This window comes from Phyllobates terribilis, unplaced genomic scaffold, assembly GCF_046119375.1.
Source record: "Phyllobates terribilis strain yellow unplaced genomic scaffold, ASM4611937v1 Scaffold_13__5_contigs__length_258822181, whole genome shotgun sequence".
NCBI classification, from domain to species: domain Eukaryota; kingdom Metazoa; phylum Chordata; class Amphibia; order Anura; family Dendrobatidae; genus Phyllobates; species Phyllobates terribilis.
In genome coordinates this window covers 208,094,384-208,217,069 of record NW_027362773.1, presented here as the reverse complement: position 1 = coordinate 208,217,069, position 122,686 = coordinate 208,094,384, and the positions used below count along the sequence as shown (strand labels likewise).

Below are 122,686 nucleotides of genomic sequence, written 5' to 3'. Positions count from 1 at the left end.
GATGACCCAGGAGGTCCCTTCCAACTCTACCATTCTATGATTCTATGATTCTCAGAAGTAGATCCTGATGGAATCCACTCCAAACCATGCAATGTCCATTCAGAAGACTGCAAAAAAAAAAATGCTTCTGGAATCACCAGGTAAAGAACAACTCCTCCAAAATAGGAGCGTCTTCCTGAATTGAGCTTCCCTTGGAAAATTCAGTTTTTGAATGCCTCAAAAATGCTCCATGTGAATAGTAGCGTGCACCCAATCATCCTAGTTTCCATCGGAGTCAGAGGCTTGGTCGCAGATTCCTCCATTTATCACGTGATGGACACCATGAAGGAACCTGATGAACCCCATTGGTTTCTGTTCTGATATAGATTCAGATGTGAACAGAGCCCAATGAGCATACAGATATGGTATATGGATCCTGTCACATAGGATAGGAAAAATAACGCAGGGTGCCATAACAGGACCTGGCGGATCTGGTGTCCATCATGTATCAGATCTGGCCACTCCATTAATTCAGTTTGTCTGCTCATGTGATAGAACAGAACTGACCACCTCTTGTAAAGCAGACGCTTGCAGGCTAGGGGAAACCATCAGCAAGCCCTAAGCAGCATGCTGACAGTATCCGTGGGGACAAGAGCCGCTTTGTTAATATTTGTGTATCACATTTTCTATAATTGTCTTTATATTTTCATGGCATCAGCATTTTGCAGCCGAACTTCATTTCTCTGACATTAAAAAAGAGGAACTGACGGCGCGAGCGAGGAAGTGCCCGAAATGTTAATATCCTGCTGGTCCGATCAGTGGGGGTCGTACAGTGTGCAGTTTTCTATCAGGAACTTTCATGAGAAGGGTTCTGGGTGAAGCTGATCTTTATATATCATTACAGGATCTGTAGACCTTGACGTTACACATCCAAATAACACTCAGCTAGCGGAGCAATGACACTAAATGGTTCCTAAAGAGTTAATCAGAGGTCCCTGGTTTATGGTAATGAGTGTGCATCATATGGCAGCACACTAAGTGCTGAAGAGATCAGAGATTATGAGAACCAGTCCCAGTCCTGAACATCAAGAGAAGGCGAATGTGTAGAGGCCTTATAATAATATTTATATCTATAATAATATAGAACCTTTATACACTGCTCAAAAAAATAAAGGGAGCACTTAAACAACAGAATATAACTCCAAGTAACTCAAACTTCTGTGAAATCAAACTGTCCACTTAGGAAGCAACACTGATTGACAATCAATTTCACATGCTGTTGTGCAAATGGAATAGACGATAGATGGAACTTATTGGCAATTATCAAGCCCCCTCAATAAAGGAGTGGTTCTGCAGGTGGGGACCACAGACCACATCTCAGTACCAATGCTTTCTGGCTGATGTTTTGGTCACTTTTGAATGTTGGTTGTGCTTTCACACTCGTGGTAGCATGAGACGGACTCTACAACCCACAGAAGTTGCTCAGGTAGCGCAGCTCATCCAGGATGGCACATCAATGCGAGCTGTGGCAAGAAGGTTTGCTGTGTCTGTCAGCGTAGTGTCCAGAGGCTGGAGGCGCTACCAGGAGACAGGCCAGTACACCAGGAGACGTGGAGGGAGCCATAGGAGGGCAACAACCCAGCAGCAGGACCGCTACCTCCGCCTTTGTACAAGAAAAGACAGGAGGAGCACTGCCAGAGCCCTGCAAAATGACCTCCAGCAGGCCACAAATGTGCATGTGTCTGCACAAACGGTTAGAAACCGACTCCATGAAGATGGTATGAGGGCCCGACATCCACAGATGGGGGTTGTGCTCACAGCCCAACACCGTGCAGGACGCTTGGCATTTGCCACAGAACACCAGGATTGGCAAAGTCGCCACTGGCGCCCTGTGCTCTTCACAGATGAAAGCAGGTTCACATTGAGCACATGTGACAGACGTGACAGAGTCTGGAGACGCCATGGAGAGCGATCTGCTGCCTGCAACATCCTTCAGCATGACCGGTTTGGCAGTGGGTCAGTAATGGTGTGGGCTGGCATTTCTTTGGAGGGCCGCACAGTCCTCCATGTGCTCGCCAGAGGTAGCCTGACTGCCATTAGGTACCGAGATGAGATCCTCAGACCCCTTGTGAGACGATATGCTGGTGCGGTTGTCCCTGGGTTCCTCCTAATGCAGGACAATGCCAGACCTCATGTGGCTGGAGTGTGTCAGCAGTTCCTGCAAGATGAAGGCATTGAAGCTATGGACTGGCCCGCCCGTTCCCCAGATCTGAATCCGATTGAGCACATCTGGGACATCATGTCTCGCTCCATCCACCAACGTCACGTTGCACCACAGACTGTCCAGGAGTTGGCGGATGCTTTAGTCCAGGTCTGGGAGGAGATTCCACAGGAGACCATCCGCAACCTCATCAGGAGCATACCCAGGCGTTGTAGGGAGGTCATACAGGCACGTGGAGGCCACACACAATACTGAGCCTCATTTTGACTTGTTTTAAGGACATTACATCAAAGTTGGATCAGCCTGTAGTGTGTTTTTCCACTTTAATTTTGGGGGTGACTCCAAATCCAGGCCTCCATTGGTTAATAAATTTGATTTCCATTAATGATTTGTGTGTTATTTTGTTGCCAGCACATTCAACTTTGTACAGAACAAAGTATTCAATGAGAATATTTCATTCATTCAGATCTAGGATGTGTTATTTGAGTGTTCCCTTTATTTTTTTGAGCAGTGTGTGAGTGAACGCCCCAGACTTACTATTGTTTTGGTTATTGAGACACCTAGTGGTGTAACTATGAATTACAATCTGTAAAGAAGAAGGGATTGCTGGTTCTGGATGTCAGACCCTTCTGTATCCTACTTATGTAAAATTCCAACCATACTTGTGGGATGGGTGTGTGGGGGGGGGGTATTTCACACATTACACCACCGCTCCCATAGAAGTGGATGGAGCGGGGATCACACATTACACCACTGCTCCCATAGAAGTAGAAGGAGCGAGGATACACATTGCTGCTCCCACAGCAGTGGACGGAGCGAGGTCACACATTACTGCTCCCAAAGTATTGGACGGAGCAGGGTCACACATTATACCACTGCTCCATAGAAGTGGACAGAGCGAGGTCACACATTACTGCTCCCAAAGTATTGGACGGAGCAGGGTCACACATTATACCACTGCTCCATAGAAGTGGATGGAGATGGGGTCACACATTATACCACTGCTCCCATAGAAGTGGAGAGAGCGGGGGTCTCACATTACACCACCGCTCCCATAGAGTGAACAGAGAGGGGGGGGTCACACATTACAATATTACTCCACATAGCAGTGGATGGAGCGGTGTCTCATCATACTGCTCCCATAGAAGTGTACGGAACTGGGTCACACATTACACCACCGCTCCACAGAAGTGGACAGAGCGGGGTCCCACAATACACTACACTTATGGAAGGAGCGAGAATCACACATTACACCCATAGAAGTGGACAGAGTGGGGTCACACATTATACCACAGGTCCCATAGAAGTGAATGGGGTGTGGGGTCACATATTACATAGAAGTGGACAGAGTGGGATCACACATTACAACACTGCTTCCATAGAAGAGGATACAGTGGGTCATCCCTTACCCCACTGCTCCCATAGAAGTGGATGTAGTGGGTCATACATTACACCACTGCTCCATAGAAGTGGGCGGAGCAGGGTCACCCATTACTGCTCCCATAGAAGTAGATGGAGCAGGGGGGGTCACACATTACACCACCGCTCCCATAGAGTGAACGGAGAGAGGGTCACACATTACACCACCCCTCCACGGAAATGGACGGAGGGGGTCACACATTACACCACCACTCCATAGAAGTGGACGGAGTGGGGTCACACATTACACCACCGCTCCCAGAGAAGTGGACAGAGCGGGGTCACACATTACACCACCGCTCCATAGAAGTGGACGGAGCAGGGTCATACATTACATAAAATTGAACGGAGCGAGGTCACAGATTATACCATTGCTCCATAGAAATGGATGGAGAGGGGGCACACATTACACTATTACTACCATAGAAGTGAACGGAGCAGGGTAACACATTATACCACCGCTTCTATAGAAGTGGATAGAGCGGGATCACACATTGTACTACTGGTCCCATAGAAGTGAATGGGGTGTGGGGTCACACATTACATAGAAGTGAAAGGCGCAGGGTCACACATTACACCACCGCTCCATGGAAGTGGATGGAGTGGGGTCACACAATACACTATTACTCCCATAGAACTTAACGGAGCGAGGTCACACATTACAACACTGCTCCCATAGAAATGGACAGAACGAGGGTCACACATTACAACACCGCTGCCATAGAAGTGGATGGAGCAGGGTCACACATTACACCACCGCTCCATAGAAGTGGACGGAGCAGGGTCACCCATTACTGCTCCCATAGAAGTGGACAGAGCGGGGGTCACACATTACACCACTGCTCCCACCATAGAAGTGGACGGAGTAGGGTCACGTATTACACCACTGCTCCCATAGAAGTGGACAGAGCGGGGTCACACATTACACCACTGCTCCCATAGAAGTGGACAGAGCGGGGGTCACACATTCCACCACTGTTCCCACCATAGAAGTGGACGGAGAAGGGTCACGTATTACACCACTACTCCCATAGAAGTGGACGGAGTGGGGGGGGGTCACACCTTACGCCACTACTCCCATAGAAGTGGATGGAGTGGGGGTCACGCATTACACCACCGCTCCCATAGAGTGAACGGAGAGGGGGGGGTCACACATTACACCACCCATCCATGGAAGTAGACGGAGCGGGGGTCACACATTACGCCACGGCTCTCATAGAAATGGACAGAGCGGGGGTCACACATTATGCCACCGCTCCATGGAAGTGGACGGAGCAGGGTCAGACATTATACCATCGCTCCCTTAGAAGTGAATGGAGCGGGGGTCACACATTACAACACCGCTCCCATAGAAGTGGATGGAGCGGGCGTCACACATTAAAACACCGCTCCCATAGAAGTGGACGGAGCAAGGTCACACATTACATAAAATTGAACGGAGCGAGGTCACAGATTATACCATTGCTCCATAGAAATGGACAGAGCGGGGACACACATTACACCATTACTCCCATAGAACTGGACGGAGCGGGGGCACACATTACACTATTACTCCCATAGAAGTGAACGAAGAAGGGTAACATTACACCACCGCTTCCATAGAAGTGGACAGAGCGGGGTCACACATTGTACCACTGGTCCCATAGAAGTGAATGGGGTGTGGGGTCACACATTACACCACCGCTCCATGGAAGTGGATGGAGCGGGGGTCACACAATACACTATTACTACCATAGAACTTAACGGAGCGAGGTCACACATTACAACACTGCTCCCATAGAAATGGACAGATGAGGGTTACACATTGTACCACTGGTCCCATAGAAGTGAATGGGGTGTGGGGTCACACATTACATAGAAGTGAAAGGAGCAGGGTCACACATTACACCACCAATCCATGGAAGTGGACGGAGCGGGAGGTCACACATTTTACACCGCCGCTCCCATGGAAGTGGACAGAGTGGGGTCACACATTACACCACTACTGTCATAGAAGTGGATGCAGCAGGGGTCATCCCTTACACCACTGCTCCCATAGAAGTGGATGGAGCAGGTGGGGTGGGGGGGAGTCACACATTACACCAACCCTCCCATAGAAGTAGAATGAGCGAGGATACACATTACTGTTCCTATAGAAGTGCAAAGAGCGGGGTCACATTACATAGAAGTGAACAGAGCGAGGTCACATTTTACACCACTGCTCCATAGAAGTGGACGGAGCAGGGTCACACATTACACCTCTGTTCCCATAGAAATGGACAGAGCGGGGGTCACACATAACTGCTCCCATAGAAGTGGATGAAGTGGGGTCACACATAACTGCTCCCATAGAAGTAGACTGAGTGGGGTCACACATAACTGCTCCCATAGAAGTAGACTGAGTGGGGTCACACATTACACAACTGCTCCCATAGAAGTGGATGGAGCAGGGTCACACTACACTATTACTTCCATAGAAGTGGACGGAGCGGGGTCAAACATTATACCACTGCTCCATAGAAGTGGACGGAGCGGGCTCACACATTTTACACCACTACTCCCATAGAAGTGGACGGAGCGGGGGTCAGACATTATACCACTGCACCATAGAGGTGGACGGATCGGGTTCACACATTTTACACCGCCGCTCCCATAGAAGTGGACAGAGCGGGGTCACGCATTACACCACAGCTCCCATAGAGTGAAAGGAGAGGGGGTCACATATTACACTATTACTCCCCATAGCAGTGGATGGAGCGGGGTCACACATTACACCGCTAATCCATAAAGTAGACGGAGAGGGGGGTCACACATTGCACCATCACTCCATGGCAGTGGACGGAGTGGGGTCACACATTACAATGCCGCTCCCTTAGAAGAGGACAGAGCAGGGGTCACACATTACACTATTACTCCCACAGAAGTGGACGAAGCGGGGTCACACATTATACCACTGCTCCATAGCAGTGGATGGAGCGGGATCACACATTATACCACTGCTCCATAGAAGTGGATGGAGCGGGGGGGAGTCACACATTACTCCGCTGTTCCATAGAGGTGAACAGAGCGGGGTCACACATTTTACACCGCTGCTCCCTTAGAAGTGGACAGAGCGGGGGTTACACATTACACTATTACTCCCATAGAAGTGGACGGAGCGGGGGTCACACATTACACTGCCGCTCTATAGAAGTGGACGGAGCGGGGTCATACATTATAACATTATACCACTGCTCCATAGAAGTGGACGGAGCGGGCTCACACATTTTACACCGCCGCTCCCATAGAAGTGGAGAGAGCCGGGGTCACACATTACACCACCGCTCCCATAGAGTGAACGCAGAGGAGGGTCAAACATTACACTATTACTCCCCATAGAAGTGGGCAGAGCAGGGTCACACATTACACCGCCGCTCCCTGAGAAGTGGACAGATCGGGGGTCACACATTACACTAAAACTCCCATAGAAGTGGATAAAGCGGTGTCTCATGTTACTGCTCCCATAGAAGTGGACGGAGCTGGGTCACACAATACACTATTACTCCCACAGAAATGGAAGGAGCGAGGTCACACATTACACCCATAGAAGTGGACAGAGTGGGGTCACACATTATACCACTGGTCCTATAGAAGTGAATGGGGTGTGGGGTCACACATTACATAGAAGTGGACAGAGTGGGATCACACATTACAACACTGCTTCCATAGAAGTGGATACAGCGGGTCATCCCTTACCCCATTGCTCCCATAGAAGTGGATGGAGCGGGTCACACATTACACCACTGCTCCATAGAAGTGGATGGAGCGGGGGTTCACCCATTACTGCTCCCATAGAAGTGGACGGAGCGGGGGTTCACCCATTACTGCTCCCATAGAAGTGGACGGAGCGGGGGTTCACCCATTACTGCTCCCATAGAAGTGGACAGAGCAGGGTTCACCCATTACTGCTCCCATAGAAGTGGACGGAGCGGGGTTCACCCATTACTGCTCCCATAGAAGTGGATGGAGCGGGGGTCACACATTACACCACTGCTCCCCCAGAAGTGGATAGAGCGGGGTCACACATTACACCACCGCTCCCACAGAAGTGGACGGAGAGGGGTCACACATTACACCACCGCTCCCATAGAAGTGGACAGAGCGGGGTCACACATTACACCACCGCTCCCACAGAAGTGGACAGAGAGGGGTCACACATTACACCACCGCTCCCACAGAAGTGGACGGAGCGTGGTCACACATTACATCACCGCTCCCACAGAAGTGGACGGAGCGGGGTCACACATTACACCACCGCTCCCATAGAAGTGGACGGAGCGGGGTCACACATTACACCACAGCTTCCATAGAAGTGGACGAAGCAGGGTCACACATTACACCACTACTCCCATAGAAGTGGATGGAGCGGGGGTCACACATTACACCGCCGCTCCATAGCAGTGGACGGAGCAGGGTCACACATTACACCACCGCTCCCATAGAAGTGGATGGAGCGGGTCACGCATCACACCACCGCTCCATGGAAGTGGATGGAGCGGGGGTTCACGCATTATACCATCGCCCCCATGGAGTGAATGGAGAGGAGGGTCACACATTACACTATTACTCCCATAGAAGTGGACGGAGTGGGGGTCACACATTATACCACTGCTCCATAGAAATCGACGGAGCAGGGTCACACATTACACTATTACTCCCATTGAAGTGCACAGAGCGGGGTTACACATTACACTATTACTCCCATAGAAGTGCACAGAGCGGGGTCACACATTACACCACCACTCCCATAGAAGTGGACAGAGCAGTGTCTGATGTTACTGCTCCCATAGAAATGGACGGAGTAGGTTCACACATTACACCACCACTCCCACAGAAGTGGACAGAACCGGCCACACATTACACTATTACTCCCATAGAAGTGGAAGGAGCAGGGTAACACATTATACCACCGCTGTCATAGAAGTGGACAGAGCGGGGTCTCAAGTTACTGCTCCCATAGAAGTGGACAGAGCAGGAGTCACACATTACAGTACTGCTCCCATAGAAGTGAACGGAGCGGGGGGGGGTGTCACACATTACATAGAAGTGGACGCAGGGCCGGCGTAAGCACCCGACGTACCCGGGGTCCTGGACCATCAGAGGGGCCCACTCGCTGTCGGGGCCTGGGCCGCTTTCCCGGCATCTGTGCAGCCAGGACCACCGACGGTGTTTGACTGCCGACACTTCAGACATGGCCACGCGCAGCGCGGCTGTGTCTGGTAGTAATGACACGGCAGGGGCGACACAGCGCCTTTAATTTTGCTTTTGTGTCGCCTCATTGCTAGCAGACACAGTCGCACAGTCCACTGCGCGCCGCCATGTCTGAAGTGCTGGCAACCAAACACAGCCGGAGGTCCTGCACAGATGAGGGGGAGCAGCCAGGGCCCCGTCAGCGAGTGGGCCCCTCTGATGGTCCAAGGCCCCATGTCTGTGACACGCCGGCGGCCCTGCACCGATGAGGGGGAGCAGCCCAGGCCCCATCAGCGAATGGGCCCCTCTGATGGTCCAGGGCCATGCCTGTGACACGCCGGTGGCCCTGCACAGCCACATGGCAGAGGAGCTGGACTGGAGACAGTGTGTGTGAATGTCTGCGTACCGTGTGTGTGCGTGCGCATGTCTGCGTACCGCGCGTGTGCATGTCTGCGTACTTGTGTGTGCATGTCTGTGTACTGTGTGTATGTATCTGTGTACTGTGTGTGCATGCCTGCGTACCGCACGTGTGCATGTATGCGTACTGTGTGTGCATGTCTGTGTACTGTGTGTATGTATCTGTGTACTGTGTGTGCATGCCTGAGTACCGAGCGTGTGCATGCCTGTGTACCGTGCGTGTGCATGCCTGTGTACCGCGCGTGTGCATGTCTGCGTACCGCGCGTGTGCATGTCTGCGTACCGCGCGTGTGCATGTCTGCGTACCGCGCGTGTGCATGTCTGCGTACCGCGCGTGTGCATGTCTGCGTACCGCGCGTGTGCATGTCTGCGTACCGCGCGTGTGCATGTCTGCGTAGCGCGCGTGTGCATGTCTGCGTAGCGCGCGTGTGCATGTCTGCGTAGTGCGCGTGTGCATGTCTGCGTAGTGCGCGTGTGCATGTCTGCGTACTGTGTGTGCATGTCTGCGTAGCGTGCGTGTGCATGTCTGCGTAGTGCGCATGTCTGCGTAGTGCGCGTGTGCATGTCTGCGTAGTGCGCGTGTGCATGTCTGCGCACCGCGCGTGTGCATGTCTGCGCACCGCGCGTGTGCATGTCTGTGTACTGTGTGTGCATGTCTGCGTACCGCGCGTGTGCATGTCTGCGTACCGCGCGTGTGCATGTCTGCGTACCATGCGTGTGTGCGCATTACACCTCTGCCCCCATAGAAGTGGACAGCGCGGAGGTCACACATTACACCACCGCTCCATGGAAGTGAACGGAGCAGTGGGGGGGGGGGTGTCACATTACATGGAAGTGAACGGAGCAGTGGGGGGGCGGGGGTGTCACATTACATGGAAGTGAACGGAGCAGTGGGGGGCGGGGGTGTCACATTACATGGAAGTGAACGGAGCAGTGGGGGGCGGGGGTGTCACATTACATGGAAGTGAACGGAGCAGTGGGGGGGGGCGGGGGTGTCACATTACATGGAAGTGAACGGAGCAGTGGGGGGGCGGGGGTGTCACATTACATGGAAGTGAACGGAGCAGTGGGGGGGGCGGGGGTGTCACATTACATGGAAGTGAACGGAGCAGTGGGGGGGCGGGGGTGTCACATTACATGGAAGTGAACAGAGCAGTGGGGGGGCGGGGGTGTCACATTACATGGAAGTGAACGGAGCAGTGGGGGGGCGGGGGTGTCACATTACATGGAAGTGAACGGAGCAGTGGGGGGGCGGGGGTGTCACATTACATGGAAGTGAACGGAGCAGTGGGGGGGGCGGGGGTGTCACATTACATGGAAGTGAACGGAGCAGTGGGGGGGGCGGGGGTGTCACATTACATGGAAGTGAACGGAGCAGTGGGGGGGGGCGGGGGTGTCACATTACATGGAAGTGAACGGAGCAGTGGGGGGGCGGGGGTGTCACATTACATGGAAGTGAACGGAGCAGTGGGGGGGCGGGGGTGTCACATTACATGGAAGTGAACGGAGCAGTGGGGGGGCGGGGGTGTCACATTACATGTAAGTGAACGGAGCAGTGGGGGGGGCGGGGGTGTCACATTACATGGAAGTGAACGGAGCAGTGGGGGGGCGGGGGTGTCACATTACATGGAAGTGAACGGAGCAGTGGGGGGGCGGGGGTGTCACATTACATGGAAGTGAACGGAGCAGTGGGGGGGCGGGGGTGTCACATTACATGGAAGTGAACGGAGCAGTGGGGGGGCGGGGGTGTCACATTACATGGAAGTGAACGGAGCAGTGGGGGGGCGGGGGTGTCACATTACATGGAAGTGAACGGAGCAGTGGGGGGGCGGGGGTGTCACATTACATGGAAGTGAACGGAGCAGTGGGGGGCGGGGGTGTCACATTACATGGAAGTGAACGGAGCAGTGGGGGGGGCAGGGGTGTCACATTACATGGAAGTGAACGGAGCAGTGGGGGGGCGGGGGTGTCACATTACATGGAAGTGAACGGAGCAGTGGGGGGGCGGGGGTGTCACATTACATGGAAGTGAACGGAGCAGTGGGGGGGGGCGGGGGTGTCACATTACATGGAAGTGAACGGAGCAGTGGGGGGGGGGCGGGGGTGTCACATTACATGGAAGTGAACGGAGCAGTGGGGGGGGCGGGGGTGTCACATTACATGGAAGTGAACGGAGCAGTGGGGGGGCGGGGGTGTCACATTACATGGAAGTGAACGGAGCAGTGGGGGGGCGGGGGTGTCACATTACATGGAAGTGAACGGAGCAGTGGGGGGGCGGGGGTGTCACATTACATGGAAGTGAACGGAGCAGTGGGGGGGCGGGGGTGTCACATTACATGGAAGTGAACGGAGCAGTGGGGGGCGGGGGTGTCACATTACATGGAAGTGAACGGAGCAGTGGGGGGGGCGGGGGTGTCACATTACATGGAAGTGAACGGAGCAGTGGGGGGGCGGGGGTGTCACATTACATGGAAGTGAACGGAGCAGTGGGGGGGCGGGGGTGTCACATTACATGGAAGTGAACGGAGCAGTGGGGGGGCGGGGGTGTCACATTACATGGAAGTGAACGGAGCAGTGGGGGGGCGGGGGTGTCACATTACATGGAAGTGAACGGAGCAGGCTCGCGCATTACACCACCGCTCCCAGGTGTACAGCACGGAGTCCTGACACATTACACATGGCGGCGTCCTCCCTCCCTCTCAGCTTGTACCGGCAGTGACTCTGGGCCGGGCTGTCACGTCTCCTCCCCGCCGGCTGTGACGAGCTGTGTGAGGAGCCGGATGTGTGCAGCCATGTGTAGGCCTCGTTACCGGGCATGTCACTCTCCGCAGCGGCGCGGGCGTGCTGCAGGCTGCTGACAGTGATACGTCGTCCACCAGTCGGGGGCTGCTCCATTATGAGCCGGTTACTACACAGCGACGGACAAGGTAAATCCCGGCTACACGCCATGTACACATACAGCTGTGCTCGGACTACAGCTCCCAGCATGTCCTGACCGCTGAGGAGTGCGAATGGCAACTGGCAAAGCCGGCAGGATTATTCATAGGAACCAATCAGATAGCTACTATCATTTTCCAAAATACGTTTTTTACATGAGAACTGGTTGCTTGCTACAGTGCAGTAGTGGTCATCGCAACCAATCAGATTCCAGCTCTCATTTACTGAAAGCTTTTTGGAAAATGAAATCAGAAATATGGTTGTTATGGAAATTGCTGTAATAGGCCATAGCAACCAATCAGATTCTAGCTCTCATTTATCTAAAGCCTCTCTGAACATGAAAGTAGAATTCTGATTGGTTACTTTAATAAATAAATATATATAATTATAGTACACATTGGACATTGGTATCTAGTTTATTGAATATATTTTAGACATATACATTTATTTACTCCACCTCTGTGGATTATGTTATGGCAGACCCTTAAAGGGATGTAACTAGGTATATGTGTGTGTGTATGTGTATATATATATATATATGTATGTATGTGTATATATACGGTGTGTGTGTGTATGTATGTGTATATATATATATATATATATATATATATATATATATATACAGTACATACCAAAAGTTTGGACACACCTTCTCATTTAAAGATTTTTCTGTATTTTCATGACTATGAAAATTGTACATTCACACTGAAGGCATCAAAACTATGAATTAACACATGTGGAATTATATACTTAACAAAAAAGTGTGAAACAACTGAAAATATGTCTTATATTCTAGGTTCTTCAAAGTGGCCACCTTTTGCTTTGATGACTGCTTTGCACACTCTTGGCATTCTCTTGATGAGCTTCAAGAGGTAGTCACCGGAAATGGTTTTCATTTCACAGGTGTGCCCTGTCAGGTGTAATAAGTGGGATTTCTTGCCTTATAAATGGGGTTGGGACCATCAGTTGTGTTGTGCAGAAGTCAGGTGGATACTCAGCTGATAGTCCTACTGAATAGACTGTTAGAATTTGTATTATGGAAAGAAAAAAGCAGCTAAGTAAAGAAAAACGAGTGGCCATCATTACTTTAAGAAATGAAGGTCAGTCAGTCCGAAAAATTGGGAAAACTTTGAAAGTGTCCCCAAGTGCAGTTGCAAAAACCATCAAGCGCTACAAAGAAACTGGCTCACATGAGGACCGCCACAGTTGGACCATCATTTATTTTTCAACAGGATAATGATCCCAAACACACCTCCAGGCTGTGTAAGGGCTATTTGACCAAGAATGAGAGTGATGGGGTGCTACGCCAGATGACCTGGCCTCCACAGTCACCAGACCTGAACCCAATCGAGATGGTTTGGGGTGAGCTGGACCGCAGAGTGAAGGCAAAAGGGCCAACAAGTGCTAAGCATCTCTGGGAACTCCTTCAAGATTGTTGGAAGACCATTTCCGGTGACTACCTCTTGAAGCTCATCAAGAGAATGCCAAGAGTGTGCAAAGCAGTCATCAAAGCAAAAGGTGGCTACTTTGAAGAACCTAGAATATAAGACATATTTTCAGTTGTTTCACACTTTTTTGTTAAGTATATAATTCCACATGTGTTAATTCATAGTTTTGATGCCTTCAGTGTGAATGTACAATTTTCATAGTCATGAAAATACAGAAAAATCTTTAAATGAGAAGGTGTGTCAAAACTTTTGGTCTGTACTGTGTGTGTGTGTGTGTGTGTGTGTGTGTGTGTGTGTGTGTGTGTGTGTGTGTGTGTGTGTGTGTGTGTATATATATATACACTGCTCAAAAAAATAAAGGGAACACTCAAATAACACATCCTAGATCTGAATGAATGAAATATTCTCATTGAATACTTTGTTCTGTACAAAGTTGAATGTGCTGACAACAAAATCACACAGAAATCATCAATGGAAATCAAATTTATTAACCAATGGAGGCCCGGATTTGGAGTCCCCCCCCAAAATTAAAGTGGAAAAACACACTACAGGCTGATCCAACTTTGATGTAATGTCCTTAAAACAAGTCAAGATGAGGCTCAGTATTGTGTGTGGCCTCCACGTGCCTGTATGACCTCCCTACAATGCCTGGACATGCTCCTGATGAGGTTGCAGATGGTCTCCTGTGGGATCTCCTCCCAGACCTGGACTAAAGCATCCGCCAACTCCTGGACAGTCTGTGGTGCAACGTGACGTTAGTGGATGGAGCGAGACACGATGTCCCAGATGTGCTCAATTGGATTCAGGTCTGGGGAACGGGCGGGCCAGTCCATAGCTTCAATGCCTTCATCTTGCAGGAACTGCTGACACACTCCAGCCACATGAGGTCTGGCATTGTCCTGCATTAGGAGGAACCCAGGGCCAACCGCACCAGCATATCGTCTCACAAGGGGTCTGAGGATCTCATCTCGGTACCTAATGGCAGTCAGGCTACCTCTGGCGAGCACATGGAGGGCTGTGCGGCCCTCCAAAGAAATGCCACCCCACACCATTACTGAGCCACTGCCAAACCGGTCATGCTGAAGGATGTTGCAGGCAGCAGATCGCTCTGCACGGCGTCTCCAGACTCTGTCACGTCTGTCACATGTGCTCAATGTGAACCTGCTTTCATCGGTGAAGAGCACAGGGCGCCAGAGGCGACTTTGCCAATCCTGGTGTTCTGTGGCAAATGCCAAGCCTCCTGCACGGTGTTGGGCTGTGAGCACTACCCCCATCTGTGGACGTCGGGCCCTCATACCACCCTCATGGAGTCGGTTTCTAACCGTTTGTGCAGACACATGCACATTTGTGGCCTGCTGGAGGTCATTTTGCAGGGCTCTGGCAGTGTTCCTCCTGTTCCTCCTTGCACAAAGGCGGAGGTAGCGGTCCTGCTGCTGGGTTGTTGCCCTCCTATGGCCCCCTCCACGTCTCCTGATGTACTGGCCTGTCTCCTGGTAGCGCCTCCAGCCTCTGGACACTATGCTGACAGACACAGCAAACATTCTTGCTACAGCTCGCATTGATATGCCATCCTGGATGAACTGCAACACCTGAGCAACTTCTGTGGGTTGTAGAGTCCGTCTCATGCTACCACGAGTGTGAAAGCACAACCAACATTCAAAAGTGACCAAAACATCGGCCAGAAAGCATTGGTACTGAGATGTGGTCTGTGGTCCCCACCTGCAGAACCACTCCTTTATTGAGGGGGCTTGATAATTGCCAATAAGTTCCATCTATTGTCTATTCCATTTGCACAACAGCATGTGAAATTGATTATCAATCAGTGTTGCTTCCTAAGTGGACAGTTTGATTTCACAGAAGTTTGATTTACTTGGAGTTATATTCTGTTGTTTAAGTGCTCCCTTTATTTTTTGGAGCAGTGTAGATGATATATGGTATATGGATCTGGACTTACCCTGGTTTTCTATCAAGGACTGAATAAGTCCGGATCCATGAAAATGTACAAATGTAAAAGTACCACAGGCCTAAGTTTGGCAACAGGTGTCAGAAACCCTTTAGTTAGTACAATACAATGGATGGGCGCAGATGCATGTACCAGAAAGTAAAGTGGAAAAAATAATGGAGCGGCTAGCTGCAGCGCTTATTATTGGATACTACCAGGATAAATAGTAGGTACTGTGACCCCCTACTTCACCCTGCTAGAAGAAGCCATACGCGAAACGCGCGTCAGGGGTGTTCTCTAGGCCCACACAGCTGAATGCGTTACACAGGTTGTATACTTGTCTTTGCACAAGATCTTATATCTGCCTCAAACCGTTTTCCTGTCTCTCTTTAATATCCCCTGGGTTTGCTATGTTTGTGATTACATCCTGCTACACTTGTCGTGGCTGCACACATATGCATGTACTTTGTGACTTATATCGTATTATCTGATTTTGTAGGAAAATTTTTTGTCCACTTTACGTTGGGTGCATTGGACGGTTTGATCGCTTTTTGTGGCATTTTTTTGTGTAGGGGGGGAGGTGCGATGACCAAAAAAGTAAATTCTGGCATTTAGATTTTTTTTACCATATACATTATTATGATATCTTCATAGATCGGACTTTTACAGACAAATATTTGGGGGTATTTTTGGGATGGAATCGCGCTGTCAACGATTGACCGTGGCGTAAAGCTGTGATCAGAGCAAGTGGGGGTCATTGCTCTTAGGGCTCATTCACACGTCCGATTTTTTTTACACATGTGTGTGAAAAATGGACCGATTATTCTGATGAGAGTTTGATCACCGTGTCATCTTTTTTTCTCGTATGTGGAGAAATAAAAAAAAAAAAAAAAAAAGTTTCTTCACCTTCTCCATTTGCACAGTCTGATGGTTCATTTTCGATTTTTAGTCTGCAGCTCCTGTGCAGACCTATGTGTCTCCATGGTTACAGACACACAATGGTAGACCGTTTTCCATCAAGACCCTTTTAAAAAAATTGCTTCATTTTTTTTTGTTTTAAATGTATTGGAACAATAAAAAAAAAAATGGTGGATATAGCCTTTTACTTTAGGACTTTGGCTACTTTTGCTGCATTTAATGAAGTCAACGGCTACTCGTAGAAGTTGTCTACGTTTGGGACCATTTTTTATATTTTTTTTACTTAAATGCATGTATTCTGGGCTAAAAATGATATTCACTATGGAGCTTCATTAAAAATGTTGCACTGTTTGCCTTGTATAGCCTCTATGTATATTTCTGGCTGCAGAATGAGTTAACTGAGGGTCCATCAGTGAGCTCACTCTTGTTTGGGAGAGTTTTTAGATCTTTTATGTGTCTTTTTTCGAGTTCTTCTCAGCTGATTTACGAAAATACGACCACGTCAAAGTTGATCGCTAAAAAAAAATAATAAAATAAAAATAAATCTATAATTTGATCCTAATATTTTTTCTGCCTTCTTTCTAGTTAACGGTTTGAAAAACAAAGGCAAAAGCACCGTAAGTGTCGCTTATTATAATATTATATGTATATATGTCGCAACACGTTTGCAGAATTTAAAGAAAAGTGAAAAGTCCGTCTCCTTTCATCCAATCCTTTTTAGATCTGTGTGGAGGGAAACATAGCGAGTGGAAAAACCAGCTGTCTGGAATATTTCTCCAATACTGCCGACCTCGAGGTAATCACTATATATATATATATATATATATATATATATATATATATATATAGGTGTACTATAGTGCTGGTATATTAACCCCTTCACCCACCCTGATGTAAAAGTATGTCACCATAAGGGTGCGGGCTCAGGAGCTGAACTCACTTGGCTGTGTGATACATCCAGAACCTGCCTCCTGACAGCAGCGATCAGAGCAGACTCCGATCACGAGTGGTGAAGCGTTTAGATGCCGCTGTCAATCACTGTCAGCGGCATGTAAACGGTTGCGTTGCCTGTTTGCCCATTTCCCACAACTCAGGGTGCCGATAGGATACAAAATCCATGTCGTCGTCCTCCTCCCCAGAGCTGCACAGAAGGATGTAAATGAAGAATACATCTTTTGTACCATTGAGAATCGCAGCGTTTTTTAATATATTAATTTATTTTTAAGGTTATGACGGAGCCTGTTGCAAAATGGAGAAATGTCCAAGGTCACAATCCACTGGTGAGTTACTGTACAATCTCATATTCCCAGTTGCCGGTTCCGTTACCCGATGTCGTGTACCCCTGCGCCGGTTCCGTTACCTGGTGTCGTGTACCCTGCGCCGGTTCCATTACCCGGTGTCGTGTACCCTGCGCCGGTTCCGTTACCCGGTGTCGTGTACCCTGCGCCGGTTCCGTTACCCGGTGTCGTGTACCCTGCGCCGGTTCCGTTACCCGGTGTCGTGTACCCTGCGCCGGTTCCGTTACCCGGTGTCGTGTACCCTGCGCCGGTTCCGTTACCCGGTGTCGTGTACCCTGCGCCGGTTCCGTTACCCGGTGTCGTGTACCCTGCGCCGGTTACGTTACCGCCGTCTTCTTCTTTGGTCATATTCTTTTATACTTTCTTCAGGGTCTCATGTACACGGATCCAACAAGATGGGGGTTAACGCTGCAGACCTATGTGCAGCTCACCATGCTGGATGTCCACACCAAGCCGTCGGTAAGGATGACGCCTGTACCCTATGACTAACGATAGCCCCTCAGTTACACTACGGGGGTCTCACCATTGGGGCATTCACCAATCCTCTCCCATTCTCGTGAACATCTCTCCGACTCTTACCCGTGTCATCCTTTTGCAGCTCGCTCCGGTGAAAATGCTGGAGAGGTCCATCCATAGCGCAAAGTACATATTTGTGGAAAACCTTTATAAAAGGTAGGCTCAAAAAAAAAACCAAAACTTTCTTAAAGGGGCAGTCCGCCTGTACGGAAAAGTTAAACATAAACTACTTTGACAAATTTGGCACTTATTAAAATACGCCCCTTTATCCTTACATCTAGTTAATAGGGTTATATTGAAACACATGACACATTCCCTTTAAGGACGAGCTTTCTTTTTTTCTTTTCATTTATGTTCTTTAATTAGCAAGTTCCCGTACTAAGTCATCCATTTCTAGGTAACTTTATTACATGGGGAAATTCCAGTATTTCTCAATTGCTTCCATAGCACAATACATTTACAAAGGTGATTGAATTGGGGGAGGGTAGGGGGGGTCTGGCAGTATTTTTATATAAAACCGTTCAATCCCTAATTTATCAAACTTTTTTGTGCCCAAATTTCTGTCGTAAGGCTATGTGCCCACGATGCAGAAATGCTCAGGATTTTTTTCCTGAGCGTTTCTGCATCTACCTGGCAGAAAAAAACGCATGCGGATTGTACATGCGGATTGTACATGCGTTTTTCCTGCCAGGGACATGTGGATGTGAAGCGTTCTTCACTTGCATTTCCGCATGCGGGTTGACAAGCGCTTTCCAAGCAATGTTAGCATCACTTGGAAAGTGCTTGTGACAACGAGGTCACACTATATAAATCCATGTAAACGGCATGAATTTATATAGTGTGACCCGAGAGAATGTCAAAAAATAAATGTATACTTACCCTCCGATGGCCCCCGCAGTCTTGATTTCTTCCGTCCCGGCTGCCGGAAGCGGTAGAGTGAAGGACCTGCCGACGTCAGCGTTGCGTGACCCGTCACATGACTCTGACGTCAGCGCAGGTCCTTCATTCCATCGCGAACTGCTGCCAAGCAAGGAGGAGCGCAGCTTGGGCTGCCAGAAGGTAAGTATATATTTATTTTTTATTTTATTCTTTTTTACAGTTTTCAATGGTACCCAGGTCCGGAGGAGAGTCTCCTCTCCTCCACACCCAGGTACCATCCGCACATTAGAACGCATGGAATGTGCATCTACATATACAGTGATGCCTAATCCATGCATTCTAATGCAAGTCAATGGCGGCGAAAACGCAGCGCTTCCGCAAAATAATTGGTAGTGCTGCGTTTTTTTCCGCAATGATAATCCGCAGCGGAAATTTCCGCAGCATGTGCACAGCACATGCGGATTATCATTGGGGAACATGGCAGACCTTCTACCATGCGTTTTTTTAAGCGTTTCTGCAGCGCTTTTGCCGCTGCGGAAACGCTTTAAAAAACGCATCGTGGGCACACAGCCTAAAACTTTTCAAAGGCTGTGTGCCCACGATGTGTTTTTTAAGCGTTTCCGCAGTGGCAAAAAACGCTGCAGAAACGCTTAAAAAACGCTTGGTAGAAGGTCTGCCATGTTCCCCAATGATAATTCCACTGCGGGTCATCATTGCGGAAAAAAACGCAGCACTACCAATTATTTTGCGGAAGTGCTGCGTTTTCGCCGCCATTGACTTGCATTAGAACGCGCCAATTCCGCAAGACTGCATCTGTACTTGCGTAATTGGCGCGTTCTAATGTGCGGATGGTACACGGGTGTAGAGGACAGGAGACTCTCCTCCACACCCAGGTACCCTAAAAGCTGTAAAAAAAAAGAATAAAATAAAAAATAAAGATTATATTCACCTTCCGACGGCCCCCGGACTCCTTCCCTGTGCTTGCCTACAGATCGCGCAGGACTGAAGGACCTGCGGTGACGTCACAGTCATGTGACGGCAGGTCCTTCAGTACAGCGTACCGCGATCTGCCGGCAGCCGGCACAGGAGCGCAGCAAGACTGCAGGGGCCATCGGAAGGTAAGTATAGGTTTATTTTTTATTTTTTTTACATTCTCTCGGGTCGCGCTATATAAATCCATGCTGGTTGCATGGATTTATATAGTGTGACCGAGTTGTCAAGCACTTTTCCAAGTGATGCTAAAATCGCTTGGAAAGCGCTTGACACCCGCATGCGGAAATGCAAGTGAAGAACGCTTCACATCCGCATGTCCCTGGCAGGAAAACGCATGTACAATCCGCATGCATTTTTTTTCTGCCAGGGAGATGCAGAAACGCTCAGGAAAAAATCCTGAGCATTTCTGCATCGTGGGCACATAGCCAAAATGTCAAACTTTCTTGCGCCAACATTTTACAACTTTTTAATAAGTTACTAAACTGGTGTAAAAAGTTTTGCAACATTTCGGTAACTTTTTAAAAAGTAGGCGGGAGCATGGCTGTCTTGGTCCTGCTTGGCCATTATTCACATTTACATAATTTTGACATATGGTAAGGTTTTAATGCTAGAGGTTAGGACCGTACCCAACATGGTCACCTTGGCGTGGTGGGATGTTTTTACGTTTTTGTTTTTTTATCAAAATTATGTTAACCAAGTACCTTAAATTATTTTCATCCACTATTGCAATTTATTTATTTACTGCAGGGTATGTGCGAATTTTATTTTTATCTTAGGTTTTGTATTTTTATATAAAAGACTTCAATCCCCGATTTATCAGACTTTTTTTTGCCTAAATTTCCAGCGTAAAACAATTCGAAACGTCAAACATTTTTGAGTTGAGCAAACATTTTACAACTTTTTAAAAAGTTACTAAACTGGTGTTAAAAGTTTTACAACAGTTTAGTAACTTTTTAAAAAGTAGTCGGGGTACTGATGTCATCATAATTAATTTCTTTAATTGGGGTACATTTTTTTTTTGCAATTTAATGAATCTTACTCCAGTGCACCCATCATTATAACTGGCCCCATTCTTGATGAATCGGGGTAGGTGGGGGGTCTTCATGTTAGTCGATGGTCAATTTGACATATACAATAATGAATTGGGTCCTTAGCTGTTAATACAGACCTATGTGCCTCCTTTACGCCCCCGTCCTCCTCTGTTTTGCAGTGGGAAGATGCCTGAAGTGGATTACGTGGTGTTGACCGAATGGTTTAATTGGATCATAAAGAATATTGACCTTTCTGTTGACCTGATAGGTAAGTAAAGCGTCATGGCGGCCACTTTGGTAACACATTTTCCCAAAAAAGAAAATGATGAACTTAGAGAATCAATTAGGAATACTGTGGTTTTTTTTTTCCTATTCTTCCAAGTGGATAATTCGGAATGTCTGATAATCCAGCACTGGAAAATTTTGTACAACAACACTGTTATGTGCACTTTTTTTTCACAGTTTATCTGCGCACATCCCCTGAAACATGCTACCAGAGACTAAAGATGAGGTGTAGAGAGGAAGAGCGGGTGATCCCAGTGGTAAGATCTTCTAAGAGTCATAATTGCATGCACATTGCTTAAATGGGCTGTCCAGTAATCCTCTATCCAGACGATAAGCGACAACTTGTTGAATGGAGGGTATTCGACTGGTGGGACCCGCACTGATCAGCAGAACGCGGCACTTTTATGCCTGACCGCTGCTCCATTCATTCTCTATGTGGCTGCTGGAAAAATCCCAGAGCTTGGCAGCTCTATAGAGAATGAATGGAGCGGTGGTTGACCAAGTGCACTGCCGATCGGTGCAGGCCCCAGGGGTCGGACCCCCAGCGATCAATAAGTTACCACCTATCCTGTTTTACATGACAACCCCTTTTTAAGGTCTATTTAACCTCTGAATAGCCACAAGAACGACTTTTTACGGCAGCTGTGAAGGTGACCCCAATGCGGAGCTTATATTGCAAGTTCTGCGTGGGTGTTTTATGCCACCCTTGTATTGAGTAATGAGCTGATCTAACGTCCAGGATAGGGGGAAGCTCTGATCCTGGTCGTTTAACCCTTTGATCACCATTGTCCAGGTCAAAGGGATTTAAACAGTTGGTGATACGACACGAGTTATTTCCTATTCGTAGGATAGATAAGTCTCTGATTCCAGGGGGCCACTCGGACCTGTCATGATTGGGGCTATAGGTCCGCATACTTCACATCCATTCATTGGAAGTGCTGCGTTTTGCTATTTCTGGCAGTCCCATAAACAGTGAATGGAGCGAAGGTCGAGCATGTGCAGATAAGATGGGGCTCTGCAGAGCGGATTCGGAGATTGAGCATGTGCAGATAACATGGGGCCCTGCAAAGAGGATTCAGAGGTCAAGCATGTGCAGATGAGATGGGGCTATGCAGAGCGGATTCGGAGGTTGAGCATGCGCAGATAAGATGGGGCTGTGCAGAGCGGATTCGGAGGTTGAGCATACGCAGATAAGATGGGGCTCTGCAGAGCGGATTCGGACTTTGAGCATGCGCAGATAAGATGGGGCTTTGCAGAGCAGATTCGGAGGTTGAGCATGTGCAGATAAGATGGGGCTCTGCAGAGCGGATTTGGAGGTTGAGCATGCGCAGATAAGATGGGGCTCTGCAGAGCGGATTCGGAGGTTGAGCATGCGCAGATAAGATGGGGCTCAGTAATTGCATGGCAGGAGCTAATGAGGATCAGGGGAGACCTCAGCCGGGGATCAGGTGGTCGTGTATTAGACGCGTCTTATTCAGTATGGGTGTGAGTACAAGTCCCGGTCCGGGCGCTCTTTCTCTTGCAGGAGTACCTGAGCGCCATCCACAGCCTGTATGAAGACTGGCTCATCACGCAGAGCTCGTTCCCAGTGCCGGCGCCGGTTCTGGTAAGTTATCCTGCGCTATTACACTCGCTCGTCTCCATCAGTTATATGTTTTCCCACCAATAACACTAAATATGGCACATCATATTTAAAGGGATAGATCACTTAAAGGGATAAATCCAAAGTTATGACATTTTCTTCTGAATTATTCTTGGTTTTCACCATCTCTGCTTGCTGTCCCTCCCATTCATTTCCGGTGGACACGCAGTGACCCGGCTCATAACCGTACGGTTGTCAGCCAGCATATTCAACACATGACCAAAACCGAATGAAGGTTCCGGCAGAGATGTTAACCCCTGCCTGCCCGCCGCTGACGGAGCGAATGTTTAAAAAGTTGGGACATCTAAACTAATTGTATAATGAAACGTTCTGCAGTTTACGTTGCATTTTAATTTCTTCATATTTGCAAAAGCTCCGATTGTTGTCAGTGAATGTACAAAATCAGGCTTACATTCAGGTGGCTGAAAGTCTGCAGAAACCTAACACTTCTCACAGCTCACCTCCTCCTCCTCCTGTACAATGACTGATAACACAGGATCCACCATTCACAATAGGTGATGTCGCAGCTCACCTCCTCCTGTACAATGACTGATAACACAGGATCCACCATTCACAATAGGTGATGTCACAGCTCACCTCCTCCTGTGCAATGACTGATAACACCTCTATATACTGTAAATAACACAGGATCCACCATTCACAATAGGTGATATCACAGCTCAACTCCTCCTCCTCCTGTACAATGTCTGATAACACCTCTATATACAGTAGATAACACAGGATCCCCCATTCACAATAGGTGATATCACAGCTCACCTCCTTCTCCTGTACAATGACTGATAACACCTCTATATACTGTAGATAACACAGGATCCACCATTCACAATAGGTGATATCACAGCTCACCTCCTCCCCATCCTGTACAATGACTGATAACACCTCTATATACAGTAGATAACACAAGATCCACCATTCACAATAGGTGATGTCACAGCTCACCTCCTCCTCCTCCTGTACAGTGACTGACAACACCTCTATATACAGTAGATAACACAGGATCCACCATTCACAATAGGTGATATCACAGCTCACCTCCTCCTCCTCCTGTACAGTGACTGACAACACCTCTATATACAGTAGATAACACAGGATCCACCATTCACAATAGGTGATATCACAGCTCACCTCCTCCCCATCCTGTACAATGACTGATAACACCTCTATATACAGTAGATAACACAGGATCCACCATTCACAATAGGTGATATCACAGCTTACCTCCTCCTGTACCCTGTTGTTATTTTTAGGTGATCGATGCAGATAAAAACATGGAGGAGATGATCCAGCACTATGAAGAAAATCGCGGGAAGATCCTTGCCGCTTGACACAAGAACGTCCTCTTTCTTGTGCACACTCTGTCCGTGTGCCTCTTGCGGACACATTATGGAGGCAGCTATTTTTCTGACCTGCGCACGGCCAATCCCTGATCCAAACACAGCTGCCACCTTGGTGCACCCGTACAGCAGCTGCCACCTTGGTGCACCCGTACAGCAGCTGCCACCTTGGTGCACCCATACAGCAGCTGCCAGCTTGGTGCACCCGTACAGCTGCTGCCTGTTACCATGATGGATGATCGATCCCCGGATTGGACCATTTTTGGGGGACCAGCTACTTTCTCTCACAGGTGCTATTGTGGACCAAGGGTCGATCTTTTTGCTTCAGCATCTTATGAGCCAATAGAGAATATAGTGATTTATGTCATTTTGGTTAAATTTTATTTATCTGTCTTTTTATTTATTCCTTGTTTTAGACCTTCCATTATTTGTTTTTTTTCTGTACATGTTGTACAATGTTGATGTGTTTAAAAAAAAATAATAATAAAGTGCTGTAAATTTTTGTTGCAAGTGCATTGTCATGATAGCAGGTTTACAGCAGAAGCATAAAGCAAAACTGAGTATGATAGGGTATTATTGGGTTATGTCTCAGACCTATGGACTTAAATAGGGTATTGATGGATTATGTCTCAGACCTATGGACTTGAATAGGGTATTACTGACTTATGTCTTAGACCTATGGACTTAAAGGGAACCTGTCCCTTTAGTAATCCGCAGGCAGCATGTTGTAGATCTGGATCCGCTAAGCAGAGTGATATATATTTTTGTGGGTATTGATTCAGTATAGCTTATACATTTTTTTCTATTAAATTTGATTTGTGGTGCCCCTCTGCACAGCAGGAAATCCCGTATAATTTTATCCATGGCATTCAGATATATCCCTAATTCTCCTTCCACAAATCGTGAATATACATGGCTGTGGGTATAAAGTTATACTATATTATGACGAAGGTTCAGTTATAGAGTTTACATACTGAATTATTCCACATGCATTTTTTTTTTTATCGTAATCATTTTCTATATGCATTATATTCCTTCACAGCTGAAATCGTAATTCTACAGGCTTCAGAGCTGAAATCTCATTTTAATCTAGAGAATCTTTGCCACTAACGTATGAGTATTGCCATAGGACCTCAGATGAACTGTTAGGGATGTGTTTTGTTTGTTTGCAAAGAAGCAGAATTATAAATGCTGCTCTGGGGTGTAATACTTAGTGAATTTCTAGTTGCACATTTTTTTTATTCAGCTTGCAGGATTGGATAAGAAACAAATATACATTGAAAAGCATTATTTATGGTGCTACAGGCATAATAATGATACTTCACAGTCGTCAATCATTGATCGTTACGATTATCTATAAAACATAACTAAACTTTATTTTTTTTTTAATTTTGTCCAGCATGGAAAGGTTGCAAATCACTTTATTAGATTTGTCTTGTAGAAAAAAAAATAGCATGTAAGTGTCTTCCAAACCCCGGCTTTTCCCCCCAGACTATTTTCCTGCCTCCAGCTGCATTGGTATCAGAACGTCCTCATTTGGAGTACAGATGATGGCAGTGATGGATCAGCTCCTGTCTCCTCCTCTATGTGTTCTGCTTATCAGAACAATCTCACCAGCAGCTTCTCCCCAGAGTTAGTGATACAGGAGCTGAGCTGACCCATCACTGCCATCATCTGTACTCCAAAGCAGTACGATCCAATATCAGTAGACTTGGGAAAAATCAGGGTTTGGATGCCACTTTGCTTTTTTTTTTTAAATCCTCTAATAAAGTGATTGGCAAAGTTTCATAACTTTCCATGCTGGACAAAGTGAAAAAAAATTACTCTAATAAAATGAATACTACTCATGATGTTTTCTCCAGAAAATTTTGGTGTTGGCTGCCATTTGTAGCAATTGGCGCTTCATGATTCATGAGCTGGAAAGAGTTAAAAGTAAAAAAAAAAAAAAAAAGTCTGTCCTTCTTCACACACCACTAGGTAGCGCTTACTGTCCAGCATTTTATTAGTGACCTCCCCGTCTACACAGTATGCAGCCCTGTCCATCAAATCTCAGTTTTGGATATGGTCTTTTTTGGTGATCATCACGTAGTCCTCTTTGGTATCATCATGTATATTAAACTCATTAACAAGAAGGGCATCTCCAGATGGAGAAGAGACCTGGAAGTGATCTTCCTCTACTTTGATGTTTGGCGATCTCATACGCTCGTTTTCGGGCGCCCGTGGTGGAATGTATGTGGAGTTGGGTGGCTCTCGGAGCCTATTATCAGTACCTGGAGTCCAAATCGGTGGCTTGCCAGAAATATTCAACATTGAGAAATCAGAAGATAGGGGCATTGGATTGGCCAAGCTCTCTGTGCCCTCCTTAGTATTCAAGAAGGCCCACTTAACCTCAATTTTGCTTTCAGAAAACTTTGCCGAATCGGGCGGTACAGTTTCCTCGATAGGGTAAGTCAACGACTCTCCGGACATGTTCAACATTTTTAGTTTTGACACCACGCGCTCTTGCTTGGTCGGCACGATGACTTCGGCCGGAGATTCATTAGACACCAGAGATTTTGGGGGGTCCAGCTGTTCCGTAAAAGTCTGAATGTCAATGTTGTCACCTTGTAGGTCATAAGTGATCTTCTCGGCAAGGTCTCTGCCCTCGTTTTTGGTTGGTCCATCTGGAATATCAGGTTTGGCAAAGTTTGGTTCTTCGGAGACTGGAGTTACCCATTTTTTGGGCTTGATATGTAATGGGAAAATTGGCTGTTGGGCGAAGTTGAGGTCACTATACTTATAGAGGAACTCATCGCTGTCCATGCGTTTGGTACAATAACGTGGTTTCTGCTTGGAAAGATCAGAGATGTCGTCCTGGCTGCTCGTTCGAGTTACGGTCAAATCCGCGGCTTTTATAGGGTCATCAATACTGGGGTCGTTGCTTTTAAGATCTAAATTTTGTATTTCATCGGTTCCACTGGGATTTTTACCAGTTTGATCAGTAAGATCACTCCCATTTTTTACTTCATGGCCTCCAGGTCCATGAACCAAAAGACTTACAGAGACAGATTTATCTTCATTCAGGCGCCAAAGCAAATTTTCACATTGAATTCTAGACAGATACATGTCGAAGGCCGTCTGCTTGGCCTCTTCACTATTTATCTTGCCTCCGATCGTGTATTCCGTGTTGGACACTATCGAGTAACCCACTCGTTGGAGGATCTGCCTGATGGCATCTTCTGGGATGACAGGTTGAATAAAATAGACAAAAGTCCCAGTAAATTTCTGTAAAAAAATAAAAATAGAATTATATTATAGCAAAAATAAACATAAAATAAAACCAACTGGATGTATCGTACAAAAGTAGGCAGGCTGGCACCAAAGAGCCTGGGAAAGCTGAACGACCACCCGTTTGGGAGCTATAAAGGCCATCTACGCATGGTGATAGATGTCTGATTGCTTGGGGTCTAGAAGAGGGTCCTAATTATCCTGTTCCTACAACATTATGCGGGTCCAGCCAAAGCCATCACTCGTCTGTTCGTCAGCCTTATAGATATTAAATGGAGTTGCACCACGCACGCTTGTTCCTCCTTATTGCCTCACTGCCGAGGAAAAGGTGGCTTTAGACCTTCCCTAATCAATGGGGGTCCCATTAGCGATCAGATATTTATATAGGATAGGTGATTTAAATGTCTGTAATGGAAAAATTATTTTTTTTTCTAAGGAAAGGCCTCCAATATATAATCAATGCAGAAAATAAGTCACTCCACAGAGACTGCCGAAAATAAGCCACTACAGAGCGAGACTGCAGAAAATAAGCCACTGCAGAGAGAGACTGTGGAAAATAAGCCACTACAGAGAGAGACTGCGGAAAATAAGCCACTCCAGAGAGAGACTGCGGAAAATAAGCCACTCCAGAGAGAGACTGCAAAAAATAACCCACTCCAGAGAGAGACTGCGGAAAATAAGCCACTCCAGAGAGAGAATGCGGAAAATAAGCCACTACAGAGAGAGACTGTGGAAAATAAGCGACTCCAGAGAGAGACTGTGGAAAATAAGCGACTCCAGAGAGAGACTGCGGAAAATAAGCCACTCCAGAGAGAGACTGCAGAAAATAAGCCACTCCAGAGAGAGACTGCAGAAAATAAGCCACTACAGAGAGAGACTGCAGAAAATAAGCCACTCCAGAGAGAGACTGCAGAAAATAAGCCACTCCAGAGAGACTGCAGAAAATAAGCCACTACAGAGAGAGACTGCGGAAAATAAGCCACTACAGAGAGAGACTGTGGAAAATAAGCCACTCCAGAGAGAGACTGCGGAAAATAAGCCACTCCAGAGAGAGACTGCAGAAAATAAGCCACTACAGAGAGAGACTGCAGAAAATAAGCCACTACAGAGAGAGACTGTAGAAAATAAGCCACTCCAGAGAGAGACTGTGGAAAATAAGCCACTCCAGAGAGAGACTGCAGAAAATAAGCCACTGCAGAGATACTGCAGAAAATAAGCCACTGCAGAGAGACTGCAGAAAATAAGCCACTACAGAGAGAGACTGCAGAAAATAAGCCACTACAGAGAGACTGTAGAAAATAAGCCACTCCAGAGAGAGACTGCAGAAAATAAGCCACTCCAGAGAGAGACTGCAGAAAATAAGCCACTGCAGAGAGACTGCAGAAAATAAGCCACTGCAGAGAGACTGCAGAAAATAAGCCACTACAGAGAGACTGCAGAAAATAAGCCACTCCAGAGAGAGACTGCGGAAAATAAGCCACTCCAGAGAGAGACTGCGGAAAATAAGCCACTCCAGAGAGAGACTGCAGAAAATAAGCCACTCCAGAGAGAGACTGCAGAAAATAAGCCACTACAGAGAGAGACTGCAGAAAATAAGCCACTCCAGAGAGAGACTGCAAAAAATAACCCACTCCAGAGAGAGACTGCGGAAAATAAGCCACTCCAGAGAGAGACTGCGGAAAATAAGCCACTCCAGAGAGAGACTGCGGAAAATAAGCCACTCCAGAGAGAGACTGTGGAAAATAAGCCACTCCAGAGAGAGACTGTGGAAAATAAGCCACTCCAGAGAGAGACTGCGGAAAATAAGCCACTACAGAGAGAGAGACTGCGGAAAATAAGCCACTCCAGAGAGAGACTGCGGAAAATAAGCCACTCCAGAGAGAGACTGCGGAAAATAAGCCACTCCAGAGAGAGACCGCGGAAAATAAGCCACTCCAGAGAGAGACTGCAGAAAATAAGCCACTCCAGAGAGAGACCGCGGAAAATAAGCCACTCCAGAGAGAGACCGCAGAAAATAAGCCACTCCAGAGAGAGACTGCAGAAAATAAGCCACTACAGAGAGAGACTGCAGAAAATAAGCCACTCCAGAGAGAGACTGCGGAAAATAAGCCACTGTGAAGCCCAGCTGTGCTTGGTATCACAAATCCTAGAAGGGTGTATTGAAGGATTCCTCCACAAGAGGCCCCCATAACCATTCACACATCTCCACCTTCCACCTCAGACTACCAGAAGGAGCCAGCCTGTTAGGGATAGATAAAAGGGAAGGTGGAGCCGGGCAGCAGTTAGTCTAGACTGGAGTTGACAGAAAGCAGTTCCTCTGGAGAGTTCAGCAAGTACAAACCTGAATGCAGAGTCGAGCTCAGTCAGTCTGTTGAAAGAGTTCCTGCAGTGTAAAAGCCTGAGAGAGGTTAGTCTGCAGTGGAGCGTGTTCTAGACTCAGTTGTAGCTCAGAGAGGTGAGCTTTAGGTGTGCCGGCGCCATAAGATCGGTGAAGCGCGGCAAGCTGCCATTAGCGTGAGTAGCCTAGAGAGGGCCCGAGTAGGCCGAAGGCGAGTAGAGAGAGTTAGTTCATAGGGGGCAGAGGAGCTTAACTCGCTCACCCCAAAGAAGCAGTTACCGGACACCGGGTCCGAAGCTTACCGGGATCTCCATGACCCAGTAAGATAAACCGGAATCCCTGGAGAACTACAAGTCCCAGGATCGCTAAAGTGCTGATACGTACCAGAGCCAGGAGACACATAGGCCCCGTAGGTCGGGAGCGTGCACTCCAAGAGAAGGCCCTACCACAAGGTCAGCCAGCGCAGGACAGGAGACAAAGTTAGGCCTAGCTCCAGGCAGGTCAGAAACTTACTACGCAGAGTCAAGAAGCAGGAGGCCCAAAACCCGCTCATTGGGGAGGATCCTGACATACACCCTTCACCCTACAGTGCTCCGGGGAGTGCCTGAATTTCCATCAGTAAAAGCTACTGAAGTGACTATCGTGTCTGTCCCTGTTCTTGCTCTGACCCGGCGGGGTCTCTTCGTCCTGCTTTCCCCGTTCATACACTGCCCTGAGGCCTAGCTCCACCTGTGGGGAGCTATACCATCCAGCTGCCTTATCACCAGCCTCAGTGGACTGCGCAGCGCTGGTGATCATCACCAGAAGCCACAGGTGGCGTCACAAACTCTTTTATAAACTTAACAAATCACCAACCCCTTTTTAAAGGAGAGGCCCAGGGTACGAGCCCGGGAGCCGACCACCGCGACATCCCTAAAGGCCAGGGTACCGAGTCATCCCCATCTCCCCCTGGGCTAGTCATCTCCTTCTTGGCGTCACGAACAGGATTACGTGCCCACTGCAACGACGCCGTGTTTTGCCCGTTGCCACCGGGTACTGTGCGCCTTTATTCTGAACTGTGTACGAAAAGTTGTGATGAAGGTTGCCGCCATTGTTGGGCCGTTGAGCGAGAAGAAGGGCGTAACCGCGGGAAAATAAGGGGCGTACCTGCAAAAGAGCGCAAAGTCCCGGACACGCCGCACGCCTCGACGTCAAATCAGGAAGCGCCAGGTCCTGTACGGAGCGTCGCTGAACGCTCTGACGTAGGACGCAAGCGACGCAAGGTCCTGAAGATAACCGTCACCTGCGGAGCTGCGGCCTACCGGAAGAAAAACCAGAAGGTAGGCCACGGTTAACTAGGGGGGCGCTAAGATGTCCGACGAGCAGCAGAACGCCGACCTGCCGGTCAACGTCCCTGAAGTTCAACCCGCGCCCGATGATGAGCAGGCCGAAGCCGCCGCCCCACTGGCAGCGCCTGTAACACCCGGAATTCCTATGACTTTACCGTACATTCCAGGAGCAAAGTGGCTCCCCCAGTATAACGGCAAACCAGATACCCTGTCTGGATTCAAATGGAAGATATGTGGTATCTTAGACATGTACTCTATGACCGGCAAACAAAGAGCTGCCGTTGTATTAGGACAACTGACCGGTGCTGCGGAACGGGAAGTGGAAACATGGTCAGCCGCAGACCAGGAGTCAGTATCCGCAATATTCCAAAAACTACAGACTGTATTTGAGGACCTTACTGAGGCTGACCTCCAGATGAGGTTCTACAGCTGCTCGCAACAACCAGAGGACAATGTTCGGGACTACGCCTGGCGTCTCCAAGGGGCCCTGCGGGCTCTGAACCGTTGAGAATGAGAACAAAATGCTGAAGGAACAGTTTGTCCGGGGACTGAAGTCTCTAGAGGAGAGCAGGACTGTGCGTTGGTGGTCCCTGGATCATCCGGATGCCACCTTTGACAATCTTAAGGACATGGCTATAAAAGGACTGCAGCCCTTGGAAACAAATGCCATCCAACGTTACCAGGGTGGGGCTACTCCAGTGCCTGCTACACCCACCTTATCCCCAGTGGCTGCTGAAGTTAAAGTCCCAGCAACGTCCCCTAAAGAACTGGACAGTCTGCGCTCTGAGGTGCGTCAGTTGAGCAAAACCCTGACTACCATGCTGAGTGCTCTGCAGCTGCGGACGGAGCCCGAGGAAGGAGGGAAGATCCTGCTAGCCGATAACCCTGAGGATGTCCCCTGGATGCGCAGGAGGAGGAGGCCAACACCGCCCTCGCCGAGGACCAGTGACGAGCGTCGTCCACCGAGGGACCCGACCTGCTACCGCAAGACCGGACACCTCGCCCAGAAGTGTCCTTTAAACAAGAAAACCCTGGGTCCGAGGGCCGACACCCAGGAGTAGACTCACCAGGCCCATCAGACTGGTACAACAGGTTTGTCGGAGGAAGACCTTTCCTGTCCATTGTACTGGACGGGATCCCGACTCATGCCCTGCTGGACACAGGATCTCAGGTAACCATCATGCCTGACGTTCTCTACAAGAGGTTCTGGTCCATGGATGACCTACGTCCGCCAGCTCCAAATTTGACTGTATATGCCTCAAATGGACTCCCCCTTAACCTACTCAAGGTTAAGAATGTGACTGTAAAGGTGGGGAGAGTGGAGCTGAAGGACCAGGGACTAATTGTAGTAGAGACCAATCCTGATGACACTAATCCGTATATGTTACTTGGCACTAACATTGTTGGTAACTGTTTGGGAGAGGTTGTGTTCTTACTTCAACAGATCGCCGACACTGCCAAACCAGGACAGAGAAGGGCACTGCAAAGGGAGATCCGAGTCCTGATGTATCAACAGCAAGTCGGTAACGTGAGGGTAACAGACCCCATACCCATTGTCATCCCCCCAATGAGTGAAATGCTCATCTGGTGTAGAGCTGCCATAGGTCTTAGAGGACAAAGCTACCAGGCGGTAGTAGAACCCCTTTGCTCCGAGCATAGACCCACGCTCTTAACCGCCAGGGGAGTGGTAGATGTACGTAATGGGAGGGTGCTCGTCAGTCTTCTCAACTTAGGGGAAGATGAGGTCAGACTGCCACGTTATGCCACTGTTGCCAAATTACATGCTGTCAATAACTGCATCCATGAGGCGGAGTCCTTAACCTCACCAGATGAAGTAGAGGATAATGACCCTGCAACCCAGGTGGAGGATTGGTGTCAACAGTTCCATGTTGGGACAGACACCACTCCTGCCCATCAAAAACAGAGTGTACACCGGGTGGTTCAAGAGTACTCGCAGGTGTTCAGTAAAAATCCACTAGATTTCGGGAGGGTTAAGGGGGTTCAACATCATATCCCCACAGGCAACCATTCCCCAATCAAAGAACGTTATAGGCCTATACCCCCAGCTCAGTACCAGAAGGCAAAAGAAATGCTACATGACATGAGGAAGGCGGTAGTGATAAGGGATAGTTGTAGTCCCTGGGCGGCTCGCCTAGTGCTGGTTAGGAAAAAGGACGGGAGCATGAGAATGTGTGTAGATTACCGTCAAGTAAATCGCATTACACATAAAGATGCATACCCTTTACCACGCATAGAGGAGTCCCTAGCTGCCTTGAAGTCTGCAAATTACTTTTCCACCCTTGACTTCACTAGTGGGTACTGGCAAGTAGTTGTGGCTGAGGAGGATCGAGAGAAGACGGCCTTCACCACCCCGATGGGACTCTGCGAGTTCAACAGCATGCCGTTTGGACTCTGCAATGCCCCCGGAACGTTCCAGAGATTGATGGAAAGCTGCCTGGGACACCGCAACTTCGAGACTGTGTTACTTTACCTGGATGACGTAATTGTGTACTCCAGAACTTACGAGGACCACTTGAAACACCAGGCAGAGGTATTTGAGTCACTGTCACGGTACGGGATGAAGTTGAAACCCTCAAAGTGCCATCTGCTCAAGAGAAGGTACAGTACCTGGGACACATTGTCAGTCCAGAAGGCGTAGCACCAGACCCGGAGAAAGTCACAGCCATCCAGAAGTGGCCGGAGCCGAAGAACCTCAAGGAGGTGTGTCAATTCTTGGGACTAGTAGGATACTACCGGAGGTTCGTAAAGGACTACACAAAGAAAGCAGCTCCTCTGCAAGACCTCCTGGTAGGGCAGTCCCCCAAAGGCAAAAACCCTCCATTCCACTGGGGTAAGGAGCAAGCCGAGTCGTTTCAGGAGATGAAGGAGATCCTGACAGGTGATGAGATCCTAGCCTACCCTGACTACAGCCAACCGTTCCTGCTGTATACGGATGCCAGCAACGAAGGCCTGGGCGCTGTCTTAAGTCAGAAGCAGAATGGGCAAGAGAAAGTCATCGCATACGCAAGCAGGAAGCTCCGCCCGACTGGGAGGAACCCAGAGAACTATAGCAGTTTCAAGTTGGAGTTCCTGGCCTTAGTCTGGGCCATCACTGAAAGATTCAAGCACTATCTGGCTTCCAGCAAGTTCACTGCCTTTACTGATAACAACCCCTTGACCCATCTTGAAACAGCTAAGTTGGGGGCTCTGGAACAACGATGGATGGCTCGGCTGTCAAACTACCAATTTACAATCAAATACCGGGCGGGCCGCAAGAACGCCAACGCCAATGCCCTGTCTAGGATGCCTCACCAGTCAGACACAGAAGAGGAAGTGGATGACCTGGAAGAGATAGAGCTACCTGCCTTTCACCGGAATGGGATGACCCATGAGCAGAGAGCCTCCAGGAAGCAACGTGGGAAGACGTTAAACCCCCTTCATCACCACAGCTGGCAAGAGACCCAGGACAGCGACCCGGTTGTCAGCCGCATTAAACAGCTGATAACCCAAGAAGGTGCCTCCCTGGAGAAGGAAGCGTCTCTGCAAGCAAAGCAGCTGTGGAACGAGAGAAGCCGGCTGTTTATTTACCGTGAGAAGCTGTGCCGGAGGTACGTCAATCCAAAAACTCATGAGATGGTATGGCAGATAGTAGTCCCTAAGACAGACATCCAGATGGTATTGGAAGCTTACCACGATCAGGCGGGGCACTTTGGCTGGAAAAAGCTAGAGACCCTGTTGAAGTGTCGATTCTACTGGGTGGGGATGCGCAGCTCCATTGAGAGGTGGTGCAGAGACTGTGGACCCTGTAGCCTCAGAAGAAAAGACTACAGCAGCCAGAAGGCACCCCTGCAACCCATCAAGACGACTCGACCCCTGGAGATCGTGGCCCTGGACCATGTCAAGCTCTCCCCCAGCAGGTCAGGGTACTCCTATGCTCTGACCATGGTAGATCACTACTCACGTTTCCTTGTGGTCGCCCCCGTCAAAGACCTGGCGGCAGAGACAGCAGCAAAAACGTTCCAAGCGTATTTCTGCAGACCCCATGGCTACCCTGAGCAGGTTCTGACGGACCAAGGCCCGGCCTTTGAGGCTGAGTTGTTCAAGGAGTTCTGCCATCTTTACGGGTGTAAAAAGATAAGAACTACGCCTTACCACCCACAAACAAACGGTCTCTGCGAAAAGATGAACAACATCATCATCGACCTGCTGAAGACCATACCACTTGAGGAGAGAAACCAGTGGCCAGACCTACTACCAGACCTAGTGGATCTGTACAATCATATACCAGTCAGTTCCACCAATTGCACTCCGGCATATCTTATGCGGGCAAGGCCAGGAAAGCTGCCCATGGATCTGGAGTTTGGTGTTGTTGAACCTGAAGCTGATATGACCACTGAGGACTGGGACAAGACCAGACAAGAGCAGTACAGAAGGGTACAAGCTTGTGTCAAGGACAGTCTTACTCGGGTGAAAGAAAAGCAGGAAATGCACTACAACAAAAACGCACCAGCAGAACCTTTCACACCTGGTGAAACAGTACTAAAAAGGAAAAGACGTAACCACAAACTTGATGACCAGTGGGAAAAAGACCCCTACACTGTGTTACCATCAAGATTTAATAACAAAAAGACATGCATAATCAGTTGTGATGGGGGAAAAACATCTGCTACAGTGTCCAGGGACCACCTAAAGTTGTGTCCAGAATTACTGAAACCCCAAGAAAAAGTGCCTCTCACAATCCAGGAAGAACCTAAAGAAGCGGTGATACACACTGACCTTGGAGACTTCCCAGCTGATTGGCCTCAGATAGGAGGAGCAGTAATCATTCCAGTACTCCAATTCTATGAACAGCTAGAAAACCCTCTACAGCAAGTTGTACCTGTAAGTGCTGCAGAAGAGCCAGCTCAAGAAGTATCCCCAGATGAAGGATCCCCGGCAGGAGCAGAGCAAGAAGGCCCAGCCAATGGTAGACTTGCCAGTCCAAGAGAGAGGTTAAGGCAGTTTTACAACATGCTTACACGTAGAACTGATAGAGTAACTGAGGATACAGACACTGACACTCCACCAACCACAGCACTACGCAGATCAGTACGCAGCACAAGAGGTAAACCTCCTGCTAGGTACACAAAGTAGATGATCAAAATTGCTGAAAGTGTAGATAGTTACCCCTGGGGTATTAAATTGAATTATAGTAACTTAAAATCTACTGAATTAATTGTCTATTGTCATGCATGCTAATCAATTTGTGCTTTTTCCTATTAATTCTTTATGCCCACATAATGAACTTCGTGGCTGAGGACTGTGTGCAGCCCAAAAACTCTTATTGTATATAATTGCGCTCCCTGGAGTGCCCTTTATAGGTGACCTCAGAAGAAAAACCTGTATGGAGTGGCTCTCTTGGAGGTCCAACTCGGGATCTTCATGCCCTGCAGCCACCCCAGGGCCTACGTAGAGGGTTTAGGACAGGTCCCTCAAAACCAACAAAGTATTCTACCTTGTGAGATGGACATCCTGTATGGGAACCTCACCACAAGAGACTTGGATTCTGAGGACACTCTGTAATTGTTTTGTTATGCAACGTTTAAGATTGGTGCCTCCCATAAAGGGAAGATTGTTCTTGTATTGCTTATGTTTCCCATTGTTCCTGTTGTTATAAAATGTACTTCATCCCGGGAGTGCTGAGTTTAACCAGGGGGGAATGTGAAGCCCAGCTGTGCTTGGTATCACAAATCCTAGAAGGGTGTATTGAAGGATTCCTCCACAAGAGGCCCCCATAACCATTCACACATCTCCACCTTCCACCTCAGACCACCAGAGGGAGCCCGTTAGGGATAGATAAAAGGGAAGGTGGAGCCGGGCAGCAGTTAGTCTAGACTGGAGTTGACAAAAAGCAGTTCCTCTGGAGAGGTCAGCAAGTACAAACCTGAATGCAGAGTCGAGCTCAGTCAGTCTGTTGAAAGAGTTCCTGCAGTGTAAAAGCCTGAGAGAGGTTAGTCTGCAGTGGAGCGTGTTCTAGACTCAGTTGTAGCTCAGAGAGGTGAGCTTTAGGTGTGTCGGCGCCATAAGATCGGTGAAGCGCGGCAAGCTGCCGTTAGTGTGAGTAGCCTAGAAAGGGCCTGAGTAGGCCGAAGGCGAGTAGAGAGAGTTAGTTCATAGGGGGCAGAGGAGCTTAACTAGCTCACCCCGAAGAAGCAGTTACTGGACACCGGGTCCGAAGCTTACCGGGATCTCCATGACCCAGTAAGATAAACCGGAATCCCTGGAGAACTACAAGTCCCAGGAAAGCTAAAGTGCTGATACGTACCAGAGCCAGGAGACACATAGGCCCCGTAGGTCAGGAGCGTGCACTCCAAGAGAAGGCCCTACCACAAGGTCAGCCAGCGCAGGACAGAGACAAAGTTAGGCCTAGCTCCAGGCAGGTCAGAAACTTACTACGCAGAGTCAAGAAGCAGGAGGCCCAAAACCCGCTCATTGGGGAGGATCCGGACATACACCCTTCACCCTACAGTGCTCCGGGGAGTGCCTGAATTTCCATCAGTAAAAGCTACTGAAGTGACTATCGTGTCTGTCCCTGTTCTTGCTCTGACCCGGCGGGGTCTCTTTGTCCTGCATCCCCGTTCTTATACTGCCCTGAGGCCTAGCTCCACCTGTGGGGAGCTATACCATCCAGCTGCCTTATCACCAGCCTCAGTGGACTGCGCAGCGCTGGTGATCATCACCAGAAGCCACAGGTGGCGTCACAAACTCTTTTATAAACTTAACAAATCACCAACCCCTTTTTAAAGGAGAGGCCCAGGGTACGAGCCCGGGAGCCGACCACCGCGACATCCCTAAAGGCCAGGCTAAAGGCCCGGGTACCGAGTCATCCCCATCTCCCCCTGGGCTAGTCACCACTAGTGTTGAGCCACCCCCGTAGTGTTCGGGTTCGGTTCGGTTCGTCGAACACCTTAGAACACCGTCGAACACCGTTAAAACCAATGGCAGGCAAACAAAAACACATAGAAACACATAGAAAACACCTTCAAAGGTGTCCAAAAGCTGACAAACTGCTCAGAAGACGCTTTCTTTAAAAAAGCCGGCCGGCAATTCAGCAGCGGCATACACCGGTACCCGACAATTTAGACAAGAAGGAATAGAGCCTCACACATAGATTAGATAGATAGAAATATGTCAGTCACATATATATGAAGTACAGTGACAGTGTTGGTTACTGTACTTGTCATTTAGTGTAAAGGATTTATTAAAAAGCAGGTACAACTAGGCAGCTGGGGGCTGGAATCTGCAGCGCAGGGAGGCCCAAGCTTTCTGGGCCCCCCCCCCGCTGCAAATTGCAGTCCGCAGCCACCCCGGAAAATGGCGCGTTCATAGAAGCGCCATTTTCTGGCGCTGTACCCAACTCATCCAGGGCCCTGGTGCGGTGGCTCACTGGGTAATAAAGGGGTTAGGGCCAGCTTGGTATTATCAGCTGGCCCCAAGCCCAAAATTCATGGGGTCACGCCAGTATTAGACATGACCGCCATGAATTTCTAGTAAAGTATTTAAAAAAAACACAACACCCAGAATAAAGTCCTTTAATTGAAATAAACACACAATTCTTTATTGTTCTAAATTAAACTATACTTACCATCACGCCCATTCCAGCTGAAGCCAACGATCTCCTGCAATAAAAGAAAAATAATAAACCAACCTCATCCTTACCTTCCCATGGATCCCACAACAGCTTCAGCTCTGCTACATCGAGATGACAGGCTGGACCGCAGCAGAACGCTGCCATCCAGCCTGTCATCCCGCAGACACTGAGAAGAGCAGGCATGCTTGCGCTCCTCAGTGTCTCGCTGTGACGGCATCCAGATGAGCCGAGGTCATGTCCAATGAACTCGGCTCACCTCATGCACGTCACTGACAGCGTGGGAAAATTCTCACGCTGAAGTGCTGAGTGCAGGAGAATTCTCCCACGCTGTCAGTGACGTGCATGAGGTGAGCTCATGTCCAATGAACTCAGCTCACCTCATGCACCTCACTGACAGCGTGGGAAAATTCTCCTGCACTCAGCGCTTCAGCGTGAGAATTCTCCCACGCTGTAAGTGACGTGCATGAGGTGAGCCGAGTTCATTGGACATGACCTCGGCTCATCTTTATGCCGTCACAGAGAGACAATGTGGAGCGCAAGCAAGCCTGCTCTTCTCAGTGTCTGCGGGATGACAGGCTGGATGGCGGCGTTCTGCTGCGGTCCAGCCTGTCATCTCGATGTAGCAGAGCTGAAGCTGTCGTGGGAACCATGGAAAGGTAAGGATGAGGTTGCTTTATTATTTTATTTTTATTACAGGAGATTGTTGGCTTCAGCTGGAATGGGCGTGACGGTAAGTATGGTTTAATTTAGAACAATAAAGAATTGTGTCTTTATTTCAATTAAAGGACTTTATTCTGGGTGTTTGTGTTTTTTTTAACTTTGACTATGGGGTTAGTAATGGGGGTGTCTTATAGACGCCTCTCCATTACTAACCTGGGCTTGATGTCAGCTGGCATTATAAGCTGACATCAACCCCAGCCCTATTACCCCCTGCCACCGCACCAGGGCAGCGTGGAAGAGCGAGGCTAAGTGCCAGAATTGGCGCATCCTATGAATGCGACATTTCTGGGGCGGCTGACGGCTGGTGTTTCTAGCCTGGGAGGGGGCCAATATTCATGGCTCCCTTCCTGGGCTATTAATATCAGCCCCCAGCTGTCTGCCTAGCCTTTGCTAGCTATTAAATTAGGGGGGACCCCACGTCATTTTTTTGGGGGGGTCCCCCATTTTAATAGCTAGTAAAGGCTAGGTATTCAGCTGGGGGCTGATATTAGTAGCCTGGGAAGCTCTGTGGGTATTACCCCCTTCCCAGGCTTCAAACATCTGCCCCAGCTGTCTGCTTAACCTCCGCTAGAGCCTAAAATTAAGGGGAACCCCACGCCAATTTTTTTAATAATAAATCCTTTATTTTAATACTAAATGACAAGTGCAGTAACCAACACTATCACTGTACTTCATATATATGTGACTGACATGTTTCTATCTATCTAATCTATGTGTGAAGCTCTATTCTGTATGTTATAAATTGTCGGGTACAGATGCTGAATTGCCGGCCGGCTTTCTTAAAGAGACGGTGCATGAAAACACTATTATTTTTTTTAATAAATCCTTTACACTAAATGACAAGTACAGTAAGCAACACTGTCACTGTACTTCATATATATGTGACTGACATGTTTCTATCTATCTAATCTATGTGTGATTCTCTATTCCTTCTATTCTAAATTGTCGGGTATCGCTGCTGAATTGCCGGCCGGCCTTTTTAAAGAGACGGTGCATGAAAACACTATTATTTTTTTTGATAAATCCTTTACGCTAAATGACAAGTACAGTAAGCAACACTGTCACTGTACTTCATATATATGTGGCTGACATGTTTATATCTATCTAATCTATGTGTGAAGCTCTATTCTTTCGGTTCTAAATTGTCGGGTACCGGTGTACGCCGCTGCTGAATTGCCGGCTTTTCATGTTTCACTGTTGGCACTGTTCCCATCGATTTGGGCAATCACTGTAATGCCACAACCACCATGGCTGTGGCATTACAGTGAGTGGCAGACAATCCCTGCATGATTGGTGCTCTAAATAGCGCCAGACATGCAGGACACGCTTTTGGTGCACGAACAGTTATCGAACATAACCTCGAACAGCCGAATTTTTTGCAAATCGTTCGGGTTCGTCGAACAACTCGAACACCGCCCAAAACAGCTCGAATTTGAGATTGGCGAACAGTTCTAGTCGAACACCGCTCATCTCTAGTCACCACTACAGAGAGAGACTGCAGAAAATAAGTCACTCCAGAGAGAGACTGTGGAAAATAAGCCACTACAGAGAGAGACTGCGGAAAATAAGCCACTCCAGAGAGAGACTGCAGAAAATAAGCCACTCCAGAGAGAGACCGACAGAGAATGCGGAAAATAATCCACTACAGAGAGAGACTGCAGAAAATAAGCCACTCCAGAGAGAGACTGCGGAAAATAAGCCACTCCAGAGAGAGACCGACAGAGAATGCGGAAAATAATCCACTACAGAGAGAGACTGCAGAAAATAAGCCACTCCAGAGAGAGACTGCAGAAAATAAGCCACTACAGAGAGAGACTGCGGAAAATAAGCCACTACAGAGAGAGACTGCGGAAAATAAGTCACTCCAGAGAGAGACTGCAGAAAATAAGCCACTACAGAGAGAGACTGCGGAAAATAAGCCACTACAGAGAGAGACTGCAGAAAATAAGCCACTACAGAGAGAGACCGACAGAGAGAGAATGCGGAAAATAAGCCACTCCAGAGAGAGACTGCAGAAAATAAGCCACTACAGAGAGAGACTGCGGAAAATAAGCCACTACAGAGAGAGACTGCGGAAAATAAGTCACTCCAGAGAGAGACTGCAGAAAATAAGCCACTACAGAGAGAGACTGCGGAAAATAAGCCACTACAGAGAGAGACTGCGGAAAATAAGCCACTCCAGAGAGAGACTGCAGAAAATAAGCCACTCCAGAGAGAGACTGCGGAAAATAAGCCACTACAGAGAGAGACTGCAGAAAATAATCCACTCCAGAGAGAGACTGCAGAAAATAAGTCACTCCAGAGAGAGAGACTGCAGAAAATAAGCCACTCCAGAGAGAGACTGTGGAAAATAAGCCACTACAGAGAGAGACTGCGGAAAATAAGTCACTCCAGAGAGAGACTGTGGAAAATAAGCCACTACAGAGAGAGACTGCGGAAAATAAGCCACTCCAGAGAGAGAGACTGCAGAAAATAAGCCACTCCAGAGAGAGAGACTGCAGAAAATAAGCCACTCCAGAGAGACTGCAGAAAATAAGCCACTCCAGAGAAAGACTGCAGAAAATAAGCCACTCCAGAGAGAGAGACTGCAGAAAATAAGCCACTCCAGAGAGAGAGACTGCGGAAAATAAGCCACTACAGAGAGAGACTGAGGAAAATAAGCCACTACAGAGAGACTGCAGAAAATAAGCCACTCCAGAGAGAGCCTGCAGAAAATAATCCACTCCAGAGAGAGACTGCAGAAAATAAGCCACTCCAGAGAGACTGCAGAAAATAAGCCACTCCAGAGAGAGACTGCAGAAAATAATCCACTCCAGAGAGAGACTGTGGAAAATAAGCCACTGCAGAGAGAGACTGCGGAAAATAAGCCACTACAGAGAGAGACTGCAGAAAATAAGCCACTACAGAGAGAGACTGCCAGAGAGAGACTGTGGAAAATAAGCCACTGCAGAGAGAGACTGCGGAAAATAAGCCACTACAGAGAGAGACTGCAGAAAATAAGCCACTACAGAGAGAGACTGCCAGAGAGAGACTGCGGAAAATAAGCCACTCCAGAGAGAGACTGCAGAAAATAAGCCACTCCAGAGAGAGACTGCAGAAAATAAGCCACTTCAGAGAGAGACTGCGGAAAATAGAATCATAGAATCATAGAATGGTAGAGTTGGAGGGGACCTCCTGGGTCATCTGGTCCAACCCCCTGCTCAAAGCAGGATTCACTAGAACATCTCAGACAGATGTCTGTCCAGCCTCTGTTTGAAGACGTCCATTGAAGGGGAACTCACCACCTCTCGTGGCAGCCTGTTCCACTCATTAATCACCCTAACAGTCAAAAAGTTTTTTCTAATATCTAATCTGTGTCTCCTCCCATTTAGTTTCATCCCATTGCTTCTAGTCTTTCCTTGTGCAAATGAGAATAAAGATGATCCTTCTACAATGTGACAGCCCTTGACATATTTGTAGACAGCTATTAAGTCTCCTCTCAGTCTTCTTTTTCGCAAGCTAAACATTCCCAAATCCTGCAACCGTTCCTCATAGGACATGGTTTGCAGACCAGTCACCATTCTGGTCGCTCTTCTCTGAACTTGCTCCAGTTTGTCTATGTATTTTTTTTTACAGAGAGAGAGACTGCGGAAAATAAGTCACTACAGAGAGAGAGACTGCGGAAAATAAGTCACTACAGAGAGAGAGACTGCGGAAAATAAGCCACTACAGAGAGAGACTGCGGAAAATAAGCCACTACAGAGAGAGACTGCAGAAAATAAGCCACTCCAGAGAGAGACTGCGGAAAATAAGCCACTCCAGAGAGAGACTGCGGAAAATAAGTCACTCCAGAGAGAGACTGCGGAAAATAAGCCACTCCAGAGAGAGACTGCGGAAAATAAGTCACTCCAGAGAGAGACTGCGGAAAATAAGCCACTCCAGAGAGAGACTGCGGAAAATAAGCCACTCCAGAGAGAGACTGCGGAAAATAAGCCACTTCAGAGACTGCAGAAAATAAGCCACTCCAGACAGAGACTGCAGAAAATAAGCCACTCCAGAGAGAGAATGCAGAAAATAAGCCACTCCAGAGAGAGTCTGCGGAAAATAAGCCACTCCAGAGAGAGACTGCAGAAAATAAGCCACTACAGAGAGAGACTGCGGAAAATAAGCCACTACAAAGAGAGACTGCAGAAAATAAGCCACTACAGAGAGAGACTGCAGAAAATAAGCCACTACAGAGAGAGAGACTGCGGAAAATAAGTCACTCCAGAGAGAGACTGCGGAAAATAAACCACTCCAGAGAGAGACTGCGGAAAATAAGTCACTACAGAGAGAGAGACTGCGGAAAATAAGCCACTACAGAGAGACTGCAGAAAATAAGCCACTCCAGAGAGAGGCTGCAGAAAATAAGCCACTACAGAGAGAGACTGCAGAAAATAAGCCACTCCAGAGAGAGCCTGCAGAAAATAAGCCACTCCAGAGAGAGACTGCAGAAAATAAGCCACTCCAGAGAGAGACTGCAGAAAATAAGCCACTCCAGAGAGAGACTGCGGAAAATAAGTCACTCCAGAGAGAGACTGCGGAAAATAAACCACTCCAGAGAGAGACTGCGGAAAATAAGTCACTACAGAGAGAGAGACTGCGGAAAATAAGCCACTACAGAGAGAGACTGCAGAAAATAAGCCACTACAGAGAGAGACTGCAGAAAATAAGCCACTACAGAGAGAGACTGCGAGAGAGAGACTGCGGAAAATAAGTCACTACAGAGAGAGAGACTGCGGAAAATAAGCCACTACAGAGAGAGACTGCGGAAAATAAGTCACTACAGAGAGAGAGACTGCGGAAAATAAGCCACTACAGAGAGAGACTGCAGAAAATAAGCCACTACAGTGAGAGACTGCGGAAAATAAGCCACTCCAGAAAGAGACCGACAGAGAGAGAATGCGGAAAATAAGCCACTCCAGAGAGAGAGACTGCGGGAAATAAGCCACTCCAGAGAGAGACTGCGGAAAATAAGTCACTCCAGAGAGAGACTGCGGAAAATAAGCCACTCCAGAGAGAGACTGCGGAAAATAAGCCACTCCAGAGAGAGACTGCAGAAAATAAGCCACTCCAGAGAGACTGCAGAAAATAAGCCACTCCAGAGAGAGACTGCAGAAAATAAGCCACTCCAGAGAGAGACTGCGGAAAATAAGTCACTCCAGAGAGAGACTGCGGAAAATAAGCCACTCCAGAGAGAGACTGCGGAAAATAAGTCACTACAGAGAGAGAGACTGCGGAAAATAAGCCACTACAGAGAGAGACTGCAGAAAATAAGCCACTACAGAGAGAGACTGCAGAAAATAAGCCACTACAGAGAGAGACTGCGAGAGAGAGACTGCGGAAAATAAGTCACTACAGAGAGAGACTGCGGAAAATAAGCCACTACAGAGAGAGACTGCGGAAAATAAGTCACTACAGAGAGAGAGACTGCGGAAAATAAGCCACTACAGAGAGAGACTGCGGAAAATAAGCCACTACAGAGAGAGACTGCAGAAAATAAGCCACTCCAGAGAGAGACCGAGAGAGAGAGAATGCGGAAAATAAGCCACTCCAGAGAGAGACTGCGGAAAATAAGCCACTACAGAGAGAGACTGCAGAAAATAAGCCACTCCAGAGAGAGAGACTGCGGAAAATAAGCCACTCCAGAGAGAGAGACTGCGGAAAATAAGTCACTCCAGAGAGAGACTGCGGAAAATAAGCCACTCCAGAGAGAGACAGCGGAAAATAAGCCACTCCAGAGAGAGACTGCAGAAAATAAGCCACTCCAGAGAGACTGCAGAAAATAAGCCACTCCAGAGAGAGACTGCAGAAAATAAGCCACTCCAGAGAGAGACTGCAGAAAATAAGCCACTCCAGAGAGAGACTGCGGAAAATAAGTCACTCCAGAGAGAGACTGCGGAAAATAAGCCACTCCAGAGAGAGACTGCAGAAAATAAGCCACTACAGAGAGAGACTGCGGAAAATAAGCCACTACAGAGAGAGACTGCGGAAAATAAGTCACTCCAGAGAGAGACTGCGGAAAATAAGCCACTACAGAGAGAGACTGCAGAAAATAAACCACTACAGAGAGAGACTGCGGAAAATAAGCCACTCTAGAGAGAGACTGCAGAAAATAAGCCACTACAGAGAGAGACTGCAGAAAATAAGTCACTCCAGAGAGAGACTGCTGAAAATAAGCCACTACAGAGAGAGACTGCAGAAAATAAGCCACTACAGAGAGAGACTGCAGAAAATAAGCCACTCCAGTGAGACTGCAGAAAATAAGCCACTACAGAGAGAGACTGCGGAAAATAAGCCACTGCAGAGAGAGACTGCGGAAAATAAGCCACTCCAGAGAGAGACTGCAGAAAATAAGCCACTGCAGAGAGAGACTGCAGAAAATAAGCCACTGCAGAGAGAGACTGCGGAAAATAAGTCACTCCAGAGAGAGACTGCGGAAAATAAGCCACTCCAGAGAGAGACTGCAGAAAATAAGCCACTCCAGAGAGAGACTGCGGAAAATAAGCCACTCCAGAGAGAGACTGCGGAAAATAAGCCACTCCAGAGAGAGACTGCGGAAAATAAGCCACTCCAGAGAGAGACTGCGGAAAATAAGCCACTCCAGAGAGAGACTGCAGAAAATAAGCCACTCCAGAGAGAGACTGCGGAAAATAAGTCACTCCAGAGAGAGACTGCGGAAAATAAGCCACTCCAGAGAGAGTCTGCGGAAAATAAGTCACTCCAGAGAGATACTGCGGAAAATAAGTCACTACAGAGAGAGAGACTGCGGAAAATAAGCCACTACAGAGAGATACTGCGGAAAATAAGTCACTACAGAGAGAGAGACTGCGGAAAATAAGCCACTACAGAGAGAGAGACTGCGGAAAATAAGCCACTACAGAGAGAGACTGCAGAAAATAAGCCACTACAGAGAGAGACTGCAGAAAATAAGCCACTACAGAGAGAGACTGCGAGAGAGAGACTGCGGAAAATAAGTCACTACAGAGAGAGAGACTGCGGAAAATAAGCCACTACAGAGAGAGACTGCGGAAAATAAGTCACTACAGAGAGAGAGACTGCGGAAAATAAGCCACTACAGAGAGAGACTGCAGAAAATAAGCCACTACAGTGAGAGACTGCGGAAAATAAGCCACTCCAGAAAGAGACCGACAGAGAGAGAATGCGGAAAATAAGCCACTCCAGAGAGAGAGACTGCGGGAAATAAGCCACTCCAGAGAGAGACTGCGGAAAATAAGTCACTCCAGAGAGAGACTGCGGAAAATAAGCCACTCCAGAGAGAGACTGCGGAAAATAAGCCACTCCAGAGAGAGACTGCAGAAAATAAGCCACTCCAGAGAGACTGCAGAAAATAAGCCACTCCAGAGAGAGACTGCAGAAAATAAGCCACTCCAGAGAGAGACTGCGGAAAATAAGTCACTCCAGAGAGAGACTGCGGAAAATAAGCCACTCCAGAGAGAGACTGCGGAAAATAAGTCACTACAGAGAGAGAGACTGCGGAAAATAAGCCACTACAGAGAGAGACTGCAGAAAATAAGCCACTACAGAGAGAGACTGCAGAAAATAAGCCACTACAGAGAGAGACTGCGAGAGAGAGACTGCGGAAAATAAGTCACTACAGAGAGAGACTGCGGAAAATAAGCCACTACAGAGAGAGACTGCGGAAAATAAGTCACTACAGAGAGAGAGACTGCGGAAAATAAGCCACTACAGAGAGAGACTGCGGAAAATAAGCCACTACAGAGAGAGACTGCAGAAAATAAGCCACTCCAGAGAGAGACCGAGAGAGAGAGAATGCGGAAAATAAGCCACTCCAGAGAGAGACTGCGGAAAATAAGCCACTACAGAGAGAGACTGCAGAAAATAAGCCACTCCAGAGAGAGAGACTGCGGAAAATAAGCCACTCCAGAGAGAGAGACTGCGGAAAATAAGTCACTCCAGAGAGAGACTGCGGAAAATAAGCCACTCCAGAGAGAGACAGCGGAAAATAAGCCACTCCAGAGAGAGACTGCAGAAAATAAGCCACTCCAGAGAGACTGCAGAAAATAAGCCACTCCAGAGAGAGACTGCAGAAAATAAGCCACTCCAGAGAGAGACTGCAGAAAATAAGCCACTCCAGAGAGAGACTGCGGAAAATAAGTCACTCCAGAGAGAGACTGCGGAAAATAAGCCACTCCAGAGAGAGACTGCAGAAAATAAGCCACTACAGAGAGAGACTGCGGAAAATAAGCCACTACAGAGAAAGACTGCGGAAAATAAGTCACTCCAGAGAGAGACTGCGGAAAATAAGCCACTACAGAGAGAGACTGCAGAAAATAAACCACTACAGGGAGAGACTGCGGAAAATAAGCCACTCTAGAGAGAGACTGCAGAAAATAAGCCACTACAGAGAGAGACTGCAGAAAATAAGTCACTCCAGAGAGAGACTGCTGAAAATAAGCCACTACAGAGAGAGACTGCAGAAAATAAGCCACTACAGAGAGAGACTGCAGAAAATAAGCCACTCCAGTGAGACTGCAGAAAATAAGCCACTACAGAGAGAGACTGCGGAAAATAAGCCACTGCAGAGAGAGACTGCGGAAAATAAGCCACTCCAGAGAGAGACTGCAGAAAATAAGCCACTGCAGAGAGAGACTGCAGAAAATAAGCCACTGCAGAGAGAGACTGCGGAAAATAAGTCACTCCAGAGAGAGACTGCGGAAAATAAGCCACTGCAGAGAGAGACTGCAGAAAATAAGCCACTCCAGAGAGAGACTGCGGAAAATAAGCCACTCCAGAGAGAGACTGCGGAAAATAAGCCACTCCAGAGAGAGACTGTGGAAAATAAGCCACTCCAGAGAGAGACTGCGGAAAATAAGCCACTCCAGAGAGAGACTGCGGAAAATAAGTCACTCCAGAGAGAGACTGCGGAAAATAAGCCACTCCAGAGAGAGTCTGCGGAAAATAAGTCACTCCAGAGAGATACTGCGGAAAATAAGTCACTACAGAGAGAGAGACTGCGGAAAATAAGCCACTACAGAGAGATACTGCGGAAAATAAGTCACTACAGAGAGAGAGACTGCGGAAAATAAGCCACTACAGAGAGAGACTGCGGAAAATAAGCCACTACAGAGAGAGACTGCAGAAAATAAGCCACTCCAGAGAGAGACCGACAGAGAGAGACTGCGGAAAATAAGCCACTCCAGAGAGAGACTGCGGAAAATAAGTCACTCCAGAGAGAGACTGCGGAAAATAAGCCACTCCAGAGAGAGACTGCGGAAAATAAGCCACTCCAGAGAGAGACTGCAGAAAATAAGCCACTCCAGAGAGACTGCAGAAAATAAGCCACTCCAGAGAGAGACTGCAGAAAATAAGCCACTCCAGAGAGAGACTGCAGAAAATAAGCCACTCCAGAGAGAGACTGCAGAAAATAAGCCACTCCAGAGAGAGACTGCGGAAAATAAGTCACTCCAGAGAGAGACTGCGGAAAATAAGCCACTCCAGAGAGAGACTGCGGAAAATAAGTCACTACAGAGATAGAGACTGCGGAAGATAAGCCACTACAGAGAAAGACTGCGGAAAATAAGCCACTACAGAGAGAGACTGCAGAAAATAATCCACTACAGTGAGAGACTGCAGAAAATAAGCCACTACAGGGAGAGACTGCGGAAAATAAGCCACTCCAGAGAGAGACTGCGGAAAATAAGCCACTACAGAGAGAGACTGCGGAAAATAAGCCACTCCAGAGAGAGACTGCGGAAAATAAGCCACTACAGAGAGAGACTGTGGAAAATAAGCCACTACAGAGAGAGACTGCGGAAAATAAGCCACTCCAGAGAGAGACCGACAGAGAGAGAATGCGGAAAATAAGCCACTCCAGAGAGAGACTGCGGAAAATAAGCCACTACAGAGAGAGACTGCAGAAAATAAGCCACTGCAGAGAGAGAGACTGCGGGAAATAAGCCACTCCAGAGAGAGACTGCGGAAAATAAGTCACTCCAGAGAGAGACTGCGGAAAATAAGCCACTCCAGAGAGAGACTGCAGAAAATAAGCCACTCCAGAGAGAGACTGCGGAAAATAAGTCACTCCAGAGAGAGACTGCGGAAAATAAGCCACTCCAGAGAGAGACTGCAGAAAATAAGCCACTCCAGAGAGAGACTGCAGAAAATAAGCCACTCCAGAGAGACTGCAGAAAATAAGCCACTCCAGAGAGAGACTGCAGAAAATAAGCCACTCCAGAGAGAGACTGCAGAAAATAAGCCACTCCAGAGAGAGACTGCGGAAAATAAGTCACTCCAGAGAGAGACTGCGGAAAATAAGCCACTCCAGAGAGAGACGGCGGAAAATAAGTCACTACAGAGAGAGAGACTGCGGAAAATAAGCCACTACAGAGAGAGACTACAGAAAATAAGCCATTACAGAGAGAGACTGCAGAAAATAAGCCACTTCAGAGAGAGACTGCGAGAGAGAGACTGCGGAAAATAAGTCACTACAGAGAGAGAGACTGCGGAAAATAAGCCACTACAGAGAGAGACTGCGGAAAATAAGTCACTACAGAGAGAGAGACTGCGGAAAATAAGCCACTACAGAGAGAGACTGCGGAAAATAAGCCACTACAGAGAGAGACTGCAGAAAATAAGCCACTACAGAGAGAGACCGACAGAGAGAGAATGCGGAAAATAAGCCACTCCAGAGAGAGACTGCAGAAAATAAGCCACTACAGAGAGAGACTGCGGAAAATAAGCCACTCCAGAGAGAGACTGCGGAAAATAAGTCACTACAGAGAGAGAGACTGCGGAAAATAAGCCACTACAGAGAGAGACTGCAGAAAATAAGCCACTCCAGAGAGAGACTGCAGAAAATAAGCCACTCCAGAGAGAGACTGCGGAAAATAAGCCACTCCAGAGAGAGACTGCGGAAAATAAGTCACTACAGAGAGAGAGACTGCGGAAAATAAGCCACTACAGAGAGAGACTGCAGAAAATAAGCCACTCCAGAGAGAGAGACTGCGGAAAATAAGCCACTCCAGAGAGAGACTGCGGAAAATAAGCCACTCCAGAGAGAGACTGCAGAAAATAATCCACTACAGTGAGAGACTGCAGAAAATAAGCCACTACAGGGAGAGACTGCGGAAAATAAGCCACTCCAGAGAGAGACTGCGGAAAATAAGCCACTACAGAGAGAGACTGCGGAAAATAAGCCACTCCAGAGAGAGACTGCGGAAAATAAGCCACTACAGAGAGAGACTGTGGAAAATAAGCCACTACAGAGAGAGACTGCGGAAAATAAGCCACTCCAGAGAGAGACCGACAGAGAGAGAATGCGGAAAATAAGCCACTCCAGAGAGAGACTGCGGAAAATAAGCCACTACAGAGAGAGACTGCAGAAAATAAGCCACTGCAGAGAGAGAGACTGCGGGAAATAAGCCACTCCAGAGAGAGACTGCGGAAAATAAGTCACTCCAGAGAGAGACTGCGGAAAATAAGCCACTCCAGAGAGAGACTGCAGAAAATAAGCCACTCCAGAGAGAGACTGCGGAAAATAAGTCACTCCAGAGAGAGACTGCGGAAAATAAGCCACTCCAGAGAGAGACTGCAGAAAATAAGCCACTCCAGAGAGAGACTGCAGAAAATAAGCCACTGCAGAGAGACTGCAGAAAATAAGCCACTCCAGAGAGAGACTGCAGAAAATAAGCCACTCCAGAGAGAGACTGCAGAAAATAAGCCACTCCAGAGAGAGACTGCGGAAAATAAGTCACTCCAGAGAGAGACTGCGGAAAATAAGCCACTCCAGAGAGAGACTGCGGAAAATAAGTCACTACAGAGAGAGAGACTGCGGAAAATAAGCCACTACAGAGAGAGACTACAGAAAATAAGCCATTACAGAGAGAGACTGCAGAAAATAAGCCACTTCAGAGAGAGACTGCGAGAGAGAGACTGCGGAAAATAAGTCACTACAGAGAGAGAGACTGCGGAAAATAAGCCACTACAGAGAGAGACTGCGGAAAATAAGTCACTACAGAGAGAGAGACTGCGGAAAATAAGCCACTACAGAGAGAGACTGCGGAAAATAAGCCACTACAGAGAGAGACTGCAGAAAATAAGCCACTACAGAGAGAGACCGACAGAGAGAGAATGCGGAAAATAAGCCACTCCAGAGAGAGACTGCAGAAAATAAGCGACTACAGAGAGAGACTGCGGAAAATAAGCCACTCCAGAGAGAGACTGCGGAAAATAAGTCACTACAGAGAGAGAGACTGCGGAAAATAAGCCACTACAGAGAGAGACTGCAGAAAATAAGCCACTCCAGAGAGAGACTGCAGAAAATAAGCCACTCCAGAGAGAGACTGCGGAAAATAAGCCACTACAGAGAGAGACTGCGGAAAATAAGTCACTACAGAGAGAGAGACTGCGGAAAATAAGCCACTCCAGAGAGAGACTGCGGAAAATAAGTCACTACAGAGAGAGAGACTGCGGAAAATAAGCCACTACAGAGAGAGACTGCAGAAAATAAGCCACTCCAGAGAGAGACTGCGGAAAATAAGCCACTCCAGAGAGAGACTGCGGAAAATAAGCCACTCCAGAGAGAGACTGCGGAAAATAAGCCACTACAGAGAGAGACTGCGGAAAATAAGCCACTACAGAGAGAGACTGCAGAAAATAAGCCACTACAGAGAGAGACTGCGGAAAATAAGTCACTACAGAGAGAGAGACTGCGGAAAATAAGCCACTACAGAGAGAGACTGCGGAAAATAAGCCACTACAGAGAGAGACTGCAGAAAATAAGCCACTACAGAGAGAGACCGACAGAGAGAGAATGCGGAAAATAAGCCACTCCAGAGAGACACTGCAGAAAATAAGCCACTACAGAGAGAGACTGCGGAAAATAAGCCACTCCAGAGAGAGACTGCGGAAAATAAGTCACTACAGAGAGAGAGACTGCGGAAAATAAGCCACTACAGAGAGAGACTGCAGAAAATAAGCCACTCCAGAGAGAGACTGCAGAAAATAAGCCACTCCAGAGAGAGACTGCGGAAAATAAGCCACTCCAGAGAGAGACTGCGGAAAATAAGTCACTACAGAGAGAGAGACTGCGGAAAATAAGCCACTACAGAGAGAGACTGCAGAAAATAAGCCACTCCAGAGAGAGAGACTGCGGAAAATAAGCCACTACAGAGAGAGACTGCGGAAAATAAGCCACTCCAGAGAGAGACTGTGGAAAATAAGCCACTCCAGAGAAAGACTGCAGAAAATAAGTCACTACAGAGAGAGACTGCGGAAAATAAGCCACTACAGAGAGAGACTGCAGAAAATAAGCCACTCCAGAGAAAGACTGCAGAAAATAAGTCACTACAGAGAGAGACTGCGGAAAATAAGCCACTACAGAGAGAGACTGCAGAAAATAAGCCACTCCAGAGAGAGACTGCAGAAAATAAGCCACTCCAGAGAGAGACTGCAGAAAATAAGCCACTCCAGAGAGAGACTGCAGAAAATAATCCACTCCAGAGAGAGACTGCAGAAAATAATCCACTCCAGAGAGAGACTGCAGAAAATAAGCCACTCCAGAGAGACTGCAGAAAATAAGCCACTCCAGAGAGAGACTGCAGAAAATAAGTCACTCCAGAGAGAGACTGCAGAAAATAAGTCACTCCAGAGAGAGACTGCGGAAAATAAGCCACTCCAGAGAGAGACTGCAGAAAATAAGTCACTTCAGAGAGAGAGGCTGCAGAAAATAAGCCACTCCAGAGAGAGACTGTAGAAAATAAGCCACTCCAGAGAGAGACTGCAGAAAATAAGCCACTCCAGAGAGAGACTGCAGAAAATAAGCCACTCCAGAGAGAGACTGCAGAAAATAAGCCACTCCAGAGAGAGACTGCGGAAAATAAGCCACTCCAGAGAGAGACTGCGGAAAATAAGCCACTACAGAGAGAGACTGCAGAAAATAAGCCACTACAGAGAGAGACTGCGGAAAATAAGCCACTACAGAGAGAGACTGCAGAAAATAAGCCACTCCAGAGAGAGACTGCAGAAAATAAGCCACTCCAGAGAGAGACTGCGGAAAATAAGCCACTACAGAGAGAGACTGCAGAAAATAAGCCACTACAGAGAGAGACTGCGGAAAATAAGCCACTCCAGAGAGAGACTGCAGAAAATAAGCCACTCCAGAGAGAGACTGCAGAAAATAAGCCACTCCAGAGAGAGACAGAGGAAAATAAGCCACTACAGAGAGAGACTGCGGAAAATAAGCCACTACAGAGAGAGACTGCAGAAAATAAGCCACTACAGAGAGAGACTGCGGAAAATAAGCCACTCCAGAGAGAGAATGCAGAAAATAATCCACTCCAGAGAGAGACTGCAGAAAATAAGCCACTCCAGAGAGAGACTGCAGAAAATAAGCCACTACAGAGAGAGACTGCGGAAAATAAGCCACTACAGAAAGAGACTGCGGAAAATAAGCCACTCCAGAGAGAGACTGCGGAAAATAAGCCACTCCAGAGAGAGAGACTGCGGAAAATAAGCCACTCCAGAGAGAGACTGCGGAAAATAAGCCACTCCAGAGAGAGAGACTGCGGGAAATAAGCCACTCCAGAGAGAGACTGCGGAAAATAAGCCACTCCAGAGAGAGACTGCGGAAAATAAGCCACTCCAGAGAGAGACTGCGGAAAATAAGCCACTCCAGAGAGAGACTGCGGAAAATAAGCCACTCCAGAGAGAGACTGCTGAAAATAAGCCACTACAGAGAGAGACTGCGGAAAATAAGCCACTCTAGAGAGAGACTGCAGAAAATAAGCCACTACAGAGAGAGACTGCGGAAAATAAGCCACTACAGAGAGAGACTGCAGAAAATAAGCCACTCCAGAGAGAGAGTACAGAAAATAAGCCACTACAGAAAGAGACTGCGGAAAATAAGCCACTCCAGAGAGAGACTGCAGAAAATAAGCCACTCCAGAGAGAGACTGCAGAAAATAAGCCACTACAGAGAGAGACTGCAGAAAATAAGCCACTCCAGAGAGAGACTGCAGAAAATAAGCCACTCCAGAGAGAGACTGCAGAAAATAAGCCACTACAGAGAGAGACTGCGGAAAATAAGCCACTCCAGAGAGAGACTGCGGAAAATAAGCCACTACAGAGAGAGACTGCAGAAAATAAGCCACTCCAGAGAGAGAGTACAGAAAATAAGCCACTACAGAAAGAGACTGCGGAAAATAAGCCACTCCAGAGAGAGACTGCAGAAAATAAGCCACTCCAGAGAGAGACTGCAGAAAATAAGCCACTCCAGAGAGAGACTGCAGAAAATAAGCCACTACAGAGAGAGACTGCGGAAAATAAGCCACTACAGAAAGAGACTGCGGAAAATAAGCCACTCCAGAGAGAGACTGCGGAAAATAAGCCACTCCAGAGAGAGACTGCGGAAAATAAGCCACTCCAGAGAGAGACTGCGGAAAATAAGCCACTCCAGAGAGAGAGACTGCAGAAAATAAGCCACTCCAGAGAGAGACTGCAGAAAATAAGCCACTACAGAAAGAGACTGCGGAAAATAAGCCACTCCAGAGAGAGACTGCGGAAAATAAGCCACTCCAGAGAGAGACTGCAGAAAATAAGCCACTCCAGAGAGAGACTGCAGAAAATAATCCACTCCAGAGAGAGACTGCAGAAAATAAGCCACTCCAGAGAGACTGCAGAAAATAAGCCACTCCAGAGAGAGACTGCAGAAAATAATCCACTCCAGAAAGAGACTGCAGAAAATAATCCACTCCAGAGAGAGACTGCAGAAAATAAGCCACTCCAGAGAGACTGCAGAAAAAAAGCCACTCCAGAGAGAGACTGCAGAAAATAAGCCACTCCAGAGAGAGACTGCAGAAAATAAGTCACTCCAGAGAGAGACTGCAGAAAATAAGTCACTCCAGAGAGAGACTGCGGAAAATAAGCCACTCCAGAGAGAGACTGCAGAAAATAAGTCACTTCAGAGAGAGAGGCTGCAGAAAATAAGCCACTCCAGAGAGAGACTGTAGAAAATAAGCCACTCCAGAGAGAGACTGCAGAAAATAAGCCACTCATGAGAGAGACTGCAGAAAATAAGCCACTCCAGAGAGAGCCTGCAGAAAATAAGCCACTCCAGAGAGAGACTGCGGAAAATAAGCTACTACACAGAGAGACTGCAGAAAATAATCCACTCCAGAGAGAGACTGCAGAAAATAAGCCACTCCAGAGAGAGACTGCGGAAAATAAGCCACTCCAGAGAGAGACTGCGGAAAATAAGCCACTACAGAGAGAGACTGCAGAAAATAAGCCACTACAGAGAGAGACTGCGGAAAATAAGCCACTACAGAGAGAGACTGCAGAAAATAAGCCACTCCAGAGAGAGACTGCAGAAAATAAGCCACTCCAGAGAGAGACTGCGGAAAATAAGCCACTACAGAGAGAGACTGCAGAAAATAAGCCACTACAGAGAGAGACTGCGGAAAATAAGCCACTCCAGAGAGAGACTGCAGAAAATAAGCCACTCCAGAGAGAGACTGCAGAAAATAAGCCACTCCAGAGAGAGACTGCGGAAAATAAGCCACTACAGAGAGAGACTGCGGAAAATAAGCCACTACAGAGAGAGACTGCAGAAAATAAGCCACTACAGAGAGAGACTGCGGAAAATAAGCCACTCCAGAGAGACTGCAGAAAATAATCCACTCCAGAGAGAGACTGCAGAAAATAAGCCACTCCAGAGAGAGACTGCAGAAAATAAGCCACTACAGAGAGAGACTGCGGAAAATAAGCCACTACAGAAAGAGACTGCGGAAAATAAGCCACTCCAGAGAGAGACTGCGGAAAATAAGCCACTCCAGAGAGAGACTGCGGAAAATAAGCCACTCCAGAGAGAGACTGCGGAAAATAAGCCACTCCAGAGAGAGAGACTGCGGGAAATAAGCCACTCCAGAGAGAGACTGCGGAAAATAAGCCACTCCAGAGAGAGACTGCGGAAAATAAGCCACTACAGAGAGAGACTGCGGAAAATAAGCCACTCCAGAGAGAGACTGCAGAAAATAAGCCACTCCAGAGAGAGACTGCGGAAAATAAGCCACTACAGAGAGAGACTGCGGAAAATAAGCCACTCCAGAGAGAGACTGCGGAAAATAAGCCACTCCAGAGAGAGACTGCAGAAAATAAGCCACTCCAGAGAGAGACTGCAGAAAATAAGCCACTCCAGAGAGAGACTGCGGAAAATAAGCCACTACAGAGAGAGACTGTGGAAAATAAGCCACTACAGAGAGAGACTACAGAAAATAAGCCACTACAGAGAGAGACTGCGGAAAATAAGCCACTCCAGAGAGAGACTGCAGAAAATAATCCACTCCAGAGAGAGACTGCAGAAAATAAGCCACTCCAGGGAGAGACTGCAGAAAATAAGCCACTACAGAGAGAGACTGCGGAAAATAAGCCACTACAGAAAGAGACTGCGGAAAATAAGCCACTCCAGAGAGAGACTGCGGAAAATAAGCCACTCCAGAGAGAGACTGCGGAAAATAAGCCACTCCAGAGAGAGACTGCGGAAAATAAGCCACTCCAGAGAGAGACTGCGGAAAATAAGCCACTACAGAGAGAGACTGCGGAAAATAAGCCACTACAGAGAGAGACTGCAGAAAATAAGCCACTACAGAGAGAGACTGCAGAAAATAAGCCACTACAGAGAGAGACTGCGGAAAATAAGCCACTCCAGAGAGAGACTGGAGAAAATAAGCCAATCCAGAGAGAGACTGCAGAAAATAAGCCACTCCAGAGAGAGACTGCGGAAAATAAGCCACTACAGAGAGAGACTGCAGAAAATAATCCACTCCAGAGAGAGAGACTGCAGAAAATAAGCCACTACAGAGTAAGAGAGTACAGAAAATAAGTCACTCCAGAGAAAGACTGCAGAAAATAAGTCACTCCAGAGAGAGACTGCAGAAAATAATCCACTCCAGAGAGAGACTGCAGAAAATAAGCCACTCCAGAGAGAGACTGCAGAAAATAAGCCACTACAGAAAGAGACTGCGGAAAATAAGCCACTCCAGAGAGAGACTGCGGAAAATAAGCCACTCCAGAGAGAGACTGCGGAAAATAAGCCACTCCAGAGAGAGACTGCGGAAAATAAGCCACTCCAGAGAGAGACTGCGGAAAATAAGCCACTACAGAGAGAGACTGCGGAAAATAAGCCACTTCAGAGAGAGACTGCGGAAAATAAGCCACTCCAGAGAGAGACTGCGGAAAATAAGCCACTGCAGAGAGACTGCAGAAAATAAGCCACTCCAGAGAGACTGCGGAAAATAAGCCACTCCAGAGAGAGACTGCGGAAAATAAGCCACTACAGAGAGAGACTGCAGAAAATAAGCCACTCCAGAGAGAGACTGCGGAAAATAAGCCACTACAGAGAGAGACTGTGGAAAATAAGCCACTCCAGAGAGAGACTGCGGAAAATAAGCCACTACAGAGAGAGACTGCGGAAAATAAGCCACTCCAGAGAGAGACTGTGGAAAATAAGCCACTCCAGAGAGAGACTGCAGAAAATAAGTCACTACAGAGAGAGACTGTGGAAAATAAGCCACTACAGAGAGACTGCAGAAAATAAGCCACTCCAGAGAGAGACTGCAGAAAATAAGCCACTACAGAGAGAGACTGCAGAAAATAAGCCACTCCAGAGAGAGACTGTGGAAAATAAGCCACTCCAGAGAGAGACTGCAGAAAATAAGTCACTACAGAGAGAGACTGCGGAAAATAAGCCACTACAGAAAGAGACTGCGGAAAATAAGCCACTCCAGAGAGAGACTGCAGAAAATAATCCACTCCAGAGAGAGTGCGGAAAATAAGCCACTACAGAGAGAGACTGCGGAAAATAAGCCACTCCAGAGAGAGACTGCAGAAAATAAGCCACTCCAGAGAGAGACTGCAGAAAATAAGCCACTACAGAGAGAGACTGCAGAAAATAAGCCACTCCAGAGAGAGATTGCAGAAAATAATCCACTCCAGAGAGAGACTGCAGAAAATAAGCCACTCCAGAGAAAGACTGCAGAAAATAAGTCACTACAGAGAGAGACTGCGGAAAATAAGCCACTACAGAGAGAGACTGCAGAAAATAAGCCACTCCAGAGAGAGACTGCGGAAAATAAGCCACTCCAGAGAGAGACTGCAGAAAATAAGCCACTCCAGAGAGAGACTGCAGAAAATAATCCACTCCAGAGAGAGACTGCAGAAAATAAGCCACTCCAGAGAGACTGCAGAAAATAAGCCACTCCAGAGAGAGACTGCAGAAAATAAGCCACTCCAGAGAGAGACTGCAGAAAATAAGTCACTCCAGAGAGAGACTGCAGAAAATAAGCCACTACAGAAAGAGACTGCGGAAAATAAGCCACTCCAGAGAGAGACTGCGGAAAATAAGCCACTCCAGAGAGAGACTGCGGAAAATAAGCCACTCCAGAGAGAGACTGCGGAAAATAAGCCACTCCAGAGAGAGACTGCGGAAAATAAGCCACTACAGAGAGAGACTGCGGAAAATAAGCCACTACAGAGAGAGACTGCAGAAAATAAGCCACTACAGAGAGAGACTGCAGAAAATAAGCCACTACAGAGAGAGACTGCGGAAAATAAGCCACTCCAGAGAGAGACTGGAGAAAATAAGCCAATCCAGAGAGAGACTGCAGAAAATAAGCCACTCCAGAGAGAGACTGCGGAAAATAAGCCACTACAGAGAGAGACTGCAGAAAATAATCCACTCCAGAGAGAGAGACTGCAGAAAATAAGCCACTACAGAGTAAGAGAGTACAGAAAATAAGTCACTCCAGAGAAAGACTGCAGAAAATAAGTCACTCCAGAGAGAGACTGCAGAAAATAATCCACTCCAGAGAGAGACTGCAGAAAATAAGCCACTCCAGAGAGAGACTGCAGAAAATAAGCCACTACAGAAAGAGACTGCGGAAAATAAGCCACTCCAGAGAGAGACTGCGGAAAATAAGCCACTCCAGAGAGAGACTGCGGAAAATAAGCCACTCCAGAGAGAGACGGCGGAAAATAAGCCACTCCAGAGAGAGACTGCGGAAAATAAGCCACTACAGAGAGAGACTGCGGAAAATAAGCCACTTCAGAGAGAGACTGCGGAAAATAAGCCACTCCAGAGAGAGACTGCGGAAAATAAGCCACTGCAGAGAGACTGCAGAAAATAAGCCACTCCAGAGAGACTGCGGAAAATAAGCCACTCCAGAGAGAGACTGCGGAAAATAAGCCACTACAGAGAGAGACTGCAGAAAATAAGCCACTCCAGAGAGAGACTGCGGAAAATAAGCCACTACAGAGAGAGACTGTGGAAAATAAGCCACTCCAGAGAGAGACTGCGGAAAATAAGCCACTACAGAGAGAGACTGCGGAAAATAAGCCACTCCAGAGAGAGACTGTGGAAAATAAGCCACTCCAGAGAGAGACTGCAGAAAATAAGTCACTACAGAGAGAGACTGTGGAAAATAAGCCACTACAGAGAGACTGCAGAAAATAAGCCACTCCAGAGAGAGACTGCAGAAAATAAGCCACTACAGAGAGAGACTGCAGAAAATAAGCCACTCCAGAGAGAGACTGTGGAAAATAAGCCACTCCAGAGAGAGACTGCAGAAAATAAGTCACTACAGAGAGAGACTGCGGAAAATAAGCCACTACAGAAAGAGACTGCGGAAAATAAGCCACTCCAGAGAGAGACTGCAGAAAATAATCCACTCCAGAGAGAGACTGCGGAAAATAAGCCACTACAGAGAGAGACTGCGGAAAATAAGCCACTCCAGAGAGAGACTGCAGAAAATAAGCCACTCCAGAGAGAGACTGCAGAAAATAAGCCACTACAGAGAGAGACTGCAGAAAATAAGCCACTCCAGAGAGAGATTGCAGAAAATAATCCACTCCAGAGAGAGACTGCAGAAAATAAGCCACTCCAGAGAAAGACTGCAGAAAATAAGTCACTACAGAGAGAGACTGCGGAAAATAAGCCACTACAGAGAGAGACTGCAGAAAATAAGCCACTCCAGAGAGAGACTGCGGAAAATAAGCCACTCCAGAGAGAGACTGCAGAAAATAAGCCACTCCAGAGAGAGACTGCAGAAAATAATCCACTCCAGAGAGAGACTGCAGAAAATAAGCCACTCCAGAGAGACTGCAGAAAATAAGCCACTCCAGAGAGAGACTGCAGAAAATAAGCCACTCCAGAGAGAGACTGCAGAAAATAAGTCACTCCAGAGAGAGACTGCAGAAAATAAGTCACTCCAGAGAGAGACTGCGGAAAATAAGCCACTCCAGAGAGAGACTGCAGAAAATAAGTCACTTCAGAGAGAGAGGCTGCAGAAAATAAGCCACTCCAGAGAGAGACTGTAGAAAATAAGCCACTTCAGAGAGAGACTGCAGAAAATAAGCCACTCCAGAGAGAGCCTGCAGAAAATAAGCCACTCCAGAGAGAGACTGCGGAAAATAAGCTACTACAGAGAGAGACTGCAGAAAATAATCCACTCCAGAGAGAGACTGCGGAAAATAAGCCACTCCAGAGAGAGACTGCGGAAAATAAGCCACTACAGAGAGAGACTGCAGAAAATAAGCCACTACAGAGAGAGACTGCGCAAAATAAGCCACTACAGAGAGAGACTGCAGAAAATAAGCCACTCCAGAGAGAGACTGTAGAAAATAAGCCACTCCAGAGAGAGACTGCGGAAAATAAGCCACTACAGAGAGAGACTGCAGAAAATAAGCCACTACAGAGAGAGACTGCGGAAAATAAGCCACTCCAGAGAGAGACTGCAGAAAATAAGCCACTCCAGAGAGAGACTGCAGAAAATAAGCCACTCCAGAGAGAGACTGCGGAAAATAAGCCACTACAGAGAGAGACTGCGGAAAATAAGCCACTACAGAGAGAGACTGCAGAAAATAAGCCACTACAGAGAGAGACTGCGGAAAATAAGCCACTCCAGAGAGAGACTGCAGAAAATAATCCACTCCAGAGAGAGACTGCAGAAAATAAGCCACTCCAGAGAGAGACTGCAGAAAATAAGCCACTACAGAGAGAGACTGCGGAAAATAAGCCACTACAGAAAGAGACTGCGGAAAATAAGCCACTCCAGAGAGAGACTGCGGAAAATAAGCCACTCCAGAGAGAGACTGCGGAAAATAAGCCACTCCAGAGAGAGACTGCGGAAAATAAGCCACTCCAGAGAGAGAGACTGCAGAAAATAAGCCACTCCAGAGAGAGACTGCAGAAAATAAGCCACTACAGAAAGAGACTGCGGAAAATAAGCCACTCCAGAGAGAGACTGCGGAAAATAAGCCACTCCAGAGAGAGACTGCAGAAAATAAGCCACTCCAGAGAGAGACTGCAGAAAATAATCCACTCCAGAGAGAGACTGCGGAAAATAAGCCACTCCAGAGAGACTGCAGAAAATAAGCCACTCCAGAGAGAGACTGCAGAAAATAAGCCACTCCAGAGAGAGACTGCAGAAAATAAGTCACTCCAGAGAGAGACTGCAGAAAATAAGTCACTCCAGAGAGAGACTGCGGAAAATAAGCCACTCCAGAGAGAGACTGCAGAAAATAAGTCACTTCAGAGAGAGAGGCTGCAGAAAATAAGCCACTCCAGAGAGAGACTGTAGAAAATAAGCCACTCCAGAGAGAGACTGCAGAAAATAAGCCACTCCAGAGAGAGACTGCAGAAAATAAGCCACTCCAGAGAGAGCCTGCAGAAAATAAGCCACTCCAGAGAGAGACTGCGGAAAATAAGCTACTACAGAGAGAGACTGCAGAAAATAATCCACTCCAGAGAGAGACTGCGGAAAATAAGCCACTCCAGAGAGAGACTGCGGAAAATAAGCCACTACAGAGAGAGACTGCAGAAAATAAGCCACTACAGAGAGAGACTGTGGAAAATAAGCCACTACAGAGAGAGACTGCAGAAAATAAGCCACTCCAGAGAGAGACTGCAGAAAATAAGCCACTCCAGAGAGAGACTGCGGAAAATAAGTCACTACAGAGAAAGACTGCAGAAAATAAGCCACTACAGAGAGAGACTGCGGAAAATAAGCCACTCCAGAGAGAGACTGCAGAAAATAAGCCACTCCAGAGAGAGACTGCAGAAAATAAGCCACTCCAGAGAGAGACTGCGGAAAATAAGCCACTACAGAGAGAGACTGCGGAAAATAAGCCACTACAGAGAGAGACTGCAGAAAATAAGCCACTACAGAGAGAGACTGCGGAAAATAAGCCACTCCAGAGAGAGACTGCAGAAAATAATCCACTCCTGAGAGAGACTGCAGAAAATAAGCCACTCCAGAGAGAGACTGCAGAAAATAAGCCACTACAGAGAGAGACTGCGGAAAATAAGCCACTACAGAAAGAGACTGCGGAAAATAAGCCACTCCAGAGAGAGACTGCGGAAAATAAGCCACTCCAGAGAGAGACTGCGGAAAATAAGCCACTCCAGAGAGAGACTGCAGAAAATAAGCCACTCCAGAGAGAGACTGCGGAAAATAAGCCACTACAGAGAGAGACTGCGGAAAATAAGCCACTACAGAGAGAGACTGCAGAAAATAAGCCACTACAGAGAGAGACTGCAGAAAATAAGCCACTACAGAGAGAGACTGCGGAAAATAAGCCACTCCAGAGAGAGACTGCAGAAAATAAGCCAATCCAGAGAGAGACTGCAGAAAATAAGCCACTCCAGAGAGAGACTGCGGAAAATAAGCCACTACAGAGAGAGACTGCAGAAAATAATCCACTCCAGAGAGAGAGACTGCAGAAAATAAGCCACTACAGAGTAAGAGAGTACAGAAAATAAGTCACTCCAGAGAAAGACTGCAGAAAATAAGTCACTCCAGAGAGAGACTGCAGAAAATAATCCACTCCAGAGAGAGACTGCAGAAAATAAGCCACTCCAGAGAGAGACTGCAGAAAATAAGCCACTACAGAAAGAGACTGCGGAAAATAAGCCACTCCAGAGAGAGACTGCGGAAAATAAGCCACTACAGAGAGAGACTGCGGAAAATAAGCCACTCCAGAGAGAGACTGCGGAAAATAAGCCACTACAGAGAGAGACTGCGGAAAATAAGCCACTCCAGAGAGAGACTGCGGAAAATAAGCCACTCCAGAGAGAGACTGCGGAAAATAAGCCACTGCAGAGAGAGACTGCAGAAAATAAGCCACTCCAGAGAGACTGCGGAAAATAAGCCACTCCAGAGAGAGACTGCGGAAAATAAGCCACTCCAGAGAGACTGTGGAAAATAAGCCACTCCAGAGAGAGACTGCAGAAAATAAGCCACTACAGAGAGAGACTGCAGAAAATAAGCCACTACAGAGAGAGACTGTGGAAAATAAGCCACTACAGAGAGAGACTGCAGAAAATAAGCCACTACAGAGAGAGACTGTGGAAAATAAGCCACTACAGAGAGAGACTGTGGAAAATAAGCCACTACAGAGAGAGACTGCGGAAAATAAGCCACTACAGAGAGAGACTGCGGAAAATAAGCCACTACAGAGAGAGACTGTGGAAAATAAGCCACTACAGAGAGAGACTGTGGAAAATAAGCCACTACAGAGAGAGACTGTGGAAAATAAGCCACTACAGAGAGAGACTGCGGAAAATAAGCCACTACAGAGCGAGACTGCAGAAAATAAGCCACTGGACAAAAAGAGCAGCTGCAGAGAAAAATAATCTGCAAGTTAAGTCACCAAATGGGTAAAGCCAATAAAAAAAAGGCAAACAATCATAATGTAGTAGATTTTTTTTCTTTTGTTACCAGCCCTTTAAAATATGATAACACACTGAGGTCTTATTTTGCATTGTAACACAGGTGGCCTTTCATTTCTATGATAAACCTGCAGCTTTTCTTCCCCTGTGATGTCATCGCCTCTTCCTGTAATTGGTGTTTTGTAAACTCAATTTACAAGAACCTAAAATGATGAGATCACTTCCCTACAGCTAAATACAGAAAAGCGCCACACAATGGGCGGTGTATGGAGGGTTAATAATCAGGGTCTCCTCAAATTAAAAAAAAAAGTTGTAACCTTGAAATATCACCAGTATTATTCTCACATTTACAGGTGGAAACCCATAACAAGATGCTGTTGACAGATCCTGTTTTGTTACTTTGTGAGCACAGTCATGTTGTGAATCAGCTGTGGATGTGATTGGTTAAATAACTGTCATCCTCTCTGAAGCCACTCTGATTGCCGAACTCTCACTCCAGGGATAACTGATAACACCTCTATATACAGTAGATAACACAGGCTCCACCATTCACAATAGGTGATATTGACGCGCCCCTGGGCCTGTGTCGCGCTGCGTTGCGCACGCGGGAGCTTACCCGGAGCCGGATCTGTTGAGGGTTGTAGTCTCGTGGCGGTGATCCGGTCCGTGCCCAGGGAGTCAGACTAAGTGGCGCTGTTTTAGCGGTAGATGTTGGACGACTATGCCACCCGTTGAGTGCAGCCAGGGAGCTGCTGCTGCAGGGCAGACCGCTGAGGCCGGTGGTAGGATTGTGCAGCGTGATAGTATAACCCCCAACGGGAGGGGTATGGCCTCAGGGCAGCCGACGTGGATGATGGGGGTAGCAGGAACCACTCGGAGACGGTACTGTGTAGTTCAGGGACTTTACTGGTCACAAAGATAGACCCTCCCGGAGTACTGGCTAGCGATTGGGGCCTGGTCAGTCCTTGAGCAGATGGGATCTCCCCTGGCCAGGCGGAGTTGTAGGCCTCCCAAACTAACGATACTCTTCTGGCTACCTTGCTAGAGGCGGGTATAAGTAGCCCACGTCCCTGAGTGTACCGTGTGGTGCTCACCCGTATGGCCGGTGACTCGGGGCCTTCGGGTTTCTGGGCCAGAGGACCTGCAATCCCCTGCCGGTCGGTTTCTGCTGCTGGATAGGAGTTAGTCCCCACAGCCTCGGACTCCGGGTCCGGTGATAACTTCTCAGTCAGGGCGAGCTCTGCAGCTGCCAGCCCCTGACTCCTTGTAACACTGCTCCCACAGAGCTCCTGTTGTTTCTTCCTATATTTGCTTCTTTTCTCTGCTTCTTCTCTACTCACTCACCCTGCCTCAGCCCTAGGTTTATATAGGGGAAGTTCTTCCCCTCCCAGGACTGGGCAGGAGGTGTGGCATGCATAGGATCCCTGACCAAGAGACCTCCCACCTGCTCTCAGACATAACATTGCTGTTACTGTGGAAAACCAGACCCCTGGGGTGCCACATTCCCCCCTAGTGAAATTTAGTACTCCGGGACTAAACATATTTTAGAAAAACATAACAAGATATAACAATAACAATAAAGAAACACATAAAGGTGGTCACGGCATGTCCGTAACCGGGTGCAGTCTTTGAAGAAAGCAAGGTGTCCATTTCACCAAAACAGGGAGACGTAACCAGGTAGGGGTCTGTCCTGCCCCGAGTCCTTAACAGTCTTTAGTCCGTCCTGGGTTACGCTCCAACTATGTACAAAGGATTCCCGGTAAATCCACCAAGGACTCCTAAAAATAACTAGAAACACATAATTATACACAAGCAACAATAAACAGGTAACCACAAATAAAACAATTTATACACTTCAAATCCTCCAACGTGCGGGTAACTGGCCCCTAGTGGCCCTAGTGGACCTACGGAGCTGACTGTCTGGCCCTGAACTACAGGGTGTAGGAGCTGTTAAGGGTAAACTGGGCAGCGGTCTACGGGCCCTTTGGCTCACTAGGGATATGGCAGGCTCACTGCAAGCAGAGGGTTGATCCTCCTGGTCTGCTGGTGTGGGGTCTTCTGCCTCCTGGACCGGCTGTTCTTCCAGCTCTACCTGTTGCTCCGTAGGTGCTTGGGATGCTGGTTGGAGGAAGGTGAGTACGGGTACCACAACTGCACCATTGACTTGAGTCCAAGACCGAGGGAAGTCTCCGAGCACAGTATTAACCATGTCTTCCCTTTCCTCTACGGGTCGAGGGTCTTCTTGTTCCTCTTCAGGGTTCCGTAGCTGTTCGGGACACTTCTTCAGGTGATCCCGGGATACAATGGTTGTGGTTTCCCCTCCGTCTTTACTGATGGTACAGACCTTTGGGTTGTCGTGGCTTGAGGGCAGTACGGTGTACGGGTCCTTCTCCCACTGGTCGTCCAACTTGTGGAGCCGTCTTTTTCTCTTCAAGACCTGCTCTCCGGGTACCAGGGGAACAGCGGGAGCATACTGGTTGTAAGTTTTCTCTTGTCTTTCCCTAGCCTGACAGAGACTTCGCTCCACGCTCTCCTGTACTCTCCGGTACTGCTGCTGCCTCTCTGTGTCCCAGTCTGCTTCTGGTGAAGTGTCCTCAGGTGTCAGGACTCCCATTTCCAGGTCAACAGGTAACTTACCAGGTCTCGCCCTCATTAGGTAAGCCGGGGTACAGTTGGTGGAACCTACCGGGATGTGGTTGTATAGGTCCACCAGATCGGGCAGCTTCTCAGGCCACAGACTGCGTTCTTCCAGGGGCAACGTTTTCAGAAGATCCATTACCACCTGGTTCATTTTCTCACAAAGTCCATTAGTTTGCGGATGATAGGGTGTCGTCCTTATCTTCCGGCAGCCATACAGAGTGCAGAATTCTTGGAAGACCTCCGCTTCAAAGGCAGGTCCCTGGTCTGTCAACACTTGGTCCGGGTACCCGTGTGGACGGCAGAAATGCTGCTGGAAGGCTCTCGCTGCTGTTCGAGCTGTTAAGTCCTTGACGGGGACGACAACCAAGAACCGGGAGTAGTGATCCACGATGGTTAGTGCGTAGACGTAGCCACTTCTGCTTGGGGTCAGTTTTACATGATCCAAGGCTACCAGTTCCAACGGCTGCCGGGTGACGATGGACTGCAGGGGAGTCTTCTGGCTGGCACGGTCCTTCCTTCTTAGGTTGCACGGGCCACAGTCTCTGCACCACCTCTCGATGGTTCCCCTCATGCCTACCCAGTGGAACCGCTCGCGCAGCAGGAACTCCAGCTTCTTCCATCCGAAGTGTCCAGCCCCGTCGTGGTATGCCTCCATCACCATGGCTGCGTCTCTTCGTGGCACCACTACTTGCCAGATTAGTTCATGCGTCCGGGAGTTAACCATTCTGCGGCACAACTTCCCCTTATAAAGGAACAGTCGACTCTTCTCAGCCCACAGTTGCTTGGCTTCCTCCGGAGCGTCTGGGTCAAGGCGAGCCTCTGGCCGAGTCAGCATCTCCTTCACCAGTCGGACGGCAGGGTCACTGTCTTGCGTTTCCTCCCAGTTGTAGTGAGGCAAGGGGTTAAACGTAGCGGCTTGCTTACTCCTTACCCGGTGGGAATACTGGATAGTCCCATGCTGGTGGAACGCAGGGAGTTCGACTTCTTCCAGTCCCTCTGGATCTTCTCCTACGTCCGGTAGGTTTGGCATCCTGGACAGGGCGTCCGCGTTGGTATTGGAGCGTCCTGCCCGGTATTTGATTGTGAACTCGTAGTTGGACAGACGGGCCATCCATCTCTGCTCTAGGGCACCGAGTCTTGCTGTGTCCAGGTGTGTCAACGGGTTGTTATCCGTGTACACGACGAACCGGGAAGAAGCGAGGTAGTGCTTAAAGCGTTCGGTGACTGCCCACACCACTGCCAGGAACTCTAGCTTAAATGAGCTGTAATTCTCAGGGTTTCTCTCGGTGGGTCGCAGTTTTCGGCTGGCGTAAGCGATTACTCGTTCTTTCCCCTGCTGGATCTGGGACAGCACGGCTCCTAGCCCGATGTTACTTGCGTCGGTGTAGAGGATAAAGGGCTGGCTGTAATCCGGGTACGCCAGGATTTCATCCCCCGTGAGGGCCATCTTCAGCTGGCGGAAGGACTCCTCTTCCAACTTCTCCCATCTGAAGGGCGGCTTCTGGTTCTTGGCCTTCCGGGACTGGCCTATCAGGAGGTCCTGCATAGGAGCTGCCTTTTTGGTGAAACCGGGGATGAACCTGCGGTAGTAGCCTACCAACCCGAGGAACTGCCGCACTTCCTTTACACTGGAGGGACTTGGCCATTCCTTAATTGCGGTGATCTTATCAGGGTCGGGAGCCACTCCGTCAGCGCTCACCACGTGTCCCAGGTACTGCACCTTTGGTTTCAGGAGGTGACACTTGGAGGGTTTCACCTTTAGGCCGTAGCTTGCCAGAGCTTCGAACACTTCCGCCAGGTGTTTCAGGTGGTCCTCATAAGTCTTAGAATATACAATGACATCGTCCAGGTACAACAGGACTGTCTCGAAGTTTCTATGGCCCAGACAGCACTCCATTAATCGTTGGAAGGTTCCTGGTGCGTTGCAGAGTCCGAAAGGCATGCAGGTAAACTCGCTAAGTCCCATCGGGGTGGTGAATGCGATCTTCTCCCGGTCCGCCTCTGCTACAGGAACCTGCCAGTACCCACTAGTGAGATCCAAGGTAGAGAAGAAGTTAGCAGATCTTAAAGCAGCCAAAGACTCCTCTATCCTTGGTAAGGGGTACGCATCCTTGTGTGTGATACGGTTGATTTTCCGGTAATCTACACACATCCTCATGGTGTTGTCTTTCTTTTTGACTAAGACTAGTGGAGCTGCCCAGGGGCTACAGCTATCCCTGATCACCCCAGCCTCCTTCATGTCTCTAAGCATCCCCTTGGCGTGTTGGTAGTGTGCAGGGGGTACGGGTCGATACCTCTCTTTTATGGGAGGATGGTCTCCCGTGGGGATGTGGTGTTCTACCCCCTTGACTCGCCCGAAGTCTAACGGGTGTTTACTAAACACTCTCTCGTACTCTTGAACCACCCGATAGACTCCCTGTTTCTGATGTGAGGGAGTGGAGTCAGTACCCAAATGTAGTTGCTGACACCAGTCCTCCATTGTTTTCTTAGAGCCGTTACCTTCCTCCGGGTGAGATGGAGGCAAGGGTTCCACAGATTGTATAGCATTTTGGTTAATGGTATATAATTTGGCTAGCGTGGCATACCGGGGCAGGTACACTTCCCTCTTCCCGATATTGATTATGCGAACGGGCACCCTCCCATGGCGTACATTAACCACCCCCCGTGCTGTCAAGATGGTGGGCCTACTGTCTGAGTAAACTGGTTCTACCATTGCCTGGTAATCTCTACCTCTCAGACCAATAGCTGCCCGGCACCAAATCATCATTTCACTTTTTGGGGGCATGGCAATAGGGAAAGGGTCACACATTCTCACGCTACCAATCTCACCGCCGGAGAGTTCCACCTGTTGCCGTCGCATCAGTGCCCGGATCTCTTTTTGGAGCACTCGCTGCTCGCCGGAGCTGGCGTTCTTGGCAACCTGCTGTAAAAGGAAAATCACCTCTGCAAGACAATTTTCAATTACATTAGTTCCTAGAGTTATCTTTGGGTGACTCTCGTGTTTGTCAATGTCTACAATGATCAGTCCCTGTGCTGCCAGTTCAACTCTACCAATTTTAATGGTCACCTCTTTAAATCCGATCTGTGGCACGGGCTGACCATTGCTGGCGATGATACTCAAGTCGTCGTCAGGGTAGCGGGTAATATCCGAGTCATTCCAGTACTGCTTGAAGAGCACGTAAGGGATGGTGGTGACCTGTGACCCGGTGTCCAGTAGGGCACTCATAGGAATGCCATCCAGTACCACAGGCAAGACTGGACGTCCTCCCACATATTTGTCGCGCCAGTTTGATGGGCCTGATGATCTTTTTCCTAGGGGTTGGCCCTCTACCCTAGGTTGTGCCAGTTTAAAGGACAGTACCTTGCCATATGTCCGGGTTGATTACAGCGGCGGCAGATGGGTCGTCCGTCCTCGTTGTATCGGTCGCTGGGTCTTCCTCTGGCCGGTGGGGTCCTCCTTGGTCGACGCCACGGGATGTCCTCCGGTCCGGATGCCAGCTGGATCTTCCCTGGAGTGGAAACCTGTAAAGACTGCACAGTTCGGGTTAGCGCAGCAACGCTTTTAGCTAGCTCTTGGACCTGATAGTGCAGGTCTGGAGCCGAGTCATTGTTCAAAGCCTGCGCATCAGCTCCCACAGGCCCGGCCGACAAGGGCGCCGCCTCCTGGTGGTAGGTGGTAGTGGGGCGTCTGTGGGTCACAACGCCACCTGGTGCCGGTTCTCGGAGCACCCGGATGGCTCTGTCCTTGAACTGTGCAAATCCCTGATGAGGGTCCTGTAAGGCCATTGCCCGCAACTGGGTTCGGTGGGCATTGCAATATAAACCCTCTATAAATTGTTCAGTTAACAGCCTGTCCTCGTCTCCCACGCCGTCAGGGTCGGTCTGCTTAATGGCTCTCAGGGCCTCTTGTAGGTTCAGGGCATAGTCCCTTATACTCTCATGTGCCCGCTGTTTGCACCCGTAGAATCTAAGCTTGATCTCGGCTGAGGTGCGGGTATCAAAGGTGTCCCTCAGCCGGGTTAGTATCCCTGCGACAGTCCTCCCCCCAGGTGGCCAGGACTTTACCTCCCTTTGGGCTGCCCCGGTTAATTGGGCCACCAGGATGCTTACTTTTTGCTCTTCTGTGAGGGGGTACACCTGGAAGAGGCTATCCAGTTTTTCTCTAAAGTCCTGCAGGGTATGCGACTCCCCTGAGTACTGGGGTAGCCAGGCTGCCCCCGGGATATAGGGCATGGTGAAAGGCATGACCGCAACAGCGGTGGCGCTGGCGGGGGTTGGAGCGGTGAAGCTCTCCTCCGTATCCGACATCCTTCTCCCCCCTAGTGGACCGTGGCCTACCTTGCGATGATCCTCTTCCGTAGGCCGCGGCTCCGCAGTGGATCGTCAGGGTTGAGGACCTTCCGTCGCGCTCCTGTGACGTCGGCGTCTGCTGGGCTCCTTCCAGGACCTTACGCAACGTCCGGACGTGAGGCGGGGCTTCAGTTCTCGCGCGTTTTCGGAGTCCACGCCCCTCTTCTTCCCGCGCGGCGTCCTCAAGATGGCGTCCAATGGCGGGAAAACTCCACGGATGGCGGGAAGAAGGCCGAAGATGGCGCCGGATGGCGGGAAAACTCCACCGATGGCGGGAAGAAAGCGGAAGATGGCGCCGGATGGCGGGAATCTTCACCGATGGCGGGAAAACTTCACGGATGGTAAGTTTTAAAAGTCTCTTTTTCAGGCACGCAGTACCCGGTGGTTGCGGGCACGAAATCCTGCCGACTACGCCAAAAGTTGACGCGCCCCTGGGCCTGTGTCGCGCTGCGTTGCGCACGCGGGAGCTTACCCGGAGCCGGATCTGTTGAGGGTTGTAGTCTCGTGGCGGTGATCCGGTCCGTGCCCAGGGAGTCAGACTAAGTGGCGCTGTTTTAGCGGTAGATGTTGGACGACTACGCCACCCGTTGAGTGCAGCCAGGGAGCTGCTGCTGCAGGGCAGACCGCTGAGGCCGGTGGTAGGATTGTGCAGCGTGATAGTATAACCCCCAACGGGAGGGGTATGGCCTCAGGGCAGCCGACGTGGATGATGGGGGTAGCAGGAACCACTCGGAGACGGTACTGTGTAGTTCAGGGTCTTTACTGGTCACAAAGATAGACCCTCCCGGAGTACTGGCTAGCGATTGGGGCCTGGTCAGTCCTTGAGCAGATGGGATCTCCCCTGGCCAGGCGGAGTTGTAGGCCTCCCAAACTAACGATACTCTTCTGGCTACCTTGCTAGAGGCGGGTATAAGTAGCCCACGTCCCTGAGTGTACCGTGTGGTGCTCACCCGTATGGCCGGTGACTCGGGGCCTTCGGGTTTCTGGGCCAGAGGACCTGCAATCCCCTGCCGGTCGGTTTCTGCTGCTGGATAGGAGTTAGTCCCCACAGCCTCGGACCCCGGGTCCGGTGATCACTTCTCAGTCAGGGCGAGCTCTGCAACTGCCAGCCCCTGACTCCTTGTAACACTGCTCCCACAGAGCTCCTGTTGTTTCTTCCTATATTTGCTTCTTTTCTCTGCTTCTTCTCTACTCACTCACCCTGCCTCAGCCCTAGGTTTATATAGGGGAAGTTCTTCCCCTCCCAGGACTGGGCAGGAGGTGTGGCATGCATAGGATCCCTGACCAAGAGACCTCCCACCTGCTCTCAGACATAACATTGCTGTTACTGTGGAAAACCAGACCCCTGGGGTGCCACAATATCACAGCTCACCTCCTCCTCCTGTACAATGACTGATAACACCTCTATATACAGTAGATTACACAGGATCCACCATTCACAATAGGTGATGTCACAGCTCACCTCCTCCTGTTCAATGACTGATAACACCTCTATATACAGTAGATTACACAGGATCCACCATTCACAATAGATGATGTCACAGCTCACCTCCTCCTCCTGTACAATGACTGATAACACCTCTATATACAGTAGATAACACAGGCTCCACCATTCACAATAGGTGATATCACAGCTCACCTCCTCCTCCTGTACAATGACTGATAACACCTCTATATACAGTAGATAACACAGGATCCACCATTCACGATAGATGATGTCACAGCTCACCTCCTCCTCCTTTACAATTACTGATAACACGTCTATATACAGTAGATAACACAGGTTCCCCAATACATCAATGCTATTCAAAGTTAAATACAAAATACACGGTGAAGGGAATGGACAAGGTTATACACAAATAGTCCCATACTATGCATAGTAGTCCATAACAACTCAGCCCATATCCGTCACAAAGATCCCATGTAAAACAGTGCCATGCGTAATTTGTGCAGTTTTGCCAAAAAGATTTTTTTCAAAACATACCTGAATAGCAGGACAACACTAAGTGGAGACGGCCAGCATAAAAGGAAGCCCCCTGATAGACCCCTACGCGCGTTTTGCTGTGAGTGTTTACCGCTTCATCATGGGGGATATGTGAACAGACTTGCAGGACCTCTAAATCCCCATGTCACATGATGTTTGGGCAGCCAATCATAATGCGCCGGGCAACACATATGTGCCCTAGTAAGCATCGCACCAGGACTTATAACACAGGTCACATGGCCTCCATAAGGCCATCCCCACCTGTTAGTGCATGTCGGTGCATGTGTAGCACCCTGAGGATTCGGCTGCTACAGGGGTATTACGCCTCAAGCCAGAGGTGTGGTATTTCCACTCCCGGGTAAGGATGGAGTGTGGAACTGAGCTCAGTAGGCTGCATGCACTACACACATCCCATTTCCGGGGGACAGACCAATGGTACTCCCACTAGAGAAATGTGCAGGTACGACAGTGTCTGTCCCTGGCTGGAGTGGGAGGGGGGTGGAACATCCCAGTAGTGTAGGGGCAGATAGGGGGAGCAGTCTGGGTAATGCTAGGAGCCCATTGGGTGCTGGTCACCTGAGCTCACACATAGAGGGAGTATATAAGGTGGGAACCATCTTAGATCAGGGTCAGTCTGTCAGAGTTGAGTCAGAGAAGCAGAGCAGCTCAGCCAGCTCCAAGGCCAAGAGAGAGAGAGAGGAGAAAGAAGGACCCAGAGGGGGAGAAGAGAGAACTCCAAGAACCCAAGATTAGATCAGCGGGTGAAGAGTTGGCACAAGGGTACCGGATCCCAAGCTGGTGGAGGGCCCTAATCCTTAGCCAGAGACCGGAGGTCGTGGGCAGGATCTGCCACGACCACCCACTAAATCCACCCGGAAGGCACACCAAGAATAGGGTCAGGGAACCCAGAGACAAGGGTTTACCAACAAGAGGCCCGAGGGAGCCGGACTTAGGTGGATCCCTGGTGGGGAAGGCCAGAGAGAAGGACAAGTCAGAAAGGGAGCTCAGGACCACGCTCCAGAATCACCTGGGGGTTGGCCGAGTCCAGGACCGGGTGGACGCAGCACGGCTCGGGCGGTCACTCAAGGCCGGAGTGACCAGCATAACAGCAGTAAGTAAAGACTCTGAACTGCACAGCCCGACTCTGAGTCTCCTTACCATCCTCACTGCACCTCCACAACCACCATCCTCTACACCTGACCCCCTGAGGCTATACCCCTCCCGTTGGGGGTTATACTACCTGAGCTGCACACACATCACCAGCCTCAGCGGACCCTGCTGCAGCGGCGGCCGTATTGACCGCAATTCAACGGGTGGCGTAGTCGACATAAAAGAACATCTAGTAACATCTATAAGGACTGCCACACACTGAGCTTGACACCCTGGGCACGGACCGGGTCACCGCCACTCGGAGACTACAACCCCCATCTGATCCGGCTCCGGGTATCCCCCAAACAACACTGGCCCAGGGGGCGCGTCACATGCACGCCCCTAATCCCGTAACCCAGCAGTCTGCCGGTGGCGTCACCATCATCGCACGTGCACGGGAGTCGGGACGCGTCACCATGGCACCCACGCAAGCCCACGGCAGAACGAGACACCCCGAGAGACGCAGGCCACGAAGACCGGGCAACGCATGTGCACTGCACCAACAATGACCCAAAAACGGCCCCAACAAACCACACAAGAGTACAGGTAACAAATAACAAGGGATTTCATTCTGGCACGCAGGACAAGTGTCTTGGATAAATGGATTTTCAGTATATTCAGGAATGAGATGGTAATTCCATTGATGCCAAGATCTCCCTGCCAAAAATAATTTTTTTTCCCCTTCTTAGTGGATATATGGTGGCTCCAATTTCAAAAAGACCATGGGAACAGAGCTCAGCTAGATGAAAAAATAATGAAATAAACAGAAAATTAACAACATAAAAAGAAAACGGGGAAAAAAAATATATAAAAAGCATTGGGTCGCAGTGCAGTCTACAGAAATGATGCAAAACTGATGGTCTCATTAAGACCGTGTGGAACGGTGGACCCCAATATGGTGATCCACCGTGCTTCTTTTCAGGCAAGCATTTTCTTGAGATTTCCCCCTCTAATGCCACCATGGACCACATCAATCCCCGTAATGGACAATGATTTTGTATTACGATTATGAAATTGTCTAAAGTGGCGTGGTAATGTTTTAAGGGTTGATATGTCAGATACAGTTCCAGTGGCCTCAATATTTCGGACATGCTCCCTGGTTCTTACTCGCAGTTCCCTTGACGTCAGTCCGACATAAACTTTGGGGCACCCACACGTGGCATAGTATACCACGTGCGTCGTGCCACACGTGATATACTGCTTAATGGCAAACTGCCGTGTGCCGTCAACAGAAGAGAAAGTCACAGATCAAATAATATTGGCAAAGGCCATACAATGACCACAAGGAAAACAGCCTACGAGTGGTCGTTGGGAACCAAAAAGTTCTGGAACTGGAGGAGCATAGTGACTACGACTCAGAAGATCTTTTAGGTTCTTACTACGCCTTGATTTCATTGATGGCCCAGTCCCAAGGCATTCCGCCAAACAAGGTTCAGTCCTCAAAATGGACCAATATTCATGGCCGATCTCATTGTCTCCCACTCGTGGTTGTATGTTGAAATGAATCTGACCGTCTGGTCAGATTCACTTCTCTTGTCCCTTGGTTGGAGTAACTGCCCACGAGGGGTGTTCTTGGCCCTGTTAAACCCTCCCTAATACTCCTCCTACTGTATCCTCTCTGGGAAAATCTATCCCTAAGGTCATTAGCCTGCACATGGAATCGCTTCTCCGTGGAGCATATCCGTTTCATCTGGAGAAATTGACCGGTCGGGATGGCCCTAATGGTGGATTTATGGTGAGCCGAAGAGGCAAGAAGGAGTGAATTCACAGAAGTAGTTTTCCTGAAGACATCAGTCTGAAGGAAAGCATGGCTGTCCACCTCCAGACTGATGTTCAGGGATTTAGAGGTCCTGCAAGTCTGTTCACATATCCCCCATGATGAAGCGGTAAACAATCACAGCAAAACGCGCGTAGGGGTCTATCAGGGGGCTTCCTTTTATGCTGGCCGTCTCCACTTAGTGTTGTCCTGCTATTCAGGTATGTTTTGAAAAAAATCTTTTTGGCAAAACTGGACAAATTACGCATGGCACTGTTTTACATGGGATCTTTGTGACGGATATGGGCTGAGTTGTTATGGACTACTATGCATAGTATGGGACTATTTGTGTATAACCTTGTCCATTCCTTTCACCATGTATTTTGTATTTAGCATTGATGTATTGGGGACATATTGAGACAGTATAAGTGGGGGATTTTGGCTGAGCATATTTTAAATGTTCGTCCTTTTTGTACTATTTGATAATTGTATCTTAATATTTGTCTAATAAAATTTGTTTTATTCTTGAGTCTATAATACTCCGTGCTTTTCTCCGTTTTTTCTATCAGCATATATGGAGTTTGACTGGGGTACTCATTTGGAAAGTCCACAGAGTACCCCGACATGTATATAACGCTATATCTGGGATTATTTTTACTCACCTCTATATACAGTAGATAACAGGATCCACCATTCACAATAGATGATGTCACAGCTCACCTCCTCCTCCTCCTGTATAATGACTGATAACACCTCTATATACAGTAGATAACACAGGATCCACCATTCACAATAGGTGATATCACAGCTCCCCTCCTCCTCCTCCTGTACAGTGACTGACAACACCTCTATATACAGTAGATAACACAGGATCCACCATTCACAATAGATGATGTCACAGCTCACCTCCTCCTCCTCCTGTATAATGACTGATAACACCTCTATATACTGTAGATAACACAGGATCCACCATTCACAATAGGTGATATCACAGCTCACCTCATTCTCCTCCTGTACAATGACTGATAACACCTCTACATACAGTAGATAACACAGGATCCACCATTCACAATAGGTGATGTCACAGCTCACCTCCTCCCCCTCCTGTACCTATACAGTGTGTTTTGGGGATACTGGTAGCACATTAGGACCCTCCATACTTTATGTCCAGAGCATTTAATTACTGCTGCAACACATGTTCCTGACTGGCGGAGATAGAGAAGGTCTCGGGAACTCGTGGCCATGTAACCAGAAAATCTCTCCACTAGGGGGAGCTGTGCAGAGGGAGATACTAATGCTGGAGGGCTTCTAAGGGGTCACTCTGCAGTCTGGTTGAGGGATTGTAGAACTTCAGAGAACATAAATCACTTCTTAAAAGGAGACTTCCACAGAAAGCTCTATTAACCTTTAAGTCCAGTGTACAGGATAATACAATTTTTTTTTAATTCTAGATTATAAAAATTTAAAGGGAAAGTATGACGTTTCCTCCGGAGTTTCCCTTTTAATAGACACGATCTCGGTTGGTATATTGGACACGCATGAAGCTCTCTAGATATTGCTCATGAGCGGTAGTCATCTGTTGTGTTTTTACCCGTAAAATCTAAGCACCGCCAGATAGCCCTTTTAAAATAGCAAATAGGGAGCCCCCTAGGGACCAATCGTCATATCCCCACCGATCTATCCCATTAATAGATGATGTGAAAGGGTTAGGGTGCCACACGTGTCTAAAGGTTGTGTGTGATATTACAGCTCAGCTCCATTCACTTCAATAGATCTGAGCTGTAATACCAAACACAACCAGTAGACATTTGGGGCGCTGTTTATTTTGTTGCAAGAAAGCAGCCATATTTTTCTAATCCTGCATATAACCTTTTTTTGGCTTGAGTACCCCTTCAAAGGGTTTGTCCAGTAGAAAGAAGTTTCTGCAGCATAGGTGATTACATAACGGAGCGGCAGTCATTCCATTCCTTCTCTATGGGGCTGCTGGAAAAAGCCAACTGCAGCGGTCAGCAGTCCCATAGGGAATGAATGGAGCGGTGGTCAAGCATGTTTCTAAGGGGTAAAAGTTCTGCTCACTCATCGGTGCAGGTGCCGGCGGTCGGACTTCCATCCTTCAGCACACGCTGGGGGTTGTAGTTTTGCAACAGCTGGAGAACCACAGGTTAGAGTTGGATGGAGGAAATTTTTAAGCCCTCATGGGTAAAATTAGGTCTTAAAAGTTGAGGCTTAGCTGGTGAATCTCCATTGTGTGCTGCCCCTGTGCATCGCTGCCGATCGCCTCCCTTACTCTTTCCCTCCCCCTGCGCATCGCCTCCGCTGCCCATCACCTCCCTGCTCTTTGAGTCGACCTGTGCTTCGCCTCCCTGCGCATTGCCTCTTCTACCCATCGCCTCCCTTGCTCTCTCTTGCCCCCCGGGCTTCGCCTCCTCTGCTCTCTCGCTCCCCCCGGGCGTCGCCTCCTCTGCTCTCTCGCTCCCCCCGGGCTTCGCCTCCTCTGCTGTCTCTCCCCCCCGGGCTTCGCCTCCTCTGCTCTCTCCCCCCCCCCGGGCTTCGCCTCCTCTGCTCTCTCCCCCCGGGCTTCGCCTCCTCTGCTCTCTCCCTCCGGGCTTCGCCTCCTCTGCTCTCTCTCCCCCCGGGCTTCGCCTCCTCTGCTCTCTCTCTCCCCCCGGGCTTCGCCTCCTCTGCTCTCTCTCTCTCCCCCCGGGCTTCGCCTCCTCTGCTCTCTCTCTCTCCCCCCGGGCTTCGCCTCCTCTGCTCTCTCTCTCTCCCCCCGGGCTTCGCCTCCTCTGCTCTCTCTCTCTCCCCCCGGGCTTCGCTTCCTCTGCTCTCTCTCTCTCCCCCCGGGCTTCGCCTCCTCTGCTCTCTCTCTCTCCCCCCAGGCTTCGCCTCCTCTGCTATCTCTCTCCCCCCAGGCTTCGCCTCCTCTGCTCTCTCTCTCTCTCCCCCCCGGGCTTCGCGTCCTCAGCTCCCTCTCTCTCTCCCCGCGGGCTTTGCGTCCTCTGCTCTCTCTCTCTCCCCGCGGGCTTCGCCGCCTCTGCTCTCTCTCTCCCCCCGGGCTTCGCCTCCTCTGCTCTCTCTCTCCCCCCGGGCTTCGCCTCCTCTGCTCTCTTCCCCCCCGGGCTTCGCCTCCTCTGCTCCCTCTCTCCCCCCGGGCTTCGCCTCCTCTGCTCTCACCCCCCCCCCCGGGCTTCGCCTCCTCTGCTCTCCCCCCCCGGGCTTCGCCTCCTCTGCTCTCCCCCCCCCCGGGCTTCGCCTCCTCTGCTCTCTCTCTCCCCCCGGGCTTCGCCTCCCCTGCTCTCTCTCTCCCCCCGGGCTTCGCCTCCTCTGCTCTCTCTCTCCCCCCGGGCTTCGCCTCCTCTGCTCTCTCTCTGCCCCCGGGCTTTGCCTCCTCTGCTCTCTCTCTGCCCCCGGGCTTCGCCTCCTCTGCTCTCTCTCTGCCCCTGGGCTTTGCCTCCTCTGCTCTCTCTTTGCCCCTGGGCTTCGCCTCCTCTGCTCTCTCTCTGCCCCTGGGCTTCGCCTCCTCTGCTCTCTCTCTGCCCCTGGGCTTCGCCTCCCCCTGTGCTTCCCCTCCCCCCTGCGCGTCTCCTCCTCTGCTCTTTCCCTTTCCCCCTACGCTTCGCCTTCCCTGTTCTTTCCCTCCCCATGCGCTTTGCCTCCCCTGCCCTTTCCCTCCCCCTGCGCTTCGCCTCCCCTGCTCTTCCCCTCCCCCGTGCCCTTCGCCTCCTCTGCACTTCGCCTTCCCTGTTCTTTCCCTCCCCCTGCGCTTCACCTCCCCTGCTCTTCCCCTCCCCTTGTGCTTCCCCTCCACCCTGCCCTTCGCCTCCTCTGTGCTTCGCCTTCGCTGTTCTTTCCCTCCCCTGCTCTTCCCCTCCCACTGCGCTTCGCCTCCTCTGCTCTTTCCCTTCCCCTGCGCTTTGCCTTCCCTGTTCTTCCCCCCCCCTGCGCTTTGCCTCCCCTGCTCCTCGCCTCCTCTGCGCTTCGCCTTCCCTGTTCTTTCCCTCCCCCTGCGCTTCACCTCCCCTGCTCTTCCCCTCCCACTGCACTTCGCCTCCTTTGCTCTTTCTCTTCCCCTGCGCTTTGCCTTCCCTGTTCTTTCCCTCCCCCTGCGCATTGCCTCCCCTGCTCTTTCCCTCCCCCTGCGCATTGCCTCCCCTGCTCTTTCCCTCCCCCTGCGCATCGCCTCCCCTGCTCTTTCCCTCCCCCTGCGCTTCGCCTCCCCTGCCTTTCCTTATTTTCCTACCTTTAGTGTCCTGATCTCTTTCCTCCATGGAAACAGAAATAAGTTGACGCAGATAAGCTCCAGGACTGCAAACCCCTTCATCATCTGCTTCAGCGCTTCCACCTTATGCTCCAGCTTTTTGCTCTGTAAGTTCTGTCTGATGAGCTGAGAGTAGGTTTCCCCCAGAGCTGCAGGGGAGTCGCACAGGTGGGTGTCCCCCCTGCACCGCTGAGTGTCTCCCCTGCACTGCAGCTGAGGATCACACAATGTCACGTTGCCGTCATGGCTCCTGGATTCATAGTGGCAGATGTACTCCTGGTAAAGCCTGTGCCTGTCTGCAAGGCTCTTCATTATTAGACCTCACTTTGTGGCTTTCCTTCCTGCTAAGTTCTGCATTGAGGAAGTTACTCAGGCTCTGCCTCCAGCTCCCTCCAAAACATTGGCTGGGTGTGTGCATTGTGCAAAACCACATAGGACGGGTTCAGTGTCAATCAGATCACTGGAGGCCAGGGAGGAAGAAGCAAAAGCGAAAGTCAGCTCTGGAATATATACAGATGTAGCAGAGCCCAGCCTGTTATTCTCCTCCGGGGCTCCATGATTATTATAATTCTTACATTACACTTTGTAAAATATTTGCATTTTTTAAGTCATTTTTTTTCTCATTTTTCTTTTTACACTGGTGAATTTTGCACCAAATTCATGCAAACGGGTGCACTTTTTTAATGCATTGGTGTAAATTCTAATATGCGATGATGAATCAACCCTTAAAGGGGTTGTCCAGTACTTTTATATTAATGGACTATCCTTAGGGCGCAATCAGACGGCCGTATAAATTGGAACGCAGTGCACGGACTGGCCGGCGGCTCTGCTCACACAAGCGTGGCAGCTTCATGTATTTCTATACAGCTGACACGTTCGGGTGGGCCAGTCCGTGCAATGTGTTCCGATTTATACGGCCGTCTGATTGCGCCCTAAGGATAGTCCATTAATATAAAAGTACTGGACAACCCCTTTAAGGGGCCGATTCATCATCTGTTTTTCTTTCTTTGTCTTGTGATCTTCGTTTCCATTTTTTCGTGTCAAATTCTTCAAAATGGTTCATACGGGTTGATGAATTTTGCAGACAATTCAACAATTTTTTTGTCTTTGACCTTTTTTGTATATTTTTTAGACCAAAAAAAAGAGTCACGTTTCAAAAATTCATCAGAATTTTCATTACACTCGGGTCACGGAAAACATTTGTGCAAAAAACAACTTTCGAAAAGTCACAAATGATGAACTAAGCTGAGTTTACACGAGTGTATATCATGGTCACTATATAAATTGGTCCCGTAGCAATTTAATTTGGGAGACCCCTGGTCAGCCGGACATTGCGGTCTGTATATGAGCCATGAAATATGCTCGAATAATCCCGGCCTTCAGCTGAATCATCTGGATTACCAAAACCAAAAGTTTTGCTATGTAGTTATGAGAGCAATATGATGTAGGGGCTGAGACCCTGATTCCATTGATGTATCATTTATTGGGCTGCTTGCTGTCATTTTAATACAATCACGGTTTTCTCTGCAGATCTATGCTGAGCTCTTGTAACTCCACCCATCACTGATTGGCTGCTTTCTGTGTACACTGACACAAAGCTGCCAATCAGTGATGGGGGCGTGGTTGGACTAGGCCACCTGGTCCTGTAGTGATAATCTGCTGCTGATAAAACACTGATTTTATTTAAACAGCCTAGTAAGTGACACATCGCTGGAATCAGGGTTTCTGCCCCTACTTCAAAATGCTCAAAGATTTGGTATAATGCAATCTAATACCACTACCCCAATCATTCCACAACTCTCCAAGAGGTTTATTAATAAATCCTTTATTTTATACTCTGCATTGTTTCCGTAGCCAGAAAATGTCTATATGTAATGTCTATATGGTCCATGTATATGTGTATGAGATGACTGAACACTCTGGATTTCTCACTGTATATATATATATATGACTATATGCATCAGTCTGTATAGATGTATAGGATGACTGTACATAAGCTATCAGTACTTATATAGAATGGTGATATAGGTGTAAAGGATCATGAACACGTATATACACTGTATGGGTAGGTTTATAGGATAAGTACAAGGTGAGTGTATATGTGAAGAAGATGGCTGTACAGATGAGACAGGTAAATGTATGTGTATGAGAAGACAGAACATGTACATAACTGTATCTCTGTATAAGATATCAGTATCTCTATTCAGTCACAGTGACATGTAAAAGTTTGGGCACCCCTGGTCAAAATTACTGTTATTGTGAACAGTTAAGTAAGTTTAAGATGAAATGATCTCTAAAAGACCTAAAGTTAAAGATGACACATTTCCTTTGTATTTTAGGCAAAAAAAATTATATATTCATCTTTTACATTTTAAAAACTACAAAAAAAAAAAGAGCCGATGCAAAAGTTTGGGCACCCTACATGGTTAGTACCTAGTATCAACCCCTTTTGCGTGTATAACAGCTTGTAAATGCATTTTGTAGCCAGACTAGTCTCTCAACTCTTGTTTTTCCCCCATTCTTCCTTGGAGAATTCTTCCAGTTCTGTGAGATTCCTGGGGCATCCAGCATGCTCTGCTATTTTAAGGTCTAGCCACAGATTTTCAATGATGTTCAGATCAGGGCACTGTGAGTGCCATTGTAAAACCTTCAGTTTGAGCCTTTTAAGGTCGTCTGTTGTGGATTTTTACATGTATAGGATTATAATCCATTTGTAGAAGCCATCCTCTTTTCAACTTCAGTTTTTTTACAGATGGTGTTATGTTTGCATCAATAATTTGCTGAAATTTCATTGAATCCATTCTTCCCTCTACCTTGAAATGTTCCCATTGGCTGCAACACAACCCCCAAAGCATGATTGTTCTACCACCATGTTTAATGGTTGGTGAGATGTTCTTTTCCTGAAATTCTGTGCCCTTTTTTTCTTCACACATACAGTACAGACCAAAAGTTTGGACACACCTTCTCATTTAAAGATTTTTCTGTATTTTCATAACTATGAAAATTGTACATTCACACTGAAGGCATCAAAACTATGAATTAACACATGTGGAATTATATACTTAACAAAAAAGTGTGAAACAACTGAAAATATGCCTTATATTCTAGGTTCTTCAAAGTAGCAACCTTTTGCTTTGATGAATGCTTTGAACACTCTTGGCATTCTCTTGATGAGCTTCAAGAGGTAGTCACCGGAAATGGTTTTCACTTCACAGGTGTGCCCTGTCAGGTTTAATAAGTGAGATTTCTTGCCTTATAAATTGGGTTGGGACCATCAGTTGTGTTGTGCAGAAGTCTGGTGGATAAACAGCTGATAGTCCTACTGAATAGACTGTTAGAATTTGTATTATGGCAAGAAAAAAGCAGCTAAGTAAAGAAAAACGAGTGGCCATCATTACTTTAAGAAATGAAGGTCAGTCAGTCTGAAAAATTGGGCAAACTTTGAAAGTGTCCCCAAGTGCAGTTGCAGAAACCATTAAGCGCTACAAAGAAACTAGCTCACATGAGGACCGCCCCAGGAAAGGAAGACCAAGAGTCACTTCTGCTTCTGAGGATAAGTTTATCCGAGTCACCAGCCTCAGAAATCGCAGGTTAACAGCAGCTCAGATTAGAGACCAGGTCAATGCCACACAGAGTTCTAGCAGCAGACACATCTCTGCAACAACTGTTAAGAGGACACTTTGTGCAGCAGGCCTTCATGGTAAAATAGCTGCTAGGAAACCACTGCTAAGGACAGGCAACAAGCAGAAGAGACTTGTTTGGGCTAAAGAACACAAGGAATGGACATTAGACCAGTGGAAATCTGTGCTTTGGTCTGATGAGTCCAAATTTGAGATCTTTAGTTCCAACCACCGTGTCTTTGTGCGACGCAGAAAAGGTGAACGGATGGACTCTACATGCCTGGTTCTCACCGTGAAGCATGGAGGAGGAGGTGTGATGGTGTGGGGGTGCTTTGCTGGTGACACTGTTGGGGATTTATTCAAAATTGAAGGCATACTGAACCAGCATGGCTACCACAGCATCTTGCAGCGGCATGCTATTCCATCTGGTCTGCGTTTAGTTGGACCATCATTTATTTTTCAACAGGACAATGACCCCAAACACACCTCCAGGCTGTGTAAGGGCTATTTGACCAAGAAGGAGAGTGATGGGGTGCTACGCCAGATGACCTGGCCTCCACAGTCACCAGACCTGAACCCAATCGAGATGGTTTGGGGTGAGCTGGACCGCAGAGTGAAGGCAAAAGGGCCAACAAGTGCTAAGCATCTCTGGGAACTCCTTCAAGATTGTTAGAAGACCATTTCCGGTGACTACCTCTTGAAGCTCATCAAGAGAATGCCAAGAGTGTGCAAAGCACTCATCAAAGCAAAAGGTGGCTACTTTGAAGAACCTAGAATATAAGACATATTTTCAGTTGTTTCACACTTTTTTGTTAAGTATATAATTCCACATGTGTTAATTCATAGTTTTGATGCCTTCAGTGTGGCTGTACAATTTTCATGGTCATGAAAATACAGAAAAATCTTTAAATGAGAAGGTGTGTCCAAACTTTTGGTCGGTACTGTACCTTTGATCATTGTGGCCAAAGAGTTCTATTTTAACCTTCTCAATCCTCAGGACTTGTTTCCAAAATGCATCAAGCTTGTTTAGATGTTCTTTAGCATTCTTCTGAAGCTGAATTTTATGATGAGGACGCAGGAGAGGTTTTCTTCTGATGACTCTTCCATGAAGGCCATATTTGTGCAGTAGAACAATGTACCACAACTCCAGAGTCTGCTAGATCTTTATGAAGGTCTTCTGCAGTCTAACAGGGGTTGTGATTTGCCTCTCTAGCATTCCTACTTGCAGCTCTCACTGAAATTTTTCTTGGTCTTCCAAACCTTATCTTGCCCTCCACTGTTCCTGGTAACTGCCATTTCTTAATTACATTTCGAACTGAGGAAAGGGCAACTTGAAAACGCTTTGCTATCTTCTTATAGCCTTCTCCTGCTTTGTGGCCTCCACCATTTTCCTGTTCAGAGTGCTAGGCAGCTGCTTAGAAGAACCCATGGCTGCTGTTTTTTGGCACAAGGTTAGAGGAGGCTGGTTTTTTATAAAGCTGGGAAATTAACATCACCTGGCGTTTCCTAGCGATAATAGTGACCAAGCCATAACCCTAACAGGCTAATTAAGATCTGAAACCTTGGTCAAAGTTATCTGACCACACAAATCTCCAAGGGTGCCCAAACTTTTGCATCGGCCCTTTTTACTTTTTGTAATTTTTAAAATGTAAAAAATGACAATATTTTTTTTTTGGTGCCTAAAATACAAATGAAATGTGTCATCTTTAACTTTAACCCTTTTAGAGATCATGTCATCTTCAACTTGCTGAACTGTTAACAATAACAGTAATATTGATCAGGGGTGCCCAAACTTTACAAAGTACAAGTACAAGGTGAGTGTATATGTGAAGAAGACGGCTGTACAGGTGAGACAGATAAATGTATGAGCAGACAGAACATGTATCTCTATATAAGATGTCTATGTAGACGGCGCAGTGTGAGACAGTTGTGGTTCTTTATAGCCCTCATTAAGGTGTAATAACATTTCTTATAAAACTATTGCACTTTCTTATTGCTAGATAGAAACTAATTGCACTTCTCCAATTATCACACAAACGCGTGGGTGCAACATGACTGAGACAATTACTGGCGTCCAAGGAGCAGATAGGATAAAACGCCTCTAAGGATATTGCTAAGTCATATTCTCCTCTGACCCCCCAATGTCAGGCGAGGAGACGTCTATTCACATGTCCATCGGTATTATAGGGAGGTGAAGACTTCTCTTGGCCGTAGTCTGGACCGATGCGGCAACGTGTGAGTTAACAGTAGACAAAGGCGAGGAGACCTGGAAATGTCCTGCATCAGTTTGTGAACACCGTGGCGTCTCCGCGGACCTGGGACCCAGCGACACCTCTTGTCTCAGATGTGGATCTTCTAAGGAGTAAGGTGGAGGATCATCTGCTGGGAGACACATCTCCAAGGTTCCTGGCCCAACACAGTCTTCATAGCTGGAGGAAAAGATTGATAATAATAATAATAATACGTTTGAAACATTAAGTTTTCTTTTTTTCCAAGAATCTTAAGATGTTTTTGCTTTGTTAGCTCTCTCTCAGAAGGAAAGAAAACAATATCGTTGATGTCACCTACTGGAAGCAGCTACCCTATCAATGTCCGATGACGCCAGAAACCCATCTCCAGTTTTATTTATACACACCTGTCCTAGATCTGGACTAGATAAGGCCTACCGAGACACGCGCCTGTGTCTTGGTATTAGGACTTTCTAGTATGACTTTCAATTTGCTCCGGAGTTGTGTCTGGTCTGTGGTTTCCAGGACCTCTGCTTCCTGTCTGCAGTTTCCAGAACCTCTGCTACCTGTCTACGGTCTCCAGGACCTCTACTACCTGTCTGTGGTATCCAGGACCTCTGCTACCTGTCTACTTTCTCCAGGACCTCTGCTACCTATCGGCGGTCTCCAGGACCTCTGCTACCTGTCTGCGGTCTCCAGGACCTCTGCTACCTGTCTGCGGTCTCCAGGACCTCTGCTACCTGTCTGGGGTTTTCAGGACCTCTGCTACCTGTCTGCAGACTCCAGGAACTCTGCTACCTGTCTGCGGTCTTCTGGACTTCTCTGGCCTGTCTGAAGTCCCCAGGACCTCTACTACCTATCTGTGATTTCCAGGACCTCTGCTATCTGTCTACGCTCTCCAGGACCTCTGCTACCTGTCTGTGGTCTCCAGGACCTCTGCTACCTGTCTGCAGTCTCCAGGACCTCTGTTACCTGTCTGTGGTCTACCAGACATATCCAGCATGTCTGTGGTCTTCATGACCTCTGCTACCTGTCTGCAGTTTCCAGAACCTCTGCTACCTGTCTACTTTCTCCAGGACCTCTGCTACCTATCGGCGGTCTCCAGGACCTCTGTTACCTGTCTGTGGTCTCCAGGACCTCTGCTACCTGTCTGCGGTCTCCAGGACCTCTGCTACCTGTCTGGGGTTTTCAGGACCTCTTCTACCTGTCTGCAGACTCCAGGAACTCTGCTACCTGTCTGCGGTCTTCTGGACTTCTCTGGCCTGTCTGAAGTCTCCAGGACCTCTACTACCTATTATCTGTGATTTCCAGGACCTCTGCTACCTGTCTGCAGTTTCCAGGACCTCTGCTGCCTGTCTTCGGTCTCCAGTACCTCTACTACCTGTCTGTGGTCTCCAGGACCTCTGCTACCTGTCTGTGGTCTACCAGACATATCCAGCATGTCTGTGGTCTTCATGACCTCTGCTACCTGTCTGCAGTTTCCAGAACCTCTGCTACCTGTCTACTTTCTCCAGGACCTCTGCTACCTATCGGCGGTCTCCAGGACCTCTGCTACCTGTCTGCGGTCTCCATGACCTCTGCTACATGTCTGCGGTCTCCATGACTTCTGCTACCTGTCTGCGGTCTCCAGTACCTCTGCTACCTGTCGCCGGTCTCCAGGACCTCTGCTACCTCTCTGCGGTCTCCAGGACCTCTGCTACCTCTCTGCGGTCTCCAGGACCTTTGTTACCTGTCTGCGGTTTCCAGGACCTCTGCTACCTGTCTGCGGTCTCCAGGACCTCTGCTACCTGTCTTCGGTTTCCAGTACCTCTGCTACCTGTCTGTGGTCTCCAGGACCTCTATTACCTGTCTTCGGTTTCCAGTACCTCTGCTACCTGTCTGTGGTCTCCAGGACCTTTTCTACCTGTCTGCGGTCTCCAGGAGCTCTGCTACCTCTCTGTGGTCTCCAGGACCTTTGCTACCTGTCTGCGGTCTCCAGGACCTCTGCTACCTGTCTGTGGTCTCCAGGACCTTTGCTACCTGTCTATGGTCTCCAGGACCTCTGCTACCTGTCTTCGGTCTCCAGGACCTCTGCTACCGCTCTGTGGTCTCCAGGAATCTGCTACCTGTCTGCGGTCTCCAGGACCTCTGCTACCTATCTGCGGTTTCCAGGACCTCTGCTACCTCTCTGTGGTCTCCAGGACCTCTGCTCCCTGTCTGCGGTCTCCAGGACCTCTGCTCCCTGTCTGCGGTCTCCAGGACCTCTGCTACCTGTCTGCGGTCTCCAGGACCTCTGCTACCTCTCTGTGGTCTCCAGGACCTTTGTTACCTGTCTGCGGTTTCCAGGAGCTCTGCTACCTCTCTGTGGTCTCCAGGACCTTTGCTACCTGTCTGCGGTTTCCAGGACCTCTGCTACCTGTCTGTGGTCTCCAGGACCTTTGCTACCTGTCTATGGTCTCCAGGACCTCTGCTACCTGTCTTCGGTCTCCAGGACCTCTGCTGCCTCTCTGTGGTCTCCAGGAATCTGCTACCTGTCGGCGGTCTCCAGTACCTCTGCTACCTGTCTGTGGTCTCCAGGACCTCTGCTACCTGTCTGGGGTCTCCAGGACCTCTGCCTACCTATTTGGGGTTTTCAGGACCTCTGCTACCTGTCTTCGGTCTCCAGGAATCTGCTACCTGTCTGTGGTCTCCAGGACCACTGCTACCTGTCTGGGGTTTTCAGGACCTCTGCTACCTGTCTACGGTCTCCAGGACCTCTGCTACCTCTCTGTGGTCTCCAGGAATCTGCTCCCTGTCTGTGGTCTCCAGGACCTCTGCTACCTGACTGTGGTCTCCAGGACCTCTGCTTCCTGTCTGCGGTCTCCAGGACCTCTGCTACCTGTCTGCTGTCTCCAGGACCTCTGCTATCTGTCTGCTGTCTCCAGGACCTCTGCTACCTGTCTGCGGTCTCCAGTACCTCTGCTACCTGTCTGGGGTTTTCAGGACCTCTTCTACCTGTCTGCAGACTCCAGGAACTCTGCTACCTGTCTTCGGTCTTCTGGACTTCTCTGGCCTGTCTGAAGTCTCCAGGACCTCTACTACCTATTATCTGTGATTTCCAGGACCTCTGCTATCTGTCTACGCTCTCCAGGACCTCTGCTACCTGTCTGCAGTTTCCAGGACCTCTGCTGCCTGTCTACGGTCTCCAGGACCCCTGCTACCTCTCTGTGGTCTCCAGGAATCTGCTCCCTGTCTGCGGTCTCCAGGACCTCTGCTACCTGTCTGTGGTCTCCAGGACCTCTGCTGCCTGTCTGTGGTCTCCAGGACCTCTGCTGCCTGTCTGTGGTCTCCAGGACCTCTGCTGCCTGTCTGCGGTTTCCAGGACCTCTGCTACCTGTCTGCGGTTTCCAGGACCTCTGCTACCTGTCTGCGGTTTCCAGGACCTCTGCTACCTGTCTGTGACGTGACGTCAACGCTGCAGACAATGACATATATCAGGAGCCGTGGCAAAGACTGGTGAAGATCCCAGTGCTCGGCCCACCACCGATCATACAATAATGGCCTTTAGTGGTGATTATATAAATGGGCCCTTACTTGTGGCGGCAACCAGAATGTAAGATTTTAAAGGAGTACATATTAGTTTAGAGCAGAGGTTGAGCTGAGATGAAAGGGTGCCCTTCTATGGTCCCTCGTCTCATCGCCTTTCCTCTCATGATCTTGTTAAAGTCTGCAGCCGCAAGCAGATGGGCAGTAAATTCGGAGCTGAAGCTGTCCAGGACGGACATCTAAAAAGCAATTGGGATGCTGTGTCTAAAAATATGCTGCAGGATAATACGGGAGATGATTAGTTCACTGCGGCAGATGCTCCGCAGATTCTGCAAAACAAATAGAGAAGTCTGTTCTCGGGGAGTAAATGTCTGCCTAAAAAACACCGGCTCCCGTCCGACTGATGGCCATTACCGCTTAGCGAGGAGAGGAAGAGGAAGAACATGTCTGTCTCCATCAATGACATGGTTCATGTTGGAAATGAAATTGGGAAAAGGCAACACCATCCAGCAAAATTAAGCAACTTTATAACTAGTTTTCATGAAACATTTTCCACCATTTTTGCTGCTGCAGATGTCTCAAAGTCTTTTATCTAGCTGAGTGATCTGCAAAAATATTACAAATCCATCAGATATCCTGGTCAGTTTTGATGGCTCTCTCTGTACACAGATCTTCGAAGTGTGGAGAGGGGAGAAAGCATGTACAGTCTCAGTGAGGGCAGAAAAACAGGCTATAGATCAGAAGGAAAGCACATGAAGAGGAAATAAGTGCAGGATAGAAGCTGTGGCGATGCAGGAGCTAATAAAGATAGCCCTCACATCCTGCCTATATTTCTGGAAAAGACATAGACTCACATCCAGCCTATATTACTGGGAGGGACACACAGAGCTCACATCCAGCCTATATTACTGGGAGAGACCCAGAGCTCATATCCAGCCTATATTACTGGGAGAGACACACAGAGCTCACATCCAGCCTATATTACTGGGAGAGACACACAGAGCTCACATCCATCCTATATTACTGGGAGAGACACAAAGACCTCACATCCAGCTTATATTATTGCGAGAGACCCAGAGCTCACATCCAGCCTATATTACTGGGAGAGACACACAGACCTCACATCCAGCCTATATTACTGGGAGTGACACACAGATCTCACATCCAGCCTTTATTACTGGGAGAAACACACAGAGCTCACATCCAGCCTATATTACTGGGAGAGAAACAGACCTTACATCCAGCCTATATTACTGGGAGAGACACACGGAGCTCACATCCAGCCTATATTACTGGGAGAGACACAAAGAGCTCACACCCAGCCTATATTACTGGGAGGGACACACAGAGCTCACATCCAGCCTATATTACTGGGAGAGACACACAGAGCTCACATCCAGCCTATATTACTGGGAGAGACACACAGACCTTACATCCAGCCTATATTACTTGCAGAGACACTCCCATGATAAAATTGAACTTGGATCAGGCGGCCTGAAAATAAATGGACTGAAACTTTGAACAATTTTATTAACTATAAGAGCGGAGTCTAAGGAATTGTGAGTTCTTTACCCTTAACCACCTCAAGGGATTTTGGCCTTTCACACAGAAAATCCCCAGGTCACAACCTCCATTGCTGCATGCTGTCTTTTAAGAATCTGGGGGTCTGCGCCAAGTGTGCGACCCTCACAGTGAGTGGTGAGATTTGGCAGGAGAGCAGGACGCCGACCACCACTGGTGAGACAAAGAATGATTGCACCACCAAGGAGTCTACATTGCAGAGATGATTATATCTATTAAGGTCATTGTTTGCCTCCATTTATGCCATCATTAGGTTAATGTGACCATCAAAAATCCCTCCAATAATAAATCCTGTAGCCTCCTAACTGGAACTAAATTTGCCATGAAGGGCAACGACAACTATCCTGTCTGAGCATCATCGCCTCTTTCTCCATCCATTTCACATGAAATAAAGCAGATGAGCACTCAAATACCAACCACACGGGGACTTCATTCATTCTCTTAATAGGACATATTGGCGCAATGTTCATTTATTCTGCCCGTCAACCCTGATTTACGGAAACGCTCCCTTCACTGAGTCTAATGAACTATTTATTCCCAATGTAATCAACAAAAAAACATTAAAAAAAATGGTTAAAGGCAATGGCCGGGAAATTGGGTAGAGGTTAAGTCTAGACAATTAGCCCTACCTGTGCCGATCTATGTCTTAATTTGAAGCTCATGGACCCCTATGGAAAATCTATACCAGATTTGCACCTTTTACCTTGCATTGCCGGATGCACAATGAGCTAACTGAGGATCCATCAGTGAGCTCATTCTGTCGATCCCATGGGAGGGTTTATACAGTGGGTACAGAAAGTATTCAGACCCGTTTAAATTTTTCATTCTTTGTTTCATTGCAGCCATTTGGTAAATTCTAAAAAGTTCATTTTTTTCCCATTAAAGTACACTCTGCACCCCATCTTGACTGAAAAAAACAGAAATGTAGAAATTTTTGCAAATTTATTAAAAAAGAAAAACTGAAATATCACATGGTCATAAGTATTCAGACCCTTTGCTCAGACACTCATATTTAAGTCACATGCTGTCCATTTCCTTGTGATCCTCCTTGAGATGGTTCTACTCCTTCATTGGAGTCCAGCTGTGTTTAATTAAACTGTTAGGACTTGATTTGGAAAGGCACACACCTGTCTATATAAGACCTCACAGCTCACAGCGCATGTCAGACCAAATGAGAATCATGAGCTCAAAGGAACTGCCCAAGGGGCTCAGAGACAGAATTGTGGCAAGACACAGATCTGGCCCAAGTTACAAAAGAATTTCTGCATTACTCAAGGCTCCTAAGAGCACAGTGGCCTCCATAATCCTTAAATGGAAGAAGTTTGGGACCACCAGAAGTCTTCCTAGACCTGGCCATCCAGCCAAACTGAGCAATTGTGGGAGAAGAGCCTTGATGAGAGAGGTAAAGAAGAACCCCAAGATCACTGTGGTTGAGCTCCAGAGATGCAGTAGGGAGATGGGAGAAAGTTCCAGAAAGTCAACTATCACTGCAGCCCTCCACCAGTTGTGCATTAATGCAGAGTGGCCTGACGGAAGCCTCTCCTCAGTGCAAGACAAATGAAAGCCCACATAGAGTTTGCTCAAAAACACATGAAGGACTCCCAGACTATGAGAAATAAGATTCTCTGGTCTGATGAGACACAGATAGAACTTTTTGGTGATAATTTTAAGTGGTATGTGTGGAGAAAACCAGGCGCTGCTCATCACCTGCCCAATACAATCCCAACAGTGAAACATGGTGGTGGCAGCATCATGCTATGGGGGTGTTTTTCAGCTGCAGGGACAGGATGACTGGTTGCAATTGAAGAAAACATGAATGCGGCCAAGTACAGAGATATCCTGGATGAAAACCTCTTCCAGAGTGCTCTGGACCTCAGACTTGGCCGAAGGTTCACTTTATAACAAGACAATGACCCTAAGCACACAGCTAAAATAACAAAGGAGTGGCTTCAGAACAACTCTGTGACCATTCTTGACTGGCCCAGCCAGAGCCCTGACCTAAACCCAATTGAGCATCTCTGGAGAGACCTGAAAATGGCTGTCCACCAATGTTCACCATCCAACCTGACAGAACTGGAGAGGATCTGCAAGGAAGAACGGCTGAGGATCCCCAAATCCAGGTGTGAAAAACTTGTTGCATCATTCCCAAGAAGACTCATGGCTGTACTAGTGCAAAAGGGTGCTTCTACTCAATACTGAGCAAAGGGTCTGAATACTTATGACCATGTGATATTTCAGCTTTTCTTTTTTAATAAATTTGCAAAAATTTCTACAGTTCTGTTCTTTTTCAGTGAAGATGGGGTGCAGAGTGTACACTAATGAGAAAAAAAATGAACTTTTTAGAATTTACCAAATGGCTGCAATGAAACAAAGAGTGAAACATTTAAAGGGGTCTGAATACTTTCTGTACCCACTGTAACTCTTTTATGTCTTTTTCTAAGCTTTACTCAGCTGATTTATGACCACATCAAAGTGCAACGTGCAAGAAGACTCTTTAAAAGTCAAACCGTGCAAAAAATTTTAATGGAACTTGAAATTCAAAAATGTTTTTTTTTTATCCACAAATACATGTATTTAAGTACAAAATAGAAGTGGGCAACCCCTTTAAGTACCAGTAATGTATACACCATTAACAGTTGTGCACATTGGACTTGGCAACTGATGTTACCTTAAATAATTAGATTGGCGCCATTGGAAAACATTTCTTACCACGGCGGATAATCTGGATAGGAAGCGCTCAGCTCTAGGTATGAGCCAAATTCTAAGGCTGGAGAAATGTCCCCGGTACAGACAGACCTCAAGTCTCCAAAGGAAGATGTTGCATAGGAGATCCCATCTGTAAGACATGGCATAAGAAGTAGTGAAGATAGTCGTCCACTTGGGCCACTTCGAGACTCCAAATCTGCACGGCAGATACAGATATGTCCACCCTTAACTTTCTGCAAATTTTGCAAATTTTAATTTCTATTCCATAAATGAATAGTACATATGAAAATAAGAAACTTTGTAATATATCTTATCAAAGAAATCTGCTTCTTTCTCCTCCCTCACTGATCTTTTACTCTCAATTTACAGGTAAAATCTGTATTTGGTGAAGACAGATTTTCCCATTGCTAAGATAAGAGATGACTGTTGCTGCTCATAAGAGTCTATGGAGAGGGGAGGAGCTAGAGGTGCAGAATGTCTTTGTCTGCCTCTAGCTCCTCCCCTATTCATAGACTCTTATAAGCAGCAACTGTCATCTCTTATCTCAATAATGGAAAAATTTGTCTTCAGTGATTTTACAGATTTTACCGATTTTAAAAAAGCAATCGAGGAGGAGCAAAAAGCGGATTTCTCTAATAAGATATATTACAAAGCTTCTTATTTTCATGGATATTATTAATTTATTAAATAAACTTTAAAACAATAGTTACTCTTTAAAGGGATTGTCCACTACTCGGACAAGCCCTATGTTTTCCCTTGTAAAAGAATAATATCTAAAGTCACCTTCAGTGCCAGCAGCTCTGACTTCATCCAGATGTACGGGATTTTTCCAAAGGCGGGGAGATTGATTGGCCGCAGGGATCGCGTCATATAACAATGTCACGCCATCCCTGGGAGAGACCGTGCCGACACTGCTGGGACGGCACCGGCGGCGGTGAGTATGAGCGTTCTTATTTTACAAGAGGGAAACATAGGGATTGAGAAGGGATTGTCCGAGTAGTGGACAACTCCTTTAAGGACTAGTATATAGTATCTCATGATGCAAATTGAATACGTATAGCGGGGGGAAATAAGTATTGAACGGGTCACCGATTTTCTAAGTAAGTCTATTTCTAAAGGTGCTATTGACATGAAATTGTCACCAGTTGTCAGTAACAGCCCATGCAATCCACACAGGCAAAGACATCAAACCATAGATGTCCATAAATTAAGTTATGAGTAATAATGAGAAATAACACAGGGAAAAAGTATTGAACACATGAAGAAGAGAGGTGCAAAAAGCCCTGGAAAGTCATGACACCAAGTGAAATCTATCAGTAATTAGAAAGCAATCCTGCATTTAGTGAAAAATATCAGCTGGTTCAACTGATGGCCTATAAAGAGGAGTCTCATTATGAAAGTGCCACACAATAAATATTTCATGATGGGTAAAACCAGTGAGCTGTCTCATGACCTTTGCAACCTTATTGTTGGAAAACATACTGATGGCATTGGTTACAGAAGAATTTCTAAACTACTGAAGGTTCCAGTGAGCACTGTTTGTGCCATAATCTGGAAGTGGAAAGAGCATAATTTCATTATAAACCGGACACGACCAAGTGGTTCCCGCAAGATTTCAGAGACAGGGGTGAAAAGAATTATCAGAAGAGTTGTTCCAAGGACCACCTGTGGGGAGCTACAGAAAGACCTGGAATCAGCAGGTACAATTGTTTCACAGAAAGCAATAAGTAATGCACGCAACCTCTATGGCCTGTATGCACGCTCACCACGCAACCTCCATGGCCTGTATGCACGCTCACCACGCAACCTCCATGGCCTGTATGCATTCTCACCACGCAACCTCCATGGCCTGTATGCACGCTCACCACGCAACCTCCATGGCCTGTATGCACGCTCACCACGCAACCTCCATGGCCTGTATGCACACTCACCACGCAACCTCCATGGCCTGTATGCACTCTCACCATGCAATCTCCATGGCCTGTGTGCACACTCACCACACAACCTCCATGGTCTGTATGCACACTCACCACTCAAGACTCCATTGCTGAACAAAAAGCATGTTTAAGCGTGTGTAAAGTTTGCTCGAAAACATTTTGACAAGCCTGTGAAATACTGGGAGAATATAGTCTGGTCAGATGAGACCAAAATTGAACTCTTTGGATGCCATAATACACCCCATGTTTGGAGGCCAAAAAGTACTGCATATCACCCCAAAAACACCATACCGACAGTAAAGTTTGGAGGTGAGAACATCATGGTGTAGGGCTGTGGCAAACTTCATATAATTGAAGGAAGGATTAATGGACAAATGTACTGATTTATTCTTGATATAAATCTGCTGCCATCTACCAGGACGATGAAGATGAAACGAGGGTGGACAGACATTTCAGCAAGACAATGATCCCAAACACACAGCCAAGGAAACTCTCTGATTTCAGAGAAAGAAAATAAAGCTGCTGGAATGGCCGAGCCGATCACCGACCTGAATCCAATAGGAAACTTATGGAAAGAACTAATGCTCAGAGTTCATAGAAGGAGCCCACGGGGCCTTCAGGATGTGAAGCTTGTTTGTGTGGAAGAATGGGCCAAAATCACACCTCAGCAATGCCTGCGACTAGTTTCTCCATAGATGAGGCATCTTGAAGCTTCATCACCAACAAAGGCTTTTAAAAGTACGAAGTATTAATTACATTTCAGTAAGCGTGTTCAATACTTATTTCACTCGCTGTAAATATAAGCAAAACCCTTGATAGGCTGCTATTCACATACAAATTATTGGGTGACCACTTATAGTTTCTAGTAAATTGACTAAAACATTAATATACAAACCATAGCTCACCATAGCTTGGATTCTCGAGGCGCCAGTCTCTTTCTCCTCCATCTTTCCTCAGGCTTCCGATGATGATGGTAACACAGGAGAGAAAGAGAACCAGTCCAATAACGATCCCAGCCACAACCAACGGGGACACCAGAAGTGCAGGGTCATGGCCGCTCCGGATGTAACCTAAATACTCCGGTAGTGGGTTACTCTGGTTTAGGTGAATTTCTGTAGGGTTACATGAAAATGGTTGAAGTTAAAGACCACCAAACCACCTTTCAGGTTTTTTTGTATTTTGGGTTTTTCATTACAAATTTTGCATCATTTAGCTTCTGCAGGATCTTTATTTTCCTGTCTGCAGGATGAGTTAACTCAGAAGTCATCAGTGAGCTATTTCGATACAGAGTTTTGTATTTCTTTTGTCTGTTTTTTTTATGAGCTCCTCCCATCTGATTTATGACCACAGACCACATCAAAGTTGAGCTGAACTTGGATGTGGTCAGAAATCAGTTGATCTTAGAAAAGGAAACTAGTTCTCAGTTAACTCAATCTAAAGTCTGGGCAAACAAGGCCGAACGGAGCAAAATTTGTAATGGAACGTAATTGCTAAAATTATTTTTTGAGCCCCAAAAAATTAAAATAAAAAAAGGCACAGAGGGGTCCATACTCTTTAATTTTCAATCCTTCAATTACCTTGTAAAAAATATAGATAGAAGATCCGGTTGGGGACCATAGAAAGAAGACTTGTCCGGCACCTCCCCTGGCCGACTATTCCCAGCGCAGTTTCAGGTGATTGACAGGTTTGTACATTCAAGGAATAGGGACTGAGGTGTGGGACCAGGCACGAGCACCATCATATGTGCAATATTGTGCTTACTAACCAATGCAGGGGTTAAGGGGCCTTCTTGAGCACCACAGCCTATTTAACCTACATAGTACTGTCCCAGGAAACCCGTTTAAAAATACAGTACCCCCCTAATTTAATACACAAATAAGGGAATTGATACTGGCTCTCATTTAAGAGACCCAAATCGGTAGGGAGACTTATTTTCAAGGCAAAAAATATGCAAAGTAGTCAACTATATGGAGCAATGTTACAGGGGTTATTGCCCCTCATCAGTACAGTGCAGGGCAGTAGAGGTGATACAGAGGGGCCCATACCCTTTAATAGTATCTGTTTTAAATCATTTGATTGCTTTGCAAAAAATATAGTTCGAAGATTCAATCTGGGACCATAGGAAAAAACTAGACTTGTCCGGCACCTCCCCTGGCCGACTATTCCCAGCGCCACTTCAGGTGATTGACAGGTTTGTACATTCAAGGAAATGGGACTGAGCTGCAGGACTAGGCACAAGTACCATCATATGCGCAGCATTGTGCCTACTAACCAATGCAGGGGTTAAGGCGCCTTCTTGAGCACCACAGTCTATTTAACCTATATATTACTGTCTCAGAAAACCCCTTTAAAAATACAGAACCCCCCAATTTCAAACACAAATCAGGGAATGGCTCTCATTAAAGAAACCCAAATTGGTATGAACATGGGAAAAAATATGCAAAGTAGCTCTTAGAAGCCAAACTGTATGGAGCAATGTTACAAGGGTTCTTGCCCCTCATCAGTACAGTGCAAGGTACTAGAGGGGATACAGAGGTGTCCATGCCCTTTAATTAACTGTATGGAGCAATGTTACAGGGGTTCTTGCCCCTCATCAGTACAGTGCAAGGTACTAGAGGGGATACAGAGGTGTCCATGTCATTTAATTAACTGTATGGAGCAATGTTACAGGGGTTCTTGCCCCTCATCAGTACAGTGCAAGGTACTAGAAGGGATACAAAGGTGTCCATACCCTTTAATTAACTGTATGGAGCAATGTTACAGGGGTCCTTGCCCCTCATCAGTACAGTGCAAGGTACTAGAGGGGATACAGAGGTGTCCATACCCTTTAATTAACTGTATGGAGCAATGTTACAGGGGTCCTTGCCCCTTATCAGTACAGTGCAAGGTACTAGAGGGGATACAGAGGTGTCCATACCCTTTAATTAACTGTATGGAGCAATGTTACAGGGGTCCTTGCCCCTCATCAGTACAGTGCAAGGTACTAGAGGGGATACAGAGGTGTCCATACCCTTTAATTAACTGTATGGAGCAATGTTACAGGGGTCCTTGCCCCTTATCAGTACAGTGCAAGGTACTAGAGGGGATACAGAGGTCTCCATACCCTTTAATTAACTGTATGGAGCAATGTTACAGGGGTCCTTGCCCCTTATCAGTACAGTGCAAGGTACTAGAGGGGATACAGAGGTGTCCATGCCCTTTAATTAACTGTATGGAGCAATGCTACAAGGGTTCTTGTCCTTTACAAGACACTAGAGGGGATACTGACTTTCAAGCATCTCATTCGGCCACCCATTAACCTGCCCTGTACTGATGAGGGGCAAAACCCCAGTAACACTAACTGTGAATGCTATTTTGCATGCACAAATACCAAAACTTTACAGGAATATATCTTTTTTTTTTCCATTGTTCCTCAATACATCTTCAATGACATCTTTCAAGGTCTCCCCCCCTACTTGGTCTCCGTTCTACATTTCTTTTCTTTCGGACCTGTGTCCTTACAGAGCAGTGTCCTCGGGCTTTATATAAAGGTTGTGGTTTCTGATTTAGGAATGCGTCCATCAAATGTTTGAGTGACAGGCGAGGCGAGATTATGAGGAACCTTGAGAAGTCATTTTTGACCAGAGGTGAATATTTTTAATTGCTCCTTCCAGCATGGTGATAACCCCCCTTTCACTCGTCTTTGAAACAATTCATTCCTAAAGATAATAATTGGTTAAGCTCCGAAATATGGAGCTGAACTTTGATTCTTCGGACTCACTCACATAAATGGCTGGATCCCATTGCGATAAAGACGCTGACGCAAGGTCCAGTTGTCTTCTAATAATTTTTGAATATATTTATATTTTTGGGAAACAACCCTTCCAATCTGTAGACCAGGAAAAACTGAGAAGATTAATATATAGTTTTATAGGTAAATATTCAATATAACTTGTATTTATTCATTAAAATGCTTAAGTGTCCAGTGGGCGGTCCTACTCAGTCAATGGTACCGCCCACTTGCCTCCCAAGTATAGAAAGAGAAATTTATAGCAATAAATTACACATTATATTAAATCTTTACCCATAAAATGATATATTAATCCGCTCAGCTCACCCGGCTCTATAACATGCTGCCTGCACATTGGACAGATGTATTATTATCATGATAAGTTTTTTGTCTATTTTTATTTTATTAAGTAAATGAAAACAATTGCGTCCCAACACATTTTGTAATATCCCCCCATATAGAAAATGTAATAGAGATGTGCAATTTAAAGTGGATCTGTCAGCAGCTTTCACAAGGTAATGCTCACATGATAAAATAGATCTCTTAGACTCCATGAGACTGGTGTACTTACTTTGAAAATCCATTTTTTATTATTATTATTTTTTTTTTTAGAATGGCTGTAAAATCCAGAGATTAGGATGAGCTCCAGCTAGACTCATTTTAATATAAAATGGGAACATTTAAGAAAAATGATCATAGAACCATTTTGACATGTAAGTACATCTGCCTCATCAGGTCAGAGAGATCTATTTCATAATGTAAGCATTAGATTATGGAATCTGATGACAGATGCAGTCTGTATAGGTCCAATTTAAAACTCCTGGACCTCCAATACAAGATGATGGTGAGTGTCTGCCCATCTTTTTCCCTCTCTCCTATTAAGGGGTCCAAAAGAGAGACTACCACTAATTGCAATAGGGCCCCTTTAAGTGAATCTGTCTCCAGATTTTTGATACCCATCTGAGAGCAGCATAATGTAGAGGCGGAGACCCTGATTCCAGCGATGTATCACTCATTTGACTGCTTGCTGCAGTTTTGATAAAATCCCTGTTTTGTCTGCTGCAGATCAAGCAGATCTCTGAATGCTGAGCTCTGTATAACCCCGCCCACGCCACTGTTTAGCATGTTTTTGTGTACACTCTGCATAGGCAGAAAGCTGCCAATCAGTGATGGGGGCAGGGTAGGACTACATGGCAGCAAGTTTACTAGTCCTCTAGCAATAATCTCCAGATGGAAAAACAAGGATTTTACAAAAACTACAGTAAGCAGCTCAGTAAGTAAGACAACGCTGGAATCAGGGTCTCCGCCTAGACATCATGGGGCTCTCATTAGGTAGCAAAAACCTGGTGACAGGTTCCCCTTACAAGGTTGTAGAGGAGGTCCCTGGCATTTGGCCAAATGAAGCTTCGCTGGTGTGTTAAGAAGCAGCCGAAAATAAAGATTTGCTGCTCCCATTATTTGATCCCAGCAACCTGCACATTGTCTGCCTTATTCCTATGTAAATAAAGATTGGACATGTTGAAATTGAGCCTGCTTTATCCATGTTTTTCCCAATAGCTGCTATGTCGCTACAAACATAAAGATTGGGCATGTTGAAATTGATTGTGCCCAATCCTTGTTTTCTCCAACAACTGCTACATCTCTAAATAAATAATGATTGGGCATATTGAAATCGATCCTGCCTGATCATTACTTTCCTTATTAGCTGCTAGATCTCTACACAAGTAATGATTGGACATATTGAAATTGACAATGCCCAATCCTTTTTTTCCTTAATAGCTGCTACATCCCTACAAAAAATAATGATTGGACATATTGAAATTGACCATGCCCAAGCCTTATTTTCCTTAATAGCTGCTACGTCCCTACAGATGTAATGATTGGACATATTGAAATTGACCATGCCCAATCCTTATTTTCCTTAATAGCTGCTACATCCCTACAGAAATAACAATTGGACATATTGAAACTGACTGTGCCCAATTTTCCATAATAGCTTCTACATCCCTACAGAAATAATGATTGGACATATTGAAACTGACCATGCCCAATCCTTATTTTCCTCAATATTTGCTGCATCCCTACAGAAATAATGATTGGACATATTGAAACTGGCCATGCCCAATCTTTATTTTCCTTAATAGCTGCTACATCCCTACAGAAGTAATGATTGGACCTATTGAAATTGGCCATGCCCAATCCTTATTTTTTTCCTTATTATCTGCTACATCCCTACAGAAATAAAGATTGGACATATTGAAACTGACCATGCCCAATCCTTGTTTTCCTTAATAGCTGTTACATCCCTACAGAATTAATGATTGGACCTATTGAAACTGACCATGCCCAATCCTTTTTTTCCTTAATAGCTGCTACATCCCTACAAAAAATAATGATTGGACATATTGAAACTGACCATGCCCAATCCTTATTTTCCTCTATAGCTGCTACGTCCCTACAGATGTAATGATTGGACATATTGAAATTGACCATGCCCAATCCTTATTTTCCTCTATAGCTGCTACGTCCCTACAGATGTAATGATTGGACATATTGAAATTGACCATGCCCAAGCCTTATTTTCCTTAATAGCTGCTACAGCCCTACAGATGTAATGATTGGACATATTGAAACTGACTGGGCCCAATTTTCCATAATAGCTTCTACATCCCTACAGAAATAATGATTGGACATATTGAAACTGACCATGCCCAATCCTTATTTTCCTTAATAGCTGCTACATCCCTACAGAAATAACAATTGGACATATTGAAACTGACTGGGCCCAATTTTCCATAATAGCTTCTACATCCCTACAGAAATAACGATTGGACATATTAAAACTGACCATGCCCAATCCTTATTTTCCTCAATATTTGCTGCATCCCTACAGAAATAATGATTAGACATATTGAAACTGACCATGCCCAATCCTTATTTTCCTCTATAGCTGCTACATCCCTACAGAAGTAATGATTGGACCTATTGAAATTGGCCATGCCCAATCCTTATTTTCCTTATTATCTGCTACATCCCTACAGAAATAAAGATTGGACATATTGAAACTGACCATGCCCAATCCTTATTTTCCTTAATAGCTGCTACATCCCTACAGAAATAAAGAATGGACATATTGAAACTGGCCATGCCCATTCCTTGTTTTCCTTAATAGCTGCTACATCCCTACAGAAGTAATGATTGGACATATTGAAACTGGCCATGCCCAATCTTTATTTTCCTTAATAGCTGCTACATCCCTACAGAAATAAAGATTGGACATATTGAAACTGGCCATGCCCATTCCTTGTTTTCCTTAATAGCTGCTACATCCCTACAGAAGTAATGATTGGACCTATTGAAACTGTCCATGCCCAATCCTTATTTTTCTTAATAGCTGTTACATCCCTACAGACATATCGATTCGACATATTGAAACTGGCCATGCCCAATCCTTATTTCCCTTAATAACTGCTACATCCCTACAGAAGTAATGATTGGACCTATTGAAATTGGCCATGCCCAATCCTTATTTTCCTCAATAGCTGCTACATCTCTACAGAAATAATGATTGGACATATTGAAACTGGCCATGCCCAATCCTTATTTTCCTTATTATCTGCTACATCTCTACAGAAATAAAGATTGGACATACTGAAACTGGCCCTGTCCATAACTTGTTTTCCTTATTAGCTGCTACATCCCTACAGAAGTAATGATTGGACCTATTGAAACTGGCCATGCCCATTCCTTATTTTCCTTAATAGCTGCTACATCCCTACAGAAGTAATGATTGGACCTATTGAAACTGGCCATGCCCAATCCTTATTTTCCTTAATAGCTGCTACATCTTTACAGAAATAATGATAGGGCATGTCAATGTCAATATGCCCAATCTTTGTTATTTTTTCAACAGCTGCTATTATTGTCATTATTTTGCTGAATTTGAAGACGATGTCAAACATCTCCTCATATCTCAGCATCCCGATAACTAAAAAAAATGTTGCATGGAATAGTTTATGGTGCCAAGGAGCTTCCATCCACTGAACGGATGAGCAGATATGGACTCGATGACATCATAACGCTACGTGATGTCATTGGAATTCGACGCTGATTTGCTCCTTTATTCGCAGCGACTCTTCCCCCTTTCTCTGCCATTATCTTCCTTGCTCGGCCATTTATTCTCATTTTATAAGTCCATTTGGACATTACAAGTGAGAGATAATGCAAATCCTTACACTTGTAATTTTTTTCATGCCAGATGCTAAGTGCCGCCATTAATTAATTCCATTATAAAATTACCCTACTAATTACGTAAAAAAAAAAGCCTTTTCTTGCTAGAAAACCTTGGAGGAATAAGTTGGCATCTGCTGTCTTCTGCACCCGGGGAATTATCACATTAAGCTCCAAAAATAAGACTTAGGATGAAACCCAATGCTGAGAGGAGATGAAGGAGGCGATGAAGAAGGGGGCCGAGCAACGTCAGATAGGGGGAAATCCATCTTTATTGGGTTTTGTTAATAGAGAGAAGTGTTAAATTGAAGGAAACACATGGACAATACCAATCACCCAGTCTAGGATTAAATTAAAGCAGTTTTCTCAAGAAGACAGCTCTTTTCTATACGGGAAAAGTAAGACATATAGACACTATAATGGGGGAGAGCCTCTTATAAAGACTCAGCCTTTCCATATAATTCATGGTCAAATGGATGTCATGTAATATTACATTTCTCCTGCAGTGGGCGCAACTTACTTAAGCCATAACTGCTTATCAACAATTTTAAAATGAGTTTCCTTTGGTGTTTCTGCACCAACTATGGAAAGTTAGTTGTTTTGTGCGCATAGAATATTAATGTTCTCTACATAGAACGAGACGCCGCAGAGAAAAATCATTTTTTGGCAAACTGAAAAATATATATATTTTTTTTCACCCTACGAACAAGTGTATTGCTAGATCGTCGGGTGAAATACAATCAACGATTACTGAGAAACGTTCACAAAATGCACCCTGAGTCAATAGAATGGTCCATAAATTTAAGAGAAGAGATGATTGCTTTGCTCAAACAAGAGAAAAGAGACCAAAAAACACAAAGGTACAGCAAGTTCCCAAAGTGCTGGAAGCAGAGTTCACATAGGAACACCGACTACTCTACTGGGATATGGTAGAAAGATGAAGCGGTCACTGACTGCTATAAGATTCCTGAGGAGGCTGGTGGTCAAAAACCCTCGATTGACTGCAGAAAACCTGCAACGAGAGGTGGTGGCACATTTAGGTACATATTAAACGCTGAAGGTCTCCATGCCTGGACTCCAAGATGTACAGCTTTAGGCCACGTCCCCACTATCAGTATTTTGTCAGTATTCGGTCAGTATTTTTTCTCAGGAGTGGGAGCCAAAACCAGGTGAGGAACAATCAGAGAAAAGGTACAGTGGGGGAAATAAGTGTTTGATCCCTTGCTGTTTTTGGAAGTTTGCCCACTGACAAAGACCTGAACAGTCTATAATTTTAAGGGTAGGTTAATTTTAACATTGAGAGATAGAATATCCCAAGAAAAATCAAGAAAATCACATTTATAAATTAGATAAATTGATTTGCATTTTGCAGTGAGAAATAAGTATTTGATTCCTCTGGCAAACACTTAATACTTGGTGGCAAAACCCTTGTTGGCAAGCACAGCAGTTAGACGTTGTTTGTAGTTGATGAGGGTTGCGCACATGTCAGGAGGAGTTTTGGTCCACTCCTCTTTGCAGATCATCTCTAAATCATTCAGATTTTGAGGCTGTCGCTTGGCAACTCGGAGCTTCAACTCCCTCCATTAGTTTTCTATGGGATTAAGGTCTGGAGACTGGCTAGGCCACTCCATGACCTTACTGTGCTTCTTTTTGAGCCACTCCTTTGTTGCCTTGGATGTATGTTTTGGGTCATTGTCTTGCTGGAAGACCCAGCCATGACTCATCTTCAATGCTTTTATTGTGGGAAGGAGGCTGTTGGCCATAATCTCGCGATACATGACCCCATCCATCTTTCCTTCAGTACGGTGCAGTCGTCATGTCCCCTTTGCAGAAAAGCACCCCCAAAGTATAATGTTTCCCCCACCATGCTTCACGGTTGGGGCGATGTTCTTAGGGTTGTACTCATCCTTCTTCTTCCTCCAAACACGGCGAGTTGAGTTTATGCCAAAGAGCTCAATTTTTGTCTCATCTGACCACAGCACCTTCTCCCAATAACTCACAGAATAATCCAGGGGTTCATTGGCAAACTTCAGAGGGGCCTGCACATGTGCCTTCTTGAGCAGGGGGATCTTAGGGCACGGCAGAATTTTAAACCTTTAAGGCGTAATGTGTTACCAATGGTTTTCTTGGTGACTGTGGTCCCAGCTGCCTTGAGATCATTAACAAGTTCCCCCCGTGTAGTTTTAGGCTGATCTCTCACCTTCCTCATGATCAAGGATACCCCACGAGGTGAGATTTTGCATGGTGCCCCAGATCGAAGTCGATTGACAGTCATTTTGTATTTCTTCCATTTTCTTACTATTGCACTAACAGTTGTCTCCTTCTCACCCAGCGTCTTACTTATGGTTTTGTAGCCCATTCCAGCTTTGTTCAGGTCTATGATCTTATCCCTGATATCCTTAGAAAGCTCTTTGGTCTTGCCCATGTTGTAGAGGTTAGTCTGACTGATTAATTGAGCCTGTGGACAGGAGTCTTTTATACAGGTGACTATGTAAGACAGTTGTCTTTAATGGATGTATCGAGTTGATTAGGAGCGTCTACCTGGTCTGTAGGAGCCAGAACTCAATGGTTTGTAGGGGATCAAATACTTATTTCTCACTGCAAAATGCAAAAAAAATTATCTCATTTATACAATGTGATTTTCTTGATTTGTTTTTTTGGATATTCTATCTCTAAATGTTAAAATTAACCTACCCTTACAATTTATAGACTGTTCATGTCTTTGTCAGCAAGGGATCAAATAATTATTTCCCCCACTGTATAATAGAAACAAGTCACCTATTCTGCATTTATCACCCACTCCTGGTTTTGGCTCCCACTCCTGAGAAAAAATACTGACCCAATACTGACCAAATGCTAATAGTGGGGTCGTGGCCTAACTGACAGAAAAGTATGAGAAATTTTGCCTCCAATGTGCTCAAAACCTTATAAATAAGTCACAGACGTTTTGGGATTCTGTTCTGTGGTGCAATGAAATAAAACTAAAACTTTTTGGGCCTATGGATCAGCAGTATATCTGGACTAGGAAGAATGAAGCATATGCTGAAAAGAACACCCTGACTATAATGAAGCATGGTGGTGTCTCAATGATGCCTACAGTGAAGCATGGTGGTGGCTCAATGATGTCTACAGTGAAGGATGGCAATGGTTCAATAACGCCTACAGCAGCACCTCGATGATGCCAACATTGAAAACGTGGAAGTGGCTCAGTGATGACAACAGTGAAGGATGGTGGTGGCTCCATGATGCTTACAGTGAAGCATGGTGGTGGCTTGGTGATGCATACAAAGGCATGGCTCAGTGATGCCTACAGTGAAGCATAGCAGCCCCTCGATCATGCTTACAGTGTCAAGTGGCAGTGTCTTGATGATGACAACAGTGGAGGATGGTGGTGGCTCCGTGATGCTTACAGTGAAGCATGGCCGTGGCTTGGTGATGCTTACATAGGCATGGCTCAATGATACCTACAGTGAACCATGGTGGTGGCTTGGTTATATTTACAGTTAAGCATGCCTATGACTCAGTGATCTCAACAGTGAAGCATGATGGTGGCTTGGTGATGTCTACAGTGATGCATGGTGGTGGCTTGGTGATGTCTACAGTGATGCATGGTTGTGGCTTGGTGATGTCTACAGTAAAGCATGGTGGCAGCTTGATGTCTAAGGTGAAACATGGCGGTGGTTAATGATGTCTACAGTGAAGCATGGCGGTAGATTGATGATGTCTACAGTGACAAATGGCGGTGGCTTGATGATGTCTACAGTAAAGCATGGTGGTGGCTTGATGATGCCTACATTGAAGCATGGCAGTGGCTCAGTGATGTCTACAGAGAAGCCTGGCAGTGGCTCAGCGATGTTTACACTGAAGCATTACAGTGGCTTTGTGATCTGTACAGTGAAGCAAGGCAGTGAATTTGTGATACCTACAGTGAAGCATGGTGGTGGTTTGATGATGCTCTGGGGCTGCTTTGCTTCCTCTGGCACTGGAAACCTGCAGTGTGTAGAGGCCAAGATAGATTCAATCAACTATCAGGAAATCCTATGAGAAAACTCCATGTCTTCTATGAGGAAGCTGAAGCTTGGGCGCCATTGGACCTTCCAACAGGACAATATTCCCCAGCACACCTCACAGTCCACCAAGGTTTGTTTTCAGAATAAGTCCTGGAAGATTTTGGAGTGGTCATCACAGTCATTTGACATGAAACCCATAGAAAATGAACAAGATGGTTGCAGCCAAGAATGTTAGTGACATGGAAGCTGAGGAGGACTGGATTTAGTTTCCCCAGGATGGCTGGATCTGGCTATGCATCACGTCGGCAGCAGGTTACAACAGCCAGAGGAGCTCTGCTAAGTACTAAAAATTCTGAGACTTCAGCAGTCAATAAAAGTGATATTTTGTGCTGAATTTAGAGAAAGTTTTGCTATTTTAATTGTGTTGAGATTTTGCATTATTATTTTTTCAGTGGTTTATTGCAAAAAGCAGAAAGTTTTTGCAATGGGGGATGAATAGTTTTGTTTGTAACACCATGGATCTCCCATATAGAATGGAGGCATTAATGGTCACAGCCATCTTACCAACCACTATAGCCATGGCATATACCTTGGGCGCAGGGACATACAGCTAGAAGGTTATTCAGACCCACCTGAAAACAACATTTGGGAGCAAAGGACTGGGACTTCAAGTTGCTTGCAGGGGGGCAGCAAAACCAGAAAAGGTAGCAAAGCTCTTCCTGCAGCCCGTGCATTGGTTTTAACCAGATTTACAGCATACATGGTACATATACAGATAGGCCGAGCGTCCGCCTCTAGAGTCCGTGCACCTACTTGTGCATGTCACCTTGATTGACATGTAACCTGTCTGGAGGAGCAGTGAGTTCACTCGAGGTCTGTGGCTCAGTGATATAAGCCTCCTCCGTTCTGTTCGACTGATTTTCTCTGCTCCTATGAAGAGCTAAAAAAAAAAATAGGACATAGATCAGAGACTTAGTTGATTAAAGAGTTTATCCAGGACTATTTTTTTTTACTATCGGCAGGTAGTTGCTAACTACCTGCCTGTTGTGCCCGGCACCGATCTCCGCTGGCCATAAACCGCTCCTGCAGCTTTCGATGATGTGATGTTGACAGAGCTTTGCTCTGTTGATGGGACATGACTGGTAACATGAAGCCATTTGATAGCTGGCTCCCTGCTGCCTTACTGCGGGGAGCCAACTGTCAATCAGCATGACGTCTCGATTTTGGTGGGATCTGCTGATAATCTAATGTCTATGGTGGTCCAAAGGCATAAGATCCTTGTCAGATCCCACCAAAATTGTCTGGATCTGCTCTGTCTATGGCCAAAAGGGGCCGCTGACTATTCATTTTTAAAAAGTTAGAATACTTTTTTTTTTGGGGGGGGGGGAGTGGGAGGGAAAGGGGTCTGTACTTAAAGTTTAATCATTGCATAGTAAAAAGTTGTGTAACTTTATGATTTACTTTGTGAGTCAATCCCTGTCTTGTTTCAAGATCCCTTGTTGCCAGGCTCGGACTGGCACACCGGGGAGCAGGGGAATCCTCCGGTAGGCCGCCCCTGTGAAGGAGTGCTAATGAGCAGTGATTTTACACTTGATTCACAATTTACAAAAAAGGGTATAATCTAATCATTCATTAAACAAGCTAGCCAAATTAATATTACATAATTACATTCTCCACAGAAAAACGTCCGCCCTCATAGGAACATAGATTCTCCGGTTTATTAAATTCCCACCCTCCTCCCTGGTCATATTGGGGCAGTACATGGCATATAGGGGTCTCTGCACGTCTATAGTCATCCCTGCCTCTATAGAAGAGAACGTCGCTGTCTGCACAGGCTTTGTAAGGGTTAACCAACCACATCCCACCATGGTGAGGCCTGCACTATAAAAAACCTGCAAGGAGCATCGAGAATCCTAATAATCAGTCTATCAGGATCAGCGTCTGCCATACTCACAGGCGGAGGCGAGCAGAGGGGGTCCTGTCCCCATGAAGATCAGTCCAAGGATGGAGAAGGAAGGAGCCGTACAGCCATAGACGTAAAAGACAAAAGCAGATGGAAAAAGGTGTCTCCTGTGCTCACGTGCGGAAATCTACAAGATTAATCCCCCCCCTCTATATTCAGTATGGACCCTGCCGCCCCGGAGACTAGATCACAGCAAAGCAAAGGGAAGGGTGGAGGAGAGGGGGGACGGAAGAAAGAGACTGAGGCTGGAAGTATGGAGGGAGCGCCGGAGGAAGGATGGAGGAGAGGGGGGACGGAAGAAAGAGACTGAGGCTGGAAGTATGGAGGGAGCGCCGGAGGAAGGATGGAGGAGAGGGGGGACGGAAGAAAGAGACTGAGGCTGGAAGTATGGAGGGAGTGCCGGAGGAAGGATGGAGGAGAGGGGGGATGGAAAAAAGAGACTGAGGCTGGAAGTATGGAGGGATCGCCGGAGGAAGGATGGAGGAGAGGGGGGACGGAAGAAAGAGACTGAGGCTGGAAGTATGGAGGGAGTGCTGGAGGAAGGATGGAGGAGAGGGGGGATGGAAGAAAGAGACTGAGACTGGAAGTATGGAGGGAGCGACGGAGGAAGGATGGAGGAGAGGGGGGACGGAAGAAAGAGACTGAGGCTGGAAGTATGGAGGGAGCGCCGGAGGAAAGATGGAGGAGAGGGGGGACGGAAGAAAGAGACGGTGGCTGGAAGTATGGAGGGAGCGCCGGAGGAAGGATGGAGGAGAGGGGGGACGGAAGAAAGAGACTGAGGCTGGAAGTATGGAGGGAGCGCAGGAGGAAGGATGGAGGAGAGGGGGAACGGCAGAAAGAGACTGAGGCTGGAAGTATGGAGGGAGTGCCGGAGGAAGGATGTAGGAGAGGGGGGACGGAAGAAAGAGACTGAGGCTGGAAGTATGGAGGGAGCGCGGGAGGAATGATGGAGGAGAGGGGGGACGGAAGAAAGAGACTGAGGCTGGAAGTATGGAGGGAGCGCGGGAGGAAGGATGGAGGAGAGGGGGGATGGAAGAAAGAGACTGAGACTGGAAGTATGGAGGGAGCGACGGAGGAAGGATGGAGGAGAGGGGGGACGGAAGAAAGAGACTGAGGCTGGAAGTATGGAGGGAGCGCCGGAGGAAGGATGGAGGAGAGGGGGGACGGAAGAAAGAGACTGAGGCTGGAAGTATGGAGGGAGTGCCGGAGGAAGGATGGAGGAGAGGGGGGGACGGAAGAAAGAGACTGAGGCTGGAAGTATGGAGGGAGTGCCGGAGGAAGGATGGAGGAGAGGGGGGACGGAAGAAAGAGACTGAGGATGGAAGTATGGAGGGAGCGCCAGAGGAAGGATGGAGGAGAGAGGGTACGGAAGAAAGAGACTGAGGCTGGAAGTGTGGAGGGAGTGCCAGAGGAAGGATGGAGGAGGGGGGGGGCGGAAGAAAGAGACTGAGGTTGGAAGTATGGAGGGAGCGCCAGAGGAAGGATGGGGGAGAGGGGGGACGGAAGAAAGAGTCCAAGACTGGAAGTATGGAGGGAGCGCCAGAAGAAGGATGGAGGAGAGGGGGGGTGGAAGAAAGAGACTGAGGTTGGAAGCATGGTGAAAGCGCCGGAGGAAGGATGGAGGAGAGGGGGGATGGAAGAAAGAGACTGAGGCTGGAAGTATGGAGGGAGCGCCGGAGGAAGGATGGAGAAGAGGGGGAACGGAAGAAAGAGATTGTGGCTGGAAGTATGGAGGGAGTGCCGGAGGAAGGATGGAGGAGAGGGGGGGGCGGAAGAAAGAGACTGAGGCTGGAAGTATGGAGGGAGTCCCGGATGAAGGATGGAGGAGAGGGAGTGTGCGGAAGAAAGAGACTGAGGTTGGAAGTATGGTGGGAGCGCCAGAGGAAGGATGGAGGAGAGGCGGGACGGAAGAAAAAGACCGAGACTGGAAGTATGGAGGGAGCGCCAGAGGAAGGATGGATGAGAGGGGGGATGGAAGAGAGAGACTGAGGCTGGAAGTATGGAGGGAGCGCCAGAGGAAGGATGGAGGAGAGGGGGGACGGAAGAAAGAGACTGAGGCTGGAAGTGTGGAGGGAGTGCTGGAGGAAGGATGGAGGAGAGGGGGGACGGAAGAAAGAGACTGAGGCTGGAAGTATGGAGGGAGGGCCAGAGGAAGTATGGAGGAGAGGGGGGACGGAAGAAAGAGACCAAGACTGGAAATATGGAGGGAGTGCCAGAGGAAGGATGGAGGAGAGGGGTGCGGAAGAAAGAGACTGAGGTTGGAAGTATGGTGGAAGCGCCGGAGGAAGGATGGAGGAGAGGGGAGACGGAAGAAAGAGACTGAGGCTGGAAGTATGGAGGGAGCGCCGGAGGAAGGATGGAGGAGAGGGGGGACGGAAGGAAGAGACTGAGGCTGGTAGTATGGAGGGAGTGCAGGAGGAAGGATGGAGGAGAGGGGGAACGGAAGAAAGAGACTGAGGCTGGAAGTGACGCGCCCCCTGGGCCAGTGCTGTTAGGGATACCCGGAGCCGGATCAGATGGGGGTTGTAGTCTCCGAGTGGCTGTGACCCGGTCCGTGCCCAGGGTGTCAAGCTCAGTGTGTGGCAGTCCTTATGATGTTTCTAGATGTTCTTTTGTGTCGACTACGCCACCCGTTGATTTGCGGTCAAAAGGCCGCCGCTGCAGCAGGGTCCACTGAGGCTGGTGATGTGTGTGCAGCTTAGGTAGTATAACCCCCAACGGGAGGGGTATAGCCTCAGGGGGTCAGTTGCAGAGGATGGGGGTTGTGGTGGTGCAGCGGGGATGGAAATGAGACTCAGAGTCGGGCTGTGCAGTTCGGGGTTTGTTTACTTACTGCAGTTGTTCTGGTCACTCCGGCCTTAAGTGACCACCCGAGCCGTGCTGCGTCCACCAGGTCCTGGACTCGGCCAACCCCCAGGTGATTCTGGAGCGTGGTCCTGAGCTCCCTTTCTGTCCTGTCCTCTTCTCTGGCCTTCCCCACCAGGGATCCACCTATGTCCGGCTCCCTCGGGCCTCTTGGTGGTAAACCCTTGTCTCTGGGTTCCCTGACCCTATTCGTGGTCTGCCTTCCGGGTGGATTTAGTGGGTGATCGTGGCAGATCCTGCCCACGACCTCCGGTTCCTGTCTAAGGTGTGCTGTAGCCTCTGCCAGCTTGGGATCCGGTACCCTGTTGCCAACTCTTCACCCTCTGGTCTAATTTGGGCTCTTGGAGTTCCTTCTTTCTCCCCCTCTGGGTCTTTCTTTCTCCTCTCTCTCTCTGGGCCTTGGAGCTGCTCTTCTCCTCTGCTCTCTTCCTCTACAAAGACCCTGATCTAAGATGGTGCCCACCTTATATACTCCCTCTATGTGTGAGCTCAGGTGACCAGCACCCAATGAGCTCCTAACTTTACCCAGGCTGCTCCCCCTATCTGCCCCTACACTACTGGGATGTTCCACCCCCCTCCCACTCCAGCCAGGAACAGACACTGTCGTACCTGCACATTTCTCTAGTGGGAGTACCATCGGTCTGTTCCTCGGAAATGGGATGTGTGTAGTGCATGCAGCTAACTGAGCTCAGTTCCACACTCCATCCTTACCCGGGAGTGGAATACCACACCTCTGGGTTGAGGTGCAATACCCCTGTAGCAGCCGAATCCTCAGGGTGCTACATTCCCCCCTGGTAAATCACAGCACGTCCTCGGGCTGTAAGATATAAACAAAAACATCCAAAACATACAATTTTTTCATAAACATAAACATATAAAACATCATCAGCAGCAATAAACTTTTCATATAAACATTCTTGTTTCTGGTTCCTCCGGTCACGGTGCAACTTGTGACCGGGTAAAGTGCGACAGTCTCTCTTGGAATAAAACAGTTCCCTATAAAACCGGTAGGGGGCGCTTTAGGAAGCGCAACTATATACAAGGGGAATTATGGCCGCTCTCAGTCCTCGGCCAGGTATTAGGGAGGATTGACCGTTCTCAGTCCTCGGTCAGTGGGAATAGGGACACACGGGGTTAACAGTTCACACTTTTGTCCCAACGGGGAACATATTTTAAATAAGTAACAGTTCTTGGTACCCCGACGGGCAACTTTATACAGTCTCTCTCTACCGTACTTCAACGACGGCGTCCTCCTGCTCCTTCTTTAGATTCTTCAGACCCGTCCGGGTCCTCTTGCTCCTCCTCACACAGCAGCTCCTCCCTCGTCAGGCGATGCACATGGAGGGCGCAGGGTCCCCCGGCACACCCGTGCCGGGTGAAGGCGACCCCGTCCCCCACACACAGGCCACGACCTCTGTGTCCCTCCGGCAGATGGGACTCCACGTCTCTTCTGGTGACAAAGACGTCGCCGGGGGTGTGATGATCCCTGATGAAACCCCAACCGTGCTGCAGTTGGAATTTAATTACAGTCCCGGTGGCACGGGGACCGTGGGCTGCACGGGGGTTCCTCCTGGTCCGGCTCTTCTGCTCTGCACTCTGTTCCTGCAGCCGCTGCTCTCGGACCCGCCTCTCTCTTCGCTCCCGGTCAAAGACCTCTAACTGCTGCCGGCAGCACTCCGCACGCTCAGCTGCGGCTGCCCGAGTCTCTTGGGTGAATCCCATGAGGTCTCCTCCGGTGGGGTCCCACGCAAACTGCGCTTCCTCCAACGAGAGTGGGGTGATCTTAACGGGCTTCGGAACCGGAATCAGGGGCTCATCTAGGGGTCTTTCTTTCCGGAGTCGGGGATGGTGGAACTCCGGTGGCCACACAAAGGGCTGCCCATCCGGGCACGTGTGCTGGGCAAACAAGTCTTCACCCAGGTGCGGCACTCTAGATGTTGAGGGCGCGGTGGTGGTAGCGGCGCCCGGGTTCACTAGGCCTTGCGACCAGGCTTGGGGCACCCTGAAGGTAAAGGGCACCGTGAAGACGGCGGCGCCCGGGGTTACTTGGCCCAGCGACCAGGCCGGTGGCTCAGTGGAGGTAGAGGGCGCTGTTGGTATTGCGGCGCCCGGGGGTACTAGGCCTTGCGACCAGGCCGGTGGTATTTCCTGCTTGGCCACGCTCGAGGTCGAGGCGTGTGACGTCACAGGGGTCGCGGCCGCGGTTTCCGGTTGAGGCCTAGTCGGCGGCGGTGACGATGCAGCGACGGGCACGGCAGGGGGAATTTCGGGCTCTGCGACGGGGAGCTGGGGCAGGCACGCGGTTTCCCGGCTCGGGGTAGAGACGTCCCCTTTACCTGCCTCCGTCCGTTCAGCTCCCTTCTCGGCGCCGTCTCCTGCCTTCATTCCTCCTGCGCCATCCTCAGAGGCGGTCTGTCTCCTCGTCTCGGGCGGCGTGCTCCGCTGACGGGTTCCGGTCTGCTGGACCATCTCTCGGCTCCACTCCGCCAACGTCTCCCGCTGCACCCGGGCCATCCTCCGTGCGAGGCCCTCCAGCGCGGTCTGTGCACACTCCCGGTCTCGGGGGAGCTGTGTTAGGATCTCCAGCAGGCCTTCTGGAGTGGCGACCTGCAACAGGCTCCTGACCACTGGGTCGGTGCTGCCTGACTCTCCCTCCATCTCCGGGTACGCTCTCTCTGGACTCTCTTCCAGACGTCTTGTCTCCGGGTGCGCTCTCTCCAGACTGCTCCAGGCGACACCCATCTTTGCTCTCTTGTTCTGTCTCCGCCCACATCGAGGGTGGTCCCGGGGCAACTTCAGTTCCAGGGGCAGTTCTCTTACGCTGATGGACACTTCCAGCATCACAGTCTCTATTGGTGGGCGCGGTTTCCGCTTTTGGCGCCATTCTTCGACCTGGCCCACGATGGGAGGTGACCTCTTGCCACCCTCTGGCACGCCCATAATGGCGTCCGCTCTTCCAAGGCGGGAAATCTTCGGAAATGGCGGGAATCGTCTCCCAGTGGCGGGAAACTCCATGGATGGCGGGAAAAAGCTGCAAATGGCGGACAACCGGCGGGAAACGACCTGTGATGGGGCCCGATGGCGGGGACCCTCCGGAACCGGCAGGAGACTTCTTTTTAAGGTAACGGTGAACTTTTCTTCAGGCACGCAGTACCCGGTTGTTGCGGGCACGTGATCCTGCCGACTACGCCAAAGTTGACGCGCCCCCTGGGCCAGTGCTGTTAGGGATACCCGGAGCCGGATCAGATGGGGGTTGTAGTCTCCGAGTGGCTGTGACCCGGTCCATGCCCAGGGTGTCAAGCTCAGTGTGTGGCAGTCTTTATGATGTTTCTAGATGTTCTTTTGTGTCGACTACGCCACCCGTTGATTTGCGGTCAAAAGGCCGCCGCTGCAGCAGGGTCCACTGAGGCTGGTGATGTGTGTGCAGCTTAGGTAGTATAACCCCCAACGGGAGGGGTATAGCCTCAGGGGGTCAGTTGCAGAGGATGGGGGTTGTGGTGGTGCAGCGGGGATGGAAATGAGACTCAGAGTCGGGCTGTGCAGTTCGGGGTTTGTTTACTTACTGCAGTTGTTCTGGTCACTCCGGCCTTAAGTGACCACCCGAGCCGTGCTGCGTCCACCAGGTCCTGGACTCGGCCAACCCCCAGGTGATTCTGGAGCGTGGTCCTGAGCTCCCTTTCTGTCCTGTCCTCTTCTCTGGCCTTCCCCACCAGGGATCCACCTATGTCCGGCTCCCTCGGGCCTCTTGGTGGTAAACCCTTGTCTCTGGGTTCCCTGACCCTATTCGTGGTCTGCCTTCCGGGTGGATTTAGTGGGTGATCGTGGCAGATCCTGCCCACGACCTCCGGTTCCTGGCTAAGGTGTGCTGTAGCCTCTGCCAGCTTGGGATCCGGTACCCTGTTGCCAACTCTTCACCCTCTGGTCTAATTTGGGCTCTTGGAGTTCCTTCTTTCTCCCCCTCTGGGTCTTTCTTTCTCCTCTCTCTCTCTGGGCCTTGGAGCTGCTCTTCTCCTCTGCTCTCTTCCTCTACAAAGACCCTGATCTAAGATGGTGCCCACCTTATATACTCCCTCTATGTGTGAGCTCAGGTGACCAGCACCCAATGAGCTCCTAACTTTACCCAGGCTGCTCCCCCTATCTGCCCCTACACTACTGGGATGTTCCACCCCCCTCCCACTCCAGCCAGGAACAGACACTGTCGTACCTGCACATTTCTCTAGTGGGAGTACCATCGGTCTGTTCCTCGGAAATGGGATGTGTGTAGTGCATGCAGCTAACTGAGCTCAGTTCCACACTCCATCCTTACCCGGGAGTGGAATACCACACCTCTGGGTTGAGGTGCAATACCCCTGTAGCAGCCGAATCCTCAGGGTGCTACAGAAGTATGGAGGGAGCACCGGAGGAAGGATGGAGGAGAAGGGGGGTGGAAGAAAGAGACTGAGACTGGAAGTATGGAGGGAGCGCCAGAGGAAGGATGGAGGAGGGCCGGGGCCGGAAGAAAGAGACTGAGGTTGGAAGTATGGAGGGAGCACCGGAGGAAGGATGGAGGAGAGGGGGGACGGAAGAAAGGGTCTGAGGCTGGAAGTATGGAGGGAGCGCCGGAGGAAGGATGGAGGAGAGGGGGAATGGAAGAAAGAGACTGAGGCTGGAAGTATGGAGGGAGTGCCAGAGGAAGGATGGAGGAGACGGGGGATGGAAGAAAGAGACTGAGGCTGGAAGTATGGAGTGAGTGCCGGAGGAAGGATGGAGGAGAGGGGGAATGGAAGAAAGAGACTGAGGCTGGAAATATGGAGGGAGCACCAGAGGAAGGATGGAGGAGAGGGGGATGGAAGAAAGAGACTGAGACTGGAAGTATGGAGGGAGCGCCAGAGGAAGGATGGAGGAGGGCCAGGGCCGGAAGAAAGAGACTGAGGTTGGAAGTATGGAGGGAGCACCGGAGGAAGGATGGAGGACAGGGGGGACGGAAGAAAGGGTCTGAGGCTGGAAGTATGGAGGGAGTGCCAGAGGAAGGATGGAGGAGAGGGGGGACGGAAGAAAGAGACTGAGGCTGGAAGTATGGAGGGAGTGCCGGAGGAACGATGGAGGAGAGGGGGGGGTGGAAGAAAGAGACTGAGGTTGGAAGTATGGTGGGAGCGCCAGAGGAATGATGGAGGAGAGGAGGGACGGAAGAAAAAGTCCGAGACTGGAACTATGGAGGGAGCGCCAGAGGAAGGATGGATGAGAGGGGGGACGGAAGAAAGAGACTGAGGCTGGAAGTATGGAGGGAGCGCCAGAGGAAGGATGGAGGAGAGGGGGGACGGAAGAAAGAGACTGAGGCTGGAAGTATGGAGGGAGCACCGGAGGAAGGATGGAGGAGAGGGGGGACGGAAGAAAGGGTCTGAGGCTGGAAGTATGGAGGGAGCGCCGGAGGAAGGATGGAGGAGAGGGGGAACGGAAGAAAGAGACTGAGGCTGGAAGTATGGAGGGAGTGCCAGAGGAAGGATGGAGGAGAGGGGGGACGGAAGAAAGAGACTGAGGCTGGAAGTATGGAGGGAGTGCCGGAGGAAGGATGGAGGAGGGGGGGGCGGAAGAAAGAGACTGAGGTTGGAAGTATGGTGGGAGCGCCAGAGGAATGATGGAGGAGAGTCGGGACGGAAGAAAAGGACCGAGAATGGAACTAAGGAGGGAGCGCCAGAGGAAGGATGGATGAGAGGGGGGACGGAAGAAAGAGACTGAGGCTGGAAGTATGGAGGGAGCGCCAGAGGAAGGATGGAGGAGAGGGGGGACGGAAGAAAGAGACTGAGGCTGGAAGTGTAGAGGGAGTGCCGGAGGAAGGATGAAGGAGAGGGGGGATGGAAGAAAGAGACTGAGGCTGGAAGTATGGAGGGAGCGCCAGAGGAAGGATGGAGGAGATGGGGGACGGAAGAAAGAGACCAAGACTGGAAGTATGGAGGGAGCGCCAGAGGAAGGATGGCTGAGAGGGGGGGCGGAAGAAAGAGACTGAGGTTGGAAGTATGGAGGGAGCACCGGAGGAAGGATGGAGGAGAGGGGGGGACGGAAGAAAGAGACTGAGGCTAGAAGTATGGAGGGAGCGCCAGAGGAAGGATGGAGGAGGGGGGGGGGAAGAAAGAGACTGAGGTTGGAAGTATAGAGGGAGCGCCGGAGGAAGGATGGAGGAGAGGGGGGACGGAAGAAAGGGACTGAGGCTGGAAGTGTGGAGGGAGCGCCGGAGGAAGGATGGAGGAGAGGGGGAACGGAAGAAAGAGACTGAGGCTGGAAGTATGGAGGGAGTGCCAGAGGAAGGATGGAGGAGAGGGGGGACGGAAGAAAGAGACTGAGGCTGGAAGTATGGAGGGAGTGCCGGAGGAAGGATGGAGGAGAGGGGGGGGGGGCGGAAGAAATAGACTGAGGTTGGAAGTATGGTGGGAGCGCCAGAGGAAGGATGGAGGAGAGGGGGGACGGAAGAAAGAGACTGAGGCTGGAAGTGAGGAGGGAGTGCTGGAGGAAGGATGGAGGAGAGGGGGGATGGAAAAAAGAGACTGAGGCTGGAAGTATGGAGGGAGCGCCAGAGGAAGGATGGAGGAGAGGGGGGACGGAAGAAAGAGACCAAGACTGGAAGTATGGAGGGAGCGCCAGAGGAAGGATGGAGGAGAGGGGGGGCGGAAGAAAGAGACTGAGGCTGGAGGTATGGAGGGAGCGCCCGAGGAAAGATGGAGGAGAGGGGGGACGGAAGAAAGACTGAGGCTGGAAGTATGGAGGGAGCGCCGGAGGAAGGATGGAGGAGAGGGGGAACGGAAGAAAGAGACTGAGGCTGGAAGTATGGAGGGAGTGCCGGAGGAAGGATGGAGGAGAGGGGGGGGCGGAAGAAAGAGACTGAGGTTGGAAGTATGGTGGGAGCGCCGGAGGAAGGATGGAGGAGAGGCGGGACAGAAGAAAAAGACCGAGACTGGAACTATGGAGGGAGCGCCAGGGGAAGGATGGATGAGATGGGGGATGGAAGAAAGAGACTGAGGCTGGAAGTATGGAGGGAGCGCCAGAGGAAGGAAGGAGGAGGGGGGGGCGGAAGAAAGAGACTGAGGTTGGAAGTATGGAGGGAGCGCCGGAGGAAGGATGGAGGAGAGGGGGGACGGAAGAAAGGGACTGAGGCAGGAAGTATGGAGGGAGCGCCGGAGGAAGGATGGAGGAGAGGGGGAACGGAAGAAAGAGACTGAGGCGGGAGGTATGGAGGGAGTGCCAGAGGAAGGATGGAGGAGAGGCGGAACGGAAGAAAAAGACCGACACTGGAACTATGGAGGGAGCGCCAGGGGAAGGACGGATGAGATGGGGGATGGAAGAAAGAGACTGAGGCTGGAAGTATGGAGGGAGCGCCAGAGGAAGGATGGAGGAGGGGGGGGGCGGAAGAAAGAGACTGAGGTTGGAAGTATGGAGGGAGTGCCGGAGGAAGGATGGAGGAGAGGGGGGGGCGGAAGAAATAGACTGAGGTTGGAAGTATGGTGGGAGCGCCAGAGGAAGGATGGAGGAGAGGCGGGACGGAAGAAAAAGACCGAGACTGGAACTATGGAGGGAGCGCCAGAGGAAGGATGGATGAGAGGGGGGACGGAAGAAAGAGACTGAGGCTGGAATTATGGAGGGAGCGCCAGAGGAAGGATGGAGGAGAGAGGGGATGGAAGAAAGAGACTGAGGCTGGAAGTGTGGAGGGAGTGCCGGAGGAAGGATGGAGGAGAGGGGGGATGGAAGAAAGAGACTGGGGCTGGAAGTATGGAGGGAGTGCCAGAGGAAGGATGGAGGAGAGGGGGGACGGAAGAAAGAGACCAAGACTGGAAGTATGGAGGGAGCGCCAGAGGAAGGATGGAAGAGAGGGGGAGCGGAAGAAAGAGACTGAGGCTGGAAGTATGGAGGGAGCGCCCGAGGAAAGATGGAGGAGAGGGGGGACGGAAGAAAGAGACTGAGGCTGGAAGTATGGAGGGAGCACCGGAGGAAGGATGGAGGAGAGGGGGGACGGAAGAAAGGGTCTGAGGCTGGAAGTATGGAGGGAGCGCCGGAGGAAGGATGGAGGAGAGGGGGAACGGAAGAAAGAGTCTGAGGCTGGAAGTATGGAGGGAGTGCCAGAGGAAGGATGGAGGAGAGGGGGGACGGAAGAAAGAGACTGAGGCTGGAAGTATGGAGGGAGTGCCGGAGGAAGGATGGAGGAGGGGGGGGCGGAAGAAAGAGACTGAGGTTGGAAGTATGGTGGGAGCGCCAGAGGAATGATGGAGGAGAGTCGGGACGGAAGAAAAGGACCGAGAATGGAACTAAGGAGGGAGCGCCAGAGGAAGGATGGATGAGAGGGGGGACGGAAGAAAGAGACTGAGGCTGGAAGTATGGAGGGAGCGCCAGAGGAAGGATGGAGGAGAGGGGGGACGGAAGAAAGAGACTGAGGCTGGAAGTGTAGAGGGAGTGCCGGAGGAAGGATGAAGGAGAGGGGGGATGGAAGAAAGAGACTGAGGCTGGAAGTATGGAGGGAGCGCCAGAGGAAGGATGGAGGAGATGGGGGACGGAAGAAAGAGACCAAGACTGGAAGTATGGAGGGAGCGCCAGAGGAAGGATGGCTGAGAGGGGGGGCGGAAGAAAGAGACTGAGGTTGGAAGTATGGAGGGAGCACCGGAGGAAGGATGGAGGAGAGGGGGGGACGGAAGAAAGAGACTGAGGCTAGAAGTATGAAGGGAGCGCCAGAGGAAGGATGGAGGAGGGGGGGGGGGAAGAAAGAGACTGAGGTTGGAAGTATAGAGGGAGCGCCGGAGGAAGGATGGAGGAGAGGGGGGACGGAAGAAAGGGACTGAGGCTGGAAGTGTGGAGGGAGCGCCGGAGGAAGGATGGAGGAGAGGGGGAACGGAAGAAAGAGACTGAGGCTGGAAGTATGGAGGGAGTGCCAGAGGAAGGATGGAGGAGAGGGGGGACGGAAGAAAGAGACTGAGGCTGGAAGTATGGAGGGAGTGCCGGAGGAAGGATGGAGGAGAGGGGGGGGGGGCGGAAGAAATAGACTGAGGTTGGAAGTATGGTGGGAGCGCCAGAGGAAGGATGGAGGAGAGGGGGGACGGAAGAAAGAGACTGAGGCTGGAAGTGAGGAGGGAGTGCTGGAGGAAGGATGGAGGAGAGGGGGGATGGAAAAAAGAGACTGAGGCTGGAAGTATGGAGGGAGCGCCAGAGGAAGGATGGAGGAGAGGGGGGACGGAAGAAAGAGACCAAGACTGGAAGTATGGAGGGAGCGCCAGAGGAAGGATGGAGGAGAGGGGGGGCGGAAGAAAGAGACTGAGGCTGGAGGTATGGAGGGAGCGCCCGAGGAAAGATGGAGGAGAGGGGGGACGGAAGAAAGACTGAGGCTGGAAGTATGGAGGGAGCGCCGGAGGAAGGATGGAGGAGAGGGGGAACGGAAGAAAGAGACTGAGGCTGGAAGTATGGAGGGAGTACCGGAGGAAGGATGGAGGAGAGGGGGGGGCGGAAGAAAGAGACTGAGGTTGGAAGTATGGTGGGAGCACCGGAGGAAGGATGGAGGAGAGGCGGGACAGAAGAAAAAGACCGAGACTGGAACTATGGAGGGAGCGCCAGGGGAAGGATGGATGAGATGGGGGATGGAAGAAAGAGACTGAGGCTGGAAGTATGGAGGGAGCGCCAGAGGAAGGAAG

At 48.4% G+C, this 122,686-nt stretch overlaps 3 protein-coding genes across 3 annotated transcripts; 1 reads left to right on the top strand and 2 right to left on the bottom strand.

The window, feature by feature from the left end:
* Nucleotides 1–11,836: 11,836 nt before the first annotated feature.
* On the top strand, nucleotides 11,837–24,998 carry TK2 (thymidine kinase 2). Its single transcript, XM_073659173.1, has 10 exons — nucleotides 11,837–12,171; nucleotides 17,075–17,106; nucleotides 17,211–17,285; nucleotides 17,716–17,769; nucleotides 18,157–18,246; nucleotides 18,386–18,459; nucleotides 21,386–21,474; nucleotides 21,669–21,748; nucleotides 23,017–23,097; nucleotides 24,402–24,998. The coding sequence occupies exons 1-10, from the start codon at nucleotides 12,060–12,062 to the stop codon at nucleotides 24,477–24,479; spliced, it is 765 nt and encodes a 254-aa protein (XP_073515274.1). The 5' UTR covers nucleotides 11,837–12,059; the 3' UTR covers nucleotides 24,480–24,998.
* A 708-nt stretch (nucleotides 24,999–25,706) lies between these two features.
* Nucleotides 25,707–81,032, bottom strand: LOC141174308 (uncharacterized). The gene is made up of 2 exons (XM_073659171.1): nucleotides 80,615–81,032; nucleotides 25,707–27,752 (listed from the first exon to the last, which is right to left on the bottom strand). The coding sequence occupies exons 1-2, from the start codon at nucleotides 80,942–80,944 to the stop codon at nucleotides 26,538–26,540; spliced, it is 1,545 nt and encodes a 514-aa protein (XP_073515272.1). The 5' UTR covers nucleotides 80,945–81,032; the 3' UTR covers nucleotides 25,707–26,537.
* Nucleotides 81,033–83,771: 2,739 nt separating this feature from the next.
* On the bottom strand, nucleotides 83,772–110,480 carry BEAN1 (brain expressed associated with NEDD4 1). The gene is made up of 5 exons (XM_073659163.1): nucleotides 110,172–110,480; nucleotides 109,031–109,157; nucleotides 97,114–97,320; nucleotides 94,275–94,401; nucleotides 83,772–86,681 (listed from the first exon to the last, which is right to left on the bottom strand). Exons 2-5 carry the CDS (start codon nucleotides 109,053–109,055, stop codon nucleotides 86,417–86,419), a joined length of 624 nt encoding a protein of 207 aa, XP_073515264.1. The 5' UTR covers nucleotides 109,056–109,157; nucleotides 110,172–110,480; the 3' UTR covers nucleotides 83,772–86,416.
* Between the last annotated feature and the right edge of the window lie 12,206 nt (nucleotides 110,481–122,686).

Excerpts from the sequence above, each read along its gene's own strand:
- TK2 (XM_073659173.1), top strand. The coding sequence starts at position 12,060 with ATGTCACTCTCCGCAGCGGCGCGGGCGTGCTGCAGGCTGCTGACAGTG. Across the intron at positions 18,247-18,385 it reads ATGTCCACACCAAGCCGTCG|CTCGCTCCGGTGAAAATGCT; the intron begins GTAAGGATGACG and ends ATCCTTTTGCAG. Across the intron at positions 21,749-23,016 it reads AAGAGCGGGTGATCCCAGTG|GAGTACCTGAGCGCCATCCA; the intron begins GTAAGATCTTCT and ends TTTCTCTTGCAG.
- LOC141174308 (XM_073659171.1), bottom strand. The coding sequence starts at position 80,944 with ATGAAGAGCCTTGCAGACAGGCACAGGCTTTACCAGGAGTACATCTGC. Across the intron at positions 27,753-80,614 it reads AAGAGATCAGGACACTAAAG|AAATTTACTGGGACTTTTGT; the intron begins GTAGGAAAATAA and ends ATTTTTTTACAG.
- BEAN1 (XM_073659163.1), bottom strand. The coding sequence starts at position 109,055 with ATGTCAATCAAGGTGACATGCACAA. Across the intron at positions 97,321-109,030 it reads AATCAAGGTGACATGCACAA|AAATTCACCTAAACCAGAGT; the intron begins GTAGGTGCACGG and ends GTAACCCTACAG. Across the intron at positions 86,682-94,274 it reads TATCCAGATTATCCGCCGTG|CTATGAAGACTGTGTTGGGC; the intron begins GTAAGAAATGTT and ends CTTTTCCTCCAG.